The 141,509-nt window shown below is 37.6% G+C and overlaps 12 protein-coding genes, 5 non-coding genes and 3 pseudogenes across 21 annotated transcripts in view; 12 read left to right on the top strand and 8 right to left on the bottom strand.

The window, feature by feature from the left end:
* LOC143585186 (glycine-rich RNA-binding protein GRP1A-like) overlaps positions 1 to 9,969 on the bottom strand; it is a 13,476-nt gene extending 3,507 nt beyond the window's left edge. Inside the window, exon 1 of the mRNA XM_077067033.1 lies at positions 9,811 to 9,969. Coding sequence (XP_076923148.1) covers positions 9,811 to 9,924 — 114 coding nt within the window. The 5' untranslated portion in view covers positions 9,925 to 9,969. The remainder of the gene's footprint in view (positions 1 to 9,810) is intronic.
* A 16,797-nt stretch (positions 9,970 to 26,766) lies between these two features.
* LOC143584945 (toll/interleukin-1 receptor-like protein) lies at positions 26,767 to 27,117 on the top strand. The gene has a single exon (XM_077066860.1). The coding sequence runs from the start codon at positions 26,767 to 26,769 to the stop codon at positions 27,115 to 27,117; it is 351 nt and encodes a 116-aa protein (XP_076922975.1).
* A 1,642-nt stretch (positions 27,118 to 28,759) lies between these two features.
* LOC143584935 (uncharacterized) lies at positions 28,760 to 41,458 on the top strand (annotated as a pseudogene).
* Positions 41,459 to 42,276: 818 nt separating this feature from the next.
* LOC143585174 (uncharacterized) lies at positions 42,277 to 43,926 on the top strand. Of its 2 annotated transcripts, none has more exons than XM_077067021.1 (3): positions 42,277 to 42,460; positions 42,536 to 42,654; positions 43,616 to 43,926. In XM_077067021.1, the coding sequence occupies exons 1-3, from the start codon at positions 42,312 to 42,314 to the stop codon at positions 43,633 to 43,635; spliced, it is 288 nt and encodes a 95-aa protein (XP_076923136.1). In that variant the 5' UTR covers positions 42,277 to 42,311; the 3' UTR covers positions 43,636 to 43,926. The 2 variants fall into 2 exon arrangements, with proteins under 2 accessions (XP_076923136.1, XP_076923142.1); XM_077067027.1 differs by lacking the exon at positions 43,616 to 43,926 and adding an exon at positions 43,024 to 43,192.
* A 5,027-nt stretch (positions 43,927 to 48,953) lies between these two features.
* LOC143587072 (putative receptor-like serine/threonine-protein kinase At4g34500) lies at positions 48,954 to 52,785 on the top strand. The gene is made up of 7 exons (XM_077068463.1): positions 48,954 to 49,641; positions 50,997 to 51,101; positions 51,180 to 51,302; positions 51,607 to 51,777; positions 51,983 to 52,112; positions 52,181 to 52,390; positions 52,469 to 52,785. Exons 1-7 carry the CDS (start codon positions 49,013 to 49,015, stop codon positions 52,580 to 52,582), a joined length of 1,482 nt encoding a protein of 493 aa, XP_076924578.1. The 5' UTR covers positions 48,954 to 49,012; the 3' UTR covers positions 52,583 to 52,785.
* Positions 52,786 to 54,857: 2,072 nt separating this feature from the next.
* On the top strand, positions 54,858 to 59,649 carry LOC143587068 (cyclase-associated protein 1-like). The gene is made up of 10 exons (XM_077068458.1): positions 54,858 to 55,264; positions 56,235 to 56,403; positions 56,492 to 56,556; positions 57,488 to 57,776; positions 57,861 to 58,008; positions 58,097 to 58,206; positions 58,287 to 58,342; positions 58,439 to 58,495; positions 58,589 to 58,732; positions 59,315 to 59,649. The coding sequence occupies exons 1-10, from the start codon at positions 54,953 to 54,955 to the stop codon at positions 59,399 to 59,401; spliced, it is 1,437 nt and encodes a 478-aa protein (XP_076924573.1). The 5' UTR covers positions 54,858 to 54,952; the 3' UTR covers positions 59,402 to 59,649.
* A 1,368-nt stretch (positions 59,650 to 61,017) lies between these two features.
* LOC143587085 (glucan endo-1,3-beta-D-glucosidase-like) lies at positions 61,018 to 75,514 on the top strand. Its single transcript, XM_077068482.1, has 7 exons — positions 61,018 to 61,348; positions 61,669 to 61,730; positions 70,884 to 71,193; positions 72,209 to 72,498; positions 74,155 to 74,478; positions 74,797 to 75,088; positions 75,177 to 75,514. The coding sequence occupies exons 1-7, from the start codon at positions 61,282 to 61,284 to the stop codon at positions 75,209 to 75,211; spliced, it is 1,380 nt and encodes a 459-aa protein (XP_076924597.1). The 5' UTR covers positions 61,018 to 61,281; the 3' UTR covers positions 75,212 to 75,514.
* A 52-nt stretch (positions 75,515 to 75,566) lies between these two features.
* TRNAE-UUC (transfer RNA glutamic acid (anticodon UUC)) lies at positions 75,567 to 75,638 on the top strand. Its single transcript has one exon. It is a non-coding gene; the product is annotated as a tRNA-Glu (tRNA).
* Positions 75,639 to 79,510: 3,872 nt separating this feature from the next.
* On the top strand, positions 79,511 to 83,223 carry LOC143587059 (guanine nucleotide-binding protein subunit beta-2-like). The gene is made up of 6 exons (XM_077068455.1): positions 79,511 to 79,636; positions 79,741 to 79,835; positions 80,620 to 81,044; positions 81,817 to 82,192; positions 82,758 to 82,871; positions 82,971 to 83,223. The coding sequence occupies exons 1-6, from the start codon at positions 79,513 to 79,515 to the stop codon at positions 83,004 to 83,006; spliced, it is 1,170 nt and encodes a 389-aa protein (XP_076924570.1). The 5' UTR covers positions 79,511 to 79,512; the 3' UTR covers positions 83,007 to 83,223.
* Positions 83,224 to 88,302: 5,079 nt separating this feature from the next.
* On the bottom strand, positions 88,303 to 95,282 carry LOC143587078 (coatomer subunit gamma-2-like). Its single transcript, XM_077068477.1, has 18 exons — positions 95,113 to 95,282; positions 94,340 to 94,437; positions 94,190 to 94,240; positions 93,619 to 93,732; positions 93,326 to 93,526; positions 92,980 to 93,081; positions 92,777 to 92,884; positions 92,453 to 92,686; positions 91,454 to 91,704; positions 91,191 to 91,362; positions 90,590 to 90,745; positions 90,445 to 90,495; positions 90,222 to 90,362; positions 89,941 to 90,135; positions 89,702 to 89,833; positions 89,436 to 89,609; positions 89,111 to 89,350; positions 88,303 to 88,702 (listed from the first exon to the last, which is right to left on the bottom strand). The coding sequence occupies exons 1-18, from the start codon at positions 95,153 to 95,155 to the stop codon at positions 88,511 to 88,513; spliced, it is 2,655 nt and encodes an 884-aa protein (XP_076924592.1). The 5' UTR covers positions 95,156 to 95,282; the 3' UTR covers positions 88,303 to 88,510.
* A 2,630-nt stretch (positions 95,283 to 97,912) lies between these two features.
* LOC143587048 (ras-related protein Rab7) lies at positions 97,913 to 101,350 on the top strand. The gene is made up of 7 exons (XM_077068446.1): positions 97,913 to 98,166; positions 98,452 to 98,478; positions 98,660 to 98,759; positions 100,471 to 100,617; positions 100,704 to 100,784; positions 100,878 to 101,023; positions 101,147 to 101,350. The coding sequence occupies exons 1-7, from the start codon at positions 98,114 to 98,116 to the stop codon at positions 101,211 to 101,213; spliced, it is 621 nt and encodes a 206-aa protein (XP_076924561.1). The 5' UTR covers positions 97,913 to 98,113; the 3' UTR covers positions 101,214 to 101,350.
* A 1,146-nt stretch (positions 101,351 to 102,496) lies between these two features.
* LOC143587029 (ATP-dependent Clp protease proteolytic subunit 6, chloroplastic-like) lies at positions 102,497 to 105,269 on the top strand. The gene is made up of 9 exons (XM_077068432.1): positions 102,497 to 102,604; positions 102,709 to 102,773; positions 103,182 to 103,254; positions 103,435 to 103,639; positions 103,740 to 103,805; positions 103,884 to 104,024; positions 104,126 to 104,179; positions 104,405 to 104,497; positions 104,949 to 105,269. The coding sequence occupies exons 1-9, from the start codon at positions 102,540 to 102,542 to the stop codon at positions 104,994 to 104,996; spliced, it is 810 nt and encodes a 269-aa protein (XP_076924547.1). The 5' UTR covers positions 102,497 to 102,539; the 3' UTR covers positions 104,997 to 105,269.
* Positions 105,270 to 105,869: 600 nt separating this feature from the next.
* On the bottom strand, positions 105,870 to 106,062 carry LOC143588391 (U2 spliceosomal RNA). Its single transcript, XR_013145100.1, has one exon. It is a non-coding gene; the product is annotated as a U2 spliceosomal RNA (small nuclear RNA).
* A 709-nt stretch (positions 106,063 to 106,771) lies between these two features.
* On the top strand, positions 106,772 to 109,004 carry LOC143587039 (ATP-dependent Clp protease proteolytic subunit 6, chloroplastic-like; annotated as a pseudogene).
* LOC143588397 (U2 spliceosomal RNA) lies at positions 107,789 to 107,980 on the bottom strand. The gene has a single exon (XR_013145101.1). It is a non-coding gene; the product is annotated as a U2 spliceosomal RNA (small nuclear RNA).
* Positions 109,005 to 109,572: 568 nt separating the features above from the next.
* LOC143588386 (U2 spliceosomal RNA) lies at positions 109,573 to 109,767 on the bottom strand. Its single transcript, XR_013145099.1, has one exon. It is a non-coding gene; the product is annotated as a U2 spliceosomal RNA (small nuclear RNA).
* A 2,472-nt stretch (positions 109,768 to 112,239) lies between these two features.
* On the bottom strand, positions 112,240 to 112,435 carry LOC143588425 (U2 spliceosomal RNA). Its single transcript, XR_013145109.1, has one exon. It is a non-coding gene; the product is annotated as a U2 spliceosomal RNA (small nuclear RNA).
* A 61-nt stretch (positions 112,436 to 112,496) lies between these two features.
* Positions 112,497 to 114,817, bottom strand: LOC143585152 (uncharacterized). 3 transcript variants are annotated; one of them, XM_077067009.1, is made up of 7 exons: positions 114,581 to 114,817; positions 114,228 to 114,498; positions 114,048 to 114,106; positions 113,741 to 113,927; positions 113,557 to 113,653; positions 113,123 to 113,205; positions 112,497 to 112,734 (listed from the first exon to the last, which is right to left on the bottom strand). In XM_077067009.1, the coding sequence occupies exons 1-7, from the start codon at positions 114,602 to 114,604 to the stop codon at positions 112,727 to 112,729; spliced, it is 729 nt and encodes a 242-aa protein (XP_076923124.1). In that variant the 5' UTR covers positions 114,605 to 114,817; the 3' UTR covers positions 112,497 to 112,726. The 3 variants fall into 3 exon arrangements, with proteins under 3 accessions (XP_076923124.1, XP_076923129.1, XP_076923118.1); XM_077067003.1 differs by having other exon boundaries at positions 112,509 to 112,734; positions 114,048 to 114,109; positions 114,581 to 114,812; XM_077067014.1 differs by lacking the exon at positions 113,123 to 113,205 and having other exon boundaries at positions 112,501 to 112,734; positions 114,048 to 114,109; positions 114,581 to 114,813.
* A 5,684-nt stretch (positions 114,818 to 120,501) lies between these two features.
* Positions 120,502 to 130,706, top strand: LOC143587021 (phosphatidylinositol 4-kinase alpha 1-like; annotated as a pseudogene). The gene is made up of 24 exons (XR_013144805.1): positions 120,502 to 121,288; positions 121,597 to 121,938; positions 122,013 to 122,174; positions 122,251 to 122,418; positions 122,496 to 122,654; positions 122,773 to 122,900; positions 122,969 to 123,266; positions 123,343 to 123,511; positions 123,595 to 124,061; positions 124,132 to 124,314; positions 124,403 to 124,960; positions 125,051 to 125,697; positions 125,783 to 125,945; positions 126,019 to 126,146; positions 126,226 to 126,379; positions 126,473 to 126,739; positions 126,814 to 126,891; positions 126,971 to 127,018; positions 127,090 to 127,262; positions 127,350 to 127,545; positions 127,622 to 127,762; positions 127,849 to 128,057; positions 129,544 to 129,705; positions 130,437 to 130,706. The product of XR_013144805.1 is annotated as a phosphatidylinositol 4-kinase alpha 1-like (transcript).
* Positions 130,707 to 138,237: 7,531 nt separating this feature from the next.
* Positions 138,238 to 141,228, bottom strand: LOC143587009 (polyol transporter 5-like). The gene is made up of 3 exons (XM_077068419.1): positions 140,902 to 141,228; positions 139,680 to 140,042; positions 138,238 to 139,292 (listed from the first exon to the last, which is right to left on the bottom strand). The coding sequence occupies exons 1-3, from the start codon at positions 141,050 to 141,052 to the stop codon at positions 138,241 to 138,243; spliced, it is 1,566 nt and encodes a 521-aa protein (XP_076924534.1). The 5' UTR covers positions 141,053 to 141,228; the 3' UTR covers positions 138,238 to 138,240.
* Between the last annotated feature and the right edge of the window lie 281 nt (positions 141,229 to 141,509).

Genomic DNA, 141,509 nt, shown 5'->3' with positions numbered 1-141,509 from the left:
GTTTTTCTTTTTAGATACAAGTTTGTCTTCTAACTGTTTCTTTTCTTTCAGAGGGAAATGATTTGGAGTCGCTTCTGTTTCCGCGGGAAGCCGACGGTCCCGCGCGGATGGGTACTCGTGCTTTGGACGAGGGCGAGTTGCCCATCCTGGAGCAAACAGCGGATCGGTTTGTGGAGGTCTATCCGCTGGGCCACGAGATCCTGAGCCAACGGCGGCCAGGTAAGGCGATATTCCCTCCTCAACCCCTTAATGCTGTACCCGCTGTTGGAATTCTTGACCTGTCTTCTTCTGAGGAATCCTCAGATGCTCCTCCATTGGTGCGGAAGAAGAAAGCTGCTGCCGGCGGGAAAGGGAAGGAGAAGGCCTCCACGGCTGGTCCGGTGGTTCTATCTGACTCGGAGTCAGATAGTGAAGAGGTGGCGGGGAAGTCCGGTGGTGAGAAGACCACTGTTCCGGAGGCTACGACCGTTACCTCCGGAGAACCAACGAAGACGACGGTGACCGGTACCAAGAGGCCGGATCCATCGGGTTCCTCCCCGCCCGTCCGTACGTTCAGGGTCAAGAAAACCCGTAAGTACAATCATAATGTCTTTGCAGATTTATTACTTCTTAAATTTAACACTCTTTGTGCAGGCGTGGATGTTGACGCATTCCGGGGTGAAGCGCAGGGGAGTACCTCCCCGCCAATGACGGTAGGCTCGGTCAGCCTTCCTGAGGCGTCGACCCAGGCGCCTGCGTCTGCATCCGCTGGTCCAGTTGCTCGTTCCTTTGAGCCAACTGTTCCGGCCGAGATGACGTCACCGCCGGCCGTGAGTGCGATTTTTACAGCATCCTTCACGGAGCCGGCGGTTACTGCTGCTGCTGAGGAGGCGGCGACCGCGGCAGCGACCACAACGGCGACCACGGCGGCTGCCACCATGCCCGCGCCACCGGCACCTACGGCCGGACCATCAGGTACGCGCAGGGCTTCCCGCCGATCTTTGCCCCCTTCCCGTCTGCCTGACCTGTTGGATGGATTTCCTTTAGGTTCAGGTGATGGGTTTGGCGGCTATCGGCCTGTCATTGACCCTACAGGTGCGTAGGGTTCCTTTCTTTTTCCCTTATGTTTTTTAGCTTTTCCTTACTGCCATTGTTTCTTTTGCAGTGTCGGATTCCAATGAAGTGTATGTTCCGCGATGGAACATACGCCGAGGAACAACCCTTCGTACCCCTGTGGAGTGCGTGGACTGGGCTCGCCACGCTGCTCCTCATGGTGCGTTGGGGGAAGCCATGGCTAGCTACCAGGAGGGTAGGCTAACCAATGAGCTTCGGGTTCTCCAAGCCCGGATGCAGCCGCGCGTCGAGCTGCTTTGTCGTGAAAACGACAAGTTGAAAGCAGCTCGCGCCAAGGACGTATCTGAGGCGCGTGCTCTTCGGGAGGAGAACCAACAGCTGGCGGCAGCTGCCGCCGACAAGGAGAAGGCCTTCAAGGCCCTCGAGGTTGAAGTTCAGGCGCGACTCGAGGCCCGCTCCAAGGCTACCCAAGCTGTGAATGAACAGCTTCGGCTGGCCAGGGAGACTGCGCGAAACGCAACCGAGAGGGCTGCCAAGGCTGAAGCCGTTGCTGAGCCTTTGCGTGTGGAGAATGAGGAGCTCAAGGCCAAATTAGAGGCTCTCCAACACGCTCATGATGCCTTGGCAATGGAAGATGCCAAGAAACTCCAGGAAATCCTGGACCAGAGGGGGGTGCTTGACCACACCGAGCGGAAGCTTAAGGGCGTCGAAGAGGCTGCCGCAAAGGAAGTTTTACTTGCCAACCTTAACAAGAGCGAAGCCGAACGCGCCCATAACGAAGCTCAAGCTGCCCTCCAATGGCTTCTTCGAGAAGCGTTGCCTCAGGTATGTTTAGCTTTATCTTCTCGCTTTTCTTTTGTAAGAAAAGGTTTTAATACTTGTATTTTTTCTTTGTAGGTTGTGCGTCGGGTCTTTTCAGAGACCTCTTACGATGATGCTATGACCGCAGCCCTCAACGCTTCTCATGAGGATGGGGAAAAGGCCGGCTTCCTGCTTGGTCTAGGGTTTGTTGAGAAAGGCGTCCCGCCTTCCAACTTCCCTTTGTTCGATGTGGATACCGAAGTCATTTATGACCAAGCATTGAACCAATACGCCGCCTTCCCGCATCCAGTGGTGGAAAAGGTGGACGAAGTAGCTGCTGCTGATGATGGGTTAGCTGTCCTCAAAGCGTTCCTCGAACCACCCCGTTCTTCTGACGGAGCGGGTCCAAGTGGAAGCGGCCCTGAAGCTTGATCCTGAAGACCCCTTTCCATTGCTAAGATAGACTTGTATAGATTTACTCTTTCAGGCGGGTAGTAACCCGGCCATTCTTGTAATATATCATTGAAATATAAATCTTTTTGCGGATAAGATTGTTATTTCCTTTGGATTCCTTGCTTTATAAGCTCATGACTTAGTTTAAGTTAGCAATTTTCCAAGTTTTTTAGAATAAGTTAACCTGTTGAACGTGGTTGATGATGGGTTAAAGTTTCGCTTCCTCCTTCGTGATTGTGCGGGTAGAACCGTCACTTGCACTTGGTAGGATGGCTAAATTTTAACCGTCATCTGACCTGCGTGTAGGTTTTCCTCATTTTTCCTCGAAATTTCTAAGTATTTAGGATAAGTTAACCTTTGAACGCGGTTGATAGTGGGTTAAAGTTTTGCTTCCTCTTTCGTGATTGTGCGGGTTGAACCGTCACTTGCACTTGGTAGGATGGCTAAACTTTACCCATACCTGACCTGCGTGTAGGTTTTCCTTATCCTTATTTCTAAGTATTTTTTTTTTTTTTTTTTTTTTTTTTTTTTTTTTTTAGGATAACCTTTGAACGTGGTAGATGATAGTTTGAAGTATTGCTTCCTTATTTGTGATTGTGCGGATAAGACCGTCACTTGCACTTACAAAGATGGCTAAACTTTACTTACATCATACCTGCGTGTAGGTTTCCCTTATTTTTAACGTTGTGTTTATGCGGGTTTTGCCGCCTTCCACACGCAATGACTTACTTCTCCTCATTTATGCGGTAAATACCGGCACCAGTGGGGAGTTCATAAGGATAAAGGTAAACACATTATGAAAGGAGAATCATTTCCATTAGAAGTGGCTCTTGGCCTTTTCTTTACAAGTTTTGGAATTGATCTACATATAACATTTGCGTAATTGAGCTCCATTCCATGTTCTTGGGATGGGAGTGTCATCGAGCCTTTCGAGCCGGTATGCGCCCTTTCCCAGAACCTGTTTGATAACGTATGGCCCTTCCCAGATCGGGGCCAACTTTCCTGGGCGTTCTTGGTTCGAAGCCTCGTTGTTACGCAGTATGTAGTCTCCTTCCTTGAAGTTGCAGAGTTTTACCCGCGTGTTGTAGTACTTTTGCATTTGTCGTTTGTAGTTCTCTTCACGCACTGCGGCTAAGTCTCTGCGTTCCTCGGTTAGCATAAGATCCAACCGTCTTTCCGCATCATTGTCTTCTGGCTGACTCAAGACCCTTGGTGAGGGTAGACCAATTTCGACCGGGACCATGGCTTCAGTGCCATAAGTGAGGCTGAACGGGGTTTCTCCCGTACTGGCCTTCTTCAACGTTCTGTTTGCCCAAAGGACGTGCGGAAGCTCGTCCACCCAGCCGGATCTGTGTTTCAAGAGTCTTTTCTTTATGCCTTCGACGATGCTTTTATTTGCTCTTTCCACCTCACCATTTCCTTGCGGGTGTGCCACTGAGGTAAAGGTGTGGGTGATTTGAAGTTCTTTTAGCCATTGTTGTAGCTTTTTGTCAGCAAAGTTGGTGCCGTTATCGCTCACCAAATTCTGTGGAAGTCCAAAACGACAGATTATAAATTCCCAAATAAATTTTTTGATATGCTTTGCGGTTGTTTGGGCTAAAGGTTTTGCTTCTATCCACTTGGTGAAGTAGTCGATGGCTACCACTAGGAACTGAACATTTCCTGCTGCTGTAGGAAATGGGCCTGTCACATCGATGGCCCACTTCTGAAATGGCCACGAAGAAGTGACTGGAACCAGTTCGTTTTTCGGGCGATGCGTGTTAGGTGCGTAAAGCTGGCAAGACCTGCATTTTCTGATGTATGCCAGTGCATCCGTATGCATCCCTGGCCAAAAGTATCCCGCGTTGTTTAGCTTGGCTACAACAGCGCGGGGACCTGCGTGTACCCCACAGATGCCTTCGTGTACTTCCCTTAGGAGGTAGTTGGCATCTTGGTTGTCCACGCATCTCAAGAGTGGGCCAAGAAAGTTACGTCTGTAAAGGATGTTATTGACGAGTTGATAATTCAGTGCTTTACAGCGTAGTTTTATTGCCTGTGTTTTTGACTCTGGTAGTATTCCTGCTGCAAGGTAATTTATTATTGGTGTCATCCACGTTTCTGTACTGGTTTGGATGACACAAATTTCCTTGTGCGGGACTGATGGCGCTTCGAGGAGTTCAATGCGGATGTCCTTTCCCAGGTGGGTGAAGGCTAGTGATGCAAGCTTGCTTAACGCATCCGCAGATTTGTTTTCGCTGCGCTTGACATGTATGACTTTACAATCACTAAAATCACGCATAAGGGTTTTTGCCTGGGCGAGGTACAGGGCCATGGTGTCGTTCACAGCCGTGTATGTTCCATTTATTTGGTTGGCCACCAGCATGGAATCCACATGGGCTTCCAAGTTTTTCACTCCCATCTTACGCGCAATTCTCAAACCGGCCAAGAATGCTTCATATTCGGCTTCGTTATTCGTACTTGGAAAGTCCAGCCGAATAGATTAAGTATATTCTTGGCCCGCTGGGTTGGTTAATTTTAACCCTGCGCCTGAACCCTCGTTACTGGCTGCTCCATCAGTATAGAGTCGCCAGACATCATTGACGTCCTGTGCTGGGGAGGGTTGAGCCTCCTCCTGGCACTCTTTCTCCCGCGAAGCGGGGACTTCTGCAATAAAATCGGCCAGGACCTGGCCTTTTATGGCTGGTCTTGGCTTGTACTTAATTGCATATTCTCCCAATTCAATTGCCCATTTGGCTAGACGTCCCGATAATTCGGGTTTGCCTAGAACGTTTGAGAGTTTGAAGTTGGTGAGAATGGTGATTGGGTGGCCCTGGAAATATCGTCTTAACCTGCGTGAAGCATGTATAAGTGCTAAGACTAATTTTTCGAGGGTAGAGTACCGGGTTTCTACGTCTGTTAGTACACGGCTAACATAATAGATTGGCATCTGGATGCCCTTTCGTTCTACTAGCAGGACTGCCCCGGTTGCTCTATCTGTTGCGGAAAGGTATAGGATTAACTCCTCTCCCGCTTGTGGTGCTGTAAGTGTTGGGAGTTCGATCAGGCGTGACCGAATCTCCTGAAAAGCTGCTTCCGCTTCTGGTGTCCAGCGGAAGTGCGTTTTCTTCAAGCAGTTTCTCAATGTTGACATGAAAGGAAACGACTTATCTGCATGGTTTGCCAAGAAGCGATTAAGTGCGACTAGTCGTCCATTCAGTGTCTGAGCCTGTTTGATGGTGGTAGGTGATTCCATTTTAACAATGGCTTCGACCTTTTCAGGGTTCGCTCTAAAGCCATCTTTAGTAACAATGACTCCCAAGAACTTCCCTTCTTCCATCCCAAATGAACACTTGCTCTGGTTGAGCTTCATGTTTATCTTTCGGAGCGTGTTGAAAGTTTCTTCAATGTCTTTCAACATCGCCTCAGGCTCGAGGCTTTTGATGACCAAATCATCCATATAGACTTCCAAGTTTCTCCCGATTTGGGCATGAAACTCTTTGTCCATTAGTCGTTGGTACGTGGACCCTGCATTCTTAAGTCCGAATGGCATCATTTTATAACAAAATGTACCATCGGGCGTCCGAAATGCGGTTTTGTCCTGGTCATCAATGGCCATGTGGATTTGGTGGTACCCCTTATACGCATCCAAGAAGCATTTAAGGCGGAATGGTGCCAACGAATCCACTTTGAGATCAATTTCTGGTAACGGATAACAATCTTTGGGGCATGCTTTGTTCAAATCTTTGAAATCTATGCACATGCGCCATTGTTTGTCATTCTTCGGTACCATTACGGGATTTGCAACCCATGTTTGATATCTACTAACGCGTACGATGCCTGCGTCAAGGAGTTCCTTGACTTGGGTTCTACACGCGTTAGTTTGTTCAGGCCCCATCACTCTGCGCTTTTGTACGATTGGCGTAACAGCCGGATCGCATTTGAGCTTATGCTCCGCCTTACTTCGGGGTACACCAGTCATGTCAGCTGGTGCCCACGCAAAGATGTCAGCGTTTTTCTGTAGTAAGCGTTTGAGTAAGGTGCGGGTGGGATCAACGATTGTTGGTCCAATGGTAACGGCCTGGTCGGGGTATTTGCCATTGAAGGCCCATTTTTCTGGTTCAGTGATGGTTGGTTTAGCCTTTTTCGGTTTGGGTTTAGATGAAACAGATGCAATGCATACCTGGGGAATGCCAGAGATCATTGCTACACCCTCAGCTGTTGGCCATCCCATCATGCCATGGACTGAAGATACCACGGCGTTGAATCTTGCCATCCCGTCTCTTCCGAATAGGATGTCGTACGTATGATGTGGCTTTTTCATTACGACAAAATCCACGTCTTCTGTGCGTGAATGATTCCCATCAGTAAGAGTAACGGGGAAAGATAGGATACCCAGGGGTGTTTCTGTACTTCCGTCAAACCCTTCCATTGAAGCGTAGACCGTTTCCAAGCGTTCTTTGTCTTCATCATCCAGCTTATCAAAGAACTGTCTGTACATCACTGTCGACGAAGCGCCGTTGTCAGCAAGAGTGCGTGAAGTGATGTAGTACCCCAGCTGGCTTCTGATGACGATGGGGCCTTCTTTGCTGGGGCCTCCTGGCACTCGCGGGAAGCGCACCTCAGCTTCTTTCCACGCGCATGGTTCTGCCACCCGTCTTTTTCTTCCTCTGACCTTGCCATGAACCATGTTGATGCTGATATCGACGGGCTTTCGTCCGTTACCTCTGTACCGGTTGTCATTCCTTCCTCCCTTCCTGATCGATGCCACAAGATGTGCAAGCCTTCCGTCCTTGACAAATGTCTCAATAATATCCTTCAAGGATGTGCACTCTTCAGTACCATGACCCTTTGTCCCGTGGAAATCACAGGATTTGCTTTGATCCGCATTAGGTTTCTGCCGGATCAATGGGGCTTTAGGCCATGGCAATTTTTCCGTGGCAAATATCTCCGTGACGCTCTTCGTGAGTGGCGTCCACCGGTGTTTTCGGTTTGAAGGGTGTGTGTTGTCCCTTCCGCCAACAAGAGGGCGAGAGCTGGATGAGGTGTCAAAGTTTACCCTTGACTGCCAAATACCTAGCCTCCTCTTTTTGTTCTGCCGGGCGATCCGGACATTGTTCTCTTTGGTCCTCTGCGTGTAGAGGTGTGTACTCTGGGGAAGATCTCTTCCCAGTTGCTTTTCCGTCTCGGCAAAGCGCTTTGCCGCCGTCATGATGGCATCCCAAGTTGATGGCATGCCATCCTTACCCGTCAATGTGCGGATAAGTTCTGGGTATTCGGCGCCTTGGATGAAGGCGGCGCGAACCAGATCTTCACTTATGTTGCCGAGACTAAGCTTTTTGGAGTTGAAGCGAGTGATGAAGTCTAGTAGAGATTCATCCTCCTCTCTCACGCAGTTAAGGATCGTCCACTGCTCTTCAGTGTACTTCCTCTGTTGGCTGAAATGCTGGCTGAACTTGTTCTGAAAGTCCGCCCAGTCATATATGTGGTGGATCGGTAAACGATCGAACCATGCCCTGGCCACTCCGACCAGAGTCATCTGGAACATGTAGCACCACGTGGGTTCCATCCAGTTGCTGACGGTAGCCCCCGCAATGAACCTGTTCAAATGGTCGTCTGGGTCGGATAGACCATCGTAAGTGCCAATGTTGGACATTTGTTTGGCACTTCTCGGGGCGATTGCTTCCGCAATGTCCCTTGCGAACTTTGACTTCCCTGCATTTGTAGCAGTTGGTCTAAAGGTTTTGGAAAAGTCACGCGGGTTTCTCTCCACGATTGGTTTAAAGGCTTCCCCAAAATTCCTTTTTGGTTGGACGTCTGTTTCCTTACGCTTCCCTTTCGCCTTATGGCGAGGGTTCGCGTCGGTGTCGGACTCCAACTCGTCGTCTGAGTACTCGCAGTCACTGCTCATATTGAGGTGTTGGCGAGTACTGGCGAATTCGTCAGCCTGTTGAACTGAACGCAAGCGTTCGTCCAATTCGGCTTGGAATTCTCTTTGCCGTGCTTCGGCCCATGCCTTCACTTGATCTAGTGTTTGGCGAGGAACCTTCGTTCGTTTTTCCAGTTGGGTATCGGAGAACCCCAATGGAATATTTACTCCACTTGCCCCGGCTTGGGTAGTCGGGGTAGTGTTCGTAAGGATTGTATAACCGCCGGTGTTCCCCCCAGTTGCTGGGGTTGTTACCGGGGTTTCTTGGTCGGTTACTGGCCTTTGAACCGGAGTAACGTTAACCATTTCTTCAGAAATTGTGAAAAAACTAAAGTAGTTCTAGCTTTTATACACGGATGGCGCCAATGAAGAAACACTAGGTGACCCGGTACAGATTATAGATAATCTGGGGGTTAAGTAATGTTTCCCACGGATGAGGTCTAACTGAGAAGGCTGTTCTTCAGGAGACCTGCAAAACAAACACCGTAAGCTCGTCACTGAGAAGGGGGAGTTCCTCCTTGTGACCACCCTCCGGCGTGAGAATCAGACTAGGTTGCTCTGAATATAAGTGTATATTAAGAGATTGCTAGATAACTGGATCGTAGATGATCTTACCATTCCAAGATATTGGAGTATTTATAGCCGAAGGTAGGTTTCCAAGAAGGTACAGCCGGCTGAATAGTATTCCTGTTCAACCAACAGTGGACTATGCACAGGCCATACTGGTTGGTGGGTAGGTTACGGCCAACAGTAACAAAGTCGGCTGCACTATTCCACCAACTGTAGATTATGCACGTCCCACTTACTGTGGATTGTACGCAGGCCATGCTGGTTGGTGAATAGGTTACGGCCAACAGTAACACTATTCCACCAACTGTAGGCCGCGCATGCTCCTCAGTAAGGGTTGGTGAGTAGGCAGCGGCTAATAGTGACAAACAGTACTAGAGGGTGCTCCTCCTCGCCCTGTTGTCGATGAGCTGTCACCCTGTGATTGGCTCATGGGCTGTTCTGGTCAGATCGTCTGTCCTATCCATACCTTGGTAGGTATGGTACAAAAGATCTTTCAGAATCAGACTGGCTCATTTAGGCGGGATTGTTCCCGCCTTGCTCATTCCTTCATGTGACTACTGAAGTAGCTAGTGTCTTGTGCGTGTAGCCCTGCTGTCTGCGGGTAGCCTTCCCTGATGGCTTGTATCCGCAACTGCGGGAACAGGCAGGGTACTTCACCATTGGGAGGCTTTCCCTGCGTGTTCAGCTTGTGTACTGCGCGTAAGATCCTATGAGCATGGTGGGTCCTGCGGGAGCAGATGGCCTTTGCGCAGACGTCCCTGTTCAAGGTGAGTCTTGCGGGACCAACTGGTCTCTGCTGGGACCTACCTCTTCAATCGTAAACTCAATCGATCGATCGTCTGTCTCTTATAATAATATATAAGAGAACAAGAGGATGAACGTACCGTTATAGATATCAGTAAAAGTAACAGAGTAATAGTAACAGATAGTAACAGTAACACAGTAGTAACAGAAGGAGAACGTGTGATTATTCGTCAAACAAAGCCGAATCAGGATGGATCCGAATCCGTACTTTGCGACAAACGGACCTTCGATTCTAGAATCTCGCCGTAAGAAGAGAACGCTTCTTCAAGTGACCGGTCAGTCGTGGCCCACGCAAGGCCACCAACGAAACACCTGTACTCAACATCAGCAGAAGCCATTTTTGGTGGATTGAAACGAATACAAAGGTGTTATAAGAAAGTTTCAGGAGTGAGTGATAATGGTTGGAAGTGGTGTGGTTATATAGGCGAAGGTGGAGAATTGAAGACTACGCACCAGGCTGCTGTCACTTAACCGTGGTTTGGGTAGAGTATAGGGGTATCTTTTTAATATAATAAACCTAATTACTTTCGGTATCACAGCAAATGCTTTAGATATTTAGAGGCATATCATCAAATATCAACCAAAAATATCTTTTATTATATTGCGGTTATACAATATACACTAACTAAAAATAGATGAACACAAGTAGATTTTTTTTCTCCTTTTTTAAGAATTCTCAGCACTATCTCTGTCTATAGGGCGTCTAATATGTTGGACACGATTAATGACCTGAGATATTAAACACGAACATAACACGATAACTAATTGCGTTGTTTTTTTCAAACATGAATACGAACTTGTTTAGTCACAGGTTAATCTGTTAAGACATGTTAATATACATGTTTAAAGTCACAATGAATAATACATGTGTAATGAAACAAAAATTTTCAAAACGAGCATAAAAGACTTGATTAATACATAATTTATGACATATCTGAAACAAAAAACAACAAATCAATAACATACTTGAAGCAAAAACCACAAATCTATAACATACTTGAAACAAAAAAATCGTAGAAGAAAATCATAGCATCCATTAAAAATAATATATCCGGTTATGACGGGCATGAGCGAAAGTTGTATATCACTTTAGGTTTAGGACTTTAAAAGTATATTTTTATTTATTTTTTAATTTAAAAATCTACAAATGTTACTAACAGGTCTTTAACCTGTTAAGACACGAATTTAAACATGTCTTAAAAATGTCAACATGTTTAAGACACGAATTTAAACATGTCTTAAAAATGTCAACCTGTTTAAGACACGAAACATGTTAAGCTCAAACCTAAATCTGTTAAAACATGTATCGTGTTAACATGTTCGTGTCATAAATTGATAGCCCTATCTATCTACATCATTTTTTTTCTACATCTCACTTTTTCCAAATCCTACTGTCTTGCTATTGACGAGATGTCTACTGGGTATGATTGATTATGTATTTTTATTGTATGATTTTAATTAGTACCTCAACAAATGTTTTTCCAACCAATGACTCACAATGAAAACCTAAATCAAGTAATTAACTGCTAGAGAATTGGAATGTGTAATCTCATAAAGTAACTTTAGACTCTTTAGTCATTGTTGCAACTTGCAATGACATTGAGTTTTTCCGATACTAGAACGCCCATACATGAGATAACACTACTTCCAAACATGGCCTAGTGAATGATAATACTGTTTGTACAACTTTGATTTAGCTGAAGTTATCCTTTGTGTGGATATTTAAGTATCGAAAATCCAGTTTCATTGCTACAATTTATAAATTCATCTATTAGGATATTTACGAAATTACCCTCTCGAAAGTCGTAGGCGAATCCTATTTGAAAAATCTTTTATAACAAACCACAAGAAATTTGTTTCGATTGTAGTTGAAGGTCTCTATAGATTTATCACATACGATATGACACACTGAGCTTGATGTAGAACAAATGAACAATAAAGATAAATCGATTTGTTGATGGCCTTTTGTTTTATCATAGAGATTTTTTATTTGTTCACTAATTTTTATTTTTAACAATCTATACTATTTAATAAATAAAGCTTTCTAAATGTCACATGTCATCACTATATTCATCCTTATAAAATTTTCCCTCTCATCTCTCAGATTAAATACATTTCTCTTTTTAATATTTCATTTTCAATTTTTAATAATTACATCCTAACTTGAAAGAATTAATATCATCATAAATATGTTAATTTATTTAATATAAAATATATTGCATTAGTTATTAATATTAGATTTTTATAAGTAACCAATACGAAACGGGTGAGTTTCTTAACTAATTAAAGTACAAAGATTGTCCATGTCAAAACAGTTTGAGATTAAAACGAGTTTTGTGACACACCCCGACCAAAGGCGGAACATGCCGAGGCGTAACGTATTGATTGGACAGTAGCTCAGGAGACACTAATTAAAGCGACAATAATTATTTAATTTCATTAACATTAAACAGGTACACAAATTCAATAATAAACAACAATTACATCTTGTTTTGTATTTTGAAAAATATCCTAAGATAAAACTAATTTCTTCGATCTTGAACAATGTAAATTACTTGCACCTGTAGCATGTATAAAAATAGAGTTTGTCAACAAGAATGTTGGTGAGAATGCATAAGTTTTAGTTGAGATACATATATAGATAAAAACCACAATTCATATGTTAATGTTGAGCATCACAATTCCCATGAAAAATATAAACAACTAAATAGATGTGGACCCGTTCCTATTGATACAAAATCAAAGTACTTGGGTAAGTGTATGATCATACTAGATGAGGATATATGAGGATGAGATACCAACCACCAAACATAAAATAAACAATTAAGCACATAGAGCATTATCATTGAGCATGCAATAATCACACATAAACATATCTTGAATTGTGTTATGAATAGATGAATAAATAAAAATGGGTAATTTAAATAGGGTATACATACCACCCCAAAATTTAAAAGATGAAAACGGGGAATATGTAAACTCACCTTATGGAGTGGGATAAGCGAGGACGAGATAATAAAAGAAAGAGCTAGAATGAAAACGGTCAAACTTCTCGAGATTTGCCGACAATTAATCCTAGTTGATAACGATAAAGTGAGTTAAATATAAAATAAGACGGATCTTGGGTCTCGATGAGATTATTAATCCTATGGTCATTTATTATGGTTGTTGAGATTATTATCATTAGCGTGATTATCATTATTGTTATTAATATTAATATTATTATTATTATTATTATTATTATTCATGTTTACTTCCCTTATATAAAAAAAGATATTTTATAAAGTGATATAAAAGTTGCAAAAGCTAAGACGAAAACGAGCCTTTATGAAGAACAAAAATTTGGGGTTATTAAGCGAGTTGGTATCACACATATATTTATACATACATAAAAAGAATTTTATGGAGAAAATTAAAGTTCAATGACGAGAAAACAACAAGACTAGAGGCTCGGTTTAACAAATTTTTCGTATATTAAAGGTTATAAACATAAATTATTATAAAAGAAAATTGTTTAAAAGAGTTTTAAAAATAAAGAACAAAAACCGCATACAGGGCGGCTCGAACCCGCGCCTGGCCGGTTCTAAGAGTTTATACGAGCATGCACCAGCCATTGGGCTGGTGCTATAACTTGTTAAAAGTATAGCCTCTGATATATATAAGCAGATATGCCAAAGAACCCCAAAATCAATATGAACCCTAATTCTGGGTTTGTTTAATTCGTTTATAGTTGATTCAAATTGAGTTAGCGTTTTAGTTTTTTGATTATAAATGAGTATAAATCAATGTTTAATTACCGAAATGATGATGTATAGAGGATGAACGGCGAATAGGGTTTCACAGCTCAAGTTGGTGACGAATCTGGATCCTAACGAAAATGTACGGGCTGAATAACTTAGGGTTTAGTGTCGCGGGGTAGAGAGGAATGTGAGGTGTGATTTAATTGAATTATGAGCGAGTTTATATAGAGTAACGAGTCAATGACAGCCGCGGTTCGTTCTGGTGTTGTTAGCTATCAATTAGTTAGGGTTTTCCATGGTTAGGGTGTCGATAGGATCGAATTTAGGTAAGTGATAATATGGTAGTATCAATTTCATCAATTAATCCGTGAATTTTGGTTCAAGAAAGGTGGGGGGGGGGGGGGGTACGACGTCGGTGGAAGAGTGGGAGGAATATGAGAGGTTGAACCAATTTTGCAATCTGGTCCTTGATGTTTGAGTATAGAGACAGAAGAGGCAAAAACAAATGTTATGGGTAGTTTTCATACTAATCAAACAGTTATAAAGATTTAATTAATAAACATAATCAAAACCGTGTGTCGGGTAATAATTAATTACAAAATGATTAATAAATTAATGACGAACAACGATAGTCAGGGTAATAATAATATTACATAAATAAATAAAAATTTAAAACGAGTCGGGTTTTCGGGTCCGAAAATTGACGAATGTTACATTTTGGTCCACGAGTTGGTTTAAAAAAGTAGTCATTTACACATAAGTTTTGATATATAAAATAACAAATAAATAATTTATGATTTATGAATTTTCTAACAACTTTTTATTTCCAATTTACGTAATATGTAATTTTTTTACCGTATAATATATCTTTATATATGTGATACATTTTTTTTGTATTTTACATTATGTTATTATTTAAAAAAAATATTTATTTTAACATGTGTGCTACACGAGTAACTAACCTAGTGAGTGAATATGCATCTTATATTAACTTCATCATTAGAACTGATTTTGCCAAATCGTTATGTCGTCCGTTACTACATCGACCGACATGTTATTTAGGAAAATACAATCAAATGTTATACGATTTAATTAATAAAACCTTTGAAATAACCCAACATACTAAAAAAACACTCAACATTTTTTTATATTTAAAATTCGTTTACACACTTTTCAATCATATTATTAGAAAGAGTTGCATAAAATATATTCTTTCTTTACTTTATTTTTTTTAATAGTGTTTTAACATAAAATAATTAATTATAAAAAATAAATGCATTAAATCGGTGCTAAAGGCCACATACACGAGTGGGGGCACAGTGCATGGGGTTAGGCTGAGGGGTGTGGGGGGCGCGAGAGGGGGCGTGAGTGGGGGCGCCAGCCAATAATATTGTGACGTGTGGCAGAGAGAAAAACTTGATAAGATGGGTGTTGGTAGTGGTGATAGCGCCCCGGGCCATGGTGTGGAGGGGCGCGAGAGGGGGCGCGAGCGGTTTATTTTTTTATTATTTTTTAAATGTAGTAAAAAAACGTATTATTAAAAAAACGCAAAAATTATTTAAAAAAACACACATTTTTTTGAAAATTCATATAATAAAAAAAACATACTAAAAATTAAACAAACAATAATATTTAATAATAAAACTAATCTAATACAAGATCCTCTGGTCGCCTCGCCCACAAATGTTCAACCAACTCATGTCGAAGATCCCCGTGTATCTCACGGCTCTTGATATTTGCTATGTTATGAAGTTTTTGTTGATCACTGATTGTGGACAGTTGTGGCGGAATGTCACCTTGGTAGTTTTGGCATATAGCTTTGCCCTCGTCTTCTAACGTCATGTTGTGTAGGATAAGACACGTGTAGACGACGTCCATTATCCTCTCCCGAGTCCAATAACGTATCGGGTTCGCCAGAACATAATATTGTTTTTTTATAGCTCCAAAAGCTCTTTCAATATCTTTTCTAGCAGACTCTTGCTTCTTCGTAAAATACTTCCGTTTGTCGGCGACTGGATCTGTAAAAGCTTGAACTAACACAGCCCATTCGTTGTAAATACCATCGACCAGATAGTACCCGTACTTGAAGAGTTCTTCATTTGCAACAAAAGATTGAGGTGGTTCAACCCCGTCGATAAGGTCGTTGATCAAATGTGACTGATCGATAACATTAAGGTCGTTATTTGACCCAGCAACACCAAAAAAAGCATGCCAAAACCAAAGATCCTGTGACACCGCCGCCTCAAGTATGAGGGTCGGCCCTTCATGATCACCACGGTGGAACTGACCTCGCCAGGCCGTTGGACACATAGCCCATCCAACATGCGTACAATCGATGCTACCTAGCATCCCAGGAAAACCATGTTTTTCTGCGTGCACCTCATATATGCGTTGGATGTCATACGTTGTAGGTTTACGCAGATATCTCCGAGCGTAAGTCGATATGACTCCTACGTACAATATATATTAAAAAATGTAATAAATATTTAATAAAAAGTAAAATTAATGTTTTTTACCTTGGCAGAAAAAATGAAGGGATTCACGTGCAACCATTTTCGACATCTGTAAATACTCGTCCAAAGCGTCCGACGAGATGCCATACGCTAGTTGACGGATAGCAGCCGTGCATTTTTGAAGAGGGGTAAAACCGGGAAGACCCCTAGCATCCTCCCTTTGTTGGAAAAAGGGATACCGTGCCTCTAAATCACTCGCTATACGCGTGAACAATTGCCTGCTCATTCGAGTACGACTTTACAAAGTTAACGTGTTGATCAGCCGCTCTTCTTGGCAGATTTCTTTATCGACTATAATCCGTATTCATCGACGCTCATGAATGCACATATATTTTGGATAAGAAACAATGCCAACCAATAATATTTACACAAAAATAAAGTGAAGTTCATGGAACATCATCACGACTCACGAACTAACCAAAATAAATCTCTTCAAAGCTTTAAGTTTCTTTGAATTCATGAATAGGGGGAGGCAATTGTGAAACATGCGTGCCGGATATATAAATCTCCTCCAAGCTTTGAATGTTGCTCAGGTAAGCAGGAAGTTCATGTAGATTAAAACAACCACGAAGATCAAGTAGTTTTGCTTCAATAAACAATCTATTTAAACAAAAGAAGCTTTATTCATAAGGTACGATACTCGAAGGATAAGTAGTTTTAACTGAAATAATTCAATGCCATAAAAGTCGTTACAATACATAGTTAAGAAAAGACAAAATATATTAAGATAGATAAAGGGAGCGGCAAAGGTCTTCACGATCGTTGAGTAGCTTAATTGACGTGACTTGAAGTACCATGAGCAGTTGCGGGAGTTGGAGCAGTTGAGGTAGATTGATTCGGCATTGCTTGGAAAATTGGAGCTTGAACAGTTTGCAAGAGAGTTGTTTGGTAGAAATATGTCAGGTAAACTTGAGCTTGTGGTTGCGAGGTTTGGTAGTGTTGGGTTAAGTAAAGGTTGACTTTGATTGATGGGAGGAGTTTGAGGGTCATGAGGTTGATGGGTTTCCACAACGGTAGAAAGCACGGGTATTAGGAACATCAGGTTGAGCATGAGGGGTAGGTTGTTGCGGAACAACTTGTGCAGTAGGTGGGACACGACAGGTGTTAGCAAGATGGCCATAACGATTACATTGGGAGCAATGACGACATATGGATTTAACCGAGTGATGATAGTTACAAATGGAGCATGACGAAAAAGGACCGAGGTAAGGTTTCTTGAACGAGACATTCTATAGGGACAAAAAATGAGGATTTATAAGATGAAAGTTAAATTGAGGAAGTCAATAGATTAATAAGATGGTTAAGTATATAGATAAAACGTTTCCTTGAGAAGTAAAGAGATTTGCATCATAAGGATTAAATGTGAAAGATTATAAGATAGGGGGTACATAGCGTAAATAGTTGTTAAATGATGTAGTCAATAAGTTTAATGCGTGATGACTACATGAGGTGTTAAGTCAGTTTAAAATTTAGATTATTAAGTTTACAATAAACTAACGAAATATAAATTGTGGATGTTGGCCTTCCATGAGCTTTCCATGGCAATTTGAATGGCCCAACGAACTAACGAAAAAAAGTTGAGTTGGACAGCCCATGAGCGTTACATGACAATTTGATTGTCCCAACCAATTAACGAATTAACAATGCAATGAAGTTTGTCGGCCCAACGAGCGTTACACGGCGTTTTAACCGACCAAACTAAATAACGAACTATCGAAATAAATATGGGTAGTCGGAGAATCTTGTGAAATCACCACGTTGATTACTCCAACAAAAATACGAAATCAAGTTAAGAAATGAATAGTAGGAGTGCTCACGTGTTCCATGGATAATGGATTTTTCACCCAACTAACAATTTAAATAACGGAACACAATAATCGGGAAAACCGAGTTTAGCCACGAAATCACCGTGAATTCGGTTACAATCAACCTAAGGTGTCGATCATATGGCATTTATGGGTCTCGCTCGGGTCCATAGGGTTGACTATTGTGGTCAGCTTATCACCCAGGTAAGGAATAGCGTCTTAACTTTGGTTCTTGGAACCGTTTTGTCAGTGCCTAACTCACAGTTTTTCTTCCCTTTTCATTTATCGTAGGGACATGCCACATAATCTGCCTTAAGGTGTACGAGTGAAAACAACAGGTGTGAATTCTTAAGGAATTTCCCGTAAATAAAAGCAATCTAATTTCGAAAAATTTTTCTTTGAATGTTGAAGCATAGCCTCGGAGTTTGTGTGTGTGTGTGCATAAGAATAAATAATAATAATAGTTATCTACGAAAGCTGTAAACAATTTAAAATTGAACACATAAAGGCAAACAGATAGGCACGTATATGGTTCCTAAACATGTGTCTAAGGCAAGTTCTAACGACCTATCTTAAACCTTCGGCTCTGATACCAATCTGTCACACCCCAACCTACGGCGGAAATGCCGGGGCGGGAACTGATTGTCACAGGTCTCAAGGTTACTATCATGCACAATATTTAAATGACACTATCTATTAATTGAATTCAATTATCAAATAAATCAAATACAAACAAGTACATAATTCATACAACAATACAAATTTTATATTTCTTGATTAAATAATTCTTCTAGCTAAATTCTTCACTAAGTCTTCACCAACCTGCATATGCGTATAAAATAAAGTTTTGTCAACAACACATGTTGAGTGAGCAACACACCAGTTTAGTTGTACATATAGTATATATAACAAAATATGTAGCTGCAACAAGTCATATGAGAATAACAAAATAACCAAATGAACAAGTATAACAAGTATAACTGAGATGTCGAGAAGCACAAAGGCTAACGACTGGCGTATGATCATACTAGACTGAGATTATGTTGGACCTCTCCGAATGCGAAAGCATACAAAGCAAATAAGCACATAAACAAGTAAGGTATAAGTTGTTAACACATAAGACAAAGTTGCAGTTTTAAGTATAAGTATATAATGAGAAATATATTTACGCATATGTCCCCAAAACGTGGAAAACGAGTAAAAAGAGGGGAATGTGGTACTCACCTTAGCAATAAGCAAGAGACAAACGAATGCGGTAAGAACGATGGTAAACAAGATTACGCTATTCGGACGTTATCGACGAGAAATCCTAAGTAACAGTAGTTATGGAATAAATACAAACTGAATAAAGAGTCTAAAACTAAGTAGAGGTTCGGAATTTGATGATCGGGTATACTCTTACGAAAGTTAAATATTAAGAAATTTATTATTAATTTTATTCTCAAGGTTTTATAATATGATTTAATTATATAAAATATTTATAATACTTTTAGATGGATCAAATAAAGGAATTTATTTTAAATAGTTATTTCAAACTTAAATATACATTTAATGTTTATTATTAATAAAGATAGCTTTTAAATAAATATTGTAAATAAATTTGAATAAACTGAAATCTTTTACAAAATACTTGGACTATATTTTTAAATACGTAGATTAACGTGATATGTATTTTATATGTATGAATATGTATGAATATATAACGTTAAAACCCTTTTTAAATAAGTTAAAAACCTTTAACAAATAACTAATATATATATATATAACCAAAGCTCGGGAAATAAGATCGGTTAATAATTCGGTTTATTTCGGTCCTACAATAGATTGATTTATTAATAGATTTATATTATAAATTAATTGATAAATTAATGATTTATATGAATTAAATTGATTTAAAATCCAAAAATCCAACAAAAACAGGGTGGCAGGGTCGAGAACCCGCAACCTGCCACACCCTAACCAAGATACAAACCAACTGAGCCAACCAGATCTGACGTTATAATCTTACAAAACATTAAATACAAATGAACAGAACCTGAACAGAAATACATTGTAAACCCTAACAACATCAATCGGTTAATCCGATTGATGTTGGTTTGATTAAGGTTAGGGTTTTCAATCCTTAGAAAACGACGAACATAATGAACTAATAAATTACCTCAAAACGCGATCGGGGGTGCGTTAATTATGAATATTACGAGCCGGCTGTATATAGCGAAGAATGGGCATGCAAACGGCAATAAGAATTCAATTAAATAGGGGGCTATAGTCGGCTAGGGTTTAGTGATTGTGATTACGAGTTTAATTGGGTTTACATAACCATTTATATGTATAGAGATCTAGGTTAAGTGTCGGCCCAATGTATAAAGAGGTCGTTTTTGATACATATAACGCAATTAAGATGTCGGTTAGGCCGCGGATAACATAAACCAACTAACTACGAGATCAATTACTAAAGTTAATGTGATTATTGAGGTCCAAGTTAGCTAATTTTTGGATTCGGGTACAAGAAACGAATATGGGTCGGGTTTGGTTAACGGATATCCAAGTTATAATATGGATTATAACAATATTTACAGCTAGAACCATGATGTTTGAGATTGGATACAAAAATAGGTTAAAGTTTAGATTTGGGTGAAAATTGTGTATATATCAAAGTTAAATGAATATTAAGTATATGTATAGTTAAATAATATAATATTTTAGTGATTGATTTATTAAAAACGCAAATGGGTCGAGTAAATAATATAATATATCAGGTGGAAAACCCGAGTTGTTACAATATATTTTACGAAAAACTTTAAACGGATCTAAAGTCGGCTCAAGCTCGTGTAATACCTTACTCGTGTTTGAACTTCTAAAGCAGGTTTTGACTTTTTATGCAATTTATAATCTTGGGTTTTTTTTGTCCCTTTGCAAGTTTTTTGAAATTTTTTTTTCGAAATACATAGTATAAAAAAATAAATAATATTATGTATTGTTGGAAATGCCTTGGAAACTAGAAAAAAAAATTACATGTTCATAGTTATTATTAATTTTGTTTTGAAAGACGACAAACTATATTTAAAGAGAGAAAAACAGAAGACCACGACTAGCAATAAACCAGACGAGCCATAAACGGGAAGACCGTTACAAGTACATAAGAGGGTTCATCATCCACTCGGTCCAAGTAACACAACATTACTAGAACGACTATAATACCTAATATAAATAAGTTGAACAATATCATCATAAAGGCTCTCCTTCTTGGTTCCTTTTGATTAGAAGACAATGTCATTTTTCATCCTCCCAGTAATCCATCAAGTGATACAAATAACCAATCCACCTAAATGTTTTTTAAAAGGCATCAGATGAACCAAACCGAGCCAAGCTATAATAGAGGAATGAGCTCGATCCACCAACAATATAATACCCAAATAAGTAACAATTTTACTCAAGATACCAGTGATAGATTGGCAACTACCAAAGATGTGATTGCTAGACTCATGGCAGAAATTGCAAACCGGACAAAGAACCGAAGGGGCATTATAACTTCCATCGAGCTGATAAGAAGAGGATCTAATAAAAACTCCAAGAAAAAAGGTCGATCTTTCTTTGAATATGATTGTACCAAATACTTCAACGAGTGTCCACCAGTAAAACATATACCTTGATGGACTTCCTCGTTTCCTTACTGAGAATCCCCCTGTCACACCCTCAAATTTCGACTAACGGAGTTTAACCGTGAGGCGTGTGACATACCAGGATCTAGCTCATTTGTTATACCAAACATCCAATTCAAAATGTTATTTAAGTCTCATTCAAACATGAGAAAACAAAAACCAAACCATACAATTTAAAGTTTTGCGGAAGCGTAAAGTAAACGGTTTAAAATAATAAACCACGTGCTCAAACATGCACAACCCATCAAATGTAAACAAAGTGAAATAAAAGTCCATGCAACAAGTATGACTCCAAACATAAGCAATCAAACCCGCTCCTTAGCACATCTAGCAACCTGGGTAAGTATAAATACTCAAGGGTCAACACGAGGTTGGTGAGTTCAAAAGTTTTAGTAAAAAGGTAGTATATATAGTATATGTAGTATACGTAGCATAAGTAGTATATGTGTAAGTAGATTTAGCACTTTTCAAATATACCAGGGTAGCTAACCCATTTACAAGCTACTAGACGTTTGAACCGAAGCTGACTGTATGTATGCCTTCTTACCAGGTCTATCACCAACACTGGCGTATAAAAGTTAGGTAAATATAACACCCGTTTTACGACATCACAGCCTTGCTAGCACGACTAGCCCGGGTGGGGTTTGTCAAACCCAGTAGTACTACTCCATATAACCCCGCGATCCCATCCTATCGGTTCAAGGTAACGTAAGGACTTTAAGTGATATAAGGGCATCTAGTATAAACTTGTGATATATAAGAAACTACATAAATCCAAAATAAGTTGTTGCGTTTTTCTCCAGAAAACCAGTATGTAAGTGTGCCCGTGTTTTCAATCCAGAAAACATGTATAGGCAAATGTTTTGTGTTTTCAATCCAGAAAACATGTATACGAAAATAGTTTAGTGTTTTCAATCCAGCAAACATGTATATGAAAATAGTTTAGTGTTTTCAATTCAGAAAACAAGGAAAATGCTTGGTGTTTTCTTTTTAGAAAACAAGTATACGAAAATAGTTTTGTGTTTTCTCTCCAGAAAACAAATAGGAAAAAGCATGAACTCACCTGGTATCGCGTGTAATAGACTTTTCTCAAAGCCAAAAAGATGCACTTGACTCGCTAACCGTTACCTAGTACAAGTGTTTAAGTTATGAGAACGTGTTCAATAACACATGACTCTTAAACCCAAGTATGGGCTCACATACAAACAAAAACTTGACACGATGACTCTTTGGTGATAATAAGTAATGTCAACTATATCAAAAAGTCTTAACATGTATTCACACATCATATCATGGCAAATAAACCAAATATTCAATATACAACTCAACTTATGATCATTCAGTTCACGAGACAGATTATGGCATGTATAAACATATTTTATTAACTAAGTAAAACTTAAGGATAAATTATACAAAATTTACCACAGTAGCATATAAGAAGTAGATTTCTCAAGCAATTTTTAGTATATTTTCTCATGCACACAAAACTCACAATAATTCAATCATTGAAGATAGGTACAAACAGTTCAGCAGATTGCGCAACAAAAAGTTGTTTCATGGTTCTCTCAACTCATTTATCCAAATTGTGCAAGGCCAATTGAGTTATCTTTTAGACCCATAATTCTAAGTTCCAGAAGTGGAACCAACTCATTTGGCTTTGTTAATCTCAAGTAATGATGTCGGGAAAACATACCAGAATTTGAATTCCCGCATCAGCTTTGACACATGTTTTTGTAAAATCATAAAAACTATTCAAAACTTGTCCAAATATTACAAAATTTACCTTTCTGGAAACTAGACTCAGAATACTATATCCTAGAATCAAGAATCGATAAATAATCATCGTTTAACATCAAGTTACAAACCAATCAATAAACGAGAACGAATCTGTCAGCAAACCTGTTATCATCAAAACTTAAACCCTAACATGTTTATGTAATCCTAGGGTTCTAAATCATCAATTAGCATTATAATCCTTAAAGTTACAGAGATTGAACATCTAGGGTTTCACAATAACTCATCAAAACATAAAAATTGATACATAAAACTTACCAATTAACATTAGGAATCATGTGAATCACTCAAAGGCATCTCTAATTGCAAGATTAAGATTGAATTGAAGGTGATTAGGGTTTGTTGGGTGTTTGACATCGTGAAAGAGAGGGAGCAGAGATGTGTCGATGATTTTGGGATGGGAGTTAGGGTTTTGTTATTTTATTAATATTATATTTAATCATATTTACAAGAATCACCCTTTATGAATGACTTTTGGCTTTAAAAGAACCTTTTAACACCAAACCGGATTATAATCAAATCATTACGACCAAAACACTATCCCGTGTTTATAAAAGTAAAGACTCATTGTTATTTTATAAATTCTATTTTATAAAAGCTGAAAACGCATAAGTGAATTGATCGAAGTTTCACACAACAAGCTACAAACTAAACACATAATCATTTTGCATGTAATTTCACATAGATAATATTATCAACATATGATTGAGGTATTATTTTTTTGTAATAACTAATAACATGTTAAGAGAGCATCTTGTACTAAATCGTGTAACACATAAAATCATCCAACGCGTAACAGTTATATCCGAATTATTTAAATATATATGATTCGACATTAATCACCAACGTGTACCGACGGACTCATGCGTGTGACTCATTATTGACTCGTGTAAATGTTATGCATGACGTTTAAGGTAAAGAAGTTTGTGTTAACGTGAAAGGGTGGGGTGTCACACCCCCCACCCCATTAATACCATCTTTAAGATGTAATCATATGATTATATAATTATGATTATTATCAGGGGAAAGTGAATATGAGGTTGTTAGGAACCTAATCTTATGTGTGAAGCCAATCAAAATTACGTCATTTTGATTAAATCTTACTAAAAATCACCCAAATCCTTTTAATTCTTCATTTACTCTCTATACCATAGTTTGACCACTAGAGATGAACAATAAGTTGAATACTGGTATGTAGACTATTATTTATTAAAGAAGCCACATAAAACAATTGTCTAACGTGAGTAAACAACAATTTTTAGATTAATTGCTTTAAGATTTTCAGATAAGGGCTCATACCCACATGTATTCTTCGAGGATTTGAAATAAGATTTCAAGATGATGGATTATTGATAGGCTTGAAACTAGAGTTTATGTAACTGAAATTGTGGGCATTTTGATTAATAAGAGATTCGTTCTTCACATATCTTAAAGTCTGTTTTCTTTTGACTTATGCATCCGAAAAAATATCAATAAACCCAAAATGATTATGCGACTCTTTATACAATTATACCCATTCAATGTTCATGATGCAAATTTTAAACTGATTTCCAACACAATTTTAAATACATAATTGATTTAGGATTTGGATTACACTAAGCTTATAATCCTAATTAGAAGTCAATCTTTCTATGTTGGAATTGGGTTTGGCTAATCGATGGAATAGAGAGTAAATGAAGAACTAAAAGGATTTGGATTACTTTTAGTAAGATTTAATCAAGTAGTTTTGATTGGTTTCACACCTAAGGTTATACATACATACATACAGGAGGTGAATCTAATCTTGACTACCGAGTTGTTTTTTAAAGATCGGACTCGGCTCATTTATTAATTAATTTATACACATGCTTAATTATTTTTACAAATGCTGAGAAAAATCTTAAATGAGTTTGGTTATGTAGTGTGAAATTAATAGATTTAAGGGATTTTCTAACATGTGCCCTAAGGGCACATGTAAGAAACATTAATTATGGGAATATTATTGTTGAGTCACATGTAAGAAACATTAATTATGGGAATATTATTGTTGAATTAATAATTTTATATTAATTACACTAATAACTACTATATTTAACATTATATATTCTCCTTCTAAATTTTACCTCCATTAATGACTACTAAATAAAAAAATTTAATTCACTTTAAAATTACTATTTCATCTCCCACCATTTTTATATTCATTTATATGTAAATGATATTCAAATATGCAAGTAACTTTTGAAATTCTTATAACGTCTCCAAGTGTTAAACCAACTCAAAATCAGCTTGCTCTAGCGATTCAATATTCGGCTTGCAAAGAAAATGACACAAGTTTTGTTGTCAAGCATTACAAAGCGGCTCGATGACATAAGGTGGTTTGGGATGGTAAGATGGCTGGCGTGACTTGCAAAACTTTGAATTTGTCGGGATATTTTGTCGTCATGTTTTGAGTGTTTTTCTCCATACGAGTTGCTTTGAAATTTATTTTAGTTATTGACTATTACGATGAATACGAGAAGAGGATCAATTCAATAATGTCTCTAAATTACACCAAAAAGGAACTTTGGATATTACATCATCTTTTACAAAAAATAATGATCCTATAGCTAATGCAATTGAGTTGGTTCAACACTTGAATACGTTATAGGAATTTCAAAAATTACTTTCATATTTAAATATTTTTTACATATAAATGAATATAAAAATGGTGGGAGATGAAATAGTAATTTTAAAGGGAATTAAAAAATTTTATTTAGTAATAATCAATGGAGGTAAGACTTAAGAGGAGAATATATAATGTTAAATATAGTAGTTATTAGTGTAATTAATATAAAATTATAGATTCAACAAAAATATTTCCATAATTAATGTTTCTTACATGTGCTCTAAGGGCACATGTTAGAAAATCCCTAGATTTAATTGCAAAGGAGATAAACAAAAAAAAATACACAAGGCTTGGTAAGCCTCGACGAGCCTAAAAAAACTTATTTAGGCTCAATAACTAAGGTAGCATTATTTGAGGATGGAGAATAGTTATTAATGAAATCTCTATAATTTAGAACCACTGAACGAAATAAAGACTCCAATGTGAGTGCTTAATTACAAGTTGCACCCTTTATGTTTGGGGTGACTACGAGATCTTCATTCTGATTCAATAAGTAAATTGGATGCCTCTAAAGTTTATATGTTGTCAGACTTAACGTCATTCCCACTAACGAACATTAGATTTTTCTGTTAAATCCAGTCATGTGCAATAAACATGTGCATTGCACATGACGGTAAGTGTGAAATCTAATGCCCCTTAGTTAAAAGAATGTAAAGTATGGCAATATATGAACTTTAGGGACGTCTAGTGTGTTTAATAAAGTCAAACGATGAGATCTTAAGTAACCCCAAACATGTGGAGCATAATTTGTAATTTACTCTATGTACATTAATAAGTAGTCAATGGTTTTGGCGTTCCAAAAGTCTTGTGTTTAGACTCTGATTCCCAGCTGCTTCAATGGCGTCTGCAAATTATCCACAAAAGATTTATGATGTATTCTTGAGTTACAGTGGCCTGGGTTCTCGTAACAATTTTTCAGACGACATCTTCTATGCATTAGGCAGAAAAGGAACCAGTACACGTATGGTCGACATAACTACATAAGCATAGTGGGAGGTCCATATTCTTATTCCACGCAAGAGATGTTTGAGTTGATGGAGCAGTCATCAATGGTGGTGATCCTCCTCTGCAAAGACTATGTTAGCACCCCAGCGTCCTTGAACGAGCTAGTAAAGATCATGGAAATAAGTAAGGCAATTGAAGGAGGAGGCTTAACTGTTCTTCCGGTATTCTATGATGTTGATCCTTTGGAACTTCGCAACTCGGATCCGCCAGTTCAGGATATGGACGTGAGTTTGTGGTCTGGGAGAACATTAACTAGGAAAAGGTTTCGTGAATCCAAGGAAAGTGTGAAACTATGGAGGCAGGCTATAGTTGAATTGACTAATTTACAAGGACTGATGCTGAAATTGAAGAATATCCCCAATTGGTAATTTCTTACTCCGTAAATTTTGAAATCAAATTTGGTATGACTTTTATTATTACTGATTGTGCATGGATGAAAAGTTATCAAAATTGGCTCGTTTTACTCACACAGAGCTCGAGCTCAGCTTGTTTCGATCTCAATTTCTATTTTGAGTAGTTTTTTAAAGCTTGAGCTCAGCTTGGACTTCGCTCGTTTACTATTTCTTAATTAATTTTTATATATTTATAATTATTTTTATATATTTTTTACAATTATAATTTTATATATAATAGAATATATATATATATATATATATTATTTAGTTATTTTTTCATAACCTTATATAGATTAAATAATAATTATTAAGTATATATAAATATAAATTATAATAATTATAATAATGACAATCTTGTTTAGGCTCGCGAGCCGGCTCGAGCTTAATAAATGAAGCTCAAACTCGTTTATTAAACGACTTACTTTTAGGCTCGAGCTCGGGCTCATCTAAGCTCGGCTCAATTTTTACGAGCCGATCTCGAGTAGCTCGCGAGATGCTCGGCTCATTTGCACACACCTACTAACCAATCTAGAAGAATAGTTTTTGTTTAATTATTTGCAATACCTGATATAAATGAAGTGTCTTATGTTGGGATTGTGGAGGCTTGGTCCCAGTTAGTTGAAGACGGGAAGTCTTTGGGCCAGCCCTATATCTCTTTTTTAGGACATGTTTATGTTTTCTAGTTACATAAACTAGAAACTAGAGTCTAGTCTCTTTATATTCATATCATTATCATTGTACTTTTAATCTTTCATTACTGAGTGCTGAGAGCATAAAGCAATAAGAAATTCTAGTTGGCTGGTTGCGGTCTGTGGACGAAAAGTCAGCTTAGGCCGAAACACATAAATCCTTGTCTCTCATTTCCGTTTAATTTCTTCAGTTGATTGTGTGCGTTTTGCACAACCGAGATCCTAACATCTTAACCTACTCAATTTTATTACCACAATCAATAACATACACTTACCAACAAAGGGTTCATTTTCTAGATCTAAAATGATTACTTGACTATGAAAGCCTCAATAGTGATATTTTTCATTAGCTACTCTACTGTCTAAAAGTAGCTGCAAACAGCCAAATAAATTTGGAACATATCATGAATATAATAGCAAGTTTGCCTGTGCAACTTATGACAGCTGCATCATTTTGCTGATATGACATTTTTGAGTAATAGGCTTCTCTTTAGTAAACGTTACATTTTAGAGAAGTTGAGAAGCAATAGCTACAAAATATTCATCCCCAAAACTTTTCTCTTCGAAAGCGTTTAAAAGGCACACATTTATAAAAAACAGTTTTTATCATCTCTTCGGTTTTCAGAAAGCAATATTGTTTCTTGTGAATTATTGAAGTTCCATGTCTGAAAGCAGTAGGAGGTAGTTGACTAGCTTCAGATTGTTATTGACATTAAAGGTTTAAACAGTCAAAAGATGTATAATAGTTTAAATTGTAATTTTTTTTTCTGTTGGGGTGATTTTGAGCAAGCTAATGGTCATTTCCATCTGCAGGGATTACCTGGATTTTGTTCAAGAGATTGTTGAAACCGTAGGAATTTAGGTCTCATGCGTTTATCTAGTATTGATGAAAATGTTGTAGAACTAGTAAAACCTTGCAAAATCCTTGAAGGTTAAATCAGATGATGCTCATATTCATGTTTAGTAGTAGCGTATAATGTTATATGATGATCTTTATATTGGCTAGTTATATACCTCTTAACTAGGATTCTTTTGTTCAGAAGTACAATCTAGAAAGTTCTCAATGACCAACTCTTCAAGAAGGCAGATTTTTGGGTGGACTTATGATGTATTCTTGAGTTTTAGAGGAGAAGACACCCGCAAGAACTTTGTTGACCATCTACGTGCTGCTCTTGAACGGAATGGAATCTATACTTTTAATGATAATGAAACGCTTGATAGAGGAAAATCGATAGCTCCAGAACTCTTGAAGGCCATTGAAGAATCAGCTGTTTATATTATTATTTTCTCAGAGAACTATGCTACTTCCTCTTGGTGCCTCGACGAACTTGTGAAGATAATGAGCTGTCATAAGATGAGGGGACGCGTAGTTTTGCCTGTGTTCTATGATGTGAGTCCCTCAGATGTGCGGAAACAGGTAGGACATTTTGGTAAAGGTTTTGCTCGAAACTACAAGACAGATAAAATGAAAATATGGAGAGAGGCTCTTGTAGAAGCGGCTAATTTGTCTGGCTGGGACTTGAACACAGTTGCCAACGGGTAATTGCATGTTTGCATTATGTCTTTGTAATATCTTTATGTTAATGCTGAGTCCATATTTATCCGAGTTATATTATCACTTATAATGCAAAATATAAGTAAAAGATAAGTGTATATATAATTTGAAATACTTTGCAGATTTAAAATAGAACAAAAGGTCAAGGCTGTAGTTTTCCTACCCGTTTGGTTGCCTTAGCATTAGGTATGCCTTAGCGTGGTCTTGGCGTATAGATTTGTTAGGGGATCGTATAGACACTTTAAAGGGGATGTCTGCTACTTTATTCATGCCTCTCTGCTCATTTATCTGTTACCGAAAGTTTTCTCACCATTTTGTGTTATCAATAGTTTGCTGGTATTTTCTTTAGTACTATCTGTATTATACTTTATATTTCAAGAAAAGTTCATTGGAACCAGGGATCACACCAGGATAGAGAAAATGGTTGCCCCATCTTACCCTCTCAAGACCCTACTAATAGCTCGCTACGAGTGACATTTTACTTGGTACATTTGTTTGTTTGTAATTAGATCAAAGGGTTTGAGAAGGAATAAAACTCTTGATTGCAAGTATATTACAGATATGATGAATTTGTCCATATGCAAGTGTGTGTGTGTGTGTGTGTATATATATATGCATATAAAAATATATGAACTATGTGCTGGTTAAATAGAAATGCAATTTATAATCTTAACACTGATTAATCATTGCTAATGAGTGTAAAGAAAAAGAAAAGTTTAGATCAAACAATCAAAAAACCTTGCCTATATATGTGATATTGTTTCTTATTTTTGTTTCCTATATGAATTTCAGGTATGAAGCAATGTGTATCAAAGATATTGTTAAAACGATCCAGAGAGAACTGAATGAAGTAACTTTAGTTCCTGTTGGTGAGAATTTGATCGGATTAGAAGATCGCATAGAAGAGGTTATATCATTATTAGATGGGCCAGATGATGTTTGCATGATAGGGATATGGGGCATGGGTGGTGCTGGTAAAACTACCCTTGCAAGAGCCCTTTTTGATGAGATTTCTTATCATTTTGAAGGTGCAAGTTTCCATGAAAACATCAGAGAAGTTTCACAACAGTACGGTCTACAACATGTGCCAAAAGTTGCTTCTTGAGGATGTTACAAAGGAAGACAATTTGAGAGTACGCAGTGTTGTTGATGGAAAACGCATGTTAATAAAAAGATTAGGCCGTAAAAAGGTTCTTCTCGTTCTTGATGACGTGAATGCTCTGAGCCAACTTGAGGCTTTAGCTGGAGCATTCAGTTGGTTTGGTAAAGGAAGTAGAATTGTGATTACAACAAGAGATAAGCATGTTCTAATTGGACATGGGGTAAATGATAAGAACATCTATAATATAAGTTTGCTAAATGACAATGAAGCAAGTCAACTTTTCAAATGTTATGCTTTTAAGAGAAGTTTACCCTTAAAAGAGTATGAAGAGGCCTCACAACAAGTGGTACACTATGCTACTGGCCTTCCTTTTACTCTTAAAGTTTTGGGCTCGTTTTTGTGTGGAAAAAGTTTGGCTGAGTGGACAAGTGCGCTGAATAAACTGAAAAAGATTCCAGAAAAGGAAACTATGGAAATATTAAAAATAAGCTATGATAGTTTGGACCATGAGTACCAAGAAGCATTCCTTCACATTGCATGTTTTTTCAGAGGGTGGGAGAAAGATATCGTGTTCCGGATACTTGAAAGTTGTGAATTCTACCCGCATATTGTTGTCCGAGTTCTTGAGCAGAAGTCCCTCATAAATATCTCGAATGAACGTTTGTGGATGCACGATCTTATTCAAGAAATGGGAAAAGATATTGTTTATCGACTGCAACCCGGTGAGCTTGGTAGGCAAAGTAGATTGTGGGACCCTCAAGAAATTGCGGATATTTTGAAAGGAAATATGGTAAATTCAGCTGTCTTATGAAGGAATGTGCTTATAGTAATGAGCTGAGCTTAATTAGCTCGTTTAATTTAAGAGAGACTGAACTTGCGCTCAACTTGTGATCGGTTTTACAGTCTCAAGCTCGGCTCGTCTGTCAAGATAAAATGGATAATAAACTAAGGGGTTGTTTCATTAAGAGGCCACCTAAGGTTAGTTCTTAACCATCAGGAGGTTAGCAAACAACCCCTAAAACAAAATGTATATAGTAAACGCTCACTCATTGTAAGCTATAGGTAGGATATATGGAGGGTGAGATGGGGCCAAACCTTTCCTCTACCCCCACTAAAACCCCCGACCCCAAAAAGCTTCTTCTTAACATGTAAAGTCTAGTATCTCGATAACATAAAGTGTGGCTCAGGGAATCAAAAATTAGCAAAACAAAAGGCACTAATGATAGTAATATTAAACTACCTATAACATACAAACGGTGAGATAGACTATACTAGTAACATATAAAAGATCAAAGAGACAAAAAGAAGGTAGCACGAACCCCTTGAAAGTATATGCTCACATACAAATCTATATACCAAGACCTCACCAAGGCAACTAAGGGGTTGTTTGGTAGCTCTTAATGGCCATTAATGTGACACCCGGTAATTTCCCAATCCCATAAACCAAGTAACCAACCTAATTATTAGGAGATTGTGAATGTTATGCGCGCCATGTTAGGATCAGCGCGGGCATATGTTATATGCGCCATGCGCGGATACGATGCGCGCCATGTTAGGATCCGCGCGGGCATATGTTATGCGCGCCATTATCAGCGCGGGCATATGTTATGTGCGCCACGCGCACAGGTTTTGTGTTTTCATAACTTAATTTCATGTCGTTGTCTAATGGGTCAGCCGCCCCGCTTGATGCTAAGGCGGGTGCATACCTCTTCAATAATCAAATCATTTGTGCGCGTGCGGAAAGGGAACTAACCTCCCCGCATGGCGGGAACATTGAGAGCTAGTCTGTCTGAAGCTCCAAGATGGAATTGACTTCAACATAACTGATCACTATGTTGAAATACCAAGACCTCATGGAGAATCTACAAATGAAACTCAACGTCCCTGACTACGAGAAGGTTACGCACCCACAACGTTCAAAGAAATGGCCTTCACGCAGAAGGCTATACGCGCAAGGCTACACGCACAAAACACTTAGTCTATTCTTCAGATGTAAGGGGATTACCCCTGCCCAGAAAGAACCAGTTGCGTGTTTCAGAGATTTTTTTTTACCTTTTGACTGCACACTGACAACGGTACCAGGAAAAGTATACTGTAACACGAAATGTCAGCTGTCAGCCGCACCTACTCTCACCAACCACAGTCCTGCATGTACTGTCAAATCCATCAGAATCTTTATAACCACTCTCTAGGACCATCACCCCCATCCCTAAAATAAATAATAATAAACCCCATACCTTGTCATCATTACACCCAATATGATAAGATTTCAATCCCCTAAATCAAGGGATTGTGTTCCCTTGAATTTGCCTATAAATAAGTATCAATTCTTGAATAAAAATATCACACAAACACACTTCAAACTCCTCTCTTAAACCTGTAATTCTGCACTAACCATCTCCCGAGCATCCGTTTCCAGTTCCGTTTCCATCACTAGGTAAGCCGAAACTTTAGTCTTAAGATTTACTTTTCTGACCAACCCTTATATTCTTCGATTTCTTGATCTTAATATACATATTTCTTGTTATTTAAACATATTTTAGACTTCCAATTTCGAGGCTAACATCAGGAAACCCGAATCTCGTTTAATCTCTCTCTAAACCATCACTTAACAAGAATCACAGGTGAGTCTCACAGCCCCTATTTTCACTGTTTTTAAACTGTTTTCGGGGCGAGGGACACGTGTTTAAATTATGTTTTATCATGGTATATTTACAAGCAATGCAAACGATTATCTGTTCATGGTGTTTATCTTGGTTTTCAATGTGAGTGCGCAAGAACAAGAAAGTGATCACTTCGTCAATGGAACTCTAAGGGTAGGGACTACTGTGTTTGATCAACCCGCTCGTAGGGGTCGCACCTCTTTGCATAGACGAGTGCCTAGTATGGTCATGGGGTAGTACTACTGGTTGTAAAGCCCGCTCGTAGGGGTCGCACCTCTTTGCATGGACGAGCGCCTAGTTTTCCGAGCACAACGTCCGCGCGTAACCCGCGGGACGGTATTATTTTCGCTCGTAGTGGCAGCGCCACTTTGCATGGACGAGCACGGTTTTCAGAAATGTCCGCGCGTAACCCGCGGGATGGTTTTATCAAGCATATGTTTTAACAATGTTATCAGTACTATGTTTCAATATGGTTTTATCAAGCATATGTTTTAACAATGTTATCAGTACTATGTTTCAATATGGTTTTATCAAGGATATGATGCAATACGATTTATCAAGTCACCAAAACTTGTGAACTCACTCAGTTTATACTGATTCAAATGTTTTTACGTGTCTTTCAGGTGATAATTAGTAGCGCAAGGAGTCACACATAGAGCACTTCACGCAGAACATCTATAAAAATGGTTTTTGGAAGATTTTAGTTCTATCCCTTCCACACGCGTGGTTGTTCCCGCCGTGTAAGGGGATATGGCGCGGAAATCTTCAACGTTTTTCATATGTGGATGTTTTTATATGTAATTCTAAACAATGTAATGTATTTTGTACTAGACATTTCATGCGCAATGGAAAAATTTATTTGAATGTTTGCAATGACCCGTGCTTGATTATCAATTCCCACTCGCGCGCTCCCGGCTGTTTCCGCCGTTTAGGGCCGGGTGTGACAATTAAGAGGCTACCTCTTATCTAAATGGTTCATAACATCTTAATGGTTAAGATGTAGCCTCTTAATGGTCATAACCTAGCTTACTTGCACCCCTAGTTTCTAGGAGTGAATCTTTATGTTCTTATCTTTTCTTTTAAGGGTAAAGAAGACATCAAAGCTATTGTAGTTGGAGATCTGCATGAAAGAGATTCAATGAACATTTCAGAAGCTTTTAGAAACATGGAAAAACTTAGACTGCTTTATTTCAATGCCATGACCAAGGAAATGACTCCTCATGGACCTGAATATTTGCCTAACGAGTTACGATGGCTTACTTGGAATCATTTCAATTTAGATTCTTTGCCGGAAAGTTTTCATGCAAATAAACTTGTTGGACTTGAAATGCCTCGCAGTAAAATCAAACAACTGTGGGACATACGGGACATACGGCAAGTAAAGGTGCACATACATACATATACACACACACACACACACAAACACAAACACAAACATACATACATACATACATACATACATACATACATACATACATACGTGTGTGTGTGTGTGTATTATTGCTACAGTTTGTTTAGATAATTATCTGCATCATATCACAGATCGATTACACCCATTTTCTCAAAATAGCTATGTAAATATGTTATATTGTAACATGTTCTTCACAACTTGAAGTTTCTTGATTTAAGTTACTCGAAGCTAACCAACACCCCAGATTTCAACCAGATTCCAAATTTTGAGAGATTAAATCTTGGGTTTTATTTGCAATTGGTAGAGGTGGATACTTCTGTTGGGATCTTACATAGGCTTGTTTACTTGAGTTTGTCTGGGTGTTCATGATGCAGGAGCATCCGGTCCATTAAGTCGTCCCGTCCCGGCCCGGCCCAAATGTTTATTTTTATTTATAAATAAAGTTGTTTGGTCTTTAGTTTCATGAGTTTTTGATTGAGTTTTATATTAAAGAACTTTGTTTCTTTGAACCATTGGTTCGATTATGGTTTTTGATTAATCATAAGTGTCATGAGCCATTTGAATGCTTCCGCTTCCGCATCAGTTGGTATCAAAGCCGAATTTTTGGTTCAAAAATGCCTCCAAGGAGAAGACCGGTCGATGAGGTTTACGAACGAGAGTTAGAACAACGGTTCATGGCGTGGGTGGAGCAATGATTGGATCAAGTGGTCGATCAACTCACTGATCGAATGGCTGACTTGATGAATCGTCGAAGGCTGGCCCCAGAAAATAGGGATTTCGATAATCTGTTTTTTGGTAATGATGATTCGTCTTCCGAAGAAGGTTACGAGAGGGGACCAAGACCAGAACGTGGGGATGGAAACCGGCGTTGGGATGCTGGGATCCGTACTGATATCCCAGAATTTGATGGGACTAGTTTGGATCCGGAGGGGTTCATCGATTGGTTGGTTATTATAGAAGAGGTGTTTGAGTTCCGAGAGGTCCCTGAAAATAAGCGGGTCTCTTTGATCGCTACTAGGCTACGTGGGAGGGCGTCAGCATGGTGGCAACAGTTGAAGATGACACGAAATAGACTCGGGAAGTCACGGATCGTGACATGGGCCAAGATGAGGAAGTGTTTGAGGGATACTTTTTTACCTCACAACTTTCAACGGTTGATGTATCAACGTTTGCAGAATCTGAAACAGGGATCCAGGTCGGTTGATGAATATACGACCGAGTTTTATCATTTGATTTCTCGTAATGATATTCAAGAAACCGATGACAACTCGTTGCTCGGTATATTGGAGGTTTAAGGGTTCAAATCATGGACTCTGTAAATCTTTTTGATCCGTTAACGGTCGCCGAGGCATACCAAAGGGCCTTGGCTTTTGAAAAAGAAAACCGTCGGGTGGGCGGTTCGTATTCACCAGCCCCTACTGGGGGAAATTCGGGGTCGGGTAGTGGAGGACCTCGTGTCGTGCCTAGTCAACAGAGGTCGGGGGCCAACAACACTGGGTCGACTTCTAAGGGGGCTAGTAGTAGCGGGGTGAAGTGTTTTAAATGTGGTGAGACAGGTCATCGGCAAGTTGACTGTAAACAGGCGGGTAAGAGGCACTTGTTTGTTGAATCTGATGATGAACAATATGAAGAATATGAAAAGGCCCCAGAGTATGATGAAGAACCCGAGTATGAGGAGCAGTTTGTGACCGGTGATGTGGGGGTGAACTTGGTGGTTAGGCGTTCTTGCTATACACCAAAGGCTGATGGAGACGGATGGCTTAAGCATAACATCTTCCATTCCACATGTACCATTTTGGGGAAGGTTTGCACGTTTGTTATTGATTCTGGAAGTTGTGATAACATGATTTCTGAAGAGGCAGTCCAAAAGTTGGCCTTGAAGACGGAGAGTCACCACAAACCTTATAAGCTTCAATGGCTTAAAAAGGGGGGGGGGGGGGGAGGTAACGGTCTCAAAAAAAGCCCTTGTTTCTTTTTCTATCGGGACCACATATAAAGATGATGTTGTGTGTAAATTAGGTTCCTATGGATGCGTGTCACTTGTTGTTGGGTAGACCTTGGGAGTATGATCGAAGTATAGAACATGACGTACGGTCAAATTCTTATAGCTTCATGTTTGGTGGGGTAAAGATAACGCTTGTTCCTAGCAAGCCCAAGCAGCTAGCCACAAAGCAGTCGGGTAACCTGTTGACCATTAGTCAGTTTGAAGATGAGTTGGTGGGGGCAGACAATGTGTTTGTTTTGATAGGGAAACCGGTGCCCAAGGAAGTTGAGATTCCTGAAGCTATGATTCCTTTACTTGAGGAATTTTCTGATGTTTTCCCTGATGACTTGCCGGATGGGCTGCCACCTTTGCGTGACATCCAACATCATATTGATTTGAAGCCTGGTTCACAATTGCCCAATAGGCCCCATTACAGGATGAGCCCGAGAGAGCATGAGGAGTTGCGTAGACAGGTTGAGGAGTTGATCTCTAAGGGTCATGTTCGTGAAAGTATGAGCCCTTGTGCGGTTCCTGCTTTGTTAACTCCAAAGAAGGATGGCACCTGGCGGATGTGTGTCGATAGTCGAGCCATCAATAAGATTACCGTGAGGTACAGGTTTCCTATTCCTCGACTTGATGATTTTCTTGACCAGATTAGTGGTGCCACTATTTTCACAAAGTTGGATTTGAAGAGTGGTTATTACCAGATTCGTTGTAGACCTGGGGATGAGTGGAAAACAGCCTTTAAGACTCGTGAAGGGTTGTATGAGTGGTTGGTGATGCCTTTTGGTTTATCAAACGCGCCTAGTACTTTTATGCGTGTGATGAATCAGTTGCTCAGGCCTTTTATTGGGAAGTTTGTGGTGGTATATTTTGATGATATTCTTATTTATAGTGCTTATTTCATTGAGCACGTCATGCATGTCAAGAAGGTTTTGGTCTTATTTCGCAGAGACAGTTTCTATGCAGCAACAAAGAAAAGTGTGTTCATGACCCCTAAAGTTTTGTTCTTAGGGTATGTTATTTCAGGTGATGGGATACAGGTGGATGAATCTAAAGTTGCAGCGGTTCAAAACTGGCCAACTCCTACCACCATTACTGAAGTCCACAGTTTTCATGGGCTTGCTTCTTTTTATAGGCGGTTCATTCCACACTTCAGTTCCATTATGGCCCCTATGACAAATTGTATGAAGGGAAAGATGTTTATATGGACAGAAGGAGCAGAGTTAGCTTTTCAGGTTATCAAGGAAAAGCTCACTACCGCACCGATTCTGGTATTGCCTAACTTTTCACAAGTTTTTGAACTTCATACTGATGCCTCGAAGGTTGGGATTGGCGGGGTCCTCAGTCAAAAGGGTCGACCAATTGCTTATTTTAGTGAGAAGTTAACAGGGGCAAAGTTGAGATATAGTACTTATGACCTGGAGTTTTATGCGGTGGTCCAAGATGTTAAGCATTGGCGTCACTATTTGTTTCACAAAGAGTTTGTTTTATTTACTGATCATGATTCTCTAAGGAATATTCGCACGCAAGACAAGATATCTCATAAGCACGGTCGTTGGTTATCATTTCTTGAAAAATTTACTTTTGTGGTCAAGCACAAAACTGGTGTTTCGAACCGTGCTGCTGATGCCTTGAGCAGGAGGGGAAATCTGCTTGTTTCTGTGAGAATCAATGTGCTGGGGTTGGATGTTATTCGTGAACAGTTAACCACTGACCCGTATTTTTCAGTTGTGTTGCAGGATGTGCAAGCGGGTCAGAAGTCAGACTTTCTTTTGCATGATGGGTTTTTGTTCAAAGGGAATCAGCTATGTATTCCTGACTCCAGTCTTCGGTTGAAAATTATTCAGGATTTACATGGGGAGGGTCATGTTGGTCGTGACCGTACTTTACATTTGGTGCAGTCTTCCTACTTTTGGCCTACTATGAGGAAAGAAGTAGATCGTTATGTTAAAAGGTGTCGAATTTGCCAAGTTTCAAAGGGTGTGGCCACTAATGCGGGTCTTTATACGCCTTTGCCAGTCCCTTTGCAGCCTTGGACTGATATTAGTATGGATTTTGTGTTGGGGTTACCTCAGACTCAGCGGGGTAACGATTCGATCTTTGTTGTTGTTGATCGTTTCACTAAGATGGTGCACTTCATTCCTTGCAAGAAGACGACAGATGCAGTTAATGTGGATCAATTATTCTTTCGGGATGTTTACCGTTTGCATGGTTTGCCATCTTCAATTATTTCTGACCGGGACACTCGTTTCTTGAGTCATTTTTGGCGCAGCCTATGGAAATTGGTGAACACTCAGCTTAACTTCAGTAGTGCCTATCACCCTCAAACGGATGGGCAAACAGAGGTTGTTAATCGGTCACTTGGTAATCTTTTACGATGTCTTGTGGGTGATCATGTGAAGTCTTGGGATCAAAAGCTATGTCAAGCTGAGTTTGCTCATAATCTTGCTGTCAATAGAAGTACCGGGTTTAGTCCTTTTCAGGTGGTTTATTCTGCTCAGCCACGAGGTCCCCTTGACCTGATGTCACTTCCTGTTCCTGGCTCTGTACCTAAGAAGGTGAAAGATTTTGTTGAAGGACTACATAAGGTTCATAAAGATGTGCATGACAACCTGGTTTGAGCCAATTTAAAGTACAAGCAGGCTGCTGATCAAAAGCGAAGACAAGTTGATTTTGAAGAATGAGACTTTGTGTGGGCTGTTTTAACTAAAGATCGTTTTTCAGTTGGGGAGTATAACAAATTGTCACCCAAGAAAATCGGACCAGTGGAGATTGTGCAGAAAATAAATCCGAATGCTTACCGTCTGAAGTTACCAAGTCATATTCGTTGTTCAGATGTTTTTAATGTCAAACACTTGCTGCCATTTTATGGGGATTCGTCTGATGATGAGGTTATTGCAGATTCGAGGTCGAATTTTGTCTATCCAGGAGGGAATGATGCAGGCCCAAGTATTGACGAACAGGCCATGTTATATTTGGAGGCCCATGATCGTGTCTCCAAAGGTGACCCACGAAAACGGGCATAATTTGGCCCACGAAGCTCTGTTTAAGGCCTATAACCAGTCAAATCGAAGCTTGAGACGAGGAGCTCATTGTGGCAAACGCCTACATCGGTTTGGCCCCTGTCCGAAGCCCAAAAACGCCTCCTAAATAAAGTTTTGGGCCTTTTTATTTTTTTTTCAGCACTTTTTATCTTTTTGTTTTTGGGTTTGTGTTTGGCCCATGGCCTATTTTAGGCCCATTTTGTATTTGGAAGTCTTTTTATATGTTTGTAATGTAATTCCAAAAGTTAGACTTGAATTTGATAATAATTAATTTTTCTCTTCATTTTCCCTGACCCTTGGGTGGGATTTTCTAGGGTTTGGAAGTTCATCACGGTATTCGATTGAATCAACGTGATTCGATCTTCTGTTTGGTTTTACCGCTGCATCAGTTCAAATCTCAAACACTTACCAGAATCACTAGGGAATTTGATTTGTCTGGCAGAGCTTAATGTTTCTCACTGTATGATTGAAGAACTACCTCTTACAATTGGTGATCTCTCCAATCCGGTGCAGTTAAACCTCACTTACTGCCAAAATTTGAAGTCTTTACCAAATACCATCAATAAATTATACAATTTGGAAACACTTGATCTCCACCATTCCTTAAATCTTGAGGAATTTCCTGACAACTTCGACGGCTTAGAACGCCTAGAGAATCTTATTGCATCTAGCACTGGTGTTAGACGTCTTCCTGATGCCATTTCCAGGTTAAAATGTCTAAAAACTCTTCAGCTCCATCATTGCTTGAGTATTGAAATGCCTCTTAACCTGAGTGCAATTGGACTTCAACAAAATCTTACCTACTTACACCTCTCTTGTTGCATTCAATTGAAAGAGTTCCCAGAATCTCTAGGGAATTTGGAGAACTTGACAAAACTTGATTTGTCTCATAATATGATACAAGAACTACCCTCGTCAATTGGAAATCTAACCAAGCTTATTCATTTGAATCTTACTTATTGCCAAAATCTTAACACGCTTCCTGCCACAACTGTAAGATTGAAATATTTGAAAACTTTTCAACTCCATGGCTGCATTAAACTTGAAAGTTTGCCTGAGAACCTTGGTCAATCAGAATCTTTAGAGGACCTTATTGTATCAAGCACCAACATTAGATCTATTCCAAACAGCATTAGGAGATGCAAACATCTTAAAACCCTGGATGTCCATGATTGCAAGAGTCTTACATACTTACCTCCAACATTGGGTGATATAGAATCATTAGAGGTACTTCGTGCCGCTAGCTCTGCAATCATGGTCATCCTAGATAGCATTTGTAGCTCAAAGTCCCTCAAAATACTTGATCTTCGGGGTTGTTTTAATTTGCATGAACTTCCTACTTATCTAAGCAACATTGAAAGGTTGGAGGAGATTTATATATCTGGTTCACGTGTTTCAGAGTTTTCTCCCCCCATTGATGAATTCAAAGCGACTTAAGGATTGATGATCAAGAAACTGACATCTCGAGACAGCATATATAGTATGGTTAGTTCATGATGATGTGCTATTAACCTTACTTTATTTTTGTGTTACACTAAAATAATATTGGTTGGCATTGTTTCTTATCCAAAATAGATGTGCAATCAAGAGAGTCTATGAACGGGTTATAGTCAAGCATGATATCTTCCAAGAAGAGCTCAACACATTAATTTGGAAAGTATGTTGTTTTCTAGAAGTCTGGATTATGAGCGGGTCATATAACTTGTTAAATGCATTTTATCATAAGGAATTTAATGAGGACGGAGATGCAAGGCTAAGTGCACATCATTTGTACAAGAAGAAGAGTTTAGGCAGGGATTGCAAGGTGTGAACTAGCTATACTTTCAGTGATGGATACTTGTGTACTACCTATAGTTTCAGGTGTGAACTAGCAAGGATAAGTCACACTCAAAGGTACTGCTTGACCTCCTTTGTGTAGTTATTATTGTTGCAACCTATTCGGTGTTTACTTTGACTGCCGCCAACAAAACCAAGCAAGGGCTTTATGCCCATACTTAATTAAAACCTCCAATAAAAAAACATAAGTATAGATATATTATAATTGACAGAGTAAAATCAAAATCATGTATTGGTGTATTCGTAAACTTGTGTGTTGCTAGCTGCAGCAGGTAATGAGTTTGGGACCGGTTCTAAGTGGTTTTTTCTTAATTCATGATTGTCATGAAAGGGTCACAAAATCTCATTTTGATTTAGGACTTAAAAATCGTTGAGCCGGCCCTTATATTCAAGGACAAGCCAGTTACTAAGGTTGAACTTTGTTGTGGTGTTACCGTGTTACATACCACAACTATTTACGGTTCGCACCAAACGGTTAAGTTAGTTAATAAGGTTGTATCCAGTGACAAATCCACAAATTTATACAATGGGGGGCAAAATATGGATCGGTTTAAACTTTTTAAAACGGGTGTGGTAAAAAAAACAATAAATAAAGATAAAAATAACTATTTTAAAAATGTTAAAAGGCTAAACTAAAGAATTTAATTGAAACAATAGTCGATAGAATAATTACCAATGGACTTTTGGATATGTGTAATCATTTTAACAAAATTAACGTAAAAGTAAATGATCATCAACTCTAGGGACCGTGATGTATTTTCTGTTTATGAACAAAAATAACACATACTCAAATGTACAACAAATAATGCTTGAAGTACATAACTTCTATCTCTCCTACAAGGGTACAAGTTAGGGTTTACAACACCGGGTAAAACAAGCAATGGCATCAGCAGCCAGATCATCGATGGCCTCTGCTGCAAGAACAATCGCATCTACATCAAATCTCATTTCACGAACCCTAACCCCCAAATCCGTACACGTTCCTCCATTTCATTCGTCAACAAGATCACTCCCTCGCGCAGCTTCAAGGTTAATATTTCACCATTCACACTTTCAAACAATTGAATTTTAATTTAATCAGTTTTTATCTTCTATGTTGTTCAGGTTTGTTGCGGCATTAGGAACGGTTGAGTCAATGGTACCTCTTCACAGTGCTATTGCATCTGCTCGTCTTATTTCCAGTATTGGTGTTGAGTCCACGTGTTGGAGCTGGTTATCTCAAGGTATATGTTTTCTATTGTTTTCTGATTTTATTTTATTTTTGGTTTTGTTAAAATTAATTATAAAAGTAGTTAGAAGTGAATGGATTGGTAATTAATTAATGATACAGTAATAATCTAATCAGGCAGTTATTATTCGTGTATGCAAATAGTTTGGTGTTAAGAACTCTGTAGTTTGCTAGTATATGCCTTTTATGAAGATGGTTGGTATGTTTTATCATTGTCACACAAAGTTAGATACGACACGTTTATGAGTTAAGACGTTTTAAGTGTCGAACTTTAGCCTATTGAGTTTTTGGGTTGTATTGTATTGATGAATAAAGAAGTTAAAATATACGATCTTTTGACTAGTTCTTCTGCTTACTGCTATAGGTTTCGCATCGTCGTTGTGACAGCGGGAGTGATCAAGGCAATTAACGCACATGAGAATTTGCATATTGTTTTTAATCTTTTATTTTGGAAGTTTGCTTTGGGTTTTAAATTAAGCTTGCAGCTATTTCAAATGTTATAACTTTGTATTCAAATTAATAAACTTTTTCTATGATTTTGGCAATTTCTTCATTTTGGGGACTTATTTATCCTGTTTGGCTGTGCAGCCGCTCTGCTTTATATGTCTTGTTCATAACCTGTGTAAACAGTAAAAGTAGGTTAATCTGGTTGCTAACATTAATATGTCCATTTATGCTGCCTTCGACACCGCTTGTGCACATGCTTCATAGGGGTAATGTATGTGAAGGGTTTTTTTAGAGTTTAGGTACATGAATTTTCCCATAAGATCCTATTTTCTGAGTTCATCTTCTGTGGCCCGTTCATATAAGATGTTATTATGGGTACCGTTGATTTGATGTCACGTGACCCACAAATCTTTATCTAGATTTTTTTTTTGGTGATCTATGTGTTGCTAGAGTATTTACTTGAGACTTCTCGGGACTAATTTTTTTTTTCCTTTTCGGGTTTTCTCTAGACTTTGGACTTCCTCGGTGACAAGGGCTTCAACACATTGTATCTCGGTTTTTCTTCAACTCTTGTTTGTTCGTTATTGGATGGTTTCCAACTTTCCATCAAGCTTGGTGTTTTTAAACCATAAATTGCATAATCTCATTACCATTTTTTCTTGGTAGAACTGGAAACAGTGAAAGTTTATGAACCCATTTGAACCTCCATATTCTATAGCATTATTAATTTATTTGCATCATCTTACTGGCGTCATTTATTTGAGATATTACTGTTGTGCGAAGTTTATGATCTGATCTGGGCAGAAATCCGAGTTGGAACCAGTTAGGCCTGTCTAGTTCTAGTTAGAGCTAATGGTCTTTGATCACACCTGACGATTGCGTGTCTCAATAATTGTTGTGGAAGTTTATGATCTGGACTGGGCAAATGTCCGGGTCTGTCTTGCCTTGCCTTGGGCAAGCCTGGCAAAAAGAGTGTGCCGTTTAGGGTAACAGATCAAATTGGGATCGGATCGAAATGAGTTATATGCAAAATTTGTTCAGGAACGAGTCTTTTTAAAAAGGAGTCAATTTGGTTTGGGCTCTCACCAAACTGGGCTCGTGTTGAAATAAGTTTGTTTTAGAAACAAACATGTATGAATTTTATATTTTTTTTTTGTAGTTTTTTTTTTCTAAGACCCGAGTCTTTTGAACCCTTTTATAAACTCAGTTTTATTAACTCTTTCATTTAACGCTATTTTTGGATTAAGAATGAATTAGGTCAGCCTATTTTTGGGTTAAAACCGATGATTGGATCGGACATGGGCTCTTCAAGCTAATACTTGCTGAGCACTTGAGTGTACCTCCTACAATCGTCAAATCATAAACTTCTAATATGGTATGTAGTGATAACGTAACATTTATGATTTAACCAACATATATATTTGAAGAAAATTGTCTTATTGCATCTTGGTTCTATCTTTTTTATGAAATAATTAGATGAACAATATCAAATAAGCAAACCATAATTCACAAGTGTTAATTCGTTATTGTTTCAGAAGTTTGTAAATACATGGAAGTAAATTTAGTAGAAACATTTTTATTAAATAACCCATACACCTTCAGTGTATTCTTAAAAGAAATTTTGTTTATTTTGTTATTATTTTTTGTTGTGGCATACTGCCAGTTCTTGAATCAAAAAATCAAATTGGGTTAACTTTGTTCAAAATTTTACTCAATTGAGTTTTTATTTTTCTTTTCAAAAACGTTATGTTTCAAATAAAAGACGGTTGAGGTTACATGAACACTTGCACCTTGTTTACTTCATTCTTCATCACTCTGAACCATTCGTCATATCAACGTCACCTTACATTTTCCTTTACCCTTCAACCTACGTTCCATTCTCTAACATTTCATTTATTTATATTAATTAAAAACAAAAAATAAGAAAAAGAAAACAAGAATTTTTTTTTTAATTGAGCAATGGTGTTCAATGGTCTCAATGGGGGCTCATTGAGACCCCGCCACTAGTGGTATGGAGGTGGGGACACAATATTCCCGTGACACCAGTGGTGCAGCCTCAATCCTACAGTGGTGCTCAATGATGTATACTAATCATTCTAAGGCTAAGGGTAGGGCTTGATCAAAGCCCAAGTGATCCAATATGTTTGCGTCACGTAGGCGCTGACGTGGCACATGATCAAGCCTCTGGATCAAGCCCCAGAGGGTATAGTGGTTCAGGTGATCCGGGGCTTGATTGATATTTTTTTTTTATACACACAAATATAAATTAAAATACTTCATTAAAACATAAATAAAAAGGAAAATAAAAAAGAAAATTAAAACATAAATTTAAAATATATAAAAATAACGTTTTTATTTTTTTTCGTCAATTCCTTCCTAATACAATCTTTTTCTTCCTCCATTATCGTTTGATCAGATGGCGGTAGGTGGCTAAATTCTTTGGCTAGAAATGCCAAACTCTTGAACTGATTTTTTGTATGTCGAGCTTCACCAATCGAGAGGAGGCTACTTGACAATTCATTAAATTGTATCTCGAGCTTCACCAATCCCGCTTCTTCGGTTTTCTTCTCTTTACCTTTGTGGGATTGTTCTGCGGGTTTAGCCGGCTCCGGTTGTGTGTTGATATTACCGTAATCTGGGCCGGACATGTTTTAAATTTGAGAAACTTAGAGATGTTTTTAAATTATTAGAGAGAAAGAGAGTGAGAATGGTGTGTTATTTTTGTAAAATGGAGTTGTTATTTATAGTGAGAATGGTATGTTTTGTAATTAAAAAAAAACTTTTTTTTTAAATATATAGCCAAACGGCTATTTTTTTGGATTATTCTCACTAGCCAACGGCTAGTTTCTTTGATTGCCCCGCGGTCCCGTCCACCCCACTCGATTGCGCCCCTGACCACGAGAATGGTGTAGTGGTGTGTGCGGCGGCCACGTCGTCCACGCCGGGCCAACCGCACCCCACTACCCATACCCTAGACATAGGAATGTCCATCAAGCATCATGTAAGAAAAGATAGGATGCTCGTATAACATGGCCCTGGATGATAATACATGACAAAATGCCTTGATTGCAATTATACGTATATCCATCTCCTGAATAAAAACAGGTATCCAAGAATTAGGAATTTGAAACAATTACGGCATTACGCAACAAATTGCAATCCACGTGTTAGACAAAGAAGTAACAAGTGTATGCACGGTATACATCAAACTCATTTAATTTCATACATTCTTTTTATCCATTTTGACACCATATTTTGTACCAAATGCGAATTTATGGCGTGGAGACTGCCAGGTAGCATTCCCACTCTTTGATTTTACTGCTGATTCATGTATTACGAATAGCGATGGTGATAAGTTAGTTATATAATGTGGAGCTCACTTATTTAATATTTTTTTTCATTAAAGCTATTACATTATTGAAATATGTATTAACTTTCATTTGTACTGAAATTAGAGCATAACTGCATAAGCAGTTTTTATGGCAAGTACAACGAGTAATAAAATTTCCTTTCGTTTTTATGGTTTTGAGACAATTTTCTAGCTGTGGAATAGATGTCTTTTATCTAGTGGTACAACAAATGATTCTTGTAGAATTAGCTGGTTGATCTTATATTTATAAGGGCAACAATTGATATTTCATGGTACAACATATTAAAAATGTGTTGTTTTGTATGTGTAGCGAGAGAGAACTTTTATTTGTCCTAATATTTTTTTTTTGTCTTTGTTTCCATTCATAACTAGAGGTATGGATGAGTCAAGTCGCTTGTGAGTTGGTTTAAACTGACTCATTAAAAGTTCGAATCAAGTCAAACTTTAACAAGCTTAATAAACAAACTCATTTAATAAACAAACTCGATACCGAGCTTCATATCAAGCTTGACTAGGTTCGCAAGCCAAATATTTATATAACTTTTTATTAATATAATTACATACATACATATTGACATGTTATTATAATTAGGTTTATTGGATTTCAATAATTCATATTGATGGATATTGACCGATAATAATTCATAATCATTTTATCGCTGCTAGTGGTCTCAAATTTTAAAAAGTTGGCCACCAGTGGTCTTCCGTTAAAAATGACTTAATTGTTTCAAATTCCTAGTTAAAAATGTCGTTAAGTTTTTTTTAACAGGGGCCACTAAGAGCCAACTTTTTTTAAATTTAGGACCGCCAGTGATGATAAATGAATAGAGATTGTTATCGGCCTATACTAGTCAACAGAGATTGTTAAAATTCAATAAACCCTATAACAATATATAAACTTATAACAAAAATAAGTATATATAGCATGTTACATTAAAATTATAGATATAAATATAAACATAAACACATAATTACAAACATACACAGTTATAATAAGTTAATAAATAATAAATAAGTCGGGTCCTAGCCAGGCTGAACGTAAGCTTGAAAAGTTATTCATAACCAAACTTAAACTTGACGCGTTTATACAATTATACCTATATAACAGGCTTATGCACTCACAGTTCTACGTAAAAGTGGGGGCACCCTTCATGAAAGTGATCCTCTCCCGACATCATCCTCTGTCTCTCTTTAATCCTTCTTACTTTTGAGTGTATAGATGTCTTATACTTGCATATATTAAGCCATAGGAAAATCATATATTTGTTTTTGAGATGGTTGTTAGAAAAACAGTCTTTTAAACACTCAAATATCCTGGATTCAAATCGAGAAAGTAATGAAAGTTATCATGTATCTTTTTTTTCAGTGTCAATGTTATAAAAAAACAAAAAAGACATGTAGAAACAACGGGCCCAGGATTACAAGAAAAGAAAGGTAATATCTCATAAAATATTAACCAAGTTTCAAAAGTGTTCGTCACTCATACAATTTTTCTTTAAGTCGGGTCACTAAATCTTCAAATCGAGACTCATCGGATTTTTTGTGCGTCTAAAGCAATGGAGGAGAACATGTGAGGATCGGGCTTGCAATATACATAGTTATATTTAAAAATAAAAAAAATATTAGTTATATTAAAATTTAAAGATAAAAAATAAAATTCACGTTACTGCTTCACACTGACATCAAAAAATAGACAAAAAGATTACCCCATTTAAACAAAAATAAAACATGATAAAAAAAACATGTTAAAATCTATAATCTAATAAAATATAAAAGTTGTGTGACTTAATTTGAACACTTCTTAAACTTGAATGACCAAATTAAAACAAACTGAAACTTAAATACTGTTATACAAAATCATCTCAAAAAAAAATTGACAGTAAACAAAATACAGCATCCCCTATCATAAACATTTATATAGGTAAATTGACAAAGTTGAAAATTGAAATGACTCCCTTTCTCCCACTAAAAAAAGGCATAGTCTTGAACTTTTGACATCGTTGCTCCAATATGAAAATGAACCTGATACATTAATTTTAGTGTTATAAAAGGTATGTAATGATTATAAACGAATTTGACAATAGTTACTCTCCATTAATTACTCATTACTTAGTTTTCTAATGATTGTTTAATAATAATTAACAAAAGAAACCTAGAAAAAAAAAAGCATATTTATTTATTTAATGAATCGTTGGAAAGCTAATTATCCCCATTTAAATCAAAATCCTTAAAGCAGATCCAAACACAAACACTAGTCAAAAGCGTCAAACACCGACTCAAGTATTCAGCATTTATTTATGTTCTTCTCACTTTCACTCACAGTGGCACTTTCGTAATACTTTCAAACCCCAGACCCATTTCCATCACAGGTAATCACTTGACTCTCGCCACGCTTTAACTTTTGTCATTACACTCTCACTTTGAATGCTCCCCTTTCAACATTCATTATTATTATTATTATTATTATTATTATTATTATTATTATTATTTCAAAATTTTACTTCCGATTCCGATCTCGCCGGAAAACACAACAACAATGCCGGTTTCCGGCGAAACCACCGCCGTTAACATCCTCTCTTCCAAAACACCGATTCTAGGTCAAAAACTCTACGTCATCATCGCCGTCACGGCTGCAGGCTTAACAACAGCCGTTGCATTAATAATCATCTTCCTCATTTTCAAGCGTAGCTCAAAACGACGTCGTGTGCGTCTCGTTAAACAAAGCTCCGTACTGTTTCCGTTAGCGTCGGAAACGTTTAATGTTTTACCTGATTCAAACTCTTCAAAATCAGCAGATCAAAATGAGAAAGCTGTGAGGACGTTAATGAGTATGTTTGAGTTAGATAGTGATGACGGAGATGAAAGTAAGCCGATAATTAAAGATATTGAGTCAAAACTAGTTAATAATTGTTCTGGAAGTAATGAATCCGGTTCACGTTTGGTTTCCGGTACGGTCTCCGGTTCCGGTACGAGCGACGGTGCGTCGTCGTCGGAGAATTTGAATAATATTGGGTGGGGGCGGTGGTTTAGTTTGACAGAGCTTGAAATTGCAACGAATAGATTTGATACGGAGAATGTTATCGGAGAAGGTGGTTATGGTGTGGTGTATAGAGGTGTTTTGCATGATGGATTGACGGTGGCTGTGAAGAATCTTCTGGATAATCGGTGAGTTTTTGTTTTGAATATTTTGTATTAAATTTTGAAATATATTTGTTTTTAATTATGAAATAATGAAATATAATTGCGTGTTTTACTGCTTGCAAGTTTAATATGGAGTAGAGGTTGTTTTAGATCTGAGAGAGTGAGATCACGTAGTTGCCGACGTACTGTTTTTTTTTTTTTTTTTTTTTTTTTTACTTTGCCTAGAAATTTATTGGTTACTTCATTACTCTGCTTGTCTCAAGGAAAACTTTGATTTTATCGATAAATTTTTGGCATTAAAATTGTTATATTAAATTAAATAAACTTTTTTTTCTCATAACCTGTCAATGGTAAAGTTGGGTGGCTCAATGCGTCCACCAGGGGCGGGTGGGTTTTCCCCGAAACTGCAGTTAACTTGGAACACTTAAGGGCTCCATACTGGCGGTGGTCTTTTGCCATTGGGTCACACCGTACAGAAAACCTGAGTAATTCTTTGTTTGTTGGTTGTTAGAAAAAATAGTTTACCGAAAGGGCAGTTGGAACAGGAAATGGTTTTATAACCGAGCCAGTTGAGTACCTCTTGAACGACCTCCGTTTGGACCAATTGGTTGTCGGTCGGATCTATTGAATCCGAATGTTACTGGATAGGATTTTTTTAAAAGTTATTTACTAGTTACCACTACATTTTATATTATTGCGTGTTTGATATTTTGTTTATTTTTAGATTCGTGTTTGTTGATATAGTCGATTCACACCAAAAGAAAAAGTAAAGTACCAAAGTATAAAGAAGTTGCATCTTTTGTTTTAAGTTAGATATATGTACACCTTTTAAACAGGTCGGATTAGTGAAACCGTAAGATAGTCGGTTCAATTATAATATCATTGCATGAATATAATAATGTTACAATATTTTCAAATTCAATTCACCAAGTAATAATAAATGATAGTAGATATTGATAGTCAACCCTTTATTAATATAGTACACACTCATGAGGCAATACATGATTAATTAATATAATAAATAATAAACAGCATTTGGTGGGTAATTAGTCACCTCGAGAGCATCAAATGTCAGATTAAAATCAATCTAGTTGCAGCAATCTCTTGGAGACTGGTATCAATGAAGGTTTTAAAATTTGTCGGCAGGGACACATTTCAAGCAATTTATTTGAAAATGGTCTGATTTAATTATTTAATCTCATAAACCAACTAAATTTAGTTATTTATATAGAAACTTATAAAATGAACAAAAACTGTTGTATGATCAATCCAATTACCCAAAGACAGACTGAATGACCGATTGATTTGATCTGTATTAAAAACTTATCTCTTTTGGATCCGACGTTTAGTGACGAAATAAATATGGATTGAATGTGTAGGGGTCAGGCTGAGAAGGAATTCAAAGTGGAAGTTGAAGCCATTGGCAAAGCAAGGCATAAAAACCTTGTTGGTTTAATTGGATTTTGTGCAGAAGGCGCTAAGAGGTATTCTTGCTCTTTTTGTTTCTCAACTATTTCCAACGTTTTATAATGCAACATATTAACACACCGTTACCGATACAGGATGCTTGTGTATGAGTACATTGACAACGGGAATTTGGAACAATGGTTGCATGGAGACGTGGGACCTACCAGCCCTTTAACCTGGGACATCCGCATGAATATTGCTGTCGGGACTGCTAAAGCGTATGCTCGCATTTCTTCTTACCTTGATCTTACATAAAGTCACGGTTTTTGCTTTTTTTTTTGTTGCTAAAATGCATGTCAGGTTGACCCAAAACACGTTTTGCTTAGTTCATAACTTTTTTATAACTGTTAGTGTGCTAGATATGATGGCAAAAGCTATCTCATTACAAAATCAGTACATATATCTTTTGCATAAAATGATTTATGAGATTTTATTGTTAAAATATACAAGTTTCACCCGCTATAGATAAATATACAAGTCAATCCCTTCTAACATTTCCTTTATATCTCATTTTCTGTTTAGATTGGGGTATTTACACGAAGGCTTGGAACCAAAAGTTGTTCATCGTGATATTAAATCAAGCAATATTCTTCTGGACAAAAAATGGAACGCGAAAGTTGCTGATTTTGGACTTGCCAAGTTACTTGAATCTGAGAAAAGCTACGTGACTACACGCGTAATGGGAACATTTGGGTTAGTTTTTCTCTTGCCTTTTCGATTTGTACCAAAGGTTTAGCCCTCATAACCTCTATTAGAGGTCTCGGGTTTAGGTTTAGATCCCATTTGTTAGCACAGGGTATTGGTGCCCACCCATGATTTTTCTGGTGACAAGCTCTCATAGTTATGAGAAGAAGTTTTAGCCAAGTAACAAAATTCTTATCTCCATTGTTATCTGTAGATATGTGTCGCCCGACTATGCAAGCACGGGTATGCTTAACGAGGGAAGCGATGTTTACAGCTTTGGAGTTCTACTTATGGAAATAATTACCGGAAGGAGCCCAGTTGATTACTCAAGACCACCCGGAGAGGTAAATATTCGAATTTATTGACCTTGACCTCACCTACATGACATAAAAATACCACCATTTTTTTTTAGATGAACCTGGTTGACTGGTTTAGAGGAATGGTGGCGAGCCGACTAGGGGACGAGTTGCTAGACCCGAAGATCGATCAACGACCTTCTTCACGAGCTTTAAAACGAGCATTATTAGTGTGTCTTCGCTGTATAGATATGGATGCAACTAAGCGTCCAAAAATGAGCCAGATTGTACACATGCTCGAGGCAGACGATTTCCCTTTCTGCACAGTAAGTATATCACTCTTTTTTGTTGAAGTCAAATCAAGTATTGAGATTATAATGTTTCGAGTTGTTTATGAATTGCAGGAATCGCGTCCACGTGTTCCGAAAGACACAAATATGCGCCGACTAGAGGCATCTGCTGTCAGTGTGGTTTCTTTACCAGTGGGTGGTGATGAAGATAGATCAAATTGGAGATGATTATATGTATACGCAGGTGGTGATACATAAGTTATCAGTATCTTTTTCTCTAGACATGAATGGTTTGTAGTTCCTGTTATTGAACTAAGACAACAATGCTATAAGTATTAATATGTAAATATGGTTGGTTACTTTGTATCTTGTACTAGAACTTCATTGTTTTGTTAATTAAAAGCCATTTGAATTTAGCATATAGCAGTATTGTTTTGTTAATCAAATGCCAATGCAGTGACAATATGCATCTGCTCGTCGTGGATTGATGTGGCACACGAGTGGTTATGCATATAACAGTTGTCATAATGTGTCATACATGGCATAAGACACGACATGATAACTATTCGTCTCATTTTTTTTTCCGAGCACAAACTTGTTTCAAGCAAGGTTAACACCAAACAACCTGTTTAGGACACAATAAATAACACATAAAACAAAAGGTTCCTAAAGTACCACACATACTTTTACATATTTGGCAACACAATTTTTTTTAGTCATAAATGTAAACGATACATACTTAATCCATGAAACCTGCTAAGCCCAAACCCAAACATGTCAATATCCGTTTCGTGTCATCTTAACATGTTTGTGCCAGAAATTGTCAGCCCTACATATAAATCATATACGCGAGTTCTTTCTTATATTAAGCATCTTTAAAATGATTAATATACGTTTGAATTTTTTGTTTTTGGGTAGAGATAAGAAAGTGGTAAACCGAAGATGACGCTTAAATTTCATCAATGCACTTTAGTACTTTATCGTACACTTCATTCACATCTAAATGACACATACTTGATGTGGAGAAGGCTGTTGAGAAATGTCAAGCTTCTCTTATTAAAAAACGAAAGACAAATTTGCTCGAGGAGTTGGGCTTTGTATCTATCTTAGTATCTATATATACACGGTAAGCCTCATACTGTACATAATTGAGAATAAATTATTGCTTATGAGAATCTGGCCCACTACCAAGAGTCAGCCCAATCAATTTGTTGGACTTGGGTTGCACTTGCTAAAGGCAACCAAAAAACCCACCCTCAAGGCCCAACTACCAACCAGCCCAAAAGAAGAAGAAACCATAACTGGTTGACTTTTGAGAAGGAAACACGAGGGCCCGAGCAGTAAATGCTCCGTCAATGCAATTACAAAGATCATCTACTCTAAATGGTCAAGGGGATTGAATGCTGAGATCTAATATTTCCCTTCATGCCGAGTTTTGGGCCGAATATTCCAGTAAAGTACTATGCAAACAAGGGTCAAAAACCATAAAACTTGGACAAGTCATAATGATGAAGATCTCGAATGAGATCGATCCGTCTTTTTTCAATATATAGAAAGGAGGGCACTAAAGGTAAACGGAGAATGAATACATCCTCATTTACTTACGCATCTACTCTCCAATAATATGCCATAAACACCAAGAGCATTTGCTACGATGAGCAAGATACATAAAAATTCACGATGGCTGAAAGAAGATTCAAGACCCGTTTGAATCTCGGCCACTAGAGAAGATTCAGTACACTAACAAAACACATCGAATCTTATTATTCAATACTTGCAGACTAACAAACTAATTAAATTAGATAGTCAACTGATTATCTAATCATTTTGACATGTTAGACCATATGTAATATAAGAGCATCCACAACAAGGAAACATAAAAACACTAAAAAATATGCCTTGTCATCCGTCACATCATAACACACACAATTCTTTATAAACACTAAAAACCCACGCAATAAGAAATTCTAAAAACATACAAAAATAAATATTGTTACATATATATTGTCACATCCAAAAATAGATCGTTAGTTTGGTCGAACTGATGTAAATTTTCATCCATGTAATTTTTGGTGTTGTTTTGGTGGGTGGCTTCTCTCCGGGTTGTGGAGGTGGCTTGTTTGTTGTCGTTTTGTTTGTTTATAAAAGTTTACATTAAAAAAAACACCCCATAACAATTATTATATATTTTTTTCAACACTTAACCCTCCTTACCTGGCTTCATCACCTTTAAAAGACTAAGCTTTTTCATGTTTGTGTAAAAAAACATAATTCACAAAAAAGAAAAATCACACTCACAATAGGTAATGTGGACAAACACCAAAAGAAACAAAATCTTAAAATCTATTATTGAGAAATATGAATGATCTCATTCAATTTAGAAAAAAGGTCCTAGTCAGACACCAAACTTTGACTTTGAGAAGACCATGAGGTCCATCTTGTAATTAAAATAAACCATAAGGAGTTCATTGCAACTTTCAGACTCCATTTATGAAAAAGACTTGAAAAAACACACACACCGCACTCTTTGCCTTTCGGCGTTTAAAAAAGAAAACAGATAGGCCACGACTCAAGTGCCAGTTAAACCAGATCTGCTTTATGTCCTCAAATTCTAGAGAGAGAAACTCAACAACAGTAATGGAAGACAAGCTGATACAGCGGCTGGAAGCCGCCGTAGCTCGGCTGGAGTCACTATCCATCGGCTCACAGTCACGAGAACTCGAAGTCGATACGACTGCCGCATCCACGGATCCATCGATTATCGCATTTGACGAGTTTTTGACGGAATACGTCGGTAAGGTTACTGCTGCTGCAGCGAAGATTGGCGGACAAGTACAGGATGTTACTAATGTGCTTAGTGATGCGTTTACTGTTCAAAAGGAGCTTCTAATTAAGATCAAGCAAACTAAGGTTCGGTTTAAAAGTTTTAATCGGTTGTCGATTGTGGAGTTTTGGTTAGTGTAATGTTTATTTAGCCGCATCGGAGCGTAGGTGATATGACTTGTGGTTGACTGTTTGATTTGTGTTACTGTTACTGGTTAATTGATGTTTAAAACATGGTGATGAAGTTGAATGAATTGAGCTTATTGATGTTAGTTGTTTGATGTGTGATGGAGCATTTTATTGTTTGTTTAGTTAGTCGAGCAGGCTGAGGTTTGTTTTATATGATTGTTGATGTGAGCTTTTGATCGGTGTAATGTTTGTTTAGGCGCATCGGAGTGTAGGTGATTTTAGTCTGATTTAGTTCATTTTTGTGATGCTTAGTATTTAGGTTTTGATATAACTTTTTATTGCCATGACTTGTGTTTGACTGTTTGATTGTGTTACCGGTCAACTGATGTCGAAAACACAGTAATGAAGTTGCGAGAGTTTCATCATTATGACTTGTCTAGGCTTTCTGGTCTTCGACGTGGAATAAATTGAGCTTATAAATGTTAGTGATTTGATGTGTTATGGAGCATTTTAAGGTTCGTTTTATCGAGTTGTTGATGTGAACTTTTGATCGGTGTGATGTTTGTTTAGGCGCATCGGGGCATAGCTGATTTTAGTCTGATTTAGTTCATTTTTGTGATGCTTACGATTATGTTTTTTTTTTTTTTAATTGCTATGACTTCATTGACTTGTGTTTTATTCGTGTTACTTGTTAATTGATGTCGCAAGCGTGGTAATGAACTTGTGCAATTTGAGCTCAATAGCTCATCAATGTTAGTAATTTGATGTATGATGGAGCAGTTACTTTTTGTTTAGTTAGTTTAACCTAGGAGTATTGAGATGAAGGCTAATCATTTACATTGTGCAACTCTCGTGTTGACGGTTTTTGTTATTTGATAATTTTAAGTTGTGTTAAGATGTTGATTTTTTGTGCATATTGATTATGCAGAAACCTGACATGGCAGGATTGGGTGAATTTCTCAAGCCATTGAATGAAAATTTGATGAAAGCAATTAGCATGACGGAAGGAAGGCGGTCTGATTTCTTCAACCACTTAAAAGCTGTTGCCGAGAGTCTAACAGCACTAGCGTGGATTGCATATGCCGGCAAAGATTGCGGTGAGAGTTATTCTTCATTCTTTGTGTTTTAACAGAGCCTGTGTTGGATCTTGCATCAGGGTACTTATTGTCAATGTCATATCCCCAGGAATGAGCATGCCTATTGCACATGTAGAAGAATCTTGGCAGGCTGCTGAATTCTACAACAATAAGGTATTAAAGTCTGTTTTTTAAGTTTATGCATACCATTTTTGAATTTAAAACATGCTACATTAATGTGATAAATTGCCCGGTTGAGTCTAGCAAGACCTGAATACCTGATTGCCTTGGCAGGTCCTGCCTAGTAATTTTAGGCCATCTTTTTTAGGTTGATTGTGTTATCTTAGGCAACAAGTAATGAACCCTAATCCGACTACTATATAACAACTCATTATAAAGGTAGAAGTTGTACTTTGGCAGTAAAAGTAGCTCAATAACATAGATTGAGTAAACCGTGCTATATATTGGTGCTCTTTATTAATTTTGAATTGTTAGTTTGTCTTGCAATTGTTCGTGTGTGTTTGTTCGGGACACTTCTGGTCGGTTTGCCTATTAAGATCTAACGAATTAAAGGTTTGAGCTTAGATGTTTTTTAGGCATTAGGTGCTACCTTTAACTCTTCAAGTCTAGAGGCATGCTATTATTGGTTTAAATATTTGTGAAAGAATCATTGTTGGTGAATTGTGTTGTTGTTTCAACTATTGAAGCAGAATATATTGTGATTTTAGTAGCAAGCATTATTATTAAGGGGAAGTTCTATGCAAGTACCTTAGCCCTTAGGTTATAGTATTTGTGATAGAATTATTTTCTAGGGGAATTTTTTTGAAAAGCAGTTAGTCTTCTCGGTTTGTGTGAAGTTGAGGTTTTTGGACTAAACATAATGTATTTTTGAACATAATTTCCGCATCATCATGTAAATCACTATTCACATATTCAGATATTAAAGAATTACACGTCACAACATTCCCTTTTTGAGATAAGCTCTCAAACGCTTTTTAAGCACACTCCATTTTATCACATCTGTATGCATCATTCTAATCTTTTTGGTGTAAAGTTGTGATGCTATCAACTTACAATTGCTAACTAATGATGGTGGCGATTTTAGGTTCTTGTAGAATATAGAAATAAAGATTCAAACCATGTGGAGTGGGCAAGAGCTCTAAAAGAACTTTACGTACCCGGATTGAGAAATTATGTAAAGAGCCACTATCCTTTGGGACCTGTATGGAGTGCCACAGGATCTGCTGCATCTGCCCCACCAAAAGCCCCCGCCCCTCCACCCCCTCCACCAGCCTCACTTTTCAGTCCAGATTCGTCTCAGCCATCTTCATCCCGCCCAAAGGAAGGAATGGCTGCTGTTTTCCAAGAAATTAGTTCAAAGCCGGTTACTGCTGGTAACTTACATTTTGCCTATTTTCATGTCTTCTTATTGTTAATATCTTTATTCGTTTTATTGACTTTGGTTTTCATGTATTTAGGATTACGAAAAGTCACAGATGATATGAAGACCAAGAACCGTGCAGATAGAGCTGGCTTTGTCAGTGCTGGTGAAAAAGAAGTGCGTCCAAGTGTGCCAACTGTTTCTAAAGTTGCACCTCCAAAGTTTGAGCTTCAAGTGGGTCGCAAGTGAGTACAGTTTTCTTTATGATTGACATAAGAAATTTGCAAATCAGGTTGTTGATATAGGTGCATATTCTTTTCTCATGATACACAGATGGGTTGTTGAGAATCAAATTGGGAATAAGAATTTGTTGATTGATAAATGTGATTCGAAGCAAACAGTCTACATCTTTGGATGCAAAGATTCAGTTATACAAATTAAAGGTACCGTCTTGCGCTTTTTTAATTTGTTTTCGTGCTACTAGTTTGTGACTCTGTCTATTTCTTTGGCTACAATTGTGCAGGGAAAGTTAACAACATAACTGTTGACAAATGCACAAAAGTGGGCGTTGTATTCACGGTCAGTTATAAAACTGTGATTCAATACATAACATTTACAAGCATAAAATGCTTGATAACTGAAAAGGTTAACACTGACTTTTAAATGCCAAAACAGGATGTTGTTGCAGCTTGTGAAATTGTTAACTGCAACAGTGTGGAGGTGCAATGCCAGGTATCCGTTTTTTTAATGGCGTGCTTCGTTTTATTCATGGAATGATTCGTTATTTGTTACTGTTAACTTTGTTTTCTATGTGGACAATAACAGGGTACAGCCCCTACCATATCTGTGGACAACTCAGCAGGTTGCCAGCTGTACTTAAGCAAAGATTCTCTAGAAGCTTCTATTACAACTGCGAAGTCGAGTGAAATTAATGTGTTGGTGCCTGCCTCTGGTCCCGATAATGATTTGGTATGCATCTGTTTTTCACATTTTGGTCATATACGTACACATACATACATATGATTTGAGTTATGGTTGACCAAGGGTTGTCAACAGTTGAGCACCTAGACCAAAGTATAGGATTTGAATCACAGTTGACTTATGTTTGTCAAACTTCTCAACTCTGTTTGGTCGGTTTTGAGGAACATTTTGGGCCGAACTGGTAAATATGGTTTTGGAAAGATAAAAATTGAACCGGCCGTGTTGGTTGGGTGGGCCAAACTGGCCGGTTTTCATGGTCTTATGTTTTGACGGTTCGGTTTTGCGGTTTAAGACATTTTTTAAAGCATCATTTTGTATTAAAATTAAGAAAAAAATAAGGTAATAAATGTTAAATGGCTGAGTCGGTTTTACATGATCGATTCCAAACTCCAAATCGTAAACCAGGTCACAAAACGTCAAAACTGTGAAAACCAAAACATAAACCGGGTGGCGGATAATATATGAAAATGATTAATAACAAACAGACTGGTTGGTCTTATGAATTTGCTTAATTTATCCAGACCTCTACATAATCTCTGATTTTGGACCAAATGTTTTTTGTGGTTACAGGTGGAGCATGCTTTGCCACAGCAGTACATTCATAGTTACAAGAATGGACAGTTTGTTACGACCCCCGTCTCTCACTCGGGAGGGTAACTAACGGGTGCTAACTATCGTCTTTTTCATGACGGTGTTATAATGTGTTTTTTCTTTTCCAAATATATGTTTGTTTAAACATTGATGATGTTATTATATATCTGCTGTCTGCATGGGTTTGCTGCTTGTGATTAAAGGGTGCTTCAAGTTTTGTTTTTTGTTCATTTCTTGAGGATGCTTTGATTTATATTTATTTATTTGTTTTGCATCAACAATTGTATCAATTTTGAAAACTTTGGCTTGACTTTATCAAGGTGTGCTCTATATATTTCCGGAACCAAAATAGATGTGACAAGTTTAGCGGTATGGTATTCCATATCACAAATGTGAAGTCGTAGGTTCAAATTCTTGTAATTACAATGTAAATGTGAAATCAATCGATCTCAAGCCATTAGATTGCATCCGTCTTCACGTCTAAATCATTCAGTTTTATAAGCCTCTCTACATTTCAATCGATCAGTTTTACAACCATCTCCAGCATATCACTATACCTTAGATCGCATTAAATTATCAATCATAGTAAAGCCTCTTGACTTCTGGGTGTTAAATCACTTGAGTATCGGTAATAACTAATAACCACTAGCAGTGTTGCCTTGATGGTGATGTGATCGTCAATGTTGTCAAACAAAGGAAAGAAAGACAGTGTGACAAGGATTGATTAATCATGTGTCATCATCACGTGTGTTTATAGACGATAGTGTTTTTAATATACATATTTTTTTCATTTTTCAAAATGATAGAAGTTAAAATGACAAAACTAATTTTGCATCACTGTCCAACTAGTTTAGAGATTAAAGAAAACGTGCCGTGTTAACTAGCAATTGTGATCAAATTAATAATTTTCTTAAGTATGGAACGAAATTAAAATTTTGGTCTAACCAATTGCGATGAAACACATCTACCTATATACTAATAAACAAAAATAATGATGATGATGTGTCATAACCATATCCAAACTTAACTTTAATTTCCCTCGTATTTTCTAATCTTCACTCTTCTTAATCCATGCTATCCATGAATCATAAGTTTAATTAGTATTACCCATTAGTTGTAACTCATATGAAAAAAGTATTTAATGTAATTTAAATCACAATAATTTTATTAATCCATTACATTTAATTTTACTGTTAGATGTAGAAATTTGAACATAACTTTTAAAAAATATATATATAATAATTTTAAAACCAAACAATGAATTATTAAATTAGTTAAATATGTTTATAATATATCTTCAAATTTAGTTGAATAAATACAATATTTATAATCTTATAATTTGTAAAACACTATTTAACTTACATTCGTATTGATCATATAAAACATCTTTAATATGTTTAGTAATCAATAATTTAATATATGTCATCTTAAACCATTAAGAAAATGTAAAATTTAAATATGTAACATTTAAAGTGTAAGTGTGTGTTATAAATTCAAAAGAAAATCCTTAAATTATTTATGATTAAATATTTAATTTTCGGTCATTTGACAAATCTCGTCTAACATACAGGTTATCAAAAACTAGTCTGTTTACATACTAATTTCATTTTCATATAAAATAAACCAACTTTGAACCAAATGATCATCAATTTTAACATATAAAAACATACAAAAATATGCTACATTTAATACGTGTGAACATCAAGTCATAAAGTAGTGATAACCGTAGCACTGTACGTGCGGTGTGTTTTTTTATCTTCCTCCACCAGCCACCGGCCCACCGTGGGTGAAGTCAGACAAACATCCAACCACTCCAGGCCCCCACCACTCTGTCTCTTCAAACACAATACTCATTTACTCCTTTTCACTCTTCATTCATCTTTTTCTTCACACACTCTCTCTCACTCACTTACACATACAGTTGCAGCAGCAGAGTAAATAAATCTATGGCTAGTTCCGTACCCACGGTTTTCATCCTACTAATCTTTCTACTTCAGTTTTCTAGCCTTACCAGTAAGTCAACTCAATAATATCGCAATACGAGTGATTAATGCAATTCGGAAGCAATTTCGCACCGACCAATACACCATCGGGCGAAATTGCAACTCCAATTGTACTTTTGTGACTCCATTTCATAAAAGTCAAACCACTTTTTTTTTTCCAAAAGTAATTGATCTTTCTATAACAATCTGTCATTCTGTCGCTATTCGGCTCTGATATAATGTAAGATAGTAAACTAAGTTGATTGATTTAAATATTTAATTCAATATAGTTACAATACAAAGCAATAAATTGGGTCATAGACTCTAAATACTATATTCCAATACTTTCAGGTTCGCAATCATTTATCGGTGTAAACTACGGGATGGTTGCGAACAATCTGCCCGCACCGGAGGTGAAGAAACACTAATTGACCCCGGGCAGATTACGGATAATCCGGGGGTTAAATAGATGTTTCCCACGAGGGTTAGGTCCGGCAAGATGGTTATTCTTCTGGTGACCTGCAAAACAGACACCGTGAGCTCGTCACTGAGAAGGGGGGGTACCTCCTTGTGACCACCCTCCGGCGTGAGAATCAGACTAGGTTGCTCTTGAATATAAGTGTATATTAAGAGAAATAGCTAGAGAGAAGATGATGATACCGTTCCAAGGTGTTGGAGTATTTATAGCCGAAGGTAGGTGTCCAAGAAGGTACAGCCGGCTGTATAATATTCCTTTTCTACCAACTGTAGGCTATGCACGTGCCGTGCTGGTGGTTGGTGGGTAGGCAGCGGCTGATAGTGACATGGTCGGCTGTGTACTATTCCTTTTCCACCAACTGCAGGCTATGTACATGCCACGACAAGGGTTGGTGAGTAGGCAGCGGCTGATAGTGACATTAAGTACTAGAGCGTGCTGCTCGTCGTACTGTTGTCAGTGAGCTGTCGCAGCTCTGGTCAGATCTTTTGTCCATACCTTGGCAGGTATAGTACAAAAGGTCCTCCAGTAGCGTACGGACTGGCTCATTTGGGCGGGAGAATTCCCGGCTTTGGGCGGGAGTATTCCCGGCTTGCTCATTCCCTCTTCAGGTGACATTACTGAATTATTTGAGAGTTAGTGCCTTGTGCGTGTAGCCTTGCTATGCGGGTAGCCTTCCCTGATGGCTAGTATCCGTAGTTGCGGGAACAGGCGGAGTACGTCACCATTGGGAGGCTTTTCCTGCGGGAACAGCTTGCGTACTGCGCGTAAGGACGTCGCATCTCTGAGCATGGTTGGTCCTGCGGATCCAGTTGGTCTTTGCGCAGACGTCCCTCTAAGGTGAGTCTTGCGAGTTCAACTGCGTAGACGTCTCTCTTCGAGGTGAGTCTTGCGGGTCCAACTGCGCAGACGTCCCTGTTTAAGGTGAGTCTTGCGCGTCCAACCGCGCAGACGTCCCTGTTTAAGGTGAGTCTTGCGGGTCCAACCGCGCAGACGTCCCTGTTCAAGGTGAGTCTTGCGGGTCCAACTGGGTTCTGCTGGGACCTACCTCTTCAAGCCCCCCCAGTCCAATGTTCTTCTCATGAATTGTTAATAAGTGAGGTGAACTTTTGGACTTAAGCAAGGGGTTTTGAAAAGGGTTTAGTTTTAAGGTTTTCCATGGGGATTCTTCCCGCGGAAGTCCTAATGTCACGTGCAGAAATTCCCGACTTTTCTGCTTGATCTTTGGGTATGATGCGGGTAGGTCTGTAACCTCCTCGCAAGTCAGGAGCGTTGAGTTCCACTTGTGTAGATTCTCCATAAGGTTTTGGTAGTTTTAAACATAGTGATCAATTATGTTAAACAACCAATTCCATCTTGGAGCTTCAATCAATCTAGTTCTCAACGTTCCCGCTATGCGGGGATGTTATTTCCGTTTCCGCAAGCATGGCCCAGAAGATCCTTCTTGGTTTCAATTCCCTGCGAGTGCTAAGTATGTGAAGGGTTTTGCCTTGACACTGTACCCGCACTCGTCTTATAGTTACTTTACTTCCAAGGTATTGTTGGCTTCAATTCCCTGCAGGTGCTAAGTATGTGAAGGGTTTTGCCTTGACACTGTACCCGCACCTGTCTTATAGTTACTTGGTTGCCAATGTATTCTTGGCTTCAATTCCCTGTAGGTGCTAAGTATGTGAAGGGTTTTGCCTTGACACTGTACCCGCACCTGTCTTATAGTTACTTGGTTGCCAAGGTAAGGGGGCATAGTCCCGCTTACTTTTGAATCTTTTTGAATTTCTTTTTGAAATTCGAAGAGTTGGTGAAAGGATAAGAACAGTCTAACCGTTGAAGGGACGTCAGCGTGGTCTGACGGTTTCTTCTGACAGTTTCAGGACGTCCATGAAGTTATGGTGACGTGACAGTATATGGTCATTCCAGACGCGTGGGCACGAGTTTTCGGGCGCGTGGGCGCGAAGTTTACGGGGCGCGTCCTGTCAACAGCTGTTGCCAGCTTGCTTTTTCCACGTGTCATAGTTTCATTGCACCTGCGCTTTTCCGTCTCTCCCGCATTAAATTCATCGCATTCATTGCGATGAGTATATAAAGGGAGGAGAGGATGCATCTCAATTCACAGTTTCACTTCATCTTCTAAGCGATTTCCGGCGAATACTCTAACTTTTGTCGAGCATTCTCCTGAAATCGTTCTTCTTTCCATCCTCCGAAACATGTCTTCCATTCGTGATCCTGAGGCTATTGCCGAGGAGTCCGACGTGTACATCGAGAACCCGACGTCTGACAAGGACGATAAGAGTACTGCTGGGGAGTGCCAGCGTGCTCTTTCCGTCGACGTTTATCAGTACATCGTCAGGAAGTTCATGCTCGAGCCCTTCGAGCCTGAGTTTCCTGAGCCTCACCAGACGGTGTACGATGCCCCCAAGGGCAAGATAGGGGTGTATTCTGCATTCTTCATCTATGGGAATCTCAGGTTCCCATTGACGAAGTTTGTGTACCGTGTTTTGGAGAGACACGGTGTACACCTAACGGAGGTACACCCGATGGCGATCGCAAAGGTTCGCCATTTTGAATGGGTGTGCCATATTCTGGGCGTTGAGCCCCGCGTCGACCGCCTGATGACCTTCTACTCCTGGAGGTGCATCCAGGGCTGGTATACCTTGGTCAATCGGATCAAGGGTTTGAATATCTGCGCTACCGAGCGCAGTCTTCGTTCTTGGAAGCGGGAGTTTTTCTATGTCTCCGCTCGTGTCGTCCCCATTGCGATGACGTTCAAGAACGGGAGGGCGCTCCCTAGCCTTCACGCCTCCAATTACCAAGAGGCGGAATGGTTCGCCAAGATCTCCCAGATCCAGACTCCGGTTTACCGCTTTGCGGAGTCTGGGATGGTGATGCTTGGGATGAGCCGGGTATGGAAGGATGCTGGGGCAGAGGCGCCACAGATTCCTATCGTCCTCGAATACGGTTTGAACTCTATCCCTTACGGTATGCTTCATATCTTTTTGCTGATTTAGGGTTTTGCTCTAACCATCTCTCTTTTTATTTTCAGAGGGAAACAACTTGCAGTCTCTTCTGCAGCCGCGGGAGAGCGGTGGTCCCGCTCGGTTGGGTACTCGTGATCTTGACGAGAACGAGTTGCCCATCCTGGAGCAAACGGCGGATCGGTTTGTGGAGGTCTACCCGCCGGGCCACGAGATTCTGAGCGCCAGGCGGCCAGGTAAGGGACTCTTTAACCCTCGCCCTCTCAATGCTCAAACCTCTGCTGGAATTCCTCTAATTTTGTCTTCTGATGAGGAATCCGCAGACGGTCCTTTCTTCGTGAGGAAGAAGGCAGCTGGCGCGAAGGGCAAGGCGAAGGTTGCCTCCACCGTCGATCAGGAGAACCGGTCTGACTCGGAGACCGAAAGTGAGGAGGTGGCGAGGAACCCTGGTGGTGGTGAGACAACTGTCCCGGAGGTTGAGACAGCTGTCACCTCCGATCCGCCCAGTACGACGACGGTGACCGGCGTGAAGAGGCCGGCTCCATCGGGTTCGTCCCCGCCTGTCAGAACCTTCAAGCTCAAGAAAACTCGTAAGTGTAAATTAATCTTACCCGCAATTCTTTCCGCCATTGTTTTTAATATCTTGTCTTCATGCAGGCGTGGATGCTACCGCATTCCAGAGTGGAGCGGGGAGGAGCGTCTCTCGACCCATGACGGTAGGTTTGGTCAACCTACCCGAGGCGATGACCCAGGCGGCCGCGCCTGTTTCAAGTGTTGGTTCAGTTGCTCACCCGGTTGAGGCAACTGTTCCAATTGTGACGTCCTCTCCGCCGGCTGTCAGTGCCATATTCACTGCATCTTTCACTGAGCCGGCGGTGATTGTTTCTGTGGGCTCCTCCGCAGCGGCGGCCACGGTTGTGAGTTCACCTCCAGTGAGTTCACCACCGATGGTTTCTACCGCTGCGGCTTCAACCGTGCCTCCGGCACCGGCGACTACCTCGTCCCCGGCCGGTTCAGCAGGTATGTTTGGGGCTTCTAGCCAATCTCTGTCTCCTTCCCATCTGCTTGACCTCTTGGATGGATATCCCTTAGGTTCGGGTGATGGGTTCGGCGGCTACCGGCCTGTTGTCGACCCTACAGGTGCGTAGGGTTATTTTGGCCTCTTTTTTTTTTATATCATCTTTTCCTAACTGTTTTTTTTGTTTTTACAGTGTCGGATTCCAATGAGGTGTATGTTCCACGGTGGAACATCCGCCGGGGAACAACCCTTCGGACGGCTGTGGACTGCGTCGAGTGGGCGCGTCACGCGGCCCTAAGTGGCGCGTTGGGGGAAGCCATGTCTAGCTACCAGGAGGGTAGGCTGACAAATGAGCTTCGGATTCTCCTTGCCCGGATGCAGCCGCGCGTCGAGTTGCTTTGTCGTGAAAACGACAGGTTAAAGGCGACGCGTATCCAAGAAGTGGCTCAGGCGCGGGCCATCCGGGAGGAGAACAAGAGGCTTTCCGCCGTTGCTGCGGAGAAGGAAAAGGCCTTCAAGGCCCTCGAGGTTGAAGTTCAGGCCCGTCTCGAGGCTCGTTCCAAGGCTACTCAAGCTGTTAACGAACAGCTTAGGTTGTCTAAGGAAACTGCGCGGAACGCGACCGAGAGGGCCACCAAAGCTGAAGCTGTTGCTGAGCCTCTGCGCGCTGAGAATGAGGAGCTTAAAGCCAAACTAGAGAGGCTCCAGCAGGCTCATGATGCCTTGGCCATGGAAGACGCCAAGAAGCTCCAAGAGATCTTGGATCAGAGGGGTATGCTTGACCACACTGAGCGTAAGCTAAAGGGCGTTGAAGAGGCTGCTGCTAAGGAAGTGTTGCTTGCCAACCTTAACAAAAATGAAGCCGAACGCGCCCGTAACCAAGCTCAAGCTGCCCTCTAGGAGGCTCTGATCACCAAGGAATGGCTTCTACGAGAAGCGTTGTCGCAGGTATGCGTAGCTTCATAATATCTTTACGCTTTTCTTTGTACTTAGAAAAGGTTGATACTTTGTATTTTTCCTTGTTGTAGGTTGTGCATCGGATCTTCACGAACACATCTTATGACGATGCCATGAGCGCAACCCTCAACGCTTCCCATGAGGATGGGGAAAAGGCTGGTTTCTTGCTTGGTCTGGGGTTTGTTGAGAAGGGCATCCCGCCTTCCAACTTCCCTCTTTATGACGTGGACACTGAAGCTGCCTATGACCAAGCAGTGAACCAGTACGCTGCCTTCCCGCATCCGGTGGTGGAGAAGGTGAACGAAATTGCTGCTGCTGATGATGGGCTAACCATTCTCAAGACTTTCCTTGAACCGCCACAGCCAACTGATGGTGCGGGTACAAGTGGGTTTGGAGGGAGTGGTCCTGAAGTTTGAACCTTGAGATCCCTTCCCACCGTTAGGATAGATTTATATTTCTGTAGGCGGGTAGATACCCGGCCATTCTTGTTGAATTTTTTATGAAATATAAATGTTTGTGCGGGTAGGACCGCCAATTTCACTTGATGACTTGCTTTATAAACGTTATATGACTTGCTCATGCATATTATAGCTTAATTTGGCACTTGTTTTGCCGCATAAACAATATATGATTCGCTCGTGCATACTTTAGTTTAACTTAGCAATTTTCCAAGTGTTTTGAATAAGTTAACCGTTCGACACGCGGTTGTCAATAGGTTAATGTTCAGTTTCCTCTATCATGATTTTGCGGGTAGGATCGTCACTTTCATTTAGTGGGATGACCAATCTTCACCTATAACTGACCTGCGTGAAGGTTTGCCGTTTTTTGTGTTTATGCGGGTTTTTCCGCCGTCCACACGCAACGACTTCCCCACTTATTTATGCGGTGAATACCGGCATATCAGTGTTTTTAATAAGTTAAACCTTTCGACGCGCGGTTGTCAATAGGTTAATGTTCAGTTTCCTCTATCATGATTGTGCGGGTAGGACCGTCACTTTCATTTAGTGGGATGACCAAACTTTACCTATAACTGACCTGCGTGAATGTTGTCCTCATCTCTTACAAATTTTTGCCGTTTTTTGTGTTTATGCGGGTTTTGCCGCCGTCAACACACAACGACTTACTTCCCCACTTATTTATGCGGTGAATACCGGCATATCAGTCTGGAAAGTTCATAAGTATAAATGTAAGACCATCAGCGTCAATGTGGTAAGGAGAATCATTTCCATTAGAAGTGGCTCTGGGCCTTTTCTTTACAAGTTTGGAATTGATCTACATGCAACCTGTGTAATTGAACTCCCTTCCATGTTCTTGGGATGGGGGTGTCATCGAGCCTTTCGAGCCGATATTCACCTGGTTCGGAATCTCGTTGTTTACGCAGTATGTAGTCTCCAACATTGAAGCTGCAGTTTCATTCGTGTTTTCCCCAACTGGGGTTCTACACGCATTAGCCTGTTCAGCATTCATTACGCCACGAGGTGCGTGAGTTTCCCATCTCTGACAAATGCTTCGACGATATCCTTCAAGTCTAAGCATTCCTCGGTGGTGTGGCCTCTTGTCCTGTGGAAGTCACAAAATTTGCTTTGATCAGCGTTTGGACGCTGTCGGATAATTGGAGCCTCTGGCCATGGGAGCCTCTCGGTGGCGAATATCTCGGTGACGCTTTTGGTGAGTGGCGTCCATCTGGAGTTCCGGTTGGACGACTGCATGTTATCCTTTCCGCCTAACCGAGGGCGAGAGCTGGATGAGGTGTCAAAGTTTACCCTTGACTGCCAAATGCCTAGCTTCCTCTTTTTGTTTAGTCGGGCGGTGAGGACGTTGTTTTCTCTTGTTTTCTGGGTGTAGAGGTTTGTGCTCTGGGGAAGATCTCTACCCAGTTGCTTTTCCGTTTCCGCGAAGCGTTTAGCTGCTGTCATGATGGCATCCCACGTGGATGGCATGCCGTCTTTACCCGTTAAGGTGCGGATGAGCTCTGGGTCCTTCGCGCCCTGGATGAAAGCAGCGCGAACAAGATCTTCGCTAATAGTGTCCAGACTTAGCTTCTTTGAATTGAAGCGCGTGATGAAGTCTAGTAAAGACTCATCTTCCTCCCGGGTGCAGTTGAGGATCGTCCATTGCTCTTCGGTATACTTTCTTTGTTGACTGAAGTGTTGGCTGAACTTCTGCTGGAAGTCCGCCCAATCGTAGATGTGGTGGACCGGTAGACGGTCAAACCACGCTCTGGCTGCTCCAACCAGCGTCATCTGGAACATATAACACCACGTGGGTTCCGTCCAGTTGCTGACGGTTGCCCCCGCTATGAATCTGTTCAAATGATTGTCTGGGTCGGATATACCATCATAAGTGCCGATGTTGGACATCTGTTTGGCACTTCTCGGGGCGATTGCTTCTGCAATGTCCCTTGCAAACTTGGACGTTCTCGCATTTGCAGCAGTTGGTCTAAAGGTTTTGGAGAAGTCACGTGGGTTTCCCCCCGCGTTCCTTGGTTTGAAGGTTTCTTCGAAATTCCTTCTCGGTTGGAAGTCCGTTTCCTTACGCTTCCCTTTCGCCCTATGGCGAGGGTTTGCGTCGGTGTCGGATTCCTCCCGATCATCATCCGAGTACTCGCACTCACTGCTCATGTTGAGCTGTTGTCGAGTGCTTCCAAATTCGTCAGCCTGTTGGATGGAACGTAAGCGTTCGTCCAACTCAGCTTGGAATTCCTTCTGACGTGCTTCCGCCCACGCTTTAACTTGTTCAAGTGTTTGGCGGGGGAGCCTCGTCTGTTGTCTTTCCACCTGGGTATCAATGAATCTCAGGGGATGATTGTTTACTGCACTTGCCCCGGCTTGGGTAACCTGGGTAGTGTTCGTAAAATTTACTGCACTTGCCCCGGCTTGAGTAACCGAGGTAGTGTTCGTAAAATTTGTGTACTCGCCGGTGTTCCTCCCAGTAGCTGGGGTTGTGATTACCGGGGTTTCTTGGTCACTCGCTGGCCTCGGGACCGGAGTAACGTTAACCATCTTTCCAGAAGTTTTGAAAAAACTGAAAAAGAATAAGTTCTACCTTTGTCCCACGGATGGCGCCAATGAAGAAACACTAATTGACCCCGGGCAGATTACGGATAATCTGGGGGTTAAATAGATGTTTCCCACGAGGGTTAGGTCCGGCAAGATGGTTATTCTTCTGGTTACCTGCAAAACAGACACCGTGAGCTCGTCACTGAGAATGGGGGGGTACCTCCTTGTGACCACCCTCCGGCGTGAGAATCAGACTAGGTTGCTCTTGAATATAAGTGTATATTAAGAGAAATAGCTAGAGAGAAGATGATGATACCGTTCCAAGGTGTTGGAGTATTTATAGCCGAAGGTAGGTGTCCAAGAAGGTACAACCGGCTGTATAATATTCCTTTTCTACCAATTGTGGGCTATGCACGTGCCGTGCTGGTGGTTGGTGGGTAGGCTGCGGCTGATAGTGACATGGCCGGCTGTGTATTATTCCTTTTCCACCAACTGCAGGCTATGTACATGCCACGACAAGGGTTGGTGAGTAGGCAACGGCTGATAGTGACATTAAGTACTAGAGCGTGCTGCTCGTCGTACTGTTGTCAGTGAGCTGTCGCAGCTCTGGTCAGATCTTTTGTCCATACCTTGGCAGGTATAGTACAAAAGGTCCTCCAGTAGTGTACGGACTGGCTCATTTGGGCGGGAGAATTCCCGGCTTTGGACGGGAGTATTCCCGGCTTGCTCATTCCCTCTTCAAGTGACATTACTGAATTATTTGAGAGTTAGTGCCTTGTGCGTGTAGCCTTGCTGTGCGGGTAGCCTTCCCTGATGGCTAGTATCCGTAGCTGCGGGAACAGGCGGAGTACGTCACCATTGGGAGGCTTTTCCTGCGGGAACAGCTTGCGTACTGCGCGTAAGGACGTCGCGTCTCTGAGCATGGTTGGTCATGCGGATCCAGTTGGTCTTTGCGCAGACGTCCCTCTAAGGTGAGTCTTGCGAGTTCAACTGCGCAGACGTCTCTCTTCGAGGTGAGTCTTGCGGGTCCAACTGCGCAGACGTCCCTGTTTAAGGTGAGTCTTGCGGGTCCAACCGCGCAGACGTCCCTTTTCAAGGTGAGTCTTGCGGGTCCAACTGGGCTCTGCTGGGACCTACCTCTTCAGGAGGCTACCGCAAAGCTTCTACAGTCGACTTCGATAGGTAAAGTGAGAATGTACGGTGTGGATCCTGCGATTATTCGTGCGCTAGCGAATACGGGGATCGGGATCGTGATCGGTGCAGCGAATGGGGATATACCCGCATTGGCGTCAGATCCGAATTTTGCGACTCAGTGGGTGAAGTCGAACGTGTTGGCTTATCCGGATAACAATATCATTGTCATCACGGTTGGTAATGAAGTCATGACCGCTGTGGACCAGAGTCTTGTTCCTCTTTGTCTGCCTGCCATGCAAAATGTCCAAAATGCCCTCAATGCAGGTTTCAAACTTTCTATAAATTCCTTTTTGTTTTTTTATTTATTTTTTATTTTAGTAAATGAAAATTTATCAAATAATAATGGGAAAATAACCAATTTTCCATTTGACTTGTCAATGTCGACAAAATGACCACTTAGCCAACCAATTCTCATTATGTATGTTTTAGAACGTGTCGACACTCACTTTTTGACCATTATTTGACGAGATTTTTAATCATCACAATTTTGCTACTTGTCCAAAATCGTCGTTGGAAGCTGAAAAAATCTCATCATAAGCCAAAATAAATTTCTTAGAAAGTCCAAATAAATCTTGTCGGACGTCAAAATAAATTTCGTATGAAGACAAAGAAATCTTGTTCAACGCGTAAATAATCTTGTCGACTCCAACAATAAAAAAAATAGTGACTTGACGGTTTAATGACGTGTGGCACAATCTGTTGAGGCCCTTCAAATGATATAAAGTGACCGGGTCGGCGAGTTTTAAAATAGACATTTTAGGAATGGTTTATTAAGGCTATCCTCTATGGTGAGGGGCTTCGAAGCCCCCCTACTGTGCCACGTCAAGCGCCACGTAAGCACTGGGGGGGGCATCGAAGCCCAATCAATAATGCTCCGCTGTGGTTTGGCGCATACACACACACACATATGTATGTGTTATACGTATGTGTGTGTGAGAGGTTGGAGAGCAGAGTCGCCCGACACGTTCTGATGATCTTTTACACCGCACCCCCCCCCAACCGCGCCCCTTGGCAGTGTTCATCGCCCTCGGCGCCCCAAAAACTCCTCCACCGCACCCCATAACAACTGGTCTTAAATGGATGTTAAAATTATTACTGGGACAGAAACTTTTTTTTCCATTTGATTGTAAGACTTACATTTTTTCTAGTAGACTAAGCTAGTGGTTTTGATTAAATGGATATTATCATTGTCCCTAACTAACTCCCTATTTCAAATTCCTATAAAGTTAATTTTTTTTCCTTTTTAAGAAATATAAAATATGTGAATATTATTATGCAGCATCATTAGGTGGGAAAATCAAGGTATCTACAGTACACTCGATGGCAGTGCTGGGAAGCTCAGATCCACCATCTTCGGCCGTCTTTAACTCCGGGTTCAGTGACACCATGAGATCCTTGTTAAAGTTCCACAGTGCAAATGGGTCACCTTTCATGATCAACCCGTACCCGTTTTTTGCTTTCCAAAGTGACACGCGCCCTGAAACGTTGGCGTTTTGTCTCTTCCAACCCAACTCAGGCCGAGTTGACTCAGGCAATGGTATCAAGTACCTGAACATGTTTGATGCACAGGTCAGTAACTTTACACTTTACACTTCACACTTGTCCTTTAAAACTATGCACGTGGGATTCAGATCTTTCATATATTTTTTTTAATCTTTTTTTTTTAACGACCAACTAAGTAACGCCGGGTACTCCGTACGCGGCCCCCATTGGCTAAAGTAGCCCGAGCCGGCCACTAGTACGGACGGACGGAGCCCCTAGCGGTCCACCTATTGAGGGATTCACCGGATAAAACCAGACCCCCACACCCGCCAAATGGCACGACAGCGAGGAGCCGGTAAAACCGGGTGAGATCGAGACTCGAACCCTGGCAAGCCAGGGTCATACCCCATATAAATTGGTGATAGTGAGGTTTGAACCCCCTACCTCTTACTAGCAAAGTGAGTGCTCTACCATTGAGCCACATCCGACTTATATTTTTTTTAATCTTTCACTTCACGTTGGTCGAGTGTATTTATTTTGATATTATTATTTTTTTCTTTTTACATCTATTTTTAAATTCTTTTAGCAATTTATCCTCACTTTTTACACTTTTTTTTATAACTAATATTTAGGGGTGTAAATGAGGCGACTCGGGGCTAGTCTAAATTCGAGACTGGCTTGTTTCATTCTCTATAGTCAAAAACTTGAGCTCAGTTTGTCAGAGTAATTTCAAGCTCGAGCTCCACTCTGAATGATTTAATTAATTTATATATATTCGCACTAATAGTTATAATTATTATTACACTATATTATTTTTTTAATATAATTACTCTAGTTATTTGTATGTTTAGTATGTTAATTTTATTTTTACCGGATCTCACTCGTATATAATATAATATTTATTATTTATTTTTTTATACCAATTATCAAAGAGCATTTGGCCAAATGGCATTTCGGTGTTCTATAAAGTGTTCCCTTAGAGGTCTAAGGTTCAAGCCTCGTGATGGACATTGATGTGTAGTACCACTAGGTGTAGATTAGATTATTGTTATATATATATATATTTTTATTATTTTCATAAGATACATATATAATAAAATAAAGTAATGTATCATATAGATAATATGCTCGTGAGCCTACTCAAGCCTTATCAAATGATCTTCAATTTAGACTTGCACTTGCATTCGAGGCTTGTTTGAGCCCGATTCGATTTAAGCTTTCGGCAAGCCGATATGTTCGAGTTTTTGGCAAGCTAATCTTGAATAGCCCACAAGCGACTCAACTAGTTTACAACATAAAAACATTAAAGCATAGATTATAGGCCCTCATATTCTATATTATAGTCAACAAGACCATTTTTAAAGTTTGCCCAAGTTCCCAATGGCTTCATGGCTTGAGCCCACTATAGCATCCAATTCCATCAATATTTATTTTCCTGTGATGAACAAAATTATTAAAAAAAAGAAAAAGGTGAAAGAAGTTAAGCATCTTATTGCAAGAATAAGGTTCCATGAACGTATAAAGCATCCAATTCCATCAATATTTTTATGCTGCTGACTAAGCTTCCACATGTGGTTATATGTAGAAAAATGTGTATAGGAAAACCGTATCGACAGTTAGATCCGTCGCAAAAGTCTATTTTGCCCTTGATTACTTTGTGTACATAACGAACTATTATGAATTTATAATTAATGTTTTAATGTTTATATTGTTGTTATAATAAATACAATCTCCAATAAACAGGTGGATGCTGTTAGATCTGCTCTAAATGCAATGGGATTCAAGGACGTTGAAATAGTAGTTGCAGAAACAGGATGGGCTTACAAAGGTGACCCGAATGAGGCGGGACCCAGCATCGAGAACGCTAGAGCTTACAATGGTAATTTGATCAACCATCTAAGATCAAAGGTGGGAACACCATTGATGCCTGGAAAATCCATTGATACCTATATATTTGCACTCTATGACGAGAACTTAAAGCCCGGTCCAGGCTCCGAGAGATCATTCGGGCTTTTTAAAACTGACCTTTCCATGACTTATGACGCTGGCCTTTCCAAAAATAGTCAGGTTAGACATTAATCTTAATGCTCCGTAATTGTTTTCAAAAGGGAATCTCTCATATAATAAATAAAGTCGCTAAATAATAACCAAATTTCATAATTGTTACGTGTTGCTCACTCAATTTAAACAATTATGAAAAATTTTACAATAATAATATGGCATTACTGAAACTAATTTGAGTGGTTTTATAGTTAGAAAAAGGCGCGAGTGACTTTATCAGAACAATATTGAAATCTAATTATTATTTTATGATTTTATTTGTTTTCAAAACCGTTTAAAGTTAAGATATAACATATCTCTTTGGATGGTTGTAATATCGTCTAGACTCCCACAACACCAACACCGACAACTCCAGCAACACCATCACCGGTCCAAGCAGCAGGGTGGTGCGTGCCCAAACCAGGTGTATCAGACGCACAGTTGCAGTCGAATCTAGACTATGTATGCAGTCAAGGTCTTGATTGTGGTCCGCTTCAACCTGGTGGCGCCTGTTTTGAGCCCAACACTGTAGCAGCACATGCTGCTTATGCAATGAACCTGCTTTATCAAACTGCCGGTAGGAACCCATGGAACTGTGACTTCCTTCAAACCGCTACAGTTACATCTAGTAATCCTAGTAAGTTTGTTTTATGTTTTATATTTTAGCAGTTTTTTTTCTTATTTTTGTCTTCCGTTATGATTTATTTGAACTTGAATATTTGCAGGTTATGACGGTTGTACTTATCCCGGAGGAGTATGAACTTTTGTTTTGTTTCATCGGAGAGATTATTTAGATTTGTGATATTCAACGGAGTGATCGTGAATAACACCAAAATAAATGCTTGGTTGCGACTTCCACTCGATTCGATCCTCTCAATGAAGAAAGTGTAACTAAATTATGTTAAAATAATTGTTCTGTCATTGATCTTTATTTAACTTCAAGATTTATTTATTTTTTTGTTCAACAATGTAATGGTTGAAATAAGGCTGTTTGTTGTAATATATCTAGTTCATCAGACAGATTGAATGTTTTGTTATGTAAAATATTGACAAGTGAGTTGGGAATATTCTGTTTTCTGTATTGAGTTCAATTTGGCGCACTTCATAAATATAATTCCATTGTCGTCCAGCGGTTAGGATATCTGGCTTTCACCCAGGAGACCCGGGTTCGATTCCCGGCAATGGAACCTTTTTTTTAAATTACTTTCTATATGCCTTACGGTCAAATTGTGTGTGTGCAGTGTGCTTATAATCTCAAATCATTATGGGTGTAACCGTATTCTTTTTAAAAATAAATGGTCAACAACCAAATAGCTAGCCGAGTGAAGAAACACTAACCGGACCCCGGGCAGATTACGAGTAACCTGGGGTTAGATAGATGTTTCCCACGAGGGGTTAGGCCCAGAGAAGATGGTTCTTCTGATAACCAGCAAAACAGACACCGTGAGCTTGTCACTGAGAAGGGGGGGTTTCCTCCTTGTGACCACCCTCCGGTGTGAGAATCAGACTAGATTGCTCTTTAAATATAAATGTATATTAAGAGATTGCTAGAGCAGATATCAGGTATAATATGATAAGATATGTTGTGATCAGATGGTCATACCATTTGTGGTATTTATAGCCGAAGGTAGGTTTCCAAGGAGGTGTGGCCGGCTGCAACAGTATTCCTGTTCAACCAACAGTGGCCTACGCACGTGCCCTGCTGGTAGTTGGTGGGTAGGCAGCGGCTGATAGTGACCAGGCCTGCTGTGTACTATTCCTTTTCCACCAACTGCCGGCTATGCACGTGGTATGACAGGAGTTGGTGAGTAGGCAGCGGCTAATAGTGACATACAGTACAGGAGCATGCTGCTCGCCATACTGTTGTCAATAAGCTGTCGTATCTTTAGTCAGATCTTTTGCCCATACCTCGTCAGGTACAGTACAGAAGATCTTCCCGTATCGTACGGACTGGCTTATGGGCGGGAGTATCCCCCCTCCCGCCTTTGTGCGGGATTGTCCCCGGCTTTGCTCATTCCTTCAGGTGACACTGAGTGATTGAGAGCTAAGTGCCTTGTGCGTGTAGCCTTGCTGCGCGGGTGGCCTTCCCTGATGGCTTGTATCCGAGGCTGCGGGAACAGGCGGAGTCCTTCACCATTGGGAGGCATTTCCTGCGGGAACAGCTTGCGTACTGCGCGTAAGGACGTCACGTCTCTGAGCATGGTTGGTCTTGCGGATCCAGTTGGTTTCTGCGCAGACGTCCCTCTTCAAGGTGAGTCTTGCGGGTCCAACTGGGCTCTGCTGGGACCTACCTCTTCACCGAGTTAGCAAACAAAACAAAGGTAAATGGTAGGGTGTATGCATGTAACCAATATCCAAGGTATATTATGTTTTTTGCATAGGGTGTATTAAGTAAATAAATATCGAAATTGATTAGAACAAATACTATACCAGGGTCTAACACTTGGCTACCATTAGGATAGTCTACAAGTACATTTTATTGTATTACTACGTACACCATTTGGTTATCAGTCTAGTACACTTTCATACCTAAGATATGGTATCATAGTAGAAGACTAGAAGTAAATGGTATGTTTAACTAAACATGTGGCGTTCAAGTTCAATAGTCATGTAAAACGTGTGGTGTAGAACGTTATCTACCAATAACCTATGCATTTGAACTCTAGCGTCATAGTTGAGGGTGTTTGTTATTCTAATCAAACTCAGATAACCTGAAATTCGAAGTGGACCAATTTTGAGTTTCGGTTTATTCAGTTTAGGCCTCTATTCGATTCGAGTTTAGGTATCTCCATTTGAACCAATATGAAATTTTGAATAACCCAAATAAAATTATATGTTTACTTTTTTAAAATTTTATATAACATATATACTTACGATTCATGTATCTTGGTGTATGATAATTGGTCTCTCCTATTAAGGTTGAAGGAGGGATCGACTTTCAAGTCCCATTATAGGCTGAGGAGTAGAGTTAGAAGTATATTAGATGAGTGCGTGAGTTGTCATTCTAAAAAAATTATGATTCATTGAGTTGGGTTTTACGCATATGAAATAGGTGAAAAGATCCAATACAATAATGCCTTAACGTACGATACGTACGCGAATCCACTTTTTCACGAATCGATCCATGAAATCACATCCAAACATCTCGGAATCGTCAATACATATCCAATCAATCATTGGTTCACCGAAAAAACAGTTTTGGATGGTTAATCGATCAATTTTTCACTTTTTTTCACGGAGACCGTTTTTGAGTGTTTAATGAGTGTTTTAGGTTTTTGGCTGAGCCTTTAAGTTTTTGTGAGCGCTTTCTAAACGTTTTAGGTTTTTGCCTTTGCTTTTTACCTTTGAGAGTCTCGCGTACCTACCGTACGTTAAGACATTAGCGTAAAATAACTACACCCTATAAAATAGTATGCCTAAGTGTTAAGCTTTAAAACTCAAAAGTGTAATTTAGGTTGATGTGCACATGACTATATTTTAGGCCCAAGCAAATTATTTTAAAACTGATTTGAATTGAGTTAAAGAAAACCGAAACCGGTTCGGATTATAAACTTATCCAATCAAATTGTCACCAAATTCCCTATCAGTTTAGATTATATTACAAACCGGATTTAAGAGACCTCTAAATTTAGGGTTGTGTTTTCACATTTTTTTTTGTTAATTAGATTGATTTGAATAAACTCATGTTCAAACGGAATTCAAATAAGCTTATGTAAATAAAATTTGTATGGTCTTAAAAATGTAGAAATTCCATTAAGACCATCCGTAGTACCGGCGTTTTAGGGTATAACGCCGGGGCACACTGCCCCCGCGGCGTTTTTGTCCGGCATTTTTTTCAGGCGTTTTCTACAAAACGCTTGGTTATGGCTCACATTTTGATAAAAAAACAGATGGCAGCCTCTTCTTGCACCACCGTGGTGGTCAAAATTGGATCTTCACAGTCAAAATTGAATCAAAACGGATCAAAATTAGACCAAATCGGACAAGGGCAACTGGTTCTTACCTTATTATAAACCAAAATTGGACCAAAATCGAACCGAATTAAGAAAAATCTCACGAAGCTTGGGGCTTGGTTGTTTGTTCTACATCCGTTTGCTTATTATGAAGAAAGGGAGTTTGGTCTTCATTCGTTTGGAAGAAAGAAGAAGAGATGGTTAGGTAGGTTGGTAGGGTTTTCTAATTTTATATTTATTATTTAAATGAATTGTTATTAAAAAAACAAAAACAATTAATTGTGACTGGACGCCACGTGTCGTATAATGCCTGAGGGTGGGGCTCTATGACTACACCCTGTTTTGATATAAAACCATAACTCTGACTGAGCGCCACGTGTCGCTTAATGCCTAAAGGTAGGGCTTTATGACTACGCATAGGCTAATATTCTTCAAATAATAAGTAAAATAACCGGAAAGCCGATTAGAATAATAATATAATACCACGCATACCGCATGATGTGATCATGCTTACAAAACCTTCAATTATTTAATTAACATACCACAAAAATCCATAGTTAATTAGTTACCCGAAGAAGATAAAAAAAAGTGACAACCCATACGAAATGTCACACCTTAGGCCGAGGGGTGCGGAGCGCTAGGAGGGGCGCGAGAAGGCGTTCGATAGCGCCCCCTCTCGCGCCCCCTCTCGCGCCCCTCCACACCATGCCCCGGGGCGCTATCACCACTACCAATACCCATCTAATCAAGTTTCTCTCTCTGCCACACGTCACAATATTATTGGATGGCGCCCCCACTCACGCCCCCTCTCGCGCCCCCCACACCCCTCAGCCTTACCCACTTGACTCCTACCACTACTTGTATCTATCTCGTAATGCATGCCACGTCACATGGGCCCGGCGGCTTTTAGTCAATTGGCAATTTAATTTATTTGGAGGTGCACCACTTTCTGCATCTTTTCCTTTCCCATTCCAACTATTCACAATTAAGCCCTAAACTGAATTCAATCATAATAATAATATCATTCCTTAATTAGTTTTATAATAAAAAAGTTACATATGAACATGAAGATCTATTAATTAAATTAATGCTGCTATAAGTAAGTTGGATGCAGAGATCAGAGATGTCGTCTGTTGCAGAGCTAAAAGAGAGGCATATGGCTGCCACGGAGACACTCACTTCTCTCCGACAACGCTTACGAGAAAGACGCCTTCAGCTGCTCGATACAGACGGTATGTTAATTAATATCATAATATATGTGACTGATTTTGTTTTCAATTTGTGTTTCTAATGTACTTATATCCTTCGGTTTATTGTTTCTGATTGAGTTTGGCAGTGGCGACCTATGCGAGAGCGCAGGGTAAGTCTCCGGTTTCTTTCGGTCCCACGGATCTCGTTTGCTGCAGGATTTTGCAGGGGCACACCGGGAAGGTAGGGTTTCGGTTTTATGTTAATAGGTAATTTGAGCAAATTACAAACCCTAGGTTGATTTCTCATTTCTATTTGGATTGGTTAGAAATTTTATATAATTTGATATGATAATGTTGACCTAATTTTGGATATGGTTAACTGAGCATATCAGGTTTATGATGATTACTAAACATTGTTAAATCAATATGTCAACATGTTTATGCTTCAACTACCTTTAATTGTTTGTTTTAAAATGTGCGTGTTAGGACCGCATGATGATTATGATGCACGCGTCATATGATATGGCTCGATGCAATCTTATGCGTGAAGTGGTGCCTTATGCAGTTGACCAATATTTGAATGTATTGGATCGTTGATTGCAATGGGTTTGAGTTTTTCAAATTTGATTGAACAAATCTGACCATTGATTCAATGAGTTTAAGTATTTGAACAAATTAGACCATTTATTGAACAAGTCTGACCAGAGACTATAAGAATATTATATTTTTTTAGTGTTAAAATTTTATAAGTTAACAAGTTCAAACATTATCTATAATTAATTACCTTTTTTTTAATAATGAAAGCCTTGCATATGTGATGCTCACTCTTTGTGCATTGCGCATCATGCATCGGATTTTGGGATCAAATCGGATTGGTCGCTATGGCGATTATTAAGTTTATACCATTTTCTTTCTACTTATACAAAAGAGATCTACCATCCTCTTATATACTTATTCTTATGTTTTCCAATATGGTTATTGCTCATCCATAAATATAATAATCTCAACATCAAAATTACATTCAGGTGTACTCACTTGATTGGACTCCAGAAAAGAATCGCATAGTTAGTGCATCTCAAGATGGAAGGTTAATAGTTTGGAATGCTCTCACAAGTCAGAAAACACATGCCATTAAACTCCCGTGTGCTTGGGTTATGACATGTGCCTTTTCTCCAACCGGGCAATCGGTTGCATGTGGTGGTCTTGATAGCATGTGCTCCATCTTTAATCTCAGCACACCACTTGAAAAGGATGGTAATTTACCAGTATCAAGAACGCTGAGTGGACACAAGGGTTATGTATCAACTTGTCAATATGTTCCAGATGATGATACTCACTTAATTACCGGTTCTGGTGATCAAGCTTGTGTGTTATGGGATATAACTACAGGATTAAGAACTTCTGTTTTTGGAGGAGAGTTTCAATCAGGGAAAACCGCAGACGTTTTAAGGTTTTTCTTTTTTTTTAAAACCTATTCTTTTTGTGTATTTCTATGCATGAAGCCTCCTAAACCAGTTTATTAAACAAGTTATATTATTATGGACATGATAAAAAAAACGTCTGTAGTCATATTTGACACACTTATAGTTTGTAAGAAAAAACTTAAGCTTTCTGGACAAAAAGTATTGTGGGACAACTCAACTTGTGCCAAAATGATCTGATCTGATTCGTTACTCTACCTCCTGGCTAGGGGTGTGCATCGGTCGGTTTTGGGCTCAAACATATTCAAAAACGAAAATTCGGTTTTCGAGTTTAGTTTTTTGGGTGTTTTTATTTTTGGTTTTTACAATGGGTTTCGGTTTCGGTTTTGCCATTTGGGCTTGAAATTTTGCGCAAAACAAAATTGGCCAACATATTGAATTATTGTGCTAAAATTCTTTTATCAGTTAATAGCTATTTGATATTACACATTTGGATCTAAAAATTTTGAACTAGACCATTTATTTATTTTTGATAAATTACCAAATATTAAAAAAAAGTTATATTCCATATTTTGATAACAAAAGTTGCCTTTTATGGTTTGATCCGGTTATTTTAGTTTTCGGTACATGCAAAGCCGAAACCAAACTGGAAATTTGGTTTTTGTTAACTATCGATTTTGGGGTAGGTTTGGTTATTTCGGTTTTGATCATTTGATATATACATATATATATATATATATATATACATATATATATATATATATATATATATATATATATATATATTATTGGTTGTTTCAGTGTGTCTATCAACGGGTCGAATTCAAGAATGTTTGTCTCGGGATCATGTGATGCAACTGCACGTCTTTGGGACACTCGTGTTGCAAGTCGAGCAGTAAGAACGTTTTACGGCCATGAAGGGGATGTTAATTCAGTAAAGTTTTTCCCAGATGGAAATAGGTTTGGAACTGGATCAGATGATGGTACTTGCAGACTTTTTGACATTAGAACCGGACACCAGCTCCAGGTGTACTCGCCACAACAGCAGCTGCAAAACGGTGGTAACAATAACCCTAATCCTGATGTTACTTCTATTGCTTTCTCCATATCAGGACGTCTGCTGTTTGCTAGTTACTCCAATGGTGATTGCTTTGTATGGGATACTCTATTGGCAGAGGTAACTAAGTTTTTTCTTTTCTCCCACACCCAAATATGTGTGTGTGTGTGTATAGAGAGAGAGAGAGAGAGAGAGAGAGAGAGAGATTTATGTGCGAGAATGAAAAGAACAAAATAAATCATTCACTTTTTCCTTTCAACAATTCTTTAATTACAAGGAAATGGTTGAAATGCAATGCAATTTTGTTTCATCTCTTAAAACATTCTAATATATGTAAACAATTTTTTTTTATTTATATAATCTATATGTGTATACCCATGTGTATGTACATTTCTTACACGTGTGCTGGTAAACGTGTAAAAATGAAAAAAAAAACATGAAAAGTTTAATTTAATGTTGTTTTTTTTGTACATAACATAGACATTTTTAAGTAAGAAAAAGTTTAAAAAATATGAACCATTGATAGAAAAAGTCAAGCGATTTAGGTTTGCTGTTTTGTTCTCGCAATAATTTAGTCATTTGTAATGAACTTCATATGTATGTGCATGTGTGTGTGAGCATATGTTTATGTATGGATTATGAATCAGTTTTGAGTAACATTATTAATAATATTTTTTTAAAACAGGTTGTTTTAAATCTTGGAACTCTACAGAACTCACACGAGTCTCGTGTGAGCTGTCTGGGTTTGGCTGCTGATGGCAGTGCTTTGTGCACAGGAAGTTGGGATACGAGTCTTAAGGTTAGCCTAAATTCTAACAGTTTTTGTATTATGCGATGCATATTATGCAATTTTACATTAGGAAACATAATGTGATTTTGATTTTTTGTTGACTTATAGATTTGGGCTTTTGGAGGGCACAGGACAGTGATATGAATATTTAAGGACACGTGGTGGTAAGTTGGTAACGGGTGACTCTGATTTGCATCTTTCTTGACGTGTATTGGTGTACGTTTTATTGATCTTGTGGAATGAGCATAAACTAGACGGGGTAGAACGTATAGTAAATATTTTTGTCTTATTTTGCTTCACAAAGTTGAAGATTGTTAATATTACAATGGCATCGGTTTTTATTTATTAATCTATGAATTTCAAATCAAACGTACCCTACTCATAAGGTGCATCAACTTGTATATTTTTGTCAAATGGAGTTTAATGTCGCTATACATTGATGAAATTATATCTGATGACAATGTAGACATGAGCCCTATTGGCTTGGAGCTAACATTCTCAGGCAAGGCCATCTCGGGTTTAATACTTAATACTTGTCTTCATTTTAGATCTGGATACCTGTTCAGAATATTGCATACTTATATTTCTATTATGATGTCTGGTGTTTGGTTTTGTGGATTTTAGTTCTTAGCCTAATTGCTAGCTACGGTTTTGAAAAACAAAAAAACCAATATGCCTGGTTGGTCAGGTCGACTCGCCAGGCCAGACCTGTCAAAAGACTCAAAAACTGTTTGTTTTGGTTTGGGTGCTTGGGTAACAACACTGTTCTTTTCAGTTAAAATATTATTCAAATTTTAGAAGTGAATGATTCTCGAATATCGTATGTATACATATGTTTACATCACATGTTTTGACCATTAAAAAAAAGAATAGTAAAGATAAACAGCCTGTTCATTTATTTTGCCGGTTCCAAGCTCCAAACAGTAGATCAACCCATTAAACTGACTCAAAAGTCGCACACAGGCTATATCTACTTGGGTCCCTTGTTCTACTATCATTTTTTTTTAAATGGCTCTTGGTTCAGACTTATTTGGTTTTCAAGAACGTTCTTGGTTTACGATTTTGTTTGTCACCTAACCGAATTTAGTTCTTTTGATATTTTTGTACCTAATGTACGCAAGAGATATACGTTAGAGATTAAGTTTTACATGAAACACATTTTTTAATGGTAAGTCTTGTTTTTGTGTTTTCTTGTGATGCAACAATATAGAATCATACAAACGAAATGTGTGTGTTGCGCTGCTTTGAAGCCGGACTAGACTGATTGGACTGGAAGCAGACCCTAAAACCGGTCCAATTTAGTTTCTTTGAGCTGCTCCTCCATGACTCCATTTTACAAATACCCTGCAGCCTTCACTTCACATGCTGCATTCTGTCTGGAAGTGGGGTGTTTTGTATGCTACTAGTAGTGATTAGTGAAGTAGTGCTAATTTCCTTCATACATTGATTTTCCAATAACTCTCTTTGAACTCTCGGCTGGCCGTAGTGGGTGCCAAAGCCACATAGGCTGGTTAACGCCCGCCGAACCAATTATTGAAACACAATTATTATTTAATGTTATTTTTAATATAAAAAGATGAATGGGTGAATGTGATTGGTTGGATTTGTAGCTGGCCCATACACTTGAGCCCCTTGTCTCATTAACCGCTTGGCGCCTAAGAGGGCTCATTACACTTTGGCATCAATATGTGTGGGAATGGTTGAGCCCCCGAGCCTACGTGAACGTGACAGTGGCGCGACGATACGTTTTTCACTTTTTAGTTAAACCGGTACACATGAATCGCCTACCTTATCACATCTCATTATTTTTATTTATTCTCTTCCAAATCCATTTATTATTTTCTTTATATCATATTTCAGTTAAAGTTAATTCATAATAATAATAATAATTCATATTTGTTCCAAGTTAATTATGGTCATTTGTTTACTTTTTAATACAAGGGGTTTAAAATTTCCCACCAGTGAAGACTTAAGAGTGAAAATAGGCATTTAAAAAAGTGTTGCTTTGTCGTATAATGTATAGAAAAAACAAGTAATAGAACCCGAGCTTTCCAGCATGGTACATTGATGGATCTATATAAACCATGTAAGCTTCATCTAATCAACATCAACAGTAAAAATAAGCAAGTAGCATGGTTGCGTAAACATGTCTAAAGCTAGAAGTTAGCATTAATAAAGAATAAGCTAAATAAAAAAAGAATTTAAAAAACAACTAAACGTATAAAAAAAGAACTAATAAATATATTTGTTAGACAAAAGAAAAAAAAAAGAAGTCTCCAAACTATGTAGAAAAAACAATCATTAAGTTTTAAGGGCCGTATGATAACTGGACTAAATTTAAGACGTGAAATATAAAGAAAAACAATTATAAAAGCTTATAATTATATAATAATAACTCCAGACAGAAACATAAATTGAAAAAAAAAAAAAAAGTTCAATGCCTATATGATGACTCAATTATAATTTTATTAAAGCATAACATATAAACATAAATTAGTAAAATAGAAAGATTACACGACTGAAGTTTTGAAATAAAAAGTAATGGGTAAAAACTGAAAAGTGAACGAAACAATCAAAAGGAGCAATGAAGCTAAGGATGAGCGATTTCAGTATTGATACCGTATTCGGTACTGATTTGGTATGTTTTGAGTTTTTTGGTATCGGTACAATACCGGTATTTCTTGAATTTTGCATGACATATCGGTACCAAACCGATACTGGTATTGCACTGATACCGCACCAAACATTTTGATAAATATTTCAATTTTTCATGATCGATACGGATACCATCACGGCTCATCCCTACAATCAATGTTGTAAAAATCCCGACTAGACGCCGATTAATCCTCGATTAATCGCTAGTCCCCACTTCACTGATTAATTTTGGGCTAGTCAGCCAATTAATCTATCAATGGTCAAAATCCGGCCAAAATCGATGGTTTCCAGCGAGATTCTCACCAAAATCAGCGGTTTCCAGGCGAGATTCTATTAAAACTAGCGGTTTCTGATGAGACTCGAGCCAATTTTCGGCCAAAATGTGTAGTATATATAAGATAGAAAATTACATCTAAAAATGTGTAATTGAAAATTATACATTAAAGTCTAACCCAATTAATACTGATTAATTTTAATTAATCGCTAGCCCCCAACGGGATTTTACAACCGTTATAGTTACAACAATGTCTTGAAGATACTAAATTACACGTGATAGTGACAGCCCGGCCACATCAAACCAATAAAAATATAAAAAAGAAAAAGAAAAAGAAAAGAAAAGGCAAGTGGACTCAGTCTCCCTATATATACATAACAGCCACCACCGTCGGCCGTACAAACAGTAAATAATAATAATAATAATAATAATAATAATAATAATAATAATATCATGTCCTAATGCCTCCTACTCCGGCCATCTCATCATCCTCCTCCTCCCTCCTCCTCATCGCCGCCGGAACCCTAGCCTTCGGCTCTCTCCTCTTCCTCTCCCGCCGCCTCCTCCCACCACCAACCTCCAACAGCCGCCTCCACCGCCAGTACCACACCAACCTCCCTCAACGCCGCTTCAACGTCCGCCGCCTCGATCTCAGCTTCCGAGTCGGCCGCAACCGCCGGATCGTCTTCCTAGTTCAGGCCGCCACGTTCTTCGTCAACGAGAACGGAAGCAGGTCGCAGCTGTGGTTTTCGATTAGAGTTGGAGGAAGCTCGGTTGAGAAAGAAGTCAACGCGATGATGGCTTTGATGGTGATACGGTGGCTAATGATGCCGGTGGTTGTGGAGATGATGGAGGATGTGGAGTGTGCTTCGATTGTGTATCTGTGTGGTCTCCGGTTGCCGGTGATTGCTTGGGCCACTGCTTAGTGTTAAGAGTTAGGGTTTGTAATTGGAGCTCAATTTGGCCCCAATTTTTTGTGAATTGAAACGTGGTCGTTTAATGGTAATTATTATTATTATTTACTTTTGGAGTTAATTGTTTATAAGATCATGATTTATTGCAATTAGCATTTGTATGTAAGGGGGTGTTTGGGATAACTTATTTTGCTGCCTTATAACTTTTCATTAAAGGTTAGGATCAAAGCGTAAGTATAATGATTAACTAGGTTTGTACTCACTGCGTTGCGGCATTGCGTTAACGTGAATTCAGTTGGTATAGGTTAAGTTCATTACGATAATATACATTAACACAAAAGACAGTAGCGACACTTAGTATAAGTTATGATAAAAGAAATTACCGTATTAAAGAAAAAAACACTACCGTTTATGATCAATACAGATACATCAGCGTCCTGTCCCACTACACCACGAACTCCGTCGATAACAGCACCCTCGTAAGGTGGCGGAGGAGGTATAACACAACGTCTAATGGTGTTTACCCTTCATGCAAATATCCCTATCTTGTTACTGGAGTCAACGAGTCATTATATATATGTACAAGTGATGTTTGTCAATGTGTGATACGGCTATTGAGCCTATTGTTGCTATTGTTATGTGGCTTTAATAGTTAAATACTGAACTTTTTTACTATCACACTGGATGACAATCATATGGTTGTTTAGGGATGGTCTTAATGTGCCGGCGGCTAATTATTGGTTTTATTGTATTTATTTTATTGTATTTATATTTTGTTGAGAGGAACTCATAAGCTATTTAATCTACTTCTGAATTACACTTTTATTATTGATAATTACGGGTATAAACTACACCCCTTAAGAAAAGCATAGTTTTATCCAACTCTCTAATACCGTGGTAATTCTTGGTTTAGTAGGATGGCTTTGATCTTCAAAGGGTGTTTGAATATCACAGGTCGTATGGTCATTTGAGGTAACAATGTACAAATATACCTAGTGCCGCTCACCTTACTTTCCTCCATTTTTTTTATCAGAATCGATTGAACTCAACCTTGACTGAATTAACAATTATGCAGTTGGAACGAATTGGTTTGTTGAGTAGGAGCACTATCAATAATAAACACTGTAAACTTATGCTCTGTTGTATATGAGCGAGCAGAGCTGACTCTATTTATACAACCTGAACTTTGAGATAATTGGCTTGATTAAAATTTCGAGACAGCTCAAGCTAACCATGACTCGGCTCATGAACATTAGAAGAGAATAGACTAAAGACGAGAAAAGATCAGATACGAGAGATGAGAACACAATACAACAGAAACTAATTATTTGTATACTAATAATTGCTATGGTTTGCCCTTTTAGTTAAGATTGCACATTGCAGGTTGACTAAAGAATAAAATATTCTTTTGGTAGATATTAACATACAGACTTAGGCCTTGGTAATCAACAATGAGATTGAATTGCTAGTTTCAAACTTTAACGAGCTTTGATTTATATAAATACAATCATCTTATGAAGATGTGGTTTTCTTGTATACTTCTTAGATGAACAGAGAGCAGGTTTCTTTCACAAAATTCCGCCAAACAAATATAAAACATGTTCATAAAAAAATCCAGTTACATAAAAAAGAAATTAAACTTCCTTGTAGAAGATGTCTACCTATCAAAACGCCATTAATAACAAAATGAAGTTAAAAGCAAATACATATACTCTCTTCTTGGTCTCCAAAATTGTCTTATTGACTCTTTTATCAAAAACAACAATGTTTATATGTTTGGTAATTTGATGTTGGATAAAAATTGACTAGTTGGCAACTAGTTCATGAATTGCATCACTTACCGCATCATCCTCTGATCTAACAGCAAGTTTCATTGCCACCTCTTTTGCACTATCCACTCCAAACGATAATCGAACAAGTACCTTCACGTTGCCTATGTACACACCTGATAACAAGCATGTGTGTGATCTTGAGTTGGCCGCAACCACCTCCGTACCCTGAAACATTCAACTTTATTTTACTTTTCTTTTAAATGCAATGATTTACGAATGTCGAATACCATAAATTCAATATTCATTTTACGTTTTTAAATGCAATGATTCAGAAAATATATAACGGATAGCTGCAAGAACCGCATAACTACTTGTGACTGCTTATTGCTCTAAATGTGATACATTAGAGATGGTTATGTAACCGCTTTCCTTCTCTCATTATATTTTTCAAGCACTGTGTACAAGTGCATTGTGCAGTTCGCTATCTAAAACTAGTTCTGTACTAAACGCAAATATAAATCAATTTTAAGTAGTATACCATGAGAATCACATAAACACTTGCTCCTCATTGCTTTAACTGTGCAGTTCTCTACCTTAAGTTTGTTACCTTACAAGTAGAGAAAAATTAGTTACCTCGCAAGGTTGCATGCCAAGAAGATTGATGACGGTACTAACTGCTTCTTTCAGACTTTCCCTTGGGCCAAGCCCATACTCATCAACACGTTCAAAATCCGGGCCCAAACTTTCCCATGCATTTCTGAAATTTGAAACCCCAACTTTAAGCATGTAGTCTGCTGCGACAACCTCAAACTCCTCCAGCTGGTATTCATCCTCCACACCATCTTCCTCAGCCTCACCAGTTGACGGATCAACCTGAACCAAATTTCAATCAAATTATACCATTATTTATTACCCTTGTTTTTTTTAAATAAAAAACTACCGATTTAGAAAATATTACCTCTTTAACAATAAACCTCAACACGTTGCTGAATTTGCCAACAGCCGGAACCCCTTCTGGTTTCTCAAATGCAACAAATGTTTGTCCCGGCGTGTCATACGGTAGGGATTTTAATGGTTTTGTTGCTACTTCTTCAAACTCTTCTGCTTCTGAAGCATCCACAACAATGGTAACCTAAAACCAATACATAGCGTTAAACATGACAAATATATTTAAATTTAAATTTAAATATAATTTGAATCTTGAAAGTTGCAACGATAGCTTACATCTTCCAATAACTGCTCAGGAATGGTATTGGTACAGTTGTACTGGAACACAACATGCCTATCGAATATGTGTTTAACTACATTAACTGCATACTCCGTTTCGGCTTCAGTGAGCTCCACAGGTGCAGATGACTGTTTACAAAATCACAACAATAGATATGAAATAAACGAGAGCGTAAACATAAACCTAGATGTATATATATTAAAGATTATATGCCACATGGCCCACATAGACGAACCTTGAAAAGCTGTCCAAAAGTTGAGAACTCTGGAATTGATAACAGTAACTTGTCATAAGTATCAACGGCTGAAGTGGGGGCTGGTGGAGCACCGAGACCTGTTGGCTTTTTAGCAGCAGCTTTTTTCTCGGCAAATGGTTGAGATTTAACCTCCCTTGAAACAGAACGGATATCAAAGGGTTCTTCTGATGGTTCCTGAAATCCAATAAACAATTGACAAAATGATTATGAAGTAGACAAAAGTCATAACTCATAACAAAGACAAACATGTGGGACCTTACATAGTTTTTCAAACTAGTCTCAAGGTTGGCAAGTGGAATATCCAGTGACCCGAACAGAAATTCCTTTACATCTTTATGGGTTTCAACAACAGAACCGTCACCTCCAATAGTATTCAAATACAGTGTAGCTCTGTCACGAACCTACACATAATTTCAAAAGCGGTCATTTGCTGTATTTACTTTTGGGACGATAAAAGCATTGTAACTTAAGTATACAACTGACCTCATCATCATTATCATATAAACAGCGCCTCAACAGAACAAAGATACGGGGCTGCAGTACAATATAATTCAAACTCAGTTATTGATAGAAAATTCACCTGACTTTAGTTATTAGTATTACAGGAAATGAGAATTGATGTGCTTACCTTCAATGAGTCAACCATAGCACCAAACTTTGCCAAAGTGCTCACTGCACTAGCTCGAACAGTTGCATTTTCGAGTATGACACGGTTATATATATACCGTATGTATTTGCTGGGATCTGATGTCTTTGGCCCCTCAATACCAAGAAAATGGAGAATCTAACCATGTAATTCAAAGTAACAAGTTTAACAAAGAGGTGAATTAGAGCACAAGAAATCAACAGAAAATTTAAAGATTGTAAAATGGGTGGTCAGTGACGGGTCAAGATGGCATTTTTAGTACATGTTAGGCTGACATGAAACATTTTTTGTCCAAAATTCTTTTTAACTTTTATTAATTGTTAGTATGTCAAATATGAATATAAAAATAATAATATTTAAACAATGCTCAATCTGTTTAATGAAGTGAAATAAGAGATTTTAAGCCTTAAAATATACGTTTTGGGCAACTTTCTGCCGGTTTCGTGTAACCTGCTCTAATTTTATTTTACCAATTTGTCCAATTAGAGATAATATGTGACCCAAAACGACTTGTGCATAAGCATATTGGTCAAACTTGCCACCTTAAGGAAACTAACAAGAATACAACAAAGACGATGCTAACTTGTGTTGAAAGATATGTAAATTCACAGTCCTCGATGAATTCACACAGGTGAAGAAGGCCACTCTCTTTTGCATCTGGGATTTCTCTTATGATGGTTACAATTGAATCGACAATTGCTTTCTTGTACTCAAATCCACCTTCCTCCCTTAGGATGTTGCTCAAGAAACCCATCCTAAAAAGATAAATAGACAATTAAGGATAATTATATGAGGCACAGTCACATCTATCTTCTAAATTTAAGAAAGGAAGTTGAATAGACTCACAATGTTCTGAACTTAAGAGGGAACTTCAAGCACAATGATCTAATGGCATCAACAACGACAATTTTGAACTCGTCAGCAATGTCAGACATGAAGTTGGTAATTTGTTTCATCAAACGATCAACGCCTGATTCATTTCCTGTTTTAAGAAGTGTGGTAATGGCAAGAGTTGCAATACTTCTGTTTTGGTCAGAAATCAAGCTCTCCATATCTATGTTACAGGTAGTTACAGCCATTGGGTGAGTCATTGCCACCTGAACAAGATACAGATCGTTATACATCAGGAATAGACCAAAAAAACACCAAGTGCACTTTATGAAAATAAAAGGTGAATAAAGAGCATATTGTGCATCGAGTATTACAAAAATGCAATGGCTTACTATACCCCATAAAAAACTGTGAATGGCTAATAATCATGACAAAACCTTCAAGATATAATCCTCAAGAAAGAAAATCAGTCAGCATACCGAAAACCATCACAAAAACTAATTCGTTGATAACGCTAAGTTCACTTTAGAGAAGTAAAATGTAAATGTATCAGTAATTACCCTATTTAACAGTGTTACACAACACATCAATGCCAAAACAGATCAAGATAAATAAGTTGGCAAGCAGATGTTGCAAAACATATAGGTCACGCGGGTTGGGTTGCACGTCAAAGCAGATAACTATTTGTACGTTTCAAGTGGACTCAAAATATTTTTTGTCCAAAATTTTAAAAAGTATATACATAATGACTTAGTCATATATATTAGAAGTTTTACCATTTCAACAATAATAAAATATTTTACCATCTTCACCTGTTAAGAGATTAACAATAACCCAAATCTTGACACATTTATATGTAACCAGGTCAAATTGTCAGATAGACGCCTCACGGTGAAGATGAATAAGAACCAATAATACATAGTTTTGATGCTCCTGACACTTTGAGCCGGTATACCACGTGAAACTAAGTGCGTGTAAGATTTTTTTTAACACTTAACAGGTTTAGAAAGTGACCTTGTTCAATGTCCTCACAGCAGCAAATCGAAGCACCGGCTTAGATGAACTTAAGAAGAGCTGTAAGACAGTAATTGCAGGGGTCAATTCTCGGCTAGTAACACCGCTTAATTCTGTTATGGCCCTTGCTGCTTCAAAAATGACCATCTCTGATTTGTGGCGTAGACAGCCTTCCAAATAGTCATAAAAAGGACGGTCCCCAGTTTGATTGTTCATGCTTGACTCCCTAATAACCTGAATAAAAATTGTCAGTGATTCAATATTTCAAATCACACCTAACAACCCTAAATTCACAAGAGAAAGAAATAACACTAACAGAAGTACCTGGCTGGTGTATCGAATCAGCAAGCATTGAGCCAAAGGTGAACGAACACTACCCTTTGTCAAGCTGGTCACTAGTTTACTCACAGCTAAACGATCATTTTGTCTTATCTACAAATTGATCAAGTTGTAAATAGACCATATGATAATCATCTCATATGAAACCCAAATCATTAAAAAACTTATGAAGCATACAAATTACATACCTGTTGGAGTAAAGCAAGTGCATGAAACTGCACAAGTGCTGCTCTTGATTGAACAGCTTCTTGTACCTCATTGCTCCATCTTTTCACAATCTCTGGGTTCGTCTAAGATGCATAGATGTAATGAAATTATAATTTTTTAACACAGTAAGGGGGTGTTTGGGATTGCTTATTTTCACCAACTTATAACTTATAAACTTTTTGAAAAGTAATAAGGTGTTTGGGATTGCTTATATTGTGAGAGAAAAAGTTCCATAAGTTACACTTTTGTAACTTAAGGCAAAATAAGGAATCCCAAACACCTCCTAATAAGACAAAATAATGGAATTATTCATATAGTAAGTTGTACCTGAAGCAAATGGATACCACTGACTAGTGCTGCACTGGCTACTACAGGGTTTTTATCAACAATAGCTTGTTTTAAGTATCTCTCAATTTGAGTTAGATGTGTTCCATCTGTAATGCGACAGAGAACACGAATAGCATTTGCTCGATACACATCAGTCTTGCTGTTCATGTCTTTCATAAGGGAACTTGTGACAATAATAACCTTCCATGCAAAAAGAAATGTATCATGTCATTTAAATGTAAAAGCATAGAACAACTATAAAGAAATAAATATGTAAAATAATTCTTTGAGACCTCATCTGCAGAGGGGGAGAGCTCCTTTATAATCAAATAAACCATTCTCCTTAATCCAATATCTTTAGCCTGGAAAAGTTTTGTTACTGAAAAGAAAACTTCTGTGGCTTCAGTCTGCAAATAAGAATCGGCGATAAAGTATTAGAATATCAAGATGTTGCTAAAAAGATTGCAAAATTTCAATATGCACAACAATGACGAGATAACATGCTTTTCAACAACACATGTTGTGGATCATTATAGCCCATAGGCATGCTATAGACAACACCGCCAGGTTGCACCAATCCTAATTTAGTTCCAATTAAACGAAAATAATACTGGAAATGGTGCAGTTGAAGCATCTTGATTCTTGATAGTTGGTAGCAATAAATACATGACCCAGACAAAATAATTCCTTGAAGAGTTCGAAGACATTATTATATACCACATGCAACGATTTAAAATATATAAACATGATACAAACCCAGAACTTAATGTCCTCTTTTACAGGAAATGTTTAAAGTAAAACCATATGTATCTGTGTGAAAATCGTGTGTTGTCTTTCTGAACATAATACAGAACATGACCTGACCTTTGTGAAGGTATCACCTTGATTCAAGAGATAAAGCAGCTTTGTGATAACCTGTCAACATAAACAAGAACTTAACCTGTTGGATCATGTTCATGTAAAAGAATAAATAAAAAAAATATGTAGCACCAATATGTTGAAATAAAAAAGCACCTGAGAACACCTCCTTGAATCCAACTGAGGATCATTAAAGACCCTGGCTTCCTGAAGAACTGCTCCTTTCTCGATTCCGGAAAAGGGAGAGTACTCAGCTACACATGACAACAAGACTCAATTATATGCAGCAAACAAACATGAAAGTGCAATAACTATAATGTTTCAAAAAAATACCATATCAAAATATCAATCAAAATTCTATAAAATTGTCAATGTCAGAAAAGAGACAAGGCCTGCCTGTACTTAATAACCAAATGTGCAAAACTTAAGATCTGGGATCAGCTATCAGTCGAATCATTCCTCTATGATATGTATCAAATTGTCGATGATCAAAATAAACTACATTTTCTATATTCCTATTATACTTCCATCAAACCTCTGTATACACACAATCAAGCCTACACAAGTTCGCAATTCACAACACATATCGACTCGCATCATAATTCAAGAGCTTACAAATCATCTTAAGTTAACTAATTTCACACCAAATTAACGAACACAATGCAGATCATCTAAATGAACACAAAAATAATGTCAAACCTAAGTAAATTCTCAACACCGTTACCATCACTAACAACTAAATCCACCGGCATAATAATAATAACAATATCCAGAGCTTAGAAATCAGCTTAACTAAAATCTACATTCAGGACCTAAATAACGGCAATGTAGATCTAACACAAAATAGCATATCCTCTAAATCGCATAGAAACAGATCGATCAAAATCGAAACGAAGAATCGGAAATGAAGTGGAAACTGAAATTATTACCTTCCTCGTCACGATCGTCATCTTTCTTCACGTACTGCGACATTATTGAGAGAGAATGAGAAATTGAGACCTAAATGTTGAATCGATTGCAGCTGTGAATCAGATCTTGATGCTCTGTTTGTTGGTATACGAGTGAAATTGTGAGCGTAACTGGGAAGTTTACGAGCAGATCTCTCTCTATCCTTGCAAGAGGGTTACAACTTACGAATGCTGTAAAATACTGTTGGTCTAACCTCCTTTTTTTAATTATGAATGAACTTATGGTTAGAGTTGTTAAAACAAAAATTAACAAACAATTAACAAACTAAGATATCCCTATCAGTGTTGCAAAAATCCCGATTAATCGCTAGTCTCTACTTCACTAATTAATTTTGGGCTAGTCGGCCAATTAATCGGTCAGTGGTCAGAACCGACCAAAATCGGCGGTTTCCGGTCAAATCCCAGCCAAAATCGACGGTTTTCGGCAAGATTCCGATCAAAATCAGCGGTTTCTGGCGAGATTCCGACAAAACAATAGTTTCGCGCGAGATTCTAGCAAAAACCAGCGGTTTCATGCAAGATTCCAGCCAAAATATGTTTGTGTATATAAAGCTAAAAATTACATATAAAAATGTGTGTGTATATAAAACTGAAAATTAAATATTAAAGTCCGATCAGATTAATCTCGATTAATCGTTAGTCCCCACCTCACCGCCTGACTAGCGACTAGCGATATTTACAACACTGCTAATGTGTCATACGGGTGTTTATTCTATTGAAATCAGGCTTTTATCTATTTGTATTGTATCAAAGTTTTATGGTTTGCATTACTTTTTTATGTTCTATCATATGAGATCTGACAGACTCTGATTTGATTAACGGTAAAGTTTATATATAATGATATTTTTTATTATAATATATGTTTGTACTAAATAGAAGTAAAATACTGTAAATTCATGTTTTGTGTACAAGTTTTAAATGAATAGTTAATCGACTATAATCATGAAATGGACTTTACGACAGCGGTATCAATATTTGTATACAGTGGTATTCATTTCAAGTGTTTAAGGATTCTAATCTTAACAGTGGATAAATGTTTAGGTTCTACGTTATAGAGAATAGGATTATTTTTTTACCAAGAACATTCATCCTCTTTTCTTGATTCGGTTAGCAAGATTCTCTAACCAATTATATTTTCATAATTGACAAATTTAGGTCCAACCCCCAAAAAGATCAAATGTGAAAAGTGTGTGATTTTATCCTTTGGGTATACAGGCACCCCTCGGCGTTATCTTTCGGGTTCTCAGTTTGAACAATAACACTGCAACAAACCCTTTGGCTTCTATAGTCGTTTTGTGTTTTTGGGTTATACTACTCGAGTGAGAATGTATGAGGTTAAGTTTCGAATTCCTTAATCCCTTTGGCTGCAAACCCTTTAGCTTCCTCACATAACCGAAGATGAATGATGGTGGAACTCGGTAGGTTGGGTTCAGTGACTTGTGCCCCTAATACCCTTATAACTTAATTCAATGAATTCTATTGGTTTTAACTATCATAAGGCATGATTAGAACCCATTAGGCATCATAATCACCACACAAAATGAAAAATTTTTGTATAAGCCTTTAAACTCCATAACACCTAAAGTTATAGTCACGTGTATGGATTAGAATAATGGTTTACGGCACATTTGAAATTGGAATTTTGCAAGAGTTTTGGATAATTTCTCCATTGGCTCTCACAATCGTTTACACATACATGGTGTATTACGACTTACGAAATTAATCAACTTATATAGGTACTTAGGTAGCCTTGCTCATATCCTTGTGAGTTTAGAGTGTGCAATTTTTAACCCTTCATGTTTACATATGTTGAACATTGACCCCTAAAGTTACATTTACACTTTTGATCCCAAACCCCAAACTTTTTATATGTTGTAGTTAGACTTATGCCGACCTAACGAGAATCTTATACATATTATATTGTCAAATGTAGCACCAAACATATAGAATAGTGACAATTGGAATATTACAAGACTCACCAAGAAAGATCTATTAAACATAATAATACTTCAAGTCCAAGGAATACAGGAAAATCAACAAGTTTAATATATTGCCTTTTTTTCACCTTCAAGTTGTCGCTTTGTACTGGCACAGTCAGCTCACAATATTTTTTAGAATATTACAAGGACTAAACCCAGTCAAGTCATGCAACTCCGATACGTCTTGCATGATTATGATCATCTAGTATAAGTTTTTCCACGACTTGAACAAAACAACCATGGTTGCTAACTACCAACGGGTCTTTAAACACCCATCTATAAAATCGTTTAACTTTAGACATTTTCTTATATAAATACGTTACTCCTATATTTACCTTTGGGTACTATGAGACAAAATCTCTCAACCATTTAGGAAAATACATTTTTTTCACATACTTTCATATTACTAAAAATAAGTGGCATAGTCCCACACTTAAAAGAAATAGTTTGGAAAGATAATATTGCTTTCTTGAAGGCTTCCTATGTACAAACATTTATGCTCACTATCCAAACGCCTGGTCCCACCTACGAATCATATTTGATCATCCGACTCGTATGACTGTCAACTTTTGTCATTATTTGTAAACCGAGGATAATCTTGTACAACGTCGAATTGCTTTTATACGAATCGCATATCCTTATGACATGTATAGGGTCATGCGACTCGTATAAAAGCCCGCTCATTGACATGTCTAACATCTCTTCCTATGACTCTACACGACTCGTATATCTGAGATGGAATAGTGGGGCATTTTTGAGTCCAGAGATGTTCAGCTAACACTAGAAAGGTCCGTCCGTATCGAAATAAATAATTTTTTTACAAATCCAAAAACACATAATTGAAGTTTGATTGAACACACCTGGGTTCTAGACGACCTATAATTCAGCTCAAGATTCTTTAACCATTTTGCTACTGTTATTATTCAAATCAATCATCACCTTCACTTGAATTCAATTAGTTGATCCAATCACTCACGATCACGATGCCTTCAAGAAGACGAACGCTTCTCAAAGTCATCATCCTCGGTGACAGCGGGTCAGTTATTCAATTTCGCCTCTTAAACTCCAACTATACTATTATTAGGGTTTTGTTTTGTACTTAATTCGAGTTTGATTTGACTCCTGTGCTGGTCAATTTGATTGATTACTGTTAGATGAACGAATCTGTATAGTGTAGGTTTAAATACCAGAAGTTTGGATGTCAAGTTAGTTGTAATGATTTACGTTTACATGTTATTTTGATCTGTTTCCGTATCGTGTTGCATGCATCTGTATCTGTTGTGTGATCTGCTTACTAATTTGGTGTTTCTGTGTGATGCAGGGTTGGAAAAACATCCTTGATGAATCAGTATCCTTTAATGCCTCAATCTGCTAGGGTTTATTTAATTTCACAGGGTTGGAACTTATTATTATATGATTGATTTTATAAATATTTAGGGTCAATTTAATAAGATTTTGACATTTTTGTAAGAGACCGCGTTAAGATATGATTATTATGGATTTTGTTTGGCCTTAATGTTGAATTTTAGATATGTAAACAAGAAGTTTAGCAATCAATACAAGGCTACAATTGGTGCTGATTTCTTGACAAAAGAAGTGGAATTCGAGGATAGGCTCTTCACTCTACAGGTTAGTTGTTAGTTATGCTGCTTTGATTGTGCTTCTTTGTTCCTTTGAAAGCATATTGAACTAGTTTTTTTAGTATTATTGGATTGTTGCGTTCAAAGACTGTGAGTGAGGATATTAATTTTGAATTATATAAAATCGATTCGTTTTTTGTGTGGTACACGGTTAAACGTTATCAACCAAATTTGGGCTGTTCTTACATTGCTTTGCTAGAGGCATCATTTTATTAAGTAACTCAATGATTTCATTAAATAAGGGTATGTGTATAAGCAAATTAGATGAGTGTGTTGACCAACAAAGGAGTGAGGTTTTTTAAGAGATTTCTACACCTTTCACTGAGATAGATGCTTAATTGACTAAAGTTGAGTTCTTTTCAAGTGACCTTTATATAGTTTATATAAGAAAGGATGGCATAATACTTTGATTATATGAATTATCCAATTATAGTGTGATTTTTGTAGCTAGAGCTTTGTTTTTTTTCTCACACCCTTAACTTCAAATTGGCTCTTCAATTTCTAGTAAATGTACGTTTTTATTATAAATCTAAAGTTTGAGAAACTGGTCCATTGGTTGCCAGCTGTTAATAAGAATGGAATTAAATCAATCATGTGCAGATCGCAATAATGACAAAGTTAACCTTTAATATAAGCTGATCTGGACCGCTAGGACTGGATTTTGGAATAGACTTTATAGATTCAACTTTTGTTGGAAAAAGATTCAACAAACAATATAATGACATTTTGCGTGTTATGAGTTTTCTATGAGATTCTTTTGTAATAAGAGTGGATCTTCCTTTTTTATCATTACAACGGAAATTCACTAGAGAAAAATAGATTTCTAGCACCATAGCAGCACCTGCAAAGCGATGAACTATGTAAAAGTGCCATACGTTTAAATCTTCATTTGTTACAATGTACTTTTGTCTATTGTATATGCGATTGTTGAGACAACATCCATCTCATGCACTCAAGATTGATGTCTCGGCTTTGGCTTACAATGGCAATGCTTATATTTAGTTAGGCTATATTTCTAGTATCATTGATAGCATTGTTATTTATTCTTTCACATTCTAGCACCAATATTGTTTGCATTTGCAATGTTTATTGTACCTTTTGATGTTATTGTGGACTTTTTTTTTCTCAAGAAACTAAGAGCACGTTGCTTGACCTACTGCCACATCAGATTCGAAACTATTCTCAACCCCCCCCCCCCCCCTCTTCATCCACACCAAACCCCCACAAACCCATTAAAAAATTATTAAAGTTATATATATAATATGTATGCATATATGTGATGTGAGAGAATGAGAGAGGGGACCTCCATTTGCCGTCTGCCCAGCAGTTTTCAGCCACAAACCCTGGCTTCCCGGACTAGACTCCACAATGCAGCAAAGGTTTTCAGCTTGGGTCCGTGTAGTTCTATATAGATCCGGACCTCGGGTTCCGGATGCGTTGTGGGTGCTGTAAAATACTTGTACCATTATCAAAATCCAGAGTGTGTGTGTGTGTGGGGGGGGGGGGGGGGTTATATTTAGAAAAATTGCATGCTCAATATCCTTTGAAATCTCCATATCAACACCTAAGTTTAAGCAATTCAGTATGATTCTATCTGTAAATATATCTTTTTTTTAGTAAACTGATACTATTCTGTTGCATCATCTGTTGATTGTTTAAATTTTGGCCTAAACATGTAAGTCAAATTTGTGTTGTTGCAGATATGGGATACAGCCGGACAGGAAAGATTCCAGAGCCTTGGAGTTGCATTCTACCGTGGTGCAGATTGCTGTGTTCTCGTGTATGACGTGAATGTGCAAAAGTCGTTTGATGATCTCAACAATTGGAGGGAAGAATTCCTTATTCAGGTAAGCCAACATAATATCTTCATATGTATGGGTGTAAGACCTAACAATTGGTTTCATGCGCTGATTGCTTAAAAAAAATGTCGCAGGCTAGCCCTTCGGATCCCGAGAATTTCCCATTTGTTGTTCTAGGTAACAAAGTTGATGTTGATGGTGGCAACAGTAGAGTGGTAAGTATTTTCCACTGGGAATTTGAAGTGAAAAACAGGTTTTTGTCAGTCGATTATGCATGCTTTGAACATGTGGTGATTATTGTGATGCAGGTTTCTGAGAAAAAGGCTAGGGCTTGGTGTGCCTCAAAAGGGAATATTCCATATTTTGAAACATCTGCAAAGGAGGGGATCAATGTTGAAGAAGCTTTTCAAGTCATAGCCAAGAATGCCTTGAAGAGCGGAGAAGAGGAGGAATTGTAAGTTCCAAATATATAGCAATATTTATATTGAAATTTGAATTGCATATATGCATTATTGTAAGTTTATAACTCGAGTGTTGAATACTAACATAATTGTTGGTTTTGTTGTGGAATTTGAAGATACTTGCCGGATACCATTGATGTAGGAGGCACAAGTCAACAGAGGGCCTCTGGATGCGACTGTTAGAATCGATTTCCATTCTTTACAAACTTTGTATCCGCACTGCTACAAATACATTTGCTGCATTTTCGTGACTTTATTTCTGTGGATGGTTGAATTGTACATTTTGTTTTGAAGTTGTTTTGTGGAGCCTGTGTGATTAACCTTGCTGTAATTGCAATCTATATCTTCCAAGATGTGATAATGGGTTGTATTGATGCACCGTCTGTTGTATTGAGTCAAGTGAATTAGTAATGCATCTACTTTTAAGTAGAGAATTGTAAGACCCACATAATTCGGTTTTACACAATGCTTGACATATATATGTAATGAAAGTTAGAAAGAAAACGAGGTAAACGATTACAAGTAAAACAACTAGATTTTGTGACACACCTCTTAGGCTATGCGTAGTTGAGGGCTACAAATTGGCGCGTTTTGCGTCGTGTGACGCCCAGTCAGCAAGGGGTGATAATTTGATAATTTGTTTTTAGGGTGTAATGGTGTAGGGGCTACAATACTAATATATATATGTATATAACATATTAATTATTTTATTATTTTTTTTCTTCTTCCAGGCGACGAGAACAACTCGCCCCCGCCCCTTATCGCCTGAAAATCGCCCGGAGGGGGGGGGGGTGTTCCTCCTCCCAATCGCCCCAATTCGCCCCATATTGTCGCCCGTTACGGATTGCCTTAATGGGATGACTATCTTTTAACCACAGAAACAAGTACTCATTTGATCCATACTGCTAGAAAGGGATGTTTCTCATTTTAATTAGACTGTAATCTTGTCTTGCGCTGAAAGTTTGGTCTTTGAATCGTTGTGTTGACCATAACCGGTATGTTTATTTGTGTTGAAGATATCAACCCTAAACTAGGCATACTTAAAATTGTCTAATCATTAATCAAATATGACTCATATATTTATTTGTGTTAAAGATAACTCTTACTGACCGCATATAACTCATATATTTATTTTTGTCAAAGACGACTCTAACTGAACACAGTTAAAAATTGTGTAAACTATTAGTCTGAACATGAAATGTATCTGTTTAATTAAACATGACTCATATATTTATTTGTGTAAAAGACAACTCTAATTAAAACTGAAAGGAGTTAAACATCGTGTAAACAATTAGTCTGAACATGAAATGTTGCTGTTTAATTAAACAGGCCAAAAGTTAGTTTGTATTTATCAGTCATGAATAAAAGAAAGTTTAAGTTACTAATTATATACAGATATAAAACTATCCATAAATAAATACAGTATAATAATTACTAGTGAACCAGATACTACCGGGTCCGGGTTCTCTATCTTCTTCTTGTTTCGTTTTGGTGTACAAGCAGGAAGCCATGGCAGCCTCCGCCATATCAACGTCCTTTACTCTCTCTTCCACCGCACTCTTTTCTCAACAACGGTATCTTCAATTGCAATTCCACTTCCATACTTGTAATTCATTATATTCGGATTTATATCTCCATTTTGTTTATTATTATTATTATTATTATTATTCTTCAGAAGCTCCAAGCTCAAATCATCAATACTTTGTGCCTTGCCGACTCCATATAGCCATTCGCCTAAAATCGGTACGCGCAGGATTATTATGTTATCTGCTAATACTATTTATTAATCAACAGGATCTAGTTTATTGCTTATTATGTTTCTAATACTATTTATCACTAGTAATTGGATAGGAAAAATTGAATTATGTACCTAACTTTGATTATTATGTAAACAATATTAACTTGCTAAATGTTTGTAATAAGCTCATTGAGGTGTTTACAAGTAGTCTAGCTAACAACTTGCAGCCCTAATTTATTTTGTTTTGGAAGGGAGGGAGGGATCTGTTTTTTTTTGTTTCGTTCTTATTGTCTTTCGGTTATGTGTTCTGAACTTTTAAAAGATGATGTATTGCTATTTAAGTTATTAGTATGGCTGTTAAGTGAAATCCCATAATACCTGTTTACAACTTCAACTATATCTTTGCTTAACAGGGTTATCGAGTAAAGCACAAAAGTTGCAGTTCGCGTCAGAGGAAATGAACTTACATACTGCTTATGATTCAAGGTTTACTGTCTATGCTCCCTCGATGCCTATGCTTAGTAATTTCACTTGTCATCGATGCTTAGAAGTTATGAACTTACATTTTTATCTTTGTTTAGACATCTAGACAACTTTAGAATTCATGTGAATATAGTCACTGATCCTTATCTTTTCTGTTTTACTTTGATTTTTATAATTGAGCAGTTACAGTCCGATTTTAGCAAAAAAAACGGCCCCTCCACCTATAATGCCAGCTGTCCTCACTCCTGGTGGACCTTTGGATCTTTCTACTGTATTATTCAGGAACCGTATTATCTTTGTTGGCCAGCCAGTCAACTCGCAAGTAGCTCAGCGAGTCATATCACAGCTTGTTACATTGGCCACAATTGACGAGAACGCGGATATTCTGGTGTGATTTCATTTTTTATCACTTGTACACTTATTTCTTGTCCGTTTTAATCCATAAACTGAATATTAAAATATGTGAAACGCTTTATTTTCTTATCCAGATGTATGTGAACTGTCCTGGTGGGAGCACTTACTCTGTGTTGGCAATCTATGATTGCATGTCTTGGGTAAGATTGGATACTTGTTTTTCATTTTCTGTTTTATTTTTCTTTTCTTCTAAGTTTTAGAATTTAACTTGTTATCAGATAAAACCTAAAGTTGGTACCGTGTGTTTTGGAGTTGCTGCAAGTGAAGGTGCACTTCTTCTTGCTGGTGGAGAGAAGGGGATGAGATACGCGATGCCAAATGCGCGTATTATGATACATCAACCACAAAGTGGATGTGGGGTATGGTTAAATTCTCATGTTTCACGGATATTACAATTCAAAGTCAAAACTGGATGGTCTTGATGCTAGAATCAATTCTTATTTTGGATAACTTATTATAGGGTCATGTTGAGGATGTAAGGCGCCAAGTCAACGAAGCCGTTCAGAATCGCCATGTAAGATATTCTTTATTTCCTTTCTTATTTAGTGGTTTATCATAGATGGTGGCATGTGTATTTGTTTTTGTGAAATAATGACTGGGAATTTGTATGCCCCAAATTCATCAATTAGCAATTGAGGTCAAAAACTGAATTCTAATCAGCATGCACTTTATTCGATGATTTCTTTTACCATATGGACTTGTTGGGTTTTATTTATTTTTTGTTTTAATTATTATGCAGAAAATCGACATGATGTATGCGGCATTTACTGGCCAACCATTGGAGAAAGTGCAACAATACACCGAAAGGGATCGTTTCCTATCTGTTTCAGAGGTACCATTCAGTTGCATTTATAGATCTTGTCCCGGAAACAGATTCAACTTTATTTTCTTTGGTTCCATAAATTCATGTTTCAAATTTTATAACGTCCAACTGAAAACTAATAGGTCCAAACTCCAAACGGGCAATTTCAGTAGGGGTCGGGTCAGATTGACCCACAGAGGATTCTGTCCATGACTCTTTTAAGTTATGTGGACATTTGTGTTAAATATGATTTCGGTGTTATCACAGAAATAATCTAACTTTAATTATTAGAGCGCTTTAGAAGGTTTTATCACTCTTATGCATTTGAATACACTTTGGTTGATTGTTTGACCTATGTGATCCGCTTCTATTTTAGCAAAGTTTTTAGTTTTACGCATTTGGCCTTTTAAAGATAACATATAGGTGTAACTAACAGCAACCAAATCGCTGAGACCTTATATTTTTTCCCTTATTTTTGCAGTCATTAGAGTTTGGGCTCATTGATGGAATACTTGAAACTGAATACTAGACTTGATTGGTTCCACTATCATCGCATGCAGCAATTATAGATGATTTGGCAATCACCGCTTTGATGGCGTGACATGCAACCTGCCTGTGGTACCAATGTTGCAAGCTAGTTTCAGTCGAATAGTTATCACTTAAATGATCATTCTATATAGTGGATCTTTGTTTTCATTTTAGATTTAAATGTTAAAGATGTTTTGACTGTTATTGATACCTATGATCATATAAAGGACAGCCATGGAGTAATGTGGTTATACATTAGGCTGTTATTCGTTCAGATTGTTCCCTATTAAAGGTTTGGGATGTAGGATCGGTTAGGAATGGTCCAGGACCATCTAGGACTTCCTGCTGCTAACTGCAAAGAAGCTTCCCATCATGACTGTCATTGTCAACGCCCGTAAACAGTGTAACTGTTATGATTTAGAGTGTTTAGAAACATCACACTGTGTACGCTGCAGTAGCATACAAGACGGTATAACAAAGTTAGTATTTAGAACATTCTATTATATCCTAAAAGCCACAGTTACCAATATACAACTTATTGAAGAATTTAGTTATCTCCACAACGACATATTAGATCATGTTCATGGCTACACTGGAAATGGTTTAGTAGAGTAGATGGATATGGATTGGATGTGAATGATAGGTTCTTCACCGTTCAGGCCTGGGCTGCAAAAAACAAAACACCACTAAACTTCTCGTAGGAGGCCTCCTGCGGTAGGCATGCAACTTGAGATTATGTATCGAGTTTATAAGGTACTTGAGATTATTCAAGAAGATAAACAAATTAATTGAGATCTCTAAGGAACAGTATTTCAAACAGTCCTGTAATTAGCACTAGAAAACTTCTACTATGCAAACTTATAACTATATATTGGAGGGGTGCGCCAGGCCTTGGTGGAGGTGTAAGACCAAAGAGACTGAAGACCCAAGTAGCAAGCTACTTTGGCAGATCTTCCCTCATAAAAAATAAGATTAATATCAAGTGAGCCGATGGCTCACATATCAGATATTAAACTAATAAGAACAGATACTACACTTGATCTTAGCCAAAAGGCCGAGAAAAGTATGCTTGTTCCTTACCAGGGCTTTCGCTTTTATACTAAAATCCCACTTGTCTGTTAGGTCCCTTAGCCGATGTGGGATGCATAAAGCCTTTCTAAAAATAAAACTAACATACTCTTCATTCTCTCAAGTTGATCTCTCCCCATTCATAACTTGTATTATGTCTACCCTTTCCCTTTATCTCTATGTAGAAAACACATTCATAGAAACATAATTCTCTCACTAAAACACAAAATAAGTACTTTTTATTTCCTTGAAAATCATATACTTTTACTAGTAGCTGAACACGAAAATGTATAGAAGAGTCTTTTGGTTCTCAACTTCCATGTTTGATGTCGTCTACCTTAGTGGTTTGTAATCGATCTGTGGTGTTTGTTATATATCATAGAATATCACATACAATTAAACGAGTGTTCTTTCAGAATAATGCAAGAAATATTGTAATTAACAGTGGTTTCGGCAATCTGGAATTGTTTGGTGGAAGCAATTTTCATGAGCTAGTGACTTTTCTGAAGTGGATTGAATCTATTTGTTTCTTGTTTCATTCATGATTCATGCTACTATGTTTTGCACCTTACATATTTATCTCTGTTTAGACTTTAGATACCTAGAACACTACCTAGAACACAACAGAATTCATGTATAAATATGTGAATAGAGTCCCTAATCCAATCATACGTGTTTTACCTTACTTTTTAAATTGAGCATTTACTGTCCAAGTGTAGCAAGAATAGGGGTCCCTCCGCCTATAATGCCAGCTAGTTTTAGTCGGATAGTTATGCACTTGTATATAGTCATGACTCCAGTTGGACCTTTGGATATTTCTACTGTCTTATTCAGAAACCGTATCATTTTTGTTGGTCAGCTAATCAACTTGCAGGTAGTTCAACGAGTTATATCATAGCTTGTTACATTGGTCACAATAGACTAGAACGCAGACATTCTCGTGTGATTTTAATTTTTTATCACTCATATCTTGGGCATTTTAATCCATAAAATGTTTATTAAAAAAATATGAAGTGCCTTTTTTTCTTATGTAGATGTATGTAAACTGTCCTGGCAGGAGCACTTCCTCCATGTTGGCAATTTATGATTGCATGTCTTGGGTAAGTTTGAACACTTCGCTTTCATTTTTGTTAGTGAAACTAGTTAAAAGAAAATGAAGCATTTAATCTGTATATTTTATTTTCTTCTAAATTTTGGTTTTAACGATAAAACTTAAAGTAGTTGGTATGGTGAGTTTTGGAGTTGCTGCAAGTGAAGGGGCGCTTTCATAAGTGATGCCAAATGCACGTATTATGGCACATTATCCACAAAGTGGGTGTGGGTATGGTTAATTTTTGTATATTTCACAGATTTTACAATTCAAAGTCAAAACTGGATCGTTTTGATACTAGAATCAAAGTCAAAACTGGATGTTTTTGATACTAGAATCAATTCTTATTTTGGTAACTTTATAGAGTCATGTTGAACATGTAAGGAGCCAAGTCAACAAAGCCGTTTAAAATTGCCAAGATATTCCTCGTCTATTCTCATCCAGTGTGATGTTGAAGACGGCTCTCCTGCAATCAGCTTTAATATGAAAATAAATATAGAAACATACTTAAAACTATGTTTTGGATGGGTGCGCCAGGGTTTGGTGATAGTGTAAGACCAAGGCAACGCCAAACTCTGCCTTGCATAAAGTTGCCAGAGTAGATTAACCTCTGGATTTGAAATCACTGCTTATATGCATTTCGACCCCATCATAGTTCTCAATCATTTCGTGGAACCGTGCAGACCCAAGCAGCAAGCTACTTTGGTGGGTCTTCCCCCATAAAAAATAAGATTAATATCAAGTGAGCCGATGACTCACATATCAGATCTTAAACTGATAAGAACAAATACTACACTTGATCTTAGGCAAAAGGCCGAGAAAGGTATGCTTATTTCATTCCAGGGCCTTTGTTTTTGTACTGAACTTCCTCTTGTATGTTTGTTCACTCAACCGATGTGGGATGCAAAAAAACCCTTCTTTCCATGAAACAAAAAACTTCCAACCAACAAAACTCACAATTTGATCTACCCATCTCTTAAAAAAGATTAATCTACCTTGTCCACAATCAATGTAAAACAGTTTTTGGAGATTTACGTCTGCCCATCTTATTAATGGCCCAACAGAGAATGATGGTTGTAGTTATACTTCCGAATTCAATAATGAAGTCATCTAAAGTATACACAGATGACACTCAGAAGTTATTTTAATGTTAGATTACAAGCGTCAACATCTTTCACTAGCACTTAGTTTTAGTTTTAACTTGTTATCAGATCAAACTATGGTGTGCTTTGGAGTTGCTGCAACTGAAGGAGCACTTCTTCTTGCTGGTGGAGAGAAGGGGATGTGTTACACGATGCCAAACGCACGTGATATGATACACTGCCAAGTTTTTATATTTTATAGAATATAGATATTAAAATTCAAGTAAAATGTTGATGGTTTTGATGCTAAAGTCAAATTTTATTTTGGTTAACTTTTGATAGGGTCATGTTGAGGATGCAAGAGTGTCAAGTCAACAGAACTGTTCAGAATCGCCACGTAATATGTTCCTCATGTCCCTTCGTATTTCGTGGTTGATCATATAGATGTTGGTATGCGGGCTCCTTTTTGTGAATTGGTGACTGGAAATTTGCATGCCCTAAATCGTTCAATAAACTGTTGAGGTCTAAAACTCAAATCTAATTAATATGCACTTATTCATTGATTTCTTTTAACAAATGGACTTGTTGGAGTATTTTCATTTTTTTTAATAATTATGCAGAAAATTGACATGATGTATGCGGCATTTACTGGCCAGCCACCAAAGAAAGAGCAACCATACACTGAAAAGGCTCGTTTCCTAATCCGTTTCAGAGGTACAAACTTGCTTTAAAAGGGATTGCTTTCTTTATTTTTACTATTATGCAGAAAATCAGCATGATGCATTTGGCATTGGACCATTTATTCATCAACGGGTAAAAAATGCCACCACCTCTATTCCAAAGTTGGATGGAACAGTTTCATGTTTGGTTTTCTCAAGTTGATATAACTATTATTAAGCTCTTCATGAAGATATAAAGTAACAATAACCAAATCTCTGAGACCTTATATTTCCCCCCTAACTTTTGCAGGCATTAGAATTTTGGCTCGTTGTTGCCTGTTGAAATACTCGAAACTGAATACTAGACTTGATTAGGTCCACTATTATGCATGCAACAATTATAGATGATTTGGCAATCACCACTTAGATGGCGTGGCATGCGACCTGCTTGTGTACCAATTACCACTCTGGGTTATACTCTGATAGACGCAATTACCAGAGCATAAATCGTAACTGAACATTTTTATGCCATTTAGAATGTTCAGTTACCCTCTGATAGCCCGAGTACTTATATTGATGTTAGTGGCTAAACAAAAAAAAACAAATAAAACCAGTATCAAAATAAACATCCTCCAAAAACGATTTTACTAGGATCTAGATAGTTTTAACTACATATTGGAGGGGTGCGCCAGGCCTTGGTGGTAGTGTAAGACAAAGGCGACGCATGAAGACCCAAGTAGCAAGCTACTTTGATGGGTCTTCCCCCATAAAAAATAAAATTAATATCGAGTGAGCCAATGGCTCACATATCAAATATTAAACTGATAAGAACAGAACTACACTTGATCTTAGCCAAAAGGCCGAGAAAGGTATGCTTAATCCCTAACTAGGCCTTTGTTTTTGTATTGTACTTGCCCGTTATCAGTTAGGTCCCTTAGCCGATGTGGGATGCAAAAAAACCCACCCTTCCTTCCATCAATAGAGTTCACTGCCTTGTTTCTTTTAAAACATTCACACTCTCTCCATACATTCTCTCCATAATCAAGGCAAATTTCTTGTTGATATAACCGCAGGAACGACACCATAATCTAACTAGATGAATGAATGTGCTTTGCGAATTCGGAAATGAAATCAGGTACAGCTCCACAAAAGTAATCTAACCTATCAACGATTCTGCCAACAATGTAGGACACTTCTTAATTATATAAAGCAGTAAGTACAGCAAACTTAGGAAACGGTCTTAATCATTAACCAGCTAGGGTATAAATGTCATTTGGCTTTGTATAAGCAAAAGTCTCCTTTAAAGATCCAACTAGCAGCAGCTGTTGTTCAAAGGGGAAGTAATCTTATGACACAAGTATTCTGAAAATAATATTTTCTCAATTTTCGGTTGTTGGCGTTTATTCTTTATTGTTTCAATTAAATTTCCGGGGTGTATCCTACTTGTGTAAAACATTTCAGCGTGGAAAATGTATATTGTAGTCAGTGTGTTACACCATTTTCATTTAACGTTCTGTTGGCATATTTGCATTATTAGTACAAGTGGCAAAATGGAACTTTAAAAATAAAAGATCTTCCCTAAACAGACTAGTAATAAACTGTTTGATTGTCTATAAAACACAAGTAGCACAAAATAAGCCATTTTATGTGAAGATGAAAAAAACCGACAAGGGTTATGAGCTATTATTAGACTTGATACAAAAACGCCATACTAAAATCTTATGAAAAGAGAGATGAAGTAGAAGGTGTGGAATTTGTTAACGGAGATGAAGAAAATTGGATGATATCCCGATCTAAACATTTAAGATATGTATTTGGTTATCGTTTATATCAGGTGAGATTGAAGAAGGATTTTGAGACTTGATCTAAATTAGGTGGAAAGATGTCTTTTTTCTATCCTCGGATAAAAAAGAATAGACATTGTTACAAACTTTACAAGCTATGAACACCTTTCTTAAGTGATATAACGAAGTCGATAATGACCCTAAAATACATCACACTCTGTCTTTAAAGCATGAATTGCATACTGACACTCCAAAACACTCTAGACACTTAAGTATCATGTAGTACTGCGATTCCTGACTACAAATACTGCAATCACCATGACTCACGATCCCTTGAGCAAATGAGAGAGGATGTGGGTGATCATCAATCTTATGAATGCTCCCAGATTTCACATTTGTAAACCTATAAATGTTGTCTCGATATAAGCCATTTGCTTCTATCTCACACCGAAGTATTAAAGGAGCACAAGCAGAATGAACTGATTGAACACGCTCATGCAGTGATAGAAGCAAGAATGAGGGTCCAGTTCATCCTCACAAATTTCACAGAAGTATTCACTTTTGTGGTTCTCAATTGGAGGGTAACTCAAGTGCATGAGATGTGTGTTATACAAATGCCTAATGGTCTCAGGCAACAACAAAGCACACGCATGATGTATATAGGCATCACACATGCTGCAATTGAAACCAAATCAACAAATATAATTATGTTTCCGAAAAATAAGTGACGCATAAGACACTCATAATGTGGGGTCTTCTCCTTAACTCTTGAAAGAAGATGATTTGGGTGAGATGTATGTGTGATTTTTCCAGGTATAAAGGCACAACTAACATCAGCATAGTATTCACGCTTGACGCAGCCATAACAATACCCGTTGAACCATAAGCGACAAACATCACAAAAAAATAAGTTTAAAAACACACATGGCACATTTGACATTAGAATGAGGGGATGTTGTGGGTTACCTAGGTGGTTGTCTACTTTTGTTGGCAGGCGAGTGCACCACTCATGAAGAACAAAGTTGCAACCCTCATCTTCATTCGCACCACGCTTATAAAATGGCATTTCGGTGATCGGTCTAAAACATCCATTCCACAATAGTTCAATCGATTTCATTGGGTCATGACACATGATCAAAGAACTGATCTTTGAGGAGGTTGTCCTAAAGGATTCTGTATCAACTAAAATGAGCTCGTGCTGATGGTTGATATGCTCTAGGCTTAACTCATTTTCATCATGAAATGGTAGCTGGAGAAGAGTAGGATAGTCAACATCTCTAAAGTTTTTAACAGTTTTGACCTTTTTCTAGAAGTTTAAAGGTCATGGTTAACGTTTTTACATCTCAAATAGTAATCATTTATTGCATGGAGGTAATCATACGCAAACTGATTTACTTACGAACAGATAAGACGGACATGAACAGTTCTCTTCTTGATGTATCAACATTCAAGAGATAAAACGGACATGAACGATTTTCTTTTTGATTTATCACAATCAACGTGGGTATAGCTAATACATAAGATAAGAACAAATACTTGACAAGATCTTAACTACACATTGGAGGGGTGCGCCAGGCCTTGGTGGTAGTGTAAGACCAAGACAACGCATGAAGACCCAAGCAACAAGCTACTTCAACAGGTCTTCGCCCACAAAAAATAAGATTAATATCGAGTGAGCCGATGGCTCACATACCAGATATTAAACTGATAAGAACAGATACTACACTTGATCTTAGCCAAAAGGCCGAGAAAGGTATGCTTGTTCCATTCCAAGGCCTTTGTTTTTATACTAAACTTCCCCCTTGTCTGTTACTTCACTCAGCCGATGTGGGATGCAAAGTGTGTTTCAGAAAATTAACCAGCTTTCTATCTCCGTATACTAACCAACTCAGAATTCTTTGGCAAATAGGATTTTAAATTACATAAAAGGTTTTCAAAATATAGATAAATCATACAACCATAAATGCATGTGACATGTCCACTACAGTCCCTACACTCAGTATTTCGCTCCCCTTAAGTCATCAACTCATGTCCTCGCTACTAGAATCTTATGAACCTGGTGCATTCAAACATATAGAAAATATAAGTAAAGATTATAACTTTCTTTATAAAATGAAATAAATCCAAATTGCAAGATTTCAGTTACAGGAAAAATCGATAATGATATCCACACAAGTATACATTGAGCAATTTCAACACATTTATAGCAAAGTGGGACAACTTCAGTAATAGTTTTGGCATTGTATTTGAGATGAAAGATAACCCGAGTCGACCCATTCAAAAGTGAACGAGTCAAAAGTTGCATTCTCTACCCCTAAGCAATTAAAATATTAAACAACATTATGATTTTAAAGCAGATCTCCTTGGTATTGAGCTCAAAAGACTTACTACTAGGGTGGACATATTAAATCATAATCAACGAATAGATAATCTAGTCTACGTACCGTAGTTTTGCTTCACCTTAGTGAATCTATGAATAGCTTTCAGTATCATCCCAAGCTTCTTGTATTTTAATGGTCCCATATGCCTGCATCATATAGATGAGCTAAAATTCATCCCCAAACGGTGAATGACTTACGTTGCATGATAACTCTGATTTAGATGCTCATTAAATAACAATAGGGATATTAATTAAGTAAAATTACACCAAGTCCACGTCTATTTTCTAATTCCTTCACAAAAAAAAAAGGTTTCGCTTTTCACATTTTTTGCCAACATAAATGAGGTAATATGGTCCAATAAATCCCTCTAGTTTAGCATCATCATTCAAGATTTCAAGGGTATTCTAGACATTTCACTCGTAAGAAAAGACTTTGTCAAACATTGCAATTCTCAGACATTGTTATAACAGGAGCAAAAAAGGAAACAGTAGGCTTACACCATCTCCGTGTAACGAATTCGCCAAGCTGGAAAACCAAGGTGGCACCTCACCTGCCCATAAATTAATAAAAGATCGGGATCTGGCTCTACGGCACCTAAAAGGACAAGAAACTCATCATAGATTTATTTACCATATGCACAAAAATGATTTTAAGGAAAGAAAACCCTATAGAAAAACAAACCAAGGGTCTTTAATGCCTCGGTCAAGTGTGTTTCAGTAAAGAACGGTTTTTCAGAATCCGCGTCCGCATAATACTTCTTAAAAAGTAGGTTAGCTGCTTTAGCAACTGCTTCTTTTCCATCAGAGAGAGAAACAAATTCAATTTCCATCCGTTTTTTATCGAGAAGCGGATCGGATGCTAAATTCTCCTGCATGAATAACCATTTTCATAATAGTAAAAAATAGACAAATTAGCAAATTGACTTCCGCGTGTCTCACAATTAGCGCATGTGCATAATATAACAAAAAGATATCATAAAACACAATACATTAGTAATCTCTGTAGAGCCAAATTTCTCCATGCAGATTTCCTTTGACTTCTTCAACACTCCTACATTTGTAAAAGAAAATACGATTAACCAATAAACTATACATCAATACATGTAAAAAAGGTAACAACCAAAATTAACCAATAAAAAACTATGCCAAAATATCAGCATCTCCCTTACCTTCTCGGTCATAAAGGCAGATCATTTTCACGCCTATAGATGAAAGCCACTCTAAAAGTTCAACCACTTTTGATGTGTCACGGGCTTCGTCACTGTCCACAACAATTCCAAGATATTTGACCCGGTCCAAATTTAGATCCGTGTACGCATTCCCATATCCGTTTGTTATAAGGTAGCTTTCAATTGTGTTAAAGATTTCCCGGATAATGTATACAACACTGATTATTAAGTGGACTATATGCCATAATAAGAAGAGCACAATGTTGCCACTCTGCATAAAAATGCATTCAAATGACAATATCAGAAAGAACAAATGATGATGATTAATAAAAATATATTTGAAAAGATAATACCTGTGATTCAGCTACTGGATCCATAGTCTGCAGAAAACAAATCAATTAAAGAATAAGGAAATAGCAATACAATTGATATATGAAAATAGCTACAACTGCCCATCTAGTTTTACTTCTGTTAATCTAGGCAATAGTTTAAAACCAAAAATAATTTGTACACCACATTAAAAATCTCAAAAAAGGCACATGTGGAACTAAAGAAATATATTTTTTATGCAAAAAGAACAGAAAAAATATAAAAACAATAAAATAGCGCATGTGGTATAGTGGTTATATGGATGAGCATTTGGTATCGGGTACCAAAAGTACCAAATCGACCAAATTCGGTACCTTTACCAAATATTTTCAAATTTCGGGATCGGGATTTTCGGGATCGAGATCGGTACCGGTTTTATTTGGGAGTACCGAATGGGTACCGAACTTTTTAACAAGATATTATTAAGCAATTAGAATACTCAGTTCACCACCCTCGTACACCTTCACTCCAAACCTAGTAACGATCAAACAACCCTAGTACAGAACTTGATATTATCTTTCTGTTTTTGGAGTTTGGAAAATCTTTTTTTTTTGAACTACCACCTAAGTAACGCCGGATACTCCGTACGCGGCCCCCATTGGCTAAAGGTAGCCCAAGCCGGCCACTAGTCCGGACGGACGAAGCCCCTAGCGGTCCACCTATTGAGGGATTCACCGGATAAAACCCGACCCCCACGCCCGCCAAATAGCACGACAACGAGGAGCCGGTAAAACCGGTGAGATCAAGACTCGAACCCTGGCAAGCCAGGGTCATCCCTCATATCTCCCATATAAATTGGTGATAGTGAGGTTTGAACCCCCTACCTCTCACTTGTAAAATCTAATTTAGCAAATTTCACTGTTGGTTTGAGAATGCTTTAGAGTTTTATGTAGAGTTTCATATAACAGATTCATCTAATCGAGAGCCTAAGGTTCATTTCTTTATATTTATCGTGTGCTCATTTGTATCTATAACACCTAATATATATTTTTAATCATTTTTAATCATGTACCGTTGAAATTGAAGCTATGTGCATTGTTATGTTGACTTTTTTTCAGGTCAGCTGCTTAGCAATTTTTTATATTGAAAATGAATGTTATTGCCAGTTTTTTCAGTTGACTTTTTTCAGGTCAACTGCTATGTGCACCATGATGTAAATAACATTTGCAAAAGAATGTTATCGCTATAATAGCTTTACAACATTCGGTGTAAATGTTCAAAGTTCAAAATTTGTTTATTTTCATAGTATTTTAGGAACCACCTGTATCGTTTGTACCCGGAAGTGTTGACCAGTCAACTCAGGCTCCACACTCGTTATTGTCAAACGGGCCAAAGTTTGAATCTAGTATTTTTAATAGGGGAACATGCTTAGTTGGGTCTCAAATCGGTACCCCTAAAAACGAATTCCAAATTTATCAGATAGATTCCAAATTTCCATCTAATTAAAATCAACCCATCTAATCTATCAGATAGATTCATTATTTCATTTCAAAGACTTACAAACGAGAACAAATTAATAAACTTAGGCAAAACAACAATCAAACTGTCAATTACCAGAATCATCCAAGCTCTAATTAGCGACAGATCAACATCGCCGACAATAAACTAAAGCATATACGAAATCCAACCCAAAAAGTTAGCTTTTTGAAACAAACTTACCGATGAATTATCTTGATTTGGTGGTTTTAAGGATGATCGAAGAAACTGGAAAGATTTGTGAGCTGCTGCTGATGATGTATAAGTTTAAGAGAGAGAATAATAAGAAAAAGAAAAGAGTTGTTTAGGGTAAATAGGGCTGCGTTATATATATGGGTTTTGTTAACACACATTAAAAATCACATATTCAAACATTCTTGATCTGTAATAATCGTCAAAATCCAATTTTGAAATCGAACAGCTTACCGAAGCTCCGTGAATTACGGTTTATATAAACCTGTTTTGTTTAGTTTTGTTGGTCCTATGAACGAGGAAAACACAGTATATGTGCAAAATGCAATACATGTGTTAGTTATGGTTAGATGTATATGTACTTCGTATACTCTATTTCCACAATAACTTTTAATGGAATTTATTATAGCCTTAATTTTATTTTATAGTCACGTATGTCAAAACTGTTTGAAGTGTAAATTAGAGGTGTGCACTGAATCGAAATAACCGAACCGATACCAATAAAACCAAAAGAATCAAACTGAGTTAAAAACTGACGGTTCGGTTTGAACTTTGGTGAAAACCGAAATATTGGTTTTGGTTCGGTTTTGTATTTTGTTAACAACCGAAAAGGCCGAAATAACCAAAAAGTATTGAAATAACCATAATATCTTATACGTAACAATTAAAACAAAATCTACTGATAACCATTTGTTTAGTTTTAACATATGGTTAATAAATATATTTGGTTGCTACATATGGTAATACCAGTACTTTTAATTTTGATTTTGATTTTTGACTTTTAATGTATCTTTTATTAGCTTTTAATATTTGAAGTTCATATTTTCAATATTCTATTAATAATTAGTTTAAAGGAAAAAATATATCGTGTCCAATTTCAATATTTTAGGTCAAGTTTTTTTTTGGCCCAAAATGTTTTGGCTCGATTAGCAAAGCAGAAAAAACCGCATCCAGGAACCGAACCCAAAAACCGTAAAAACCCGAAACCGAACGGTTTAAAAAAATCATAAGACCGAAAGTTTGGTTTTTGGTCCGATTTTAGTCAATAAAACGTACCGAACCGCACCACGCACACCCCTGCTATAAATTGTTCAGCTTTGGTTTGCTGGCTAGTTCAGACGTCATTGAACACAATCTCAACTAGATAATAAGGTGTATATATCGAGATGTGCTTACATATCTAACGTTGCATTAGTTGTGAGATGGTGTCGCTCGCTTAATGAATGCACGACATGACAAAACAAGTAGATCCTAATCATAAGCGGGGTGAATTGGTTGACTCTCGGGCCCCAGGAGCGCCACACGAAGTCAAAAGGATGACCTTGTGACATGTGGCTTGATAAGGTTTGTTGCATAGGATTTAGTCAGGTAAATTTCACTTTTAAACAAGTATTAATAGATACATTACAACCAAATCCTCCTCTTCGGGTGCACCGTGTACATCTGTGTTACTGATTTGAATAGGTGGTGTTTCCCGCTCTCCCACTTTTCTCCCTTTCTTGCTTCTCTAAACCGAGACGAACATCCCACGAATTATTCGTTTCACCCTACATCACTTTCCACCCCATCCCTTCTCCATCCATTCCATATAAGTGACCCTTAACTCTGAAGTTATTCTCACATCCACTGCTATAAGCATAAACACATGTTGGTCATATTTGAGACGTTTCATTTTTTTATTCATCAATAAACTTTTTTGTCCACGGTTGATAACAGTTTGTTGTGTAAAAAAAAAAAAGAAAAGACGGTGAATCAAACCAAATACAAGCGAATACAACCATCTAGAAAATTAAACAAGCCTTTAAAGTTTAAACCATGTGAATTGAATAAGATATTCTCAAATAAAATCTTCATCATTATTGGAACCACGCACATTAAGAAATAAAATCCGGATTTCATTTAAATTGAATTACGTGTATCAAATTTGGACCTATAAGCACATTCATTCAATAACTATTGATGATCATTGATCCATCCGATCATCTTTATTCTAATCTCAGTGGGAAACTCACTATAGATGTGAAAACCCTGTGGTCCAACCTGAAACCTTTTATTTTTTGTCAAAGCGAGACTTGAACCTAACCCCCCCCCCCACCCCTTTCCTATTAAATTGTATTACCTCATCAACTTAAGTTAGGGATCATTGGCACAAGATATTTCTATATGATTTATATATTTTATCTAAGTAAAAAATGTTTCACACGTTTTCTTTTCAACTTTTATAGAAAAGTTTTTTTCTTTTTTCTTTCTTTCTTTTTACCAAGTGAAAATTAAATTCAACAAAAAATGGTTAGATTGATCAAGATACCTACAAGCAAAAGTCACGAGTTAGACACATGGATCACCTACCTATCGTGAGCTAAGAATGCTAGGTAAGTTAGAAATTTCACCTTTGTAACATGGACGTTGTACTTGTCCCTTTTAAGATCTTTTAAAGGTATTAGTTCTCAAATGTGTTGGTTATTCATATCTTACTTGATTGTATTTGATCAATGTAAATCAATCAAATGCAATCGGCTAATATACATGTGAAGCGATAATGTCGTGATAAGTGGCTAAATCAGGCAATGCATAATGAAACATCAATCATTTTTCGTTATTTTGCTCTAACATGTAAATTTCATTGTTTTTGTTTGGTGGTATTCATACCGCTCAATAATACATTTAGTCCTTTTTTTTCTTGGCATCAGGCTAAGCATAAATTAGTTTGACTCAGTTATCGTCCAAAACCAGATCTCTAACTCATACTTTGGTTGTTAAAATTTCATAACTGATTGATTCATGTTACAAACAACAATTTGGTTGTCATGAAAAGTAAATTAATTTAATCTGTAAAAAAATGGTTAACTAGCCAGTCATTTCAGATAATAATAATAATAATAATAATAACACAAGACTTATACTCACTTCGTTTACTAATATAAATGGGAAACTGAATACGAGGATGTTAAGCATCTAACATTAGATATAAAACACTCAAAACTACGTAGTTTTGACCTAAATTAATTTAAAACCTAATTTAAATTTCATTTTTTATCTCAAGCAAAATCATACCAACAGAATCGGTACCAGCATTTAGTGAATTTTTGCCTACAATACTGGCACTGAACCTATATCAAACCTTTCATTGTTTTTGTTTGGTGGTATTCATACCGCTCAATAATACATTTAGTCCTTTTTTTTTCTTGGCATCAGGCTAAGCATAAATTAGTTTGACTCAATTATCATCCAAAACCAGATCTCTAACTCATACTTTGGTTGTTAAAATTTCATAACTGATTGATTCATGTTACAAACAACAATTTGGTTGTCATGAAAAGTAAATTAATTTAATCTGTAAAAAAATGGTTAACTAGCCAGTCATTTCAGATAATAATAATAATAACACAAGACTTATACTCACTTCGTTTACTAATATAAACGGGAAACTGAATACGAGGATGTTAAGCATCTAACATTAGATATAAAACACTCAAAACTACGTAGTTTTGACCTAAATTAATTTAAAACCTAATTTAAAATTCATTTTTTATCTCAAGCAAAATCATACCAACAGAATCGGTACCAGCATTTAGCGAATTTTTGCCTACAATACTGGTACTGAACCTATATCAAACCTTTCATTGTTTTTGTTTGGTGGTATTCATACCGCTCAATAATACATTTAGTCCTTTTTTTTCTTGGCATCAGGCTAAGCATAAATTAGTTTGACTCAATTATCGTCCAAAACCAGATCTCTAACTCATACTTTGGTTGTTAAAATTTCTGGATCGGCACCAAGTTCATCCATAGTCAAAACGTCAATTTCGAAACATTTCTTACACACATCGTCAAGACGTACGTGTTTGCGCGCATCAAATACGCACAAACATGTCGCCAGCCTAGGTTTAGCTCGAGCAAGCAATGGTGGGTGGTGGCAGTTTTTTTTTAGCATTCATTCATTAATTCATTCATTCATTCAGCAGCTAAAAAAACGGAGAAAACAAAGAGCTCCAATTCCAATTGGTAGCATGCCATACAACAAGGATCAAACACACAAATTTACTTTACTTTTGCATGCAAATGCAAATGCAATTGCAAAAGCAATCTCGTATCACCAACAGGCGTTAACATTCACGTAAATTGCATGATGCAGGTTTGATCGATTTCTCACAACTTAAACCTAATTATTATTATTATTATTATTATTATTATTATTATTATTATTCAATCTATCATCATCATTATCAATATCATTATCAACAATGGAGGCATTAACCGAGCTATGCGATTTAATCTCCAAAAATCCAAATCAATATTCATCCAAAATCGCTTGGATCTGCAAACGCTGTCCTCCACCGGAATCACTCCTCTCCGGTTCACCTCGCATTTCACGTGTCCAACTCCACGCCGTTCTCGCAACCGCCAGGTTCATTTCGCAATGCCCGAACTACGACGATCCGTCGCCACGAAAAACCGTCCTCGAGTTCATTCGCGCGGTCCCGTCCTCGTTCTCCCAATCGTTTTGGCCGAAATCATTCGTCATTGCGTCAACTGCGTCGTTTTATAACGAGTTTTTAAGTTATGTTGTGAAAGCAACTGAACTGTATCCGGATTTTAGCACGGATGTGGCTGGGTTCATGGGAGGGATTGTGTCGGCTGCTCTTGATGACGCCAGCTCGGATATAGCGATTTCTAGAGCGTTTTTGTCCGCGTTGGCGGAGAGTTTTCCCACGATGATTCTTGCCGATGGTAATAAGCTGGTTTCGAGGTTGCTTGATTCGTTTTTGAGTAGTTGTCCGGTTCCTTCCAGTTCGTCCGGTGGTGGTTCGAGTACTAGTGACGCGTTGAGTGCTCCTAGTAATGGTGATAATAGGAGTGTTCCTAATTTTAAAGAGGAGACTATGGAGACTTTGGAGAAGCAAGATATCGGTTTTAAGTTGATTGAACGCGTTCTCGATAAAGTTCAGATTGATCCGAATCTTTTGGAACGTATACGTCTTATTGCGAAGGAGCAGCTGCGAATAATGACTGCTTTTCTCAAGGTATAACCAGTGTTGTATAAATCGCTAGGCGCTAGTCGAGCGCTGGGGTAGGGAGTACTGATTAATCGGATTGGAATTTATATGAAAATTTTCAAATATACATATATACCAAATTTATATATAAAAATTTTCAGTTTTGACTGATTTTGACTAAATAGTGATTAATCGAAGACTAGTCGGTGAGGGTAACAACTAGCGATTAATAAGGGATTAATCGGCACCCAGGAACGATTTTTACAACCATGAGTATAACAATATTTAATATATGAACAAATTGTGAAAAGTATATGAACTGGTGTTTGTTGCAGATAAGGAAGCATGACTGGACAGAGCAAGGGGCAGCACTGAAAGCTAAAATTAACATGAAGCTTTCGGTTTACAAGGCTGCTGCTAAGTTAGAAGTTAAGAGTCATGTGACCCCTGATGCAGATGGTAAATCATCAAAGAAATTGTTGCATGGGGCTCTTGCTTTGTTAGTAGAAGCGGCTGAGGCTTGTTTATACTCTGTGTGGCGTAGATTGAGAACATGTGAAGATCTTTTCAACTCGTTGCTTGATGGCATCGCCAAAATTGCATTTTCTCGTGGTGGTCATTTGTTAAGGGTTCTGCTTATTAGATTTAAACAGCTTGTGCTACTTACATGTGCTCAGGTAACTGTTTTTTTGGTTTATTGTTGTGTGCATATGTCATTGTTGTTTATTTGTGCTATGATTCTTTTGCGTAGGCTGAGGCTAGTGGAAGTGGTCAAGGAGCTATGTTTGATAGTGTTTTAAAGACGAGTTGTGAGATAATTGAGTATGGATGGACCAATGACCGGACTCCGGTGGATACGTTTATTATGGGATTGGCTACAAGTATTCGTGAACATAATGATTATGAGGAAAAGGTTGGTTGTTGTTCGAACATATGATGGTCTTGTGCTTATATAAATATCTAATGACCATTTTTATCTGTTGTATCAGGATTCTAAAGAGAAGGCGGTTCCTGTTGTACAGCTCAATGTCATTAAGTTGCTTGCAGAGTTAAATGTACAAGTAAATAAAGCTGAAGTAGTTGACACAATATTGCCTTTGTTTATTGAAAACTTAGAGGAAGGCGACGCTTCAACACCTGGCTTGCTACGCCTCCGGGTATGGTATTATCTCAAGCATTTATAACAACTTTACTTGGGTTATTATTAATAGTAACTTTATTAAACAATGTACAGATTCTTGATGCGGTTTCTTGCATGGCAAGTTTAGGATTTGAGAAGTCGTATCGGGAAGTTGTTGTGCTAATGATGAGGAGTTACTTGAGCAAACTTTCTAACATTGCATCTACTGAATCCAATACTTTGCCAGAAGAAGCCAATTCAGAACGTATCGAGGTGTGTACCTTGGATTTTTTTTATTGAATTTTCCATTCAGATAAAACACTTGTCATCTGTTAAAATCAGAAAGTTCGTGTTTGACTCTTGCTAGTCAAATGTTGACTTCTTTTTCTAGACTCTTCCTGCAGGGTTTGAATCGATAGCCAGAGGCCTTACAAATGCCAAATTGCGAGTTGACTACCGTCAACGCCTATTATCATTATGCTCAGATGTAGGCTTGGCTGCTGAGTCTAAAAGTGGAAGGTATATGCTGTTTTGTTATATCCTTATGAAATAGAGCATTCTATTAATATTGTTTTGGTAATTTGCAGCTGTGGAGCTGATTTCTTGGGGCCTTTACTTCCGGCCGTGGCTGAAATATGTTCTGATTTTGACCCAACGGGCGATGTTGAACCTTCACTTCTTAAGTTATTTAGAAACCTATGGTTCTACATTGCTCTTTTCGGTTTAGCTCCTCCTGTTCTAGAATCTATGAAGTCACATTCTTCAACATCCAGCATTGCAGGAAGTACAGCTGCAGTTTCTATTCAAGCTGTGAATGGACCATACATGTGGAGCCCACACTGGTGTTCTGCTGTAAAGCGTATATCTCAAGGGACCCCTCCTTTGGTAAGTTGTCATTAACTGGGATCAAAACTAAGCTGTCTTAAAGATTCAATTTTTTTATTGGTTTGGTTTTGATTAGGTTGTTAGCTCTGTAAAATGGCTTGAAGATGAGTTAGAACTTAATGCACTTCATAATCCTGGTAGTCGTAGAGGAAGTGGTAATGAAAAAGCTGCTGCAAGCCAAAGAGCAGCACTTTCGGCTGCTTTAGGAGGGCGTGTTGAGGTTTGGAATATGAGCACAATTTCAGGTATAGACTTTGGAGTATTTTAGTCACTAGAAATAACTATGTTTGTGAAAGATAGTGTAAATTTAGCTGGTTATATTTTTCAGGAGTGAAGGCAACTTATCTTCTTGCGGTTGCTTTTTTGGAAATCATAAGGTTTAGCAGCAATGGCGGGCTTCTTAATTGCAGTCCTGGTTCTACGGCTTCCAGAAGTGCATTCAGTTGTGCCTTCGAGTATCTAAAAAGTCCAAATCTTGTGCCTGCTGTTTTTCAATGCTTGATGGCCATGGTTCACCGTGCTTTTGAGACAGCATTGTCATGGCTGGTAATTCTTTATATTCTGGTTGTTGAGCATTCTTTAAATAATATGATACCAAAGCTATCAAAACTTAAATGCTCATAATAATGGGTGCAGGAGGATCAAGTATTTGAAACAGGGTATCCCATGGATGTTAGAGAGTCAACTCTTGCTGTCCATGCATGTTTTCTCATAAAGAGTTTGTCTCAGAGAGATGAACACGTTCGAGAAGTCGCAGTTAAACTCTTATCTCAACTTAGATATAGTTTTCCACAGGTATAATACTTAGCTTCAAATTTTTAATAAAAGAAAACATTAAGTTCATAATTTTGTTTAAAATTTTCAGATCTTGTGGAATTCATCTTGTCTGGATTGTCTCTTATTCTCTGTGCATAATGATCCGCCTTCAGCTATAGTTAGTGATCCCGCTTGGATATCCTCTGTTCGATCGTTATACCAAAAGATTGTGCGTGAATGGATTATTATCTCACTTTCACATGCACCATGCACTAGCCAGGGCCTTCTTCAGGTACGTGCTAACGTGGACCCAAATAAAGAAATTACTTATTCCCAGTAGGAAAAGAAAAGGTATTCAAACTTTATGCTGTTTACTTCAGGAAAAACTTTGTAAAGCAAACATGTGGCAAAGGGCTCAGCCTACAACAGATGTTGTTTCACTTTTATCTGAAATACGAATCGGGCCGGGAAAAAGTGATTGCTGGAGTGGTACAAAAACAGCAAATATTCCTGCAGTTATGGCTGCAGCAGCTGCATCATCAGGGGGGAATCTTAAATTAACCGAGGCGTTTAATCTTGAAGTTCTTAGCACTGCTATTGTTAGTGCAACAGTTAAGTGTAATCATTCTGGAGAAATTGCTGGCATGACTAGATTGTATGAGAATATGGAGAAAGCAGATGATGACTTTGAAGGTGCATCACCTCCTAGAGCAGCCCCCGGCCAAGGCCCGGCCCAAAGTAGTTTTTCAAGATTGATATCTGGAGCTTTCCCTCAACCACCACAACCCAAAAAAGAGTCTTTTGGATCTATTTTACTAAATAAGTTTGTTCGTCTTCTTCAAAAGTTTGTTTTCAGTGCCGAGAAGGGTGGTGATGTAGATAAGTCTTCGTTCAGAGAAACTTGTTCTCAGGCAGCTGCACTGGTTCTATCGACTCTGGTAAACATCAACCTTATGCTATTTAGTATTTATAATTACAAAAAGAATATTATATTATTACAATAATATTTGACCCATGTAAATTTTTAGGATTCAGATTCAAAAACGAATGTAGAGAGCTTTTCACAACTGTTGCGTCTTCTTTGCTGGTGTCCTGCTTACATTTCCACAATTGATGCAATGGAAACCGGTATATTCATCTGGACATGGTTAGTTTCAGCTGCACCTCAACTGGGGCCTGTAGTCCTTGCAGAGCTTGTTGATGCATGGTTATGGACCATTGACACAAAACGAGGCCTCTTTGCGTCTAACACACGGTATTCTGGACCAGCTGCTAAATTAAGGCCTCATCTTTCACCTGGTGAACCAGAGTCACCCCCTGAAAAGGACCCTGTTCAACAAATTCAAGCTCATAAGCTTTGGATCGGATTTTTCATTGATCGTTTTGAGGTCAAAAATCTTCTTCTTTGGCAGTTATTCAACACACGATCACTCTGGTTCTGATATGTGCTGCTTTGGCAGGTTGTACAACATGATAGTATAGTACAGTTGTTGCTTCTTGGAAGGATGTTACAGGCGACTACAAAACTTCCATGGAAATTTTCACGCCACCCGGCTGCTGCTGGTACTTTTGCAACTGTCATGCTGTTTGGACTTAAATTCTGCTCGTGCCAATATCATGGGAGTTTACGGAAAGTTAGACTGGGACTTCAGCTACTGCAAGACGGGATTTATCGGTATTATAAATTAATATTCAACATTTTACTAATGAACTTTTTCATATTAACTGGTGATTTGGACTTTCGTGGAATGATACTGCAGGGCCTCGTTAGGTTGGTTTGCACATGAGCCTGAATGGTTTGAATCTGATCAAGGGAATTTTGCACACAGTGAAGCTCAATCTGTGGCTTCATTTGTACAGTTTCTTCAAAATCAGCAATATGATACAAGAAGTGGGGAACATGGAAACACGGTGCTTGATATGGTAAGATGTGATAGTTTGCATTCAAGAATAGTTTTTTCTTTTAATAATAATCTAACTATCTTAGAAGGACCAGTGTCACCCTGTTTGGGGACCAATGGAGAATTATGCCGCTGATCGAGAGAAGAGGAAACAGTTACTGTTAATGTTGTACCAGCATGAAGCTGATCGGCTTGAAGTTTGGGCACAACCTGTTAACTCCAAGTAAATTCATAAACATCAGTTTTATTTAATGTTATTTTTCTAAAACTTTAATTAATCAGTTGGTTATCATTAATTGTAGAGAAAGCACGAATTCTAGGGCGAGAATTAGCTCAGAGAAATGGGTTGAGTATACAAGAACTGCATTTGCCATTGACCCTCGGATTGCTTTCTCTTTAGGTGCTCGATTTCCAACAAATTCTCATATAAAGTCCGAAATTACACAGTTGGTTCAGGTCATCCTTGTCTCATGTTAATGTTTATGATATAATTATATAAAAGAAACCTTTTCATTTTGTCTTATAATTACATTTTTATTTCTGAGACAGACGCATATCTTGAACATCCGTGACATACCTGAAGCTTTACCATATTTTGTTACCCCTAGAGCAGTTGATGAAAATTCTCCCCTTTTGCAACAACTACCATATTGGGCTGCTTGTTCAATTACACAAGCTTTAGAGTTTTTTACTCCAGCATATAAGGGTCACCCGCGTGTTATGGCTTATATTTTAAGGGTATTAGAGTCTTACCCTCCATCTAAAGTAACCTTTTTTATGCCTCAACTCATACAAGCTTTAAGATACGATGACGAGGTGGGTATAGTTGACATTTTGACATTTGACTGCATGACAGTATCTACATAAATGACTAATGCCTGAATTTGCAGATGTTGATTGAAGGGTACTTGCTTAGAGCTGCTCAAAGGAGTGATGTGTTTGCACATATTCTTATCTGGCAGTTACAGGTAATCCATCATATTGTCTATCTGATTTTGATTCTATTTGAAGTAAAAAGAAAGTAATTGGAGTTTTTGTTGATATTAGGGCGAGACATGTGCACCAGAGGGAAATAAAGAACAAATTTCAGAAAAGGTATTGCCTTTTATCCATTTTTTGTATTGTGACCGTCAATATTTATACAATTACTGTTTTGCCACCTTCAGACTCAAGCATTTCTGGCCCTGCTGCCAGTTGTTAGAGAACACATTATTGATGGTTTTGGTCCCGAGGCCCGTGACGTGTTTCGCAGAGAATTTGATTTCTTTGAAAAAGTTACATCTATTTCAGGTGTTCTTTATCCACTTCCAAAAGAAGAAAGGAGAGATGGTATTAGGAGGTATCTTTCTGTTATTTGAATATAAGTTAGACCATATGGTTGTTATACATTAATTTTTTTATTAATTTTATTATTGATATGGTATAGAGAGTTGGAAAAAATTCAGTTGGATGGAGATGACCTTTATCTACCAACAGCTCCTAATAAACTTGTCAAGGGTATTCAGGTAAATAGTGGAATTCCATTGCAGTCAGCTGCAAAAGTCCCGATTATGATCACTTTTGATGTGGCGGATAAAGATGGGGACCCGAACGATATAAAACCCCAAGCTTGTATATTCAAGGCAAGTAGTATTATTTCTATTATGGTTACCGGATCCAAAATGTGACATGTTAAGTTAAACGGGCGTGTTTATGCAGGTTGGAGACGACTGTAGGCAAGATGTGCTTGCTTTACAAGTAATTTCAATTCTAAAAGATATATTTGCTGCAGTTGGACTGAGTCTTTATTTATATCCTTACGGAGTGCTCCCGACCGACCCAGAAAGAGGAATAATTGAGGTCACCCGTTTGTCATCATTACATATAATGTTTTATAACATTTTGTGTAATTATCTTAAATAAATGTTGTACTTGTATGGTGGCAGGTTGTACCAAATTCACGCAGCAGGAGCCAGATGGGTGAAACAACTGATGGTGGTTTGTATGAAATATTTCAGCAGGATTTTGGGCCGGTTGGTTCAGCGGGTTTTGAAACTGCCCGTGAGAATTTCATAGTCAGCAGTGCTGGTTATGCTGTTGCCAGCCTGTTGCTTCAGCCAAAAGACAGACATAATGGGAATCTTTTAATTGACAAGTAAGCTCAAATAGTTTAGAAGTTTAATCTTTATTATGTTGATTAATTCTGACCCTATAACTTAGGAGATCGGATAGAGAAAGAGAAATTATTAACACAAATAGAGTCTGATTGGTTATCTTGGTATTTGAATTACAATAGCATAGTCTAAATAGAGTTTTTGCTCTCCAAGTCATGTCTAGTATAGAAGTATGTAGGGTCTCCGCAATTTCTCCAAATTTCGTATGATAAACTTCAAAAGAGTCACGGAAGTTCCCATAAAAATAATCGCGTTCTTCCTGCTTTGATCCAATCTACTTTTAACAATTAGTATCAGAGCCTTGCTAAAACCGATTCATTAGAAGTACCCTGGCTTAATCACTGCCAGATAAGGAGGATCAAACTGGTAAATGAGAACGAAGGTGTTACAATTGTGACAGACTCGGTCACTCTGCATCCGAGTTTTGGGCTCCTAGAAGAACCGAAGGGGAAGCCAATCTAGCAAAGGAGGATGATGACCAACTCTTCTAAGAGTGAGGAAGGCACGTGGTACTTGGACAACGGTGCAAGCTATCACATGACTGAAAACCGAGAATATTTTATCGAGTTTAATGAAAGAGCAGTGGGACGGGTTAGATTTGGAGACGGATCAGTGATCGAGATCAAAGGAAAAGGATCAATTCTTTTACAATGCAATAACGGAGATCAAGGACTTGTCACAAACGTCTTGATTTTTGAAAGTGTTTGGGTTCGGCTCATGCTAAGGTTCCATCGGTCAAACTTACAAAGTTGGATAACCAAAGTGAATCCATGGTATACCGTGGAACTGTGGAAGTGAACCAAGAAGCAAAGCCTACCGGCTTTACAACTCACAAAGTAAACGAATTGTAGTTAGTGGTGTTACGCGATTTGAAGAAGGTAAACCGTGTAGCTGGTCAAATGACTTCGAGACAGAAGATAACGAGGACTGGGTCAATTTTGTGATTGAAACGAGACTCAACCACAAGTGGTGGTCTAACACTCAAACCAGCGGCAACCCACTTGAAACTGGGCCAGTTAACATTTCGCCTAGTCAAAATGAAAGTCCAGCAGTCCAAACCCCTTCTGGCCTTCTGTCACACAAGATGGGCCAAGCAGGACCAAAAATATAACAGAGTGCAGAGCAGCCAAACATTCAGGTCAAGCAGCACAGATGCTTCTGGCCTGTTTTATGACTCTCTGACCAGCCCAATAAGTAGCCAAAACAAAACAGTCTGGAACTGTTTTATCTTATATGGTTTTTGAATTAGAAAATGATTAGTCTAATAGAGTCATTGTTCTCCATGTTATGTGTAGTACATAAGTATATTAGGGTCTATAATTTATGCAAGTTTAGTTTTTGTTAGTTAAAATCCAAAAGAGTCGAGGTAGTTCCCACAAAAATTATCGTATTCTTTATGTTTTGATCCGATCTGTTTCTAACATATTAAACCATTGTATGATAACATGAAATATTTTGTGGGTGCAGTGAGGGAAGGCTTGTCCACATTGACTTTGGGTTCATTTTGGAGACATCACCCGGTGGGAACATGCGCTTTGAAAGTGCTCACTTCAAGCTGAGTCACGAGATGACTCAGTTACTCGATCCATCCGGTGCCATGAAGAGCGACACGTGGCATTTATTTGAAAGGTAATACATTACAAGGTTTTGGTTTTACTAGTCAACAGCATGCCCTTTAAGATCCCAATGTTGAAAATCTCATTCAGCTATCCCAAAGTAACATTAGACAAAATTGGCAGTTTGAACAGTCTGAGTAATAGATTTGGGTCAAAACTGGTAAGTTGATGTTATAAATAACTTAATGATTGCGGACTTATTTGACCCATTTTTATTTTAACATTTAAAAAATAAATAAATAAACCATTATATAAGCAAATATTAGCCGAATAATCGCATTTGCCAGTAATTTAGTCAAGATTTGTCACCTCTAGTATACCTCTAGTCAAACATCTTAAATGTTCATTATGATAAGGATGGTAAAAAATTCATGTGGACTACTGTTGGTAGTATTAATATTTGATAATGATTATTATTTATTAGCTGGGAAGGAAAAAAAAAGTTTGGTAAAGCTAAACCCCTACCAAAACTAAAACGAACAGACATAAATGAACGTAAATGAACAAACATAAATGAACATACATAAATGAACCAACATAAACAAATGTTCATGAACAAACGGGACAGTTTTTCATGTCGATTCATTTAATTAAATGAACAAAAAATGTGTTCATGTTTGTTTGTTATTAAATAAACCAACAGTTACAAATGGTTCACTAAACGTTTCGTTCATTTACATGCCTACTTTTATTTATGCCAGCACCTTCTCTTGCCTCTAATAAACATGCTTGTTTTTTTATCAGTTTGTGCGTTAAGGGGTACCTTCTCGCCCGCCGACATATGAACGGGATCATAAACACGGTATTAATGATGGTAGAAAGCGGATTACCATGTTTTAGCAGAGGAGATCCGATTGGTAACTTAAGAAAAAGATTTCGTCCAGAAATGAGTGAGAGAGAAGCAGCAAATCACATGATCCACATATGTGCTGATGCTTATAACAAATGGACTACTGCTGGTTATGATTTAATTCAGTATTTACAACAGGGTATCGAAAAATAAACCCTCCTATTATTATTATTTTTATTTTTATTACTACATTTTTTTTCTTGAAGGGTATCTTACAGTGACGGATTTAGAATTTTTTTTTATCTGGTTCGCTATTTTAAGATGCTCTAAATATATAAGAACGCGTATAAAAAAATTGGGTCGGGTTGACAATTCGGATTGGTTTAACGGTTCGGGTCAAGTAAATGCTCCACTACGGTTCGAAAAACACCTGGTTCGCTAAAAAAGTCGCTATTAAATGCTCCACTACGGTTCGAAAAACACCTGGTTCGCTTGACCCGGTACTCAATTAAATAAATCCGTCCCTGGTATCTTAGACATGTATGTAACCTACCCTGGTTAGATCAATTCTTTTGGTGACTAAAGTGTATGAAACTTTATTTATTTGTGAACAATATAATGCACATAAAATATGTGACACTAGTAAACACACGTGTTTGGAATTTTGGATATAATATGTGAAGCTGTGATTGCTCACCTTTAACCAAAGTCAAAGTCGTCATCAACTAGTGAACTGTGAAGTCGACGTAAATAGGTGGTTGCTTTTTCCACACTAAAGTTAACACTGCTTGGATGCCGGTCTTGATTGTTTATGTATCTTAGAAAGATGTTTTTATCTATTTATTATTTATAAATATAGTAATATTATATGCGAATTATAACAACAGTATTTATGAAGTTAGAGGTTATGTAGAACTTGATAGGCGCTAGTCGGGAGGTTTAAGGGACTAGTGATTAACCGAGATTAATGGGGATTAATCGGAATGGAAAATATATATGTAGTTTTTTCAAATATACATATGTATACAATATTATATATATGCCATTTTCAATTTTGACCAATTGTGACTCAATAGCGATTAATCGGCAATTGGTCGATGGAGTAGCAACCAGAGATTAATCAGTAATTAATTGACGCTTATGCGAGATTTTTACACCCAAGGTTAGAAGGAAAATATATGACTAAATTTCATGGTTAGTAAAAAATATTTTGTCAGTTTATGGCTTTTAAATTAAGAAAAAATATATAAAAAAAGAAGACAAATTCTGTTGGATATTTTAGTGTTATTGGATTAACTTGTCGATGGAGGAAATAACGTTAGAGATTAAACGAGTTAGGTGACGCGGGAGTGCGGGCTTGTTTAACAATAATGTTATTTGGGCTTTATTATTTGGTTTTATACTTGGGCTTAAGTATAATGATAAGTGAGCTTATGTTTAATTATTTAGGCTCATGTGAGATGTGAGAATTGATTAATATATGTCGATCTTTTCATTCTCTGGTATCTTACTCCATCAATCGACACACATAGAACAGAGAGAAGACGGTCACTTCTTCTCTGGTTCTTCATCACAGATTCTTCAAAATCTAATTCCATGTACAGAAATCTCTGTCTTATCCGATAAATCATTGCGTGTAACCCGCAAATAGGTTTATCTGAAAGTGATTCACGATTCAGAGATTAATCCAGGCAATTGTTCAAGAAACCAAGATTGAAATCATGATTACAAGTTTGCATTATTAGTCGAATTCATCCTCCAGTTATGCAATAATACAACAAAGATAAACCTATAGGGTTTGATTTCAATTTTATTAATCAATTCACGATTTCAAAATATTAAACTGTGGTTTGAATTAATTTTGATGAAAGTGGATGAAGTAATTTTCATATATAGATGAGATATTGATAAGTGGTCGAAAATTTTGATTATATGGTGATTTTAATATCTGACTTTAATTCATGATTTTGAATTGATTCGTGAATTTAATAGTATAGTGTAGACAAATTTTGATGCTAGTATTAAACATGGTGAAACCCAAATTTTCATTTATTCAATCTAATATATATAGTTTATATATAGTTTATATATAGTTTAGTGGTTTGATTGGAATTGGTAATCTTAATTACTCAATTGGTTGTTTCCAAACTGTCTTTGAAATTGGGTGAAAAGGCACAACCATCATTATTTCGTTGTATAGGAATTATTAATTTCAAAAATCATGATAATGTTTCATATTGGAAACTTTTGATTTTGGTGATTGAATATAAGAATTCAATCAGATCCAGATCCTTGTTTATTACGAACAAGAAGTTTTCTTTTGTTTTGGATGTGCATCAAATTGGGAATTTTGGAATTATAAAGGGTGTGATCAAAAATTGATACTGGTTTTGTATCTGAAAGTACCAGACAGTTTTGTTCTTTGGTTTCAGTTCATCGATCTTGGCCATTGAAATTTGTGTTACAGTTTATCAATATTTTCAATCTTGCTTAAACAAAGAGTGTCATGATTGGTCAAATAAGAATATTATTCAGATAGTGGAATTAACATCCATCCACTCATCATTCAGGTATGTATTTTATACTCTCTATATTCAATCTTCAATTTAATTAAACAATCATGCTTATATGAATAAAATTCCATATGATATTACTAATTAATATATGTTATGTGTTATAAGAATAACATGTTACTACGGTCTGATTTAATGATGAACATAAATCACTTTTGTGTGGATAATATATGTGTACGGAAAATAAACAATGTTTACTTAGCTTGAATGAAATAAAAAATATTGTTAAAACATTTGCCCCGGTAGTACACATATTGGGTTAATGGGCTACAACCCGGATTATAATTAACTCATTAGAAGTATACAACTTGGAAAACCCTTTGGGGTGTGAAATAAACGAAACTCGATCTTTGGGTTTGTTATCGGACTCGAAAAGTCTAATGGTTTTAAAATAATTTGGTGAAGAATTATGTGTGATTTATTTCTTATTCCTAATATGTACAGGATGACATGCTTGCATGGTGGGTAGACTCGAGTGATACGAGTCATATATGCAAGGATCTGAAATGGTTTGAAGAATTTGAACCGGTTGAAGACTTGTATTTATTTGTGGAAAACATTTGTTTTCGATTATGTGTTGTATGTTTCAGGGATTAAAAAGAACCTTTTGTATGGGTTGTTTTAAATAATTTCTGGTTTTTAGCATGTTATTTGGTCAGGTAAATTTATTTTATCTTGACATGGAATCTTTGTTGGATTATTCCAATATTTGTGTAATGGAGTATTTAAACTAAATATTAATATCCCATTGCTATTGAATTTGTCTGTATGTTATGATCATTTCAATGCAGCGTATACTATGTGTATATATTGTGACGTGCCAAGTTAGGCCATGTGAATTATTTTGGAGTGAAAAGAATAATAGAATCTTAGAAGGAAATAATTGGTTCCTTGTTATCTTACTCGGGTTTGAGTGATTGATTAGACAAAAAAATTATTATATTCTAGTTTTGATATAAAGGATCTGGGGAGGTTGATGATATCCTATGTATAATAATAAAAGGGAGTAACAATGGTAGAACAATGACACGGTTTCATTACATTGAGAAAGTATTGAAGAAATTCAATCCGTTTGATTGTTCTTCGGTTAGCACTCCTATATATAGATCCTAATATCAAGTTTTGTCTAATCAAGGTGATTCTATTTCATAATTAGAGTATCCAAAGTTAATTAGATATTTGATGTATGCTATGATTAGCTTAAAGACTTACATAGTGTATGTCATGGGCAATTTAAGCAGATATACTAGTAATCATAGTGCTTAACAGGCAAGTAGTGAACAAACTGCTTAACTATGGATGTGTATTCTCTTTTGGAGAATGTTTCATTTCTTAAGTAATTAAGGAATTAAATTGCATCACTTAATAATGAAATCGAGTTTCTAGCATTTTCAACAATTGATAAAAGTGGTTGAATGAGTAAGAAACTGTGATTACATAATTCCATTGTGGTCGAACCGATATCACCAAAAATCTATCTGGTGTGATAGTGATGACTATGTCAAATGTATAATGGAAAGTCTAGACGGTTATATGTTATACAATACAATGTGTGATATCAGTTGGTGTGTAATATATGAGTATAAATTGGCTGATGATCTAACTAAAAGGTTAGGAAGAGATCTCGTGAACATATCAGTCATGGGAATGGGTTTAAAGTCCATACATTAATATCATATGTCAAGACACCCAATTCTCATCTAATACAACGTTAGATGCTGAATTCAACGCGGAAAGCTTGTCATATAGATATTGGAACACAATATCATAAACCTCCCAAGGTTTGTGTTCGGACCGCGAGATAAAGTAGGTTGAAGTATAGCTTCTTAATAGTTCATTGATAAATTGAGTGCGGGTGTGAGAATAATGAACTACCTATAAGAATATGAAGTTTAGCCGCTTCAAGAAGCTTTGGACTTGAGCTTTGATATATTCTTTGAAGGATTAGGACACAGGCTAGTAAAATATTGCTTCGAGTGGAATTTGGATTTATAAACGTATGTGTATTTTGCCTTGAAGTATTAAAATGGATAGCAAGGGTTCAATCCATAGGACACCCCGATATTTGAATATTTTGATTGTGTAATTTACTAAGATGAAAATTCAATCCGTAGGACATTTTCATTTATGCATACGTTTGTGTTTCTATGATGATGGATAAGCTAATCATGGATATCACTAAAATAGAGGAGGATTGTTGGATATTTTAGTGTTATTGGATTAACTTGTCGATGGAGGAAATAAAGTTAGAGATTAAACGAGTTAGGTGACGCGGGAGTGCGGGCTTGTTTAACAATAATGTTATTTGGGCTATTATTTGGTTTATACTTGGGCTTAAGTATAATGATAAGTGGGCTTATGTTTAATTATTTAGGCTCATGTGAGATGTGAGAATTGATTTATATATGTCGATCTTTTCATTTTCTGGTATCTTACTCCATCAATCGACACACATAGAACAGGGAGAAGACGGTCACTTCTTCTCTGGTTCTTCATCACAGATTCTTCAAAATCTAATTCCATGTACAGAAATCTCTGTCTTATCTGATAAATCATTGCGTGTAACCCGCAAATAGATTTATCTGAAAGTGATTCACGATTCAGAGATTAATCCAGGCAATTGTTCAAGAAACCAAGATTGAAATCATGATTCAGAGATTAATACAACAAATTCCCTTTATTCTTATAATTTTAATAAATAATTCTTGAGTAGAAAAAAATTATATTCTTTTACCAATAAGGAAATGTAAAAAGTTGGTGAGCAAATGTTGTTGAAGCTAGTTGATAGTGAAAGATTAGTATAGATTTACTTGAAAACGAAGTAAAATTTATAATAACCTTTCTCTCATGTTCTTTTTTACTCCTATGTAAACTTTTATTATCTTATTTCTAAACCAAGTGGTCATAAATTTGATAACCTTGCCTTGGCAGTCATGATTGTTATATATGAAAGTGTTTTTTCACTTTCCACATTGAATAGTTGTGAACTTGTGATTGTGAGGTTCCCTTTGAGAGTATCTTTATTCATAAAAAGAGCATTTCGTTGTCACAACTTGTCCCAAGTTTCCTACTAAATGGAGGAAATCCCACATGATCATTAACTTTATTCTAAACGCCTAAACAAACATGTGACACATGCATTTTTGGCTTTAACTATTAGAAAAGCAATTGATAAATCCAGTTCTTTAATATTATATTTATGAATACGTGACTCATTACTAAAGGAGCGCCACAAAGTTATGTTTTAATGAATGAGTGAATGTTATTCTTTCAAGTTGGTACAATGATAAGCATTAGATTTCAGTTCGAATATTCTCTTCTCTAATTTCTTGTCATAACTTCTTAAAGGCCGCATGCATAGCAAAAATTGTGGTTCACCCTTGTGGGATCGGGAGCTTTTGTCCCGACCATTGTAGAGCATGTGTCGCCTAGGGGATAAGGGGTTGTTCTTTATTTAATCTTCTTGGTTAACATGGTGTTGATAGGTTCCTTAAGTTTTATAGTAATTGATACTCATTGTTACAAAGAAAAAAACTCTATAATAAGCATACTGTACCACATAAAACTAATAAATTATATACACATGTATATATTTGGGAAAATTCACCAAGTTTTATTAATATTATGTTAAAGACTCTTAAATTTAAAACCTAAGCAAACATAGAAGATATAAATGAAAATGCGACTAGTGATTATTCATGCCTAAGTGTTAATTAAATACACTCACATTAGGTCCATGTTCACATCACAATAATTTAGATACACATAACTTGATCCGTAAATTTATATTTTGTTTTCTAAAATCCTCTCATGGATGATTTCTCATCTCTATTTATATATTATTATTTTTTTTTCATTTATAATCTTAATTACTAGCTATTTTGTCTTATTAAATTCAAACGGTTAATCAGAATAAAGCTATATAAAAACCTCAATTTTACAAATAAATGATTTTCTACACACCAACTAACAAAGTGATAAGATAATATATAAAATCCTAATTTTATGAAAGTGATTAAAAATCAGCTGGTTAAGTACCACAGGTTTGTGAAACGAACCTAATTGAAGATTTTCATTGTCTAGGGTTCCCATTGAATATGAGATCACAACCTATTGTTGTTAGAAATCGCTAAAGTTTCTGACTTTTGAGGAACACGCCCTTTAAAATCTAAAACCGGTTTATGATTTATCATTTTCTCTTGTGTTGAAATATGTAGAGAGAAAGAACATATATGGTGGAGAAGATAAGCGAAAAATGAGAGAATTATGTTAAAGAACGAAGGATGAAGTGTGTGCATTATATCCTTAAATATGAGAGGTTTAATGTAGAATCCAATAAAAATTTGGCGATGGGGAACGGGGATGGAGATGAGATGGTGTTGTAGGAGTAAAAACAAAGTTTTTGATGGGGTCCTACTAGGGACACCCCCCATATTCCCTGTATAGAGCGTATAGGGAGGTGTGGGGTGTCACTAGAAAACCCATTTTGATGACTGCCAATAAATTTTGGGATAGGTGTACGTTTAAGAAACCAATATGAGCGCTCAGCTCTAGTCAATGATGGGCAAGATTAATGGTTGTGCGGGAAGGAGATCATCTTAGATATGCACAAAAACACATGATTCTCGGCTACGACACTAACAGGGGTGTGCGGTTTAAGAACATATAAAACACACACTCACCTAAAAAGTGAAAGAGAAAGGAAAATGAAAGAGTTCATATGGTTTGTAAAACAAGGTAATTTAATCATTTTACACAAACTTATTAAAAACTTTTACCGGAAGTTAGTGTTAGAGGCGGAGTTGTTACAAAATGACAACCACACAACATAATGCATAAAAGAAAATAATAACACCAAGATAAGATATTTAAACAAACTATACAATAAAATTTATAATTTGTAAAATTGAAGTCTAGTAGTACGAGATTGAAATATCCCTACTAAACCCTATATCGAATCAAGGGTTTGAATCAAATACAAATTAAATTAGCGTGTTAATTATGGGAATCAAATATTGTAATTATATATACAACATAGTGTAATTACGATATGATGTAATTACATAATTACACCGCTTGATTTTCACAATTAACACGTTAGTTTAATTTGTACGTAACTTTCTCACTTGAATTCATTATTTAATTAGATTATTATATTGTCCATCTTTATACTCCTAAATTTAATTTATGCCTTATTGGCCACCATCTTAGCCTCTTTTTTTCTGTCCAATTCCGCTTGTCTTGACCTCCACCGGAAAAAGGTCCCAAACAGTTCCTCAACTTCTTCAAGGTTCTTACCTTGTGTCTCCGGGTACAGGGTGTAGAAGAATACACACGCCACTATCGCGATACCCGCGAACAAAAAGAAAGCGCCAGCAATCGATATCGCCTTGTATAGTGAGATAAATGTCATCCCGATCACCCCACTCACCATCCTATTCATCGCCACACCCATGCTACACCCTTGCGCCCGCAACCGTAACGGAAAGATCTCAGAGCTGTACACCCATGGAATCGGTCCCATACCGATCGAAAAAACCCCAACGAAAGATAATATTGTAACAATGCTGAGAGCTATAGCCCATGGGACCTTGTGATCAGAGTGATCAATGATGGTCAACGCGGTACCAAGTGTCATTAACGAGACGATCATACCGATAATGCTAGATAATAACAATGGTCGTCGACCGATTCTGTCGAGCAGAAACGTGGCCACTAGAATAAAGGTTGTTTTAACGAACCCGACTGCTATGGTTGCAAGTAGTTGCGGGGTGTCATCGACTATCCCCGCTTTCTCAAAGATTCTCGGGCTGTATAACACGACCGCGTCTATACCGCTCGCTTGTTGGAAGAAATGGACGCCTAAGGCACACAATAGGATGTGGCGGACGGTTGGAGTTGGGTGGATCAACAACTCCTTCCATATGCCCTCACCGTGACTACGTTTAGATACTTGGACAATGTCGTCATTGCAATCCTCAGGGATGCCCGCAGCTTCCTTGATGTCAGCCAATCGAAGCTTGGATTCTTCCAAGCTGTCTGAGGTTTTATCAAGGACAATTTTGGCATCACCAAGTCGTCCTTGCATGACGAGCCAACGGGGTGACTCGGGCATGGCTAGGACACCTACGGCTAATAAGACCGAAGGGATAGCTCCGATTCCTAACATGAATCGCCATCCCAAGTGAAGCGGGAGCTTTGAGAAGGCGTAATTTGACACGTATCCAAACATTATTCCTGTAAATAAACACATTATTACGTACAAACCAAAAAATATAAATACAAAATTCTGAACCAAGTCTTCCGTCATGTTCATTTATTTTCGTTTACTTGTGTCATTTATACTCATATACTTTCATTCTTTATTCTTTGTTCACTTACGTTTGTTTATTTACGTTCACTTAATTCATTGCATGTGTTATTGTCCGCTTAGTCGTGCTCCATTAAAAAGTAAATGAATGGACACGAATACATTGATCATCATCTTAAAAAACAAACATGAACAAAAAAAAAATACATCATTTGTTTAAATGTTTATGTCCATTCGTATAAAACATTTATTCAGTTAAAATAAACAAACGAACATAAACAAGACTTCAGGGACCAGAAGGAATAGAAGCCTACCGGCATTAATGAAGACTTCAGGGAAAGAAGTGAGGAACCCGCGTGCAGACGCCGGGGAAACCTCGGTTGTGTACACGGGCGCTATCATAAGGGCGTACCCTACGCCGACTCCAGCCACAAACCGGCCAACCATGAGAAATGCGTAGTTAGTAGCAAACCCCATTAAGATTGCTCCGATGAAGAAAATAGCTCCTGCCAACACAATTGTGTACCGACGACCAATCCAATCTGACGTTCTCCCAGCGACGGCTGCGCCGACCAATGAGTACAGGTTTATAATTCCGACCAGGATCTCGATTTGTTTGTCACTACTACCAAAATCCCTTTGGATGTACTTTTGGGCTCCACTCATCACACCAACATCTGCCATTAACATGCAAAATTAGTTTGTTAATTTTTATATTTTAACCACGTATTATAGCCTATATAATATAATGTATTAAAATTAACATATTTTTCAAAGACAAGAAGGAAATAATACACTTTTAGATACTTCGTTTATAGTGTTCTTCAAAGGAAATATAATTGGTCACTTGTTTAGCTGTTACATCGTATTATTCATCTCATAAAATATAAAGTAAAGAGTATTACTCTCTATAATTATGTGTGTGTGGAAGATTAAAGAAAAACAATAAAATAAATATTTATGAGTAATTTATATATATATAAATAAATAATGAGATGTGAGATTTATTTAGAAATATATACAAACTTTAAAGAAAATAATATATTTAGTTAAATTTTATAGATGGAGATAAAAAAAATGATACAACTGTTTAAACTGCATGTTGGATATAAACCGGTTACATAACTCATAACTGGTCCGTTAAGCTTATTTGAATCTCATTCATTGAAATAAGACGATTGCCGGTTAGACCGGTAAAATAGATTTTTTTAAATAGGATTAATTTCATATATACCACTATAAAGTATAAACATTATAAATAATATACCAAATACAAATGTGAAAGGAATTTTTGAAATGATACTACAAAATGAAAATTTTAAAGTAGTTATATATAGGTCTGTGCTTTTGTTTCATGCTAAAAAATTGTACATATGGCGTGAGATATTAAAAACGGTTCTTTATTCTAGAAATATTTTCTGAGGTGAATTGATGACGTAACATCTGGATAAAATTTTTAATGAGCTTTTATAAGATTTATTATAAAAAGATAAAAAAATATGGATAAACTAGGAAAGTAACAATTAAGAATATTACCATAACCAAGCAAAATGGAAGTCATGGAAGCCAACATGCCACAGGCTAAAGCATACTTGTTCCTCTTTGGTGGTTTCGGTGGGTCGAAGTCGGTGATGAGTTCACTGGCCTTACCCCAAACACCATTTCCGTTGGATTTCGGGTCAGCCATGAACGTTAACTGTTTCTTGATTAGTTATTCTAATAAGATAAATGTTGTATGGTATATATAGACTTATAGAGTGTGGAGTTGAGAGTACCCAAATTGTATCGGCTTGCACATGCTGGCCTACCCAAACCCAAATTGTCAAATTATGGTATTCTAAAACGTAACGTTTATATAAAACAAAAACGGAACACGTAATAATATAAATATATAAATTATTCATTATTATTTAATAACTATCTAAGTCGGGAAAAAGGAATGGCTTTTGTATGGTCAGCTAGGTGCGACAGAAAACTAGTGACGAGCTGACGACAATTGCGGAGGTGACAAGAGACAGTAATAGTAAATGTAATGAATGAGGGAACACTAGTACAAAAGAGAGCAAAAGATGCGGGTGCATACACAATACACAGAGAAGGTGCGGTCCAACCCCACAACCGCACCTTATAGCCAGTTTCGTAGT

This window comes from Bidens hawaiensis, unplaced genomic scaffold, assembly GCF_021521415.1.
Source record: "Bidens hawaiensis isolate Kalapana, Puna unplaced genomic scaffold, B.hawaiensis_p1.1 tig00001575_1, whole genome shotgun sequence".
NCBI lineage: Eukaryota > Viridiplantae > Streptophyta > Magnoliopsida > Asterales > Asteraceae > Bidens > Bidens hawaiensis.
This window is presented reverse-complemented; position numbering and strand designations above follow the sequence as displayed.

Coding starts and splice junctions, on each gene's coding strand:
- LOC143587009 (XM_077068419.1), bottom strand. CDS start 141,052: ATGGCTGACCCGAAATCCAACGGAAATGGTGTTTGGGGTAAGGCCAGT. Junction 140,043..140,901: donor TTCCATTTTGCTTGGTTATG/GTAATATTCTTA, acceptor TGTTAATGGCAG/ATGTTGGTGTGATGAGTGGA. Junction 139,293..139,679: donor TGAAGTCTTCATTAATGCCG/GTAGGCTTCTAT, acceptor GTTTATTTACAG/GAATAATGTTTGGATACGTG.
- LOC143587072 (XM_077068463.1), top strand. CDS start 49,013: ATGCCGGTTTCCGGCGAAACCACCGCCGTTAACATCCTCTCTTCCAAA. Junction 49,642..50,996: donor AAGAATCTTCTGGATAATCG/GTGAGTTTTTGT, acceptor TTGAATGTGTAG/GGGTCAGGCTGAGAAGGAAT. Junction 51,778..51,982: donor CGCGTAATGGGAACATTTGG/GTTAGTTTTTCT, acceptor TGTTATCTGTAG/ATATGTGTCGCCCGACTATG.
- LOC143585174 (XM_077067021.1), top strand. CDS start 42,312: ATGGCATCAGCAGCCAGATCATCGATGGCCTCTGCTGCAAGAACAATC. Junction 42,461..42,535: donor CTCCCTCGCGCAGCTTCAAG/GTTAATATTTCA, acceptor TATGTTGTTCAG/GTTTGTTGCGGCATTAGGAA. Junction 42,655..43,615: donor TTGGAGCTGGTTATCTCAAG/GTATATGTTTTC, acceptor GGTTTTCTCTAG/ACTTTGGACTTCCTCGGTGA.
- LOC143587078 (XM_077068477.1), bottom strand. CDS start 95,155: ATGTCGCAGTACGTGAAGAAAGATGACGATCGTGACGAGGAAG. Junction 94,241..94,339: donor ATTCAAGGAGGTGTTCTCAG/GTGCTTTTTTAT, acceptor TTATGTTGACAG/GTTATCACAAAGCTGCTTTA. Junction 90,363..90,444: donor TATATGATAATGATGATGAG/GTCAGTTGTATA, acceptor AATTATGTGTAG/GTTCGTGACAGAGCTACACT.
- LOC143584945 (XM_077066860.1), top strand. CDS start 26,767: ATGTTTGAGTTGATGGAGCAGTCATCAATGGTGGTGATCCTCCTCTGC.
- LOC143587068 (XM_077068458.1), top strand. CDS start 54,953: ATGTCCTCAAATTCTAGAGAGAGAAACTCAACAACAGTAATGGAAGAC. Junction 56,404..56,491: donor ATATGCCGGCAAAGATTGCG/GTGAGAGTTATT, acceptor TCATATCCCCAG/GAATGAGCATGCCTATTGCA. Junction 58,733..59,314: donor CTGGTCCCGATAATGATTTG/GTATGCATCTGT, acceptor TTGTGGTTACAG/GTGGAGCATGCTTTGCCACA.
- LOC143587085 (XM_077068482.1), top strand. CDS start 61,282: ATGGCTAGTTCCGTACCCACGGTTTTCATCCTACTAATCTTTCTACTT. Junction 74,479..74,796: donor GCCTTTCCAAAAATAGTCAG/GTTAGACATTAA, acceptor AATATCGTCTAG/ACTCCCACAACACCAACACC. Junction 75,089..75,176: donor AGTTACATCTAGTAATCCTA/GTAAGTTTGTTT, acceptor GAATATTTGCAG/GTTATGACGGTTGTACTTAT.
- LOC143587059 (XM_077068455.1), top strand. CDS start 79,513: ATGCAGAGATCAGAGATGTCGTCTGTTGCAGAGCTAAAAGAGAGGCAT. Junction 81,045..81,816: donor AAAACCGCAGACGTTTTAAG/GTTTTTCTTTTT, acceptor TGGTTGTTTCAG/TGTGTCTATCAACGGGTCGA. Junction 82,193..82,757: donor GGGATACTCTATTGGCAGAG/GTAACTAAGTTT, acceptor TTTTTAAAACAG/GTTGTTTTAAATCTTGGAAC.
- LOC143587029 (XM_077068432.1), top strand. CDS start 102,540: ATGGCAGCCTCCGCCATATCAACGTCCTTTACTCTCTCTTCCACCGCA. Junction 103,255..103,434: donor CATACTGCTTATGATTCAAG/GTTTACTGTCTA, acceptor ATAATTGAGCAG/TTACAGTCCGATTTTAGCAA. Junction 104,025..104,125: donor AACCACAAAGTGGATGTGGG/GTATGGTTAAAT, acceptor AACTTATTATAG/GGTCATGTTGAGGATGTAAG.
- LOC143587048 (XM_077068446.1), top strand. CDS start 98,114: ATGCCTTCAAGAAGACGAACGCTTCTCAAAGTCATCATCCTCGGTGAC. Junction 98,760..100,470: donor ATAGGCTCTTCACTCTACAG/GTTAGTTGTTAG, acceptor GTGTTGTTGCAG/ATATGGGATACAGCCGGACA. Junction 100,618..100,703: donor GGGAAGAATTCCTTATTCAG/GTAAGCCAACAT, acceptor AAAATGTCGCAG/GCTAGCCCTTCGGATCCCGA.
- LOC143585152 (XM_077067003.1), bottom strand. CDS start 114,604: ATGGATCCAGTAGCTGAATCACAG. Junction 114,499..114,580: donor ATCCAGTAGCTGAATCACAG/GTATTATCTTTT, acceptor ATTTTTATGCAG/AGTGGCAACATTGTGCTCTT. Junction 113,654..113,740: donor CGAGGCATTAAAGACCCTTG/GTTTGTTTTTCT, acceptor TTGTCCTTTTAG/GTGCCGTAGAGCCAGATCCC.